This window comes from Callospermophilus lateralis, chromosome 8 (assembly GCF_048772815.1).
Source record: "Callospermophilus lateralis isolate mCalLat2 chromosome 8, mCalLat2.hap1, whole genome shotgun sequence".
Taxonomy (NCBI): domain Eukaryota; kingdom Metazoa; phylum Chordata; class Mammalia; order Rodentia; family Sciuridae; genus Callospermophilus; species Callospermophilus lateralis.
The window spans coordinates 27,837,597-27,981,775 of NC_135312.1; the positions used below are offsets into that span (position 1 = coordinate 27,837,597).

General features: G+C 36.4%; 1 protein-coding gene across 1 annotated transcript; it reads left to right on the forward strand.

The window, feature by feature from the left end:
* Nucleotides 1–354: 354 nt before the first annotated feature.
* Dthd1 (death domain containing 1) lies at nucleotides 355–61,028 on the forward strand. Its single transcript, XM_076865146.2, has 10 exons — nucleotides 355–625; nucleotides 2,561–3,173; nucleotides 7,064–7,391; nucleotides 9,835–10,014; nucleotides 11,088–11,332; nucleotides 26,212–26,376; nucleotides 29,424–29,713; nucleotides 36,392–36,636; nucleotides 56,446–56,503; nucleotides 60,706–61,028. The coding sequence occupies exons 1-10, from the start codon at nucleotides 355–357 to the stop codon at nucleotides 61,026–61,028; spliced, it is 2,718 nt and encodes a 905-aa protein (XP_076721261.2).
* Nucleotides 61,029–144,179: the final 83,151 nt, after the last annotated feature.

Sequence of the window (144,179 nt, forward strand, 5' to 3'; positions counted from 1 at the left end):
TTCTGGAATCATATTTTGTTGTGTCAAAGCTGAAAAGGATTTGGGCTTCATTAGTGTGTTGAATTTGCAAAAGCGAGCTGAAGAGTTGGGTTGTGTGAACTAGCTGTATCCCCGTGATTAATCTAATCTGTACACAACAGCAAGGGGTTTGGGAACGCCCCTCCTTTGGTCACCTAGTAACTTTTCACTAATCAACAACAAGCTGAATAAGCTATTAGGTTGCAGGAAAGGGCCTGGCTAGCTGACTTGGATCTTCTCCTAGATTTTAGAAGAAATAACCATCACCAGGTTTGAATTAGCTAAACCTTTAGGCTTTGCTGGCAGGAAAGAGGCATATTATTTTTGGAGCATAAAATGGATACAGAAGACTTGGGCTCAGGTAAACTAGGCCAAATATTGAAGCAGATTTGGAGACAAAACCAAATGCTAAAACAGGCACTCCTGGGTGATGACCTTTGTGAGGGGCCTGGGGCGGCCACCTGGATGGCCACAGTGGTCTTTCTGGGTCAGGAACTCAGTGGGGCTCTTCACCAACTGTTGGAGCACACTGTAGGGACCCTGTGTTCCACCTGCCAGCAGCTGTATGTGCTGCTTGACAAGGAGAACACATGTATCTGGAGGCAAGGTAAGTATCTTTTTGATTTATTCCTTTCTCTAAGAAATATTGATAGGACACTATTTAAGAGATGCTACAAGCAGACTAACAAGCCTATGGTAGGGTCTCTGTTTATAAGGGACTGGCAATAGAATAGGGACAGTATGGTAAGACAAATGCACAATAATGCAAGGAAGTGGCAAGTTGGTCCCACTGGAGATAGAAGACTGAAGTCTTATCTCTTTGGAATCAGACCAGATCCTATTTTTAGGTGATGAATTTAGAATTTTTCGAGAAAAAAAAAAAAAACCCAAAAACCAAAACGTGATATTTGAAATGAAACTTCAGTAATGAAACTTCAGTAATGAATTGGATTTATGTAGTTAGAACCTTGAGAATCTTGAGGTATTATTAACAGGATACAAGGCTTAGAGGCCTAGTTTGGGGCAGAGAAAAGTAGTTTTTCTATATTGGAATATAACATTCTATTTCTAGAGACATTTGAGCCAGGATCACTAATTACAAAAGCATTTGGAGGACTGGGGTGATGTGGGATAGGAAACTGGATCCCCCCACACCTATGGGGCAAGTTCTTGGGAACGGGCCCAGTTATAGATGCTGAAACATTCAGTGAGGCATGAAAAATGTGGTATCTGATGAATACAATCTTAGACAATAGCAGTTACTCTACCCAAGAGTATAGGTGGCATCCTGAAGTCCAGCTATAAATAATAGTGTCAAGCTACAGGGGCAGTCTCAATCCATCAGGAAAGCAGGGTGAATATTACTAAGAAATTCAGTCTAAAGGATAAATAGTGAGCATCAAAGAAATCTGCCAAAGGCAGCAGGGTCCAGGAGCTGTCAGCTGGAGCTCATGATGAGGTTTCCACTGTCTCTAGAGAATATCAAACATGATCTTAGGTAATGTCAAGACAAATCTTCAGCTACCAGAAAACAGGGAGTCCAAAATAAAGTCAGGGTCTCAGGTAAAATACAAAGAATAGGTTGTCAGAATTGGAGCCCAAAGATAAGCCCAGACTAGTGAAGGGATAATTTGGTGATGATTCTGAAAGCATGGAGCTATGGGCTCTTAAATCACAAATTCCTTAGTTCAGAATCAAATCCTAAAAACCAGTGAGATGCTAAGCCCACTAGAAGTCATCAGGTGACCTTTGTCATTTGCAAGAAGAGGGATGTGCAGATCAGAGACTATTATGAAATGGGAATGGAGTGACGGATGGCATCAAATCAGGTCCTAACGAGGGTTTACACTGACGTAAAGAGGCTGAACTTCATTGAGCAGCCCTTGAGCAGACACCATAGGTTCCTGTAGGCATAATAAGAGCGGCTCTTTGAACGACCAATTTGAAAATTTCTAATGGTCACAAATCCAGTAGGAGAAATGGTATAAAACTAATCCTCTTCTCATGGGAGAAAATAGCTCTTCCCCCAATATATCACCAAAAAAAAAAAAAAAAAAAAAAAAAACACAGTTACAGCATTTCTGCTCTCCAGGCCTCATTTGGAGTGTTTAGTTAATTTTAGGCTCATCATTTTGAATGGGTAATTGTTTAACTGTAGTAACTTCAGAGGCAAAGGAACAAATCTCAAAATCACACCAAAAGAGGAATGATTGAGGGAGTAGCCAACTTCAGTTCTTACCCCAGAGAAGGCGGTCACAGTATTTGTTTTCAAAATTCAAAGCATTTTCTTGATCAAGAGAGATCAAATGTACTTTTTCTATCATGTTTAAAAGTAGCTTGTTTCTAGTTCCTAGAAGTGTTTAAAGTGTCAGTTGTGCAAATCAGCCTTTCTTCAGGAGGTTGGCTTAAGTACCCAGTAAGGGTCTTGGTAGGTTTCTAAGATTTTCTTGCCTTATCTCATTGGAGAAGCATGATTTGGTTTAGTTTCATACTTATTCTTTTGTGTGTGTGTGTGTGTGTGTGTGTGTGTGTGTGTGTGTAGAAATTATTGCTTTCATAGAATGCCTCATGAAAATGAAGGAGCATTTGGGGAATACTGCTCTGCTTCTAAAGAAAGAAGAAAAGGAGATGTGTAATTTATGCAGGATGCATGATGAACATACTCCACAGCGGACAATGACCACCATTCATGACACCAAAGCAACAGACATTGCTGCAAGAGAGGAACTAAATGTCATAGAAACAGCTACTGTTTCTCCCACAAATGAGGAGGAAAGCCATTACACAAATCAGGTTCAGTTAAAAGAAAATAAAACACACATAAATTCTGAATTAGTGGAAAGAGAAAACAATGTGTCATTGAATGGAAATGTTACAGGGCAAGACACGTCACAGAACACCATGTTCCCAGATAATGTAGAAAATGAAGATGATAAACAAATAGGACACGTGACTGCTGAGAACATAAATGGCAACAAGGAGGAGATTCATGACATAATCCAGATAACAAAAAGAGAAATTCAAGGGACCTCAGAAAGCCAAAGAGAAGAGATTACCACATCCTCAACAACACGGGATATCTCCAGTAAACTTGTGAATAATCTTCCCAGTGACTCAGACAGTTTAAAGCAAAAGAGTAGCATAATGGAAAAGGAGTAAGTAAACACAATGAGAGATGTGCCTTTCAATATCTACCTGTTTATGTGTTTTTGTAGTTAGGAAATGTCTTCGCCCATTTGGGTTGCTATAACAAAATACCACCAAGTGGGACCTTTTAAACAACATAGTTCTGGAAGCAGAGAAGAGAGAGAAGGTGTTGGCATGTCAGTGTGTAGAGAAGACTTTCTTGTTCATAGATGGCACCTTCTTGCTGTGTGTGCACATGGAGGAAGGGGTGAAAGTGTTTTTGGGGGGTCTGTTTTATGAGGGCGCTGATCCCATTCATCAGGATTCTACTTTCAGGACCTAAGCACCTTCCAGATGGCCCCACCTCTTAATGCCATTACCTTGGTTGTTAGGATTTCAACATATGAATTTTGAGAGAGCACAATCATCAGGACCATACCCACCTATATGTTATTTATACATGAATACAATTTTACATTTCCATGTCATATCTCTGACACATATTATACATCAGTAATTCAGGTTAAATTCCCCCCTCAGAAATTGGTGTGGCTGCCATTACTTATATTATTTGTTTCTTACAGTTTTAGAAAACATATGTATTAAATGTTTCTTTAAAATAAGAATTAACTAGATGAGAAAGTAATAAAAACAATTGTTCAAATCATTACTTTTTGAATTGTAAGAAAAAAGTAGAAGATTGCAGAATGTTAAAAAAATTAAAAGAACATTTTCTAGCCTCTTATTATTATTTTTTTTTTTTGTGATTTCAAGAAAATCACCATAATTTTTTAACCTGTGTCTTTTGAACTCTGGAAACTCATGGATAAGCCTTGGGTGGTTTTTAAATTTGATTCTGTATGTTCATGCCAATTTTATCTCCTTGGAAAAATTTCACAGTTCTCATGAGACTCTCTAAATGTCCATGATTTAAATAAAGGGGAAAAGATTTATGAATCTGATGTATTTTTATGAATTATATTCCCTTCACAAAATTGCAAGTATCCTTTGTCTAGGTAGAACAAAATATCCACAAACCATAATTTCCCAGATAAACAATACCCCTAGAAGCAATAGGGACTGGGGGGGGGACCACTTGTTTTGGGAATTAGATAGACTTGATTTTTATTTTCTGTTTTATTACACACTATTTCTGTGACCCTGAGCAATTTGCTCCATTCTTGACCTCATTTTTCTTGTTTGTAGAAATAATATATATTTCCTGGGTATATTTGATAAGGTCAGAGGAGAAAATCATGGAAAGGGCCTACCACCATGCCACTCTGTAGGTGTTGATGCCCAGCTAAATGTTAGTGTGCTATTTCATTTCACCCTCAGCTACCCTCGCTTTCCCTGCCTCCTCCTCACTACCTCTCTTCACCTATCCCCTCCACATCACTGTTATCGATTCTCTTTCAGATAAATTTACAGTACCATTTCCAGGATGACATCACTAACAGAGTCGGGGATCTTTGGCAAGTCAATATGCTCACGTTGACCCTAGTTATCTATGAAATGAAGAGGTTCAGTTAGTTTTGCTGTGATGTCCCCACAGTCAGACTCTAATGAAGAGTATAGATGACTCGTTCAATATATGTAAGACTGCTGTGGTTTGTAAGAATTACTGTCCCTGCAAACCAACTGCTACAGTTTTTAGCATGTGGTTACCCATCTCAGTTGAGAAAAACATCAACACTTTATATCCTCACATTCAGAAATGACTCAAAACATCAGCTAGTGAGTCACAGGCCTGAACCACTCCCTCTAACACCTCCTTTAGGTGTTCCCCAGTTAGTGATTTCCTCTTTATGGCATTCAAATCAATTGTGCTTGGCTTGCATGTTTAAGAAGATGACTATTCATTCCAGTCTCCCAGGCTAGGAAGCCATCACACCACATAAAATTACATGTCATAAACAAAACCTTTCTCAGAATCTGCTGTAGTTCCTGTATGGTTACCTTTCCAGAAGAACCCTATCTTCTTCAGAGTAGCTGTCCTGGTGTGTACACAAAGGAGAAACAAGACTGGAATAAACCAACGTGATTATTTTAGTGACTAGAGACTAGATAATATTTTATTAGGGTTAAGGAGAATGGGAAGCCTTTGTAGTTCTCCTCATCCTACTTCATCTGTTGATTGGGAACCATAGCTCTGGAAGAAGAGTGCATTGAAAGAGTATCCAGACACAGAGGTGGATTATTCCTGAAGTCACTGTACCCTCAATTGAACGATGTTCATTTTATGAATTAACTTCATCACTACCACTAGAGAATACTCTAGCAGACCAATGCTCTGTGTAATCTTTTGTTCCTTCTCACTTTATGATTTCAGAATTATAAATATAAATAAATGACCCTCTCTGTAATATGAGCATCTTTTTTAGATTTCTGCATTAAAGTGCCCTTTAAAATTCTATATACCAATAATATCAGTACATATATTGGTATTGATATATACCAATATGTAATATATACTAATAATATTCTATATACCAAACCCAGATAAGATTATTTTGTAACTGTAAAATATTGCTGTGCTATATATAGATCCTTTTATTTCTCTCTACCTTTGCTATGTTTCAATCATTTCCCTAGTACAAAATGACAAATAGAAGAAGAGGAGAAACTCAAGTTGGTAATTTTAATAGAGATCTAATAGTTACTGAGTACCCAGCTTATGCTAATTCATTACTATAAGAAGTGTAGATGTTTTGTCTCATTCAGTCTTCACAAAACATGATTGTGGATGAAGCAAACAGTACTTTGGAATCATTTGAGGAAGTATAAGAGTTGAGTTTGAGTTATTGTGTTAAAGATGGATGGAGCCAATTATTGGTTCTAAAATTTACAACCTGTGAGATTTGTAGCAAGCTAAATTTTCTTTCTTTTCTTCCTTCCTTCTCCCTCTCCCCTTCTTTTCTTCCTTCTTTCCTTTCTTTCTTTCTTTTTGGCCTCCATCTCTATTTTTGTGGTGGTAAGGATGGAACCCAGAGCCTCACATACACGAGGCAAGCACTCTACTGCTGAGCTACATCCCCAGCCCTGTGGTTAGATTTTCTAACCCTGATTCCTTGTCTGTAAAATGGTGATGATAGTAGTCCCCATCTGACACCATAGTTGTGAAGATTAATGAAATTATGTAGACTTAAAACCTGGTCCACAGAAAACATTAAACATTACAACATTAAGTTTTAGCTATTTTAATAATAATTATTGATACAAATAGAAAGTGACTGATCTCAAATTTGAGTTTAAATCTATAAGGCTCTAAAAGTCTTTGGTAATTATAATAGTTAAAATGAGAAAAATATTGTCAAATTAAACTTTTGGAATGATTATTTGAGGATTGTAAACAATCTGTTCCTAATTACTACTGAATTCAATCTCTGAACCATTCTCAATCTTTCTAAAAAAATAGAGTTCACATCACTCTTTGATCTAGTGTGTTTATACAATTATAATACCTTGTACACAAGTACTCCCTTACCTTGTAATGTAGGAAACCATTTAGTAATTAGTTCTTGGTCTATCAAGAAGCATCAGCAATCTTCAAGTTCTTATTATGAAGTAAACAATACTAAGAAATAAATCAATCACATAAATAACAACAGTAGTCATATTAGTAAACAATAATTATGGCTAACATATAGTATAATGCCTTCTTTCAAATTACTTAATATATAATAGGTCACTTAACCCACAGCTTTCCTATAAGGTAGATATCATTTAATACTACTTTATAGTTAAGTAAACTGGCATAGACAGGTAGAGTACCTCTCCCAAGGTCACAGGTTTTATAAGGAGAACTGAGGTTCATACCAAGGCAATATGCTCTAGAGTTTGTGCCCTCTGCAGAAAGCTACAAAGTACATTTAAAAATAATAATAATTGGAAAAATGACATTCTGTTGTTTCTGTAGGTATCTTATGCTGAGCCAGGAGTCTGACCCCCAAGTGTCTTGCTACATTACAGCACCATCACGTGTCCTACAGCAGCTGGAGTGCCGAATAGTTAACAGCATGAGTTGCTTAATAGTGAGTGATAATGAAGAGCTGGTTAGCAATGTCATCTCCATTGAATGCTCAGATAAGGAAGAGAGAATTCCATTTCCAATATGCATTGCAATTCCATTTACTGCACGTTACAGGGGAAATTACAGAGACATCATGGTGAAAGTGTCTGACATAAACCTTCAATCAAGTTACCTAACCCCAAATTCACTAGAAGGAATGAGAGGAAGTTACAAGGTCAGTAAATCCTTGGCTACATTTGCATTTGCTGTAGGGCAGACTAATAGATTGTATTGTAGATATAATGGCTCCATTGATAACAAAGGGTGGATAGGTTTGTGCCAATACATTTATGCTTTTTTGCCATCTATAAAGATCAGAGAGCAGAAATTACTTGCCAATGTCAGGAATTGAGAACTTGGATCTAGGACTCAGCAAGTGTTATTTTTTCACCTGAGAAACAAAAGTGACATCATAGTTTAATTAGCTTCATGCTTTAGCCTAGCTTTAGAATAGCATAGCTAATGTGTTGGACCCTGTCTAAATTTAAGAGTGTTACAATCCCCATGTGTTAATGACTTTATTTTTATCATTCATGAGTTTTAAACTATGCAAAAAAGGAAAAATTGTGTGTGCAGGCTTGTGTGTGCCTCCCTTGACCTAGTAATTAAGTCTATAAATGGAATTCAGCCTGCACATAGAAGATAGTGTGCATGGTGGTCAGTATTGGGGAAATGGGGGAAGATTGGTGGGGTCTGAAATCAGGTTTCTATACTTTCTGGCAGCATGAACTTGTGTAAATTAAAAACTCTTTCTATGACTTAGTTTCTTCATCTGAAAAATGAACACGATAATAGTGTCCACCTGATAAGATTGTAAGTATTAAGTAGACAACACATTTATGAGCCTAAGAGGAAACCTATAAATACATGCTAGTTGTTAATAAATTGTCACTTTTAATTATTGACTCTACTGTAATAAATCTGAAACTCTCTATGATCACAAATTCATACGTTGCAAGGAAAGAATATACACAATTATTAAATTTAGTAATGTAGAATTGATGGGGACTAATATTTGAGGTTCTTTTTAACCTATTAAAATATTTGTCTTTTCCACCTTTACGTAAGTTTTTCTTATGTGATGAGAGCGTGGGGAATACATGTCAAAAATCTTTATAACACATCTCTACATTTTCTGATTTTGAAAATGTAGTTTGGAAAAATACAAACAAGATTATGCAATTGAATAAACAAACAAAGCCTATTCTAATCACCCTTTCCAACTCATTCAACTAATTCATTTTATATTTAGTCTAGCAAGTCATTAAGTATGAAAGTCTGATCCACACTGCCCTTTATTAGACTTTTTAGTCTGGCCAGTTTGCGTGACTGCCACAGTAAAGTAAAATCTGCTCCCAGCATGTGGGCTTTCCACAAAGTGAGTTTGAAATTTGCTCAGTAAATGGATGATCAAAGCAAAAGAAAAAGAGAATCATTGTCTACCATGAAAAATAAAACTGTATACTTTTCCTTTTACAGTATCCTGATGGTAGTTATCCCTAGTTTTAGCTCAAGAAAACTTAAATCCTGGATTCTTTCTAGATTTTTCTGTGGGTCCTATGACATTTAAAAATTCTAATTCCTAAAAACCCTTTTTGTTGTCCAATGTCTGCCAAATGTGTTCTGATTTCCAGGAGACTTTTCTTGCCTGTTTCTCACTATTTTCCCTCTGGCCAGTTGAGAACATTCATGCCTTGAATTTACCCAACAATGAATTCATGCGGTGATATTGTGAAATCTCCTCCTTAGTCAGCTTTCAAATGATAGATTATTTTCCATTGTGATTGTCCTTGAAATGTTTGTGTGTGTGTGCATGATTATCCACTCATGCTAGGGCGGAGTCCGGCTGGTGTTTGGGGAAGCATGAATACACCGAATTACATCTAAGTCTGCCTCCTCGTTTTAAGCTTTGGTGATTACATGAGGAGGTCATTTCGATTTCATTTATGTACTCAGTTCTCTTTTGTGTGATATAAAAAGCTTGAATATGTGCCTGCATATATGATTACACATTTGAATGTCACTACATAAAAAAGAAACGCAAATGTATCCTTCTGCAGTCATCTGCTCCCACTATATGAAGAGAAATAGAGAAAATGACTTAATTTTGGCATCCTAAAAGATTCTGAGCTGTCAGAAGGACGAATTTGCTAACACTACAGGTGTTCCAGCATTTGAATAAACTACCCAAATAATGAAATTCTACTCCTCAGAATTCCCAAAGACAGGGCTAAATGTTCTGAAAAAAAAAAAAAAAAAAAAAGACTAGTATTTAAAATTCATTCTAGCTAAAGGAGTATGGAATTCCAGAAGCAATTAATATTTGTGAGAACACTGAATATGATTGCCTATCATGCATGTATATTTGGGAGGGTCTAATTTTAAAAATACATGAACTTTTCTTTGTTGTGTGTCATGCAATCTGAATTTGGGGAGCTTTTAGTTAGCTGTTCCTACTTTATCTCACAGAAGAACCCATTTTCAGTTAATTGGATCATTCCAGATCCTGGTGATCATATTGACAACATATGGGTTTTCCTGAGAGTTCACAGAGTGTGGACAGCATGTACTTCCCCAGACAGTGCTGTAGCTTGTTTTAATATCTGTAATCCACACAGGGAACCTGCGCGGCCGTGAGAGCTTACAAGTTGGGTATATTTTCAGTTGTGTCTTGTTTAAAGAGAGAGTCCTTTACAGTAACAAAAAAAGGCCTCACTGTGAAGTCAAGCGTGGATTCCCGAATATCCCTGAGTTACCCCCCAGGAGTTTTCAGCTCATCGGTGCTGGTACAATTAAAGGTAAATATGAGAAATCAATTAGCTCCTTCTCCTGGCTCTGCTGGCCCTAAAGATGAACAAGATGCAAATAATATTTCGTGTAACAGTAAATGGGTTTTTCTTTTGTGCTTGTTATGGATTAGCATGCAGTGATATCAGCGAATAGGATGATTTTGAGCATGTTGAGTTTCACTCCCAAACAAATCCATGCTTTGTTTGAAAGGCCTTCCCAGCTGGTATTTTGCACTGTCTTGTTTATTATATTTATCATCAAACACAATGTTGAGTATATATGAAACAATTGATGGCAGATTTGTGGGCATTTATATAACTCAAGATTTGCATCTGAGAGTATGACAAAAATAGCTAATCAATTAAAATATTTATTATTATGACTGTTTGATTTTACTTAATTATGAAACATTAGCCTTTTTTGAATCAGGATTTAACATATGCAAACACCATTTTCAAAGAGTATAATGATATATCAATGTCACTTTTTGAATATTTATTTCTTCAAATAATATTCCCTATTTTTCCAGGCTCAACTCATGTCCATATTTCTCCCAATTATTATCCTAAGTGCTAAGTGAAGCAGAAAGATTGGAGAAAAACATAATATGAATATTTTATTCATATTCTCCATAAATTTTGAAATTTTGGCATTATGTTATCTATTTTTATTATTAACCATTTTTATGTGAGAAGGAAACACTTAAGTAAATATAGTCTTGTTTTTCTAGTTTCTAAAGATCACTTGATTTAACAATAGTTATAATTAGAAATTATATAAAATGTCTCTTTTGTTTTCTAGGTCATTTTGTCGCCTACAATTTAGAGTGCTCCTTAGTTATTTATAACACAGGACAGGGAAGCCAGATTTCAGAAAGACTTTGTAAACAGGGATCCAGAGGCTGTTCTATAATATAAACAGTGTTGTTTCCAGTCCACAGTGGGCACAGTAATGCATGAAGATATGTCCTGTCAAATTTTAAGAAAATGGCTTAGGAATTATATTCTGCAATATTTGCTAATGTTTTATATATTTTGCTTTTAAAATATAGAAATATATACAGTGTTTTTCCTTTGTTTAGATCCAACCAGTGGACCCATCTCTGATTGCATATTTAAAAGCACAGCAAGAAGCTTCCTACTCAGTACTGTCCACAAGTCCTCTGATTCATGTTCAGCACCCATCAACACATCCTTTCCAGAAGCCCGTTACTGTATTACTACCTTGTTTTCCACACCAAGATAAGAAGAATCTTGTGTCGGAAAAAGATCATAAAAGAGCAATTACTGCCACAACAAACAGGATCACACCTCTTTATGTCTACCGGTGAGTAAGACCCCACTGTTGCTCACTGATAAAATGGTAAGCAAAGAAACTTAAATGATTAAAAACTGTAACAAAATGTCTTCTGTTTAGAGATCAGTATTGAAATAACTTTAATTTAGAGATAAAATATTATTGATCTACTAAAGGAAATAAAAAATTTAGTTCTAATGAACCCAAAGTAGGTTATTCAATGATTGATATTTTAAAAAAAAAAGATCAAATGAATGCTTCCTTTCAAAAACTTATGATGAATTACAAAGATGTGGCATACTGTTGTAATTATTGTATTTAAAAAAATCTTCTGTTAGTGTAAGGAAAAAAATAACCTGACTTTTAAAGAGAAAAGTTAAATTTGAATTAATATTTACCCTATAGATAAATCTATCTGTAGGGATATTCTTTCTCCCAGTTTAATTGCTTAAACAAAATCTCCACCAATAAGTCAAATACATGTGTTAAGCTATCACCAAGAAAGAAAATACTAACAACAAATATAATATACTAATTAATAGCAATCTTGATCTTATTTCCTATCTTTTCGTAGAATATTTATGCTTTTGTTTCTAACAGAAAAGGCAGAGAGAGACTTTTCTCTTCTTTAGTTGTGAAGGAAATTTTTTTTTTCTTTTAAAAACTAAAAAATGGCTGCAGAAACTTACTTGAAACAAAAACTACTTTTAATTGGGGGGCTACTATGTGCCAAATTGATTATGTACATTATGTCGTACAATCTTATTTTATTGATGAGAAGACTTAAACTCAATGACATTAAGAACTCATAGAAGTGCCCTAACAAGTGGGTAATCTTGACCTGGACTCACATATCTCCATTTCCAATCATGCCTTTTATGTACCTATCATCCCTTTGGTTTGGGGCTAGCAAGGTTAGAAAGAAAGGGGTAGATTGTTTGTTCTTTGCTAAAATGTGTGCAGTTAGGAAGCAGGCAGCAGTAAAACGTTGGAATGTGGCTGGGGGAAGCAATCAAGAGGACTCTGGTGTGAAGTATCTAGTGATATGTCTTTTGCTACCAAAATTATATAGATTGTGTGTAACCCAAGTGGTGATTTAGTTAGTCCATGTTCCTGCATATCGTGTTAAAGTGAGACTTTTAATCAGAAGAATTTTGGAGATACCAGTTTAAAATATAGCGGTCTTAAAGTTTGAAATTTATTCTCCCCCAACATTAGTGTCTATCCCTATGTTTTTTAAAAAGATAAGAGTTTAAACAACCTTAAAAATGGATTGTAGTTGATTGGTAACCTCTTGCCAGAATCTAGTAAGTGTTTTTACTATTCATAGAGTGTATAGTAAGAATTAATACAAATAACTTGTGATTACCATGTACTTTACATTATAAAACAAAGCAACTCCATTGGCCTGAAAGATAACAGGAAAAACCATATGTGTTTACATTTTCTGATTTATATATATCAAAGTGAACACAAATTTACCTCTATAATCCATAGATACCATCCTTTATTCATTAATTATTCTTTTTAAAGCATTATAGTTATAAGTAGTGCTTGTATTCATTTTGATAAAATCATACATGCTTGGAATTTTATCTTATTCCCCTTTTCCCCCGCCTTTCCATGCCCTCCTCTCTCCTCCTTTCTCCTTCCTCTACCCTACTGGTCTTCTTTTTGCATGTTTATTTATTTTTCATTGATACTTTCTACCTATAGATAAAGGTGAAATTCCCTGTGATATATTTATATTTGTATAGAACATAATTTTATTAAATTCATTCCACTTTTCCTCCCGTTTCTTGTCCCCCTTCCTTCTATTTTCTCAATCTCCTTCTGTTCAACTGATCTTCCCTATATTTTGGTGGTATTCCATCCCTGCCCCACACTTTCTTTACTTGGTTCTCTTTGTTCTGCTCTACCTTCTACATATGAGAGGAAACATTTGGCACTTGATTTTCTGAGTCTGGTTTGTTTCACTTAGCCTGATGTTCTCCAGTTCCATGCATTTACTGGCAAACCTCATAATTACTTTCTTTATTATGGCTAAGTAAAATTCATGTATACTCTGGATATATATATATATATATATATATATATATATATATATATAATAAAACTATTATATATAATATATATGGCTATTATATATTGATATGGCATTATTGTTATTGCAGATTGATTTTGGTACTTTTGGATAAATACAAGGAGTGAGATAAATATGGTGGCTCCATTTTTAGTTTTTTGAGGAATCTCCATACTACTTGCCAGAGTAGTAGTTGTGCTAATTTGCAGTCCCACCAATAATGAATGAGTGTACACTTTCCCCCCAACATCCTCCTCAACATTTAATATATTTGTGTTTTTGATAATTGTCATTCTGACTGGAGCAAAATGAAATCTTAGTGTTGTTTTTATTTTTGTTTCCCGAGTGCTAGATATGTTGAACATTATTTTATACATTTGTTGGCCATTTGTGTTTCTTCTTTTGACAAATGTTAGTTCTTTTGCCCGATTATTCATGTTAACTTTCCTTGAGTTCTTTGTAGATTAATATCCCTTGTCAAAGACTTTTTCCTACTCTGTACACTCTCTCTTGACTCCCTTTGTCATTTTTCTTTCCTGTGATGAAGCTTTTTTAATTTGATGGCATCCCAGCTACTGATTCTTGCTTTTATTTCTTGAGTTTTAGGAGTCTTGTTGAATAAGTCAGTGCCTGCACCTAAATGATGGAATGTTGATTTTGTGTTTCTTTCTAATTGTTCCAAGATTTCTGTCCTAATTCCTAAGTCTTTGATCCATATTGATTTGACTTCTGTGCAGAGAAATAGAAAGCTAGTTTCATTCTTCTACATATTAATATCCAGTTTTTCCAGAATCATTTGTTAAAAAGGCTATCTTTTCTCCAACATGTATTTTTGGCAACTTTGTCATGTATCAGATGGCTGTAAGTATATGGGTTTGTCTTTGTGTTTTCCATTCTGTTCCATGTGTCTTCATGTCTACTTTGATGCCAATACCATGTTATTTTTCTTACTGTAACTCTGTACTGTAATTTGAGATTGGGTATTACGATACTTCCTGTATCAGTATCAGTTTTCTTGCTCAGAATTGTTTTGACTATTCTTCATCTTTTATTCTTCCAAATGAATTTAAGGACTATTTTTTTTTTTAGTTCTATGATGAATGTCATTAGTATTTTGGTATTTTTATGGCGATTGCATTGAATCTATAGATTGCTTTTAGTAATACATCTATTCTGACAATATTAATTCTACTTATCTAAGAACATGAGCGGTCTTTCTGTGATCTTCAGTTTCTTTCTGCAGTAATTTCTAATTTGCATTGTGGAGATTTTTCACCTCCTTGATTAGATAAATTCCCAATTTTTTGTTGTTGTTATAGATGTTACTGTAAAATGGAATTTTTTTCTGATTTCTTCCTCAGCAAAATCACTGTTGGAGTATAGGAAAGCTATTGATTTTGTGTGCTATTTACTTTGCTGAATTCATTGATTAGCTCAAGAAGCTTTCTAGTGAAATATTTTTGGTTCTTCTAGATATAGAATTATGTTATCAGCAAACAGAGATAGTTTGACTTCTTTTCCTATTTATATCCCTTTAATTTTCCTCTGTTGCCTGATTGCTCTGGCTAGAGCTTCAAGAACTATATTGAATAGAAAAGGTGAGAGTGGACATCCTTATCTTGTTCCTGATTTTAAAGAAATTGCTTTCTATTTTTCTTCATTCAAGATGATGTTGACATAGATTCTGTAATATAAAGCTTTTGTAATGTTGAGGTAAATTTCTTCTATCCCTATTTTCTCCAGAATTTTTTAAATTCGAACCTTACAAGCTACACATAATGGTTGGGTTTATTCCAGCATTTTTCACATGCATGGGTGCTGGATTTTATCAAAGGCTTTTTCTGCATCTGTTAAGATATAGTCATATGATTCTTATTCTTAATTCATTTTTAAGTGGTAAATTACATTTATCTACAGATCCATTTTTTGAGTTATGAGTTCATTTGCCCCTCCTTTTCTATAGTTCCACATCTGTCACAAATAGCAGGTCAGAATATAGAGAGAAGTTGGAGGCAATGTATTGAATTGTCAGGAATGAAACTCCCACAAATGCACAGATAGAGGCAAATGCAATAAGAGCCTGGTAGAAACATGTCCTGGAGGTGACATTTTTTCACGCACTCATCCTATTGAAAACCTCAGAAACCTAGGCAGCACATGTAGGAGAAGGTCTCTATTGAATCCAGAGGAATCATACTGAGGAAAAATACTGAGGAAATCTTCAGCCAAACACTGAAGATTTCCCTCCAAATCCGAGAAAAAGATTCAAGTGGCTACCACTGAAAATGGTTGGTTAGTAAACATTTAACCAAGGATAAGAAAAAAAAAAAATTCCACATGGTGTTTTAACAAAATAAAAAACCAGATTTCAAAAGAAGAGCAAAGACAACATTGAAAACTCATAGAAATATTGAGAGACTGCCATTTTGATATTTTGTAGTCATTGGAACAATAAAAATTACAGATTATTGGAGATTATTATAGAACTCTATTTTGTGAGTTTAATGATGCTCAGTAAGCATACTTAAAAAGAAAGAAAGAAAAAAAAAAGGAAGGAAGGAAGGAAGGAAAACAAAACCCAGGAACAGAAAGTCATCAGGATAGACCAGGAAAAGACAAAAGGACATTAGGATAAGGTAGTATAAGATAACAAGCTCAGATGAAAAAGGATCAAAGTATGATAAAGAATCATTACAATGTGGCATAAACTAATTATTTGTTTGAAGGAGACCAAACAATCCTAAAAAAGCAAAAATCAAAGGCATAATTGAATTTAATTTTCTGACGTTGATTAAAGACCTGAGTTAGAAAGTGCTGACTGACGACTAGAAAATAATCATGTAAAGCCATCTACATCTAGCCTCAATGTGGTGTTATGGTTTGAGTCCAAAATATCTCCCCAAAGCTGAAGTGTTGAAAGCATGGTCCCCTATGCAACAAGACTTGGAGAAGGGACTTTGAGGCAATGAGTGGACCATGAGGGCTCTGACCTCATCAGTGGATTAACCCACTGGTATGTGGACTGCGGGGGGGCGGGACTTGTTGGAGGAGGTAGGTACTGGGGGTGCATCTGGAAAGGATCCTCAGCCCCTTTCTCTCTCTTTCTGTGCTTCCCAGCTGCCATAATGTGAGTAGCTTTCCTTTGCCACACCCTTCTGCCTCACCTCAGGCCCTGGGCTTGGCTGACTATGGACTCAGACCTCTGAAACCATGAGCCAAAATAAACCTTTCTTCCTCTAAGTTGTTCTTGTCAGGTATTTGATTCTCAGCAATACAAAGCTGACTAACATGCGTGGCAGACTCAAACATAGGATTAAATAAAACATAAATCCATAAGCCTCCATCAGCAAAAAAATAGATTAAGTAAAAAGGAATACAATCAATATGAACTCAGTCTTATTCTTGGCAGCACTAATATCAGTGGGGAGGGTGGGAGGCGGAACAGATTCAAAGTCCTAAAAGGAAACGTGGAAATAGAATTTTCACCAAGATAAAGTAAAATATTTTGCTGTTTTTTTTTTTTTTAAATATAGGGCTCAAAAATACACTACGTATATATTCTTAAATAGATAAGCAGATAAAAGTTAAAGGTGATTTAAATAAAATAAATTCAAGATAGCAAGAATGATAAACTCTTAAACTTTATTTTAAAAAAACCCAGCATTGAACATAAATAATATGAAAAGTCATATCAAAATGTTTGGTTGTTATTTTCCACGTTCATGGTCAGTGCAACCCTTCTGAGTTTCCAGTTTTATGACTGAATTTGTTCCAGCTCCCTCTGTGAGGCTGTTGATTTAAACTCTAGCATCCAGCTCCTGGTGCATGGTTGGGGTCAGGGAGAAGAGGCTGACAACCAAAGGCATGTCCATGGGCTCAGTTGCTCAAGTTCCCTTGAGGAAAGAAAATTCTTGATTTTTGTCATCTTCTATTTCAAATCTAAGGGATTTTTCTCTTCAGCTCTGATATTTGTGTGTGTGTGTGTGTGTTGTGTGTAATGGGAAGATGTCTCTTTGTTATCGTTTCACTTGCAAATTTGCCAGCAGTCTTCACTTCTTTGCCTTTGCACATGATCTCTCTACTAAGGAAATCTTTTTTTCTACCACACCTAATTGAAGAACCCTTGATCACTGTGTGAGCTCTTTCCTTCTCAGTGAAGACATCCTGAGATCTCTAGGAGAGATTAAATGCTCTTCTCTTTGGGCCAGCTCATTCTCTGTTTCAACCTGTATTTTACTGTAATAATAAGTATTCTTTTTTTCCATTTATTATTACTTAGGACAATTGCAAAATGGTGCTTTAAAAACATTAGGTAAATTAAATAAATACGAGCAAATGTGTGTAAGTTTAAATTGCATGACTGATTTGATTATACTTTCTGACAATGTCAAATTGATATATTATACTATTCTTTGTTATTATTAGTGCCATAGTAAATACATTTTCTCCATCTAGTGGAACACAAAGCAAGCAAATGAGAATCCATTTCAACTTGTCACTTACATTCTTTTCCCCTAAAGTGAAATCCAATTGAACATTTTTTTATGGAAACAGAAGCATCATGAAGTAGTAATTCATACTTCAAAAAATAAAAAGGATCAAAATTATTTGAGGCCAAAGCATAGTCTAACTATTAAGAATAAAAGATCTGTATTTGATCACATTTTTTCATATCTTAATAATTTCTGGAAAAAAGATAAGAGATTTCATTATGAGCCAGAGGAGTAGGGATGTAGCTCAGTGGTTGAGTACTGTCTAGTAATGTACAAGACCCTGGATTTGATCCCCAGAATCACCAAAAAGTGAAAAATAAAATTATGAGCTAGGAAATATTTCACGATGACAATGAAAAGGAAAAAAGCATTGCTTAAAAAAAAATTCCAGAGGGGAGGAGGATAGTAAAGGATAGGAAAGGCAGCAGAATACAACAGACCCTAGTATGGCAATATATAAATCAATGGAAGTGTAACTGATGTGATTCTGCAATTTGTATACGGGGTAAAAATGGGAGTTCATAACCCACTTGAATCAAAGTGTGAAATATGATATATCAAGAACTATGTAATGTTTTGAACAACCAACAATAAAAAAAAAAAGGAAAAAAAAATAAAAAAATAAAAAATAAAAAAAAATTCCATGTTATGAAAGATGTATTTTAGAGAGGTAGTAAGGAAAATACCTTTTCGCCCATGAAACATGACATATTCTATATATTGCTATTGTTTTTAATATCTTGCTTGAATGCAATGTGTGAGTCATACCAAGAATATTTGTAAAATATACATAAATCATATCACATAATAAAAGAGACAACGGATTATGCTCCTACATAACTTTAGAAACTAAACATCACTAATGAAATTTCTCCTCCTTACTTGTCCCTCCCTTGTCCTATCCCCTTTTCCCCCACTCCAGTTGCTTCTCATCCCCACCAAAGTTAAATGCTATTCTGAAATTTTGCATCAGTGCTTGCTTTCATTCTTTTTTGTTTGACCAAACATACTTGCTTGCATCCCTATGCAAGGTCTCATTCCTTTTCTGCAGTGCTCTGCAGGCCACAAGTGAGTTGCAGAGACAGCTCTAGTCCTGTGGGAAGGTACCAGATGGACAAGGACAAGGATTCTGAGAAAACCAGTCACCAGGGATCCATTTCAGTGACCACCTCCCATGTATGGCATAAGGTTCTAGGATGACAGTGCTTTTTAAAATCCCTGGGGCTGTAACTGCACTCTTTATGGATCCTATTATGGATGTTAGAAAGATCACAGTGGAGACAATGATGCAGTGGGTACACTTTCCCATTTTAATCCACTCTGCCCAAGTTTCAATATATGTATTTGAAGCAGCCTTTATTGAAATTCCATATTTCCTTTCTTTTCTTATATTTTCTATCTGTCTCTGTGTTATAAGCTCTGTGTTCTTTTTTTTTTTCACATTTCAGTTCAAAAAGACAATACCAAAAATATTTTACACTTAAAAATCTACTTTTATATGTCATTTGAATTGTTGTTTTGGACAAATATTACTTTTTTATTTTTTAAAGTTCTATTTGGCTCTTATTGAAATTTCCCCAATCATTTCTGATAGTCTCTTGCTGCCTGTTTTTTTCTTCTTGAGAGTGTCCTTTATTTTACTCGACTTTCCACATGTTCTCATCCCCCATCTTCAGTCTTTGAAGTACTTTGATTTGTTGCCTCCTTCGGTTGACTATCCATGGTATTCACCTCCTCATTTGTTTGGGAACTTTAATTTGTGAGCGTGTACTGGTGGACTTTTGCCTGCATACATTGGAGCTACCTTCCTCCAGATGGTATCTGCTCCTGCCTCTGCTGAGAATCAGCTGTTACTTCCCTGGAACTACTTCAGCCTCCTTATGAAGGTGCACCTTTCCATTCGGCTGTGATGCCAAAGATTGGCGGCTTTATGTTCTGCTCATTTGATTATTGCTTCTAGTTGTTTGCTCCTAATGCTGGAAAGGCATTTGTCCTCCTAGTAATCCCATTGTTCCTTTCTGGTTGCTAGTAAGTGCAATCTTGGCTTTACACATTTTTTGGAAAGAAGTTTGGGGAATTCTTTTAAGATTCCCCTTCTTGCAAAGCCAAAAAAATTGTATAAATAAAAAAAAATCAAGTATGTCAGCATCTAGGTGTTCTGTATTATGGAGCGACAGGCCTCAGATCATTTATTTCTAATTTGTCTTTTATACTTCTGTTTTATATGTGATATCAGTAATGTTTTAGAGAAGCAACTAAAGAAATAAACAATAATCTTATAGATAACAAAAGCAAATGTTCTGTATTTTCCCTTGTGCTTACGTACTATATGGTTAACACAGGAAAATCTCATTTACTAGAATAAAATAGTTTCAGTAAACCATTGAAACAAATGTTTTCTGAAAAAATAAGATGTTTATTATTTATCAAACTTGAAAATAGAGTATTTGAAATATTTTTACTTACTTTCGTATATACCATTGTACTTAAGAATATAAAGTTGTGAATTGAAATGTCAAAGGAAATTTTAATTTTTCTTTAAATCAGAGAAACAACCTTTGAAAAGTTCTTAGTAATATCTATTTCTACTTGTTAAGATAAAGTATTGAGATGACTTGGAGCAAAAAAATTTTTTATCATGGGAAAAACTTTTGAATGTTCTTTGTATGGTATTAGCACATTTGTGGAAAGATAGGTAAGGTAAAACAGGGCACTCTTGGACTTATAACTTATTTTTGGGAATTGTACTACAATTTCTAGAAAATGCCCTTTCTGTCCATGTGGGTACAATGGTGACTTCCATGTTTATCCATGTCACTACTTACAGTTAAACCCTTGGCCCCAAATAGGCTGTTCACAATTCCCTAATGTTTGAAAGTTTGATGTGGGGAGGGTCTTGGACCCAGAAATAGCAAGGTCAGTTTCCTGGGTAGTCAAATTCTCGAATGTAAAACTCTGAATTTTCTACTGTATAAAAAAATTCTCACTAGTAACTGAGAGGAAAAAAAAATGGAAAGATGCAGAGGTGAAAAATAAGTAGATAGGGATGATGTTTGACAGATAAATAGATAAAAGTGCGCAATATGTATAGATAAATAGATATAGACATATCTATATCTATATAGATATGCCTATCTCTATCTCTGTCTATATATCTAGAGACCAAATTTTGAGTGAAATAAGTCAGACTCAGAAAAGTATTGTTTTCTCTCATACATGGAACCTAAAAAAGTAAACAAAATAAACAAAAAAAAGGGAGACCAGTACGGTAGAAGGGGACTTAGGGAGACGGACAAAAGAGGATGAGGGTGTATGGTGAGTGAAATTAAATTATGTTTTTAATGTATGCATAAATATACCACAATAAAACCCACTATTGTGTATAATTAATATGCTCCAATAAAATAATTTAAAATACTCATTTAAAAATAAAACAAATCCATTTCAGCAAAAAGAAAAAAAGATGATTTTGAAATCAAATACAGCTTTTCTCTGAAATCTTCAATATTTGTCTATATTTGCTCCATTAACAAACAGGTATTATTTTAATTGATTCATTTTTATAATTGGGTACAATTGTTTTGGGTTTCTATTACTTTCCTAAAAGAATCTTAACAATGGCACCGACTTTATCTACATACTTCTTCGTGCATGGGGCTTTTTATCCCTGGGAATGATGGGTAAATGTGCAGAGTGCAAACAGCTTCTTGAAAAAGAAGGGATGGGAGTCATTGCTACCTTTTTCTTTTTTTTTTTTTTTAATTGGTTGTTCAAAACATTACAAAGCTCTTGACATATCATATTTCATACATTAGATTCGAGTGGGTTATGAACTCCCATTTTTACCCCAATTACAGGTTGCAGAATCACATCAGTTGCACATCCACATTTACATGATGCCATATTTACATGACTGTTGTATTCTGCTATCTTTCCTATCCTCTATTATCCCCCCTCCCCTCCCCTCCCATCTTCTCTCTCTACCCCATCTACTACAATTCATTTCTCTCCTTGTTTTTTCCCCATTCCCCTCACAACCTCTTATATGTAATTTTGTGTAACAATGAGGGTCTCCTTCCATTTCCATGCAATTTCCCTTTTCTCTCCCTTTCCCTCCCACCTCATGTCTCTGTTTAATGTTAGTCTTTTCCTCCTGCTCTTCCTCCCTGCTCTGTTCTTAGTTGCTCTCATTATATCAAAGAAGACATTTGGCATTTGTTTTTTAGGGTTTGGCTAACTTCACTTAGCACAATCTGCTCTAATGCCATCCATTTCTCTGCAAATTCCATGATTTTGTCATTTTTTAGTGCTGCGTAATACTCCATTGTGTATAAATCATTGCTACCTTTTTCTGTGAGGGGTAGCATTACTGAAACATTTCTGTTGGATTGAGGTGGATATTCAGAAGTCAGCTAGCAAGAAAAAAAATGGCTTAAAGGAGAAGGGAATTTGAATGCCTGACCTATGTATTTCAATAGGTAGGCCATGAACAAAACATGGGGACTTTCTAGCACCATGGACACTCCTTTGGAATAAGGACTGTGTGTGCAGGTTGGGGACCAGAGTCATTGGGCTCACTAAGATACAGTGGGAGCTTAAGGTCAGGGTGGGATAACTGAATTAAATATAAGCATAATAATGAGAAAAGAGTTGTCTTATAGTTTCTTTTTAATTCTTGAAAAACTACTGTTAGAGTAGTGGCCTGGGCTGGTAAAACAGTGGAGCAGTGTGGCATCACATCACACGAATCCTCTGCCCTCACCAGCAGTGAGACAGCAACACAGCCAAGCATAAGAGAAGGAAGACCATGCAGAAGACAGCTGACTGCTCCATTATGCCGCCTGTGTTCTCTGCAAGATGACTGTAACTGAGACTAGTGGTGCCTTGGACTAAAACCCTGAAGGTTCATGAGCCTTAGTCAGAAGTGATAGCTGAATCAAGAAAGAACTTTTCTCTCAGTGGCACGATGGGGACTGGTCATTTGAATTGGTATCCAAAGGTTATATGTTAGTTACAAATGCTGAAATTAGGGTGCATGATTTGACACAGAATATAGTTACTATTTTATAAACCAAATAAAAAACCAGGTAGAGAAAGACTACTAGACATCCATTAAAATATTGCAGCATTTGGCTCTAGGCAATGTAACTAGGTCTACTTCTCTTTTTCCATTTACTTTTCTATTTTAAAATAGTTGTATAATCAACATGCATAACCTAGAATGGGAAAAACATTAATTTTTTGAGTGTAGCATGCCATTTAAAATCAGTACTTTAATAGCTAAATTATAGTTTTCTGAATAAAAGTTAATGACATTCACATTTAAGTGACTATGCATTATGCATACCACAAAGGAAATATTCTGAAAGTAAAATATGATATGTGAATTTTGATGATATGATTGCTTGCCAAATTATGCATCATATTATTTTTTTTTCACAAATAAAGAAGCATATGCATTTTAATCAGTATTCTCGATGAGCATGGTTGTGTCAGTGTACCTTTCGGCCAGGATAAAGTTTGGTCATTATTGAATTAACAAATTGTTTTAATAAGGGTTTGCTATAGTTTATGCAACTATGATGACATCATAGTTAGCTTTTGTGGATACTAAAAAGTACCATTCTTTGCCAGACAATGATAGCTGTCAAACTTTAAAAAAATATATTGTTAGCTGTAGATGAACACAATACTACTACTACTACTATTATTGTTGTTATTGTTATTGTTATTATTATTATTATTTTGTGGTGCTAAAGATTGAACTCAGTGCTTCACACATGCTAGGCCAGTGCTCTATCACTGAGCTACAATCCCAGTCCCCTAAATTTATTCCTGAAAACAATTTTTAGTAGAAAAAAAAATTTTTCTTTTGTAGGAAAGCAAATTGAAAGTGTTTAAGTGAAAAGGAAATTTTTTGGTCTATGTAAATAAAACGTCTATGGCTACATTTATCTTTATAATTTTTTTAATCAAGAAGATCCTCTTTTCTTCTTTTTTCTTCTTTTCTCCTCCTTCTCTTTCTCTCCTTCTTTTCTTTCTCCTCCTCCTCTTTCTTCTGTCTTGACTGTGCCAACTACAGTCTCTGATTTGCCTGCCCCTTGTGCTGGCAATGTGGCTCTACTACATATTTAGAGCTACTGTTCATGGAAAAGAGCATAGTTCTTTTCTCCATGTATATGCATAAAAGCCCATGGCTTAATTCTCATTCCGAATCTGATATAAATTCATCTCTGAAACTTTCACTGAAACAAGAAGGAAGATAGAGTGCAGATTAGCCTAGGTTATGTTGGGATGACAAAACTACCAAACCCCAAGGATTTGTAACAATAGTCTTTATGTCTCACATATACTGTGTGGCCATCAGAGGTAGGCTGCCTCTCAAAACATTCTCACTCTAGGATGTAGGCAGATGGAGCAAGTACTGGTTGATTGCTGTTATAGTGGTAGAAGAAAGACCTTTGGATGGATCCATTAGCAACAAAATGCATGGACTCAAAGTGACACATCTCTCTTTCCTGTACAATTAATTATCCAGAACTAGATATATGGTTCCACTGAACCACAGGGGCCAGGACATGCTAGGAATGTTTCTTTTGAGTTGTAGCACATTTTCCACATCATGTACTACGAACAAGGAGAAATTGGATATTTGGTGAAAAGCACTGATGAATGCCAATTATACTCACTCCAGGATCTGGGGATGGGGTCATCTCATCACACTTGGGAACCTATAGTCTCCCACAGAAAAATTTAAACTATTGGCAGAAAAAAAAAGTGAATAGTTGCTTCCAGAAAAAAAAATAAGTCAACATTATACTTAATTAACTCAATTTATGGTAAATGACCAAGGTTCTTATTGAGTCAACCTTCCTGTGTGAATAAATTAACTACCAGGGGTTAAAATTTTACCATCTCTGTGGTTATAATCCAACAGCCAAAAGATAAATATTTTTGCCCTACTCTTGATTTTAATTTGGTTTATCTCCTGAAATAACCAATAAAGTTTTTTTCAAGGCAGATATTTTAAATCTTGTGCAATTAGTAGTCGCTAGGTAATAAGACAGCTAAATCTGTTAAACTATGGTGGATTTAAGTCTATAACCCCAAAATAGATGTGCTCCTAAAAGAGATGTGGGATTCACACTTGTATCTTCATTCTTGTACTTAGCTAGAATGTTTCTATTCCCTTTTGAGTTGTAGCACATTTTCCACCTAAGACACTCAGCAACAAGGACTTTCCTTCTTTTGGCTTTGAGGAACAGATAACCTCTCAAATGAATTCCAGAAAAAAATTATTAAATGCCACAATAGTTAAGCTCTAATTTTCCCATCTTGAGGATTTTTGCATCTCATTAATCTTCTACTTTCTTCTGTAGCATCTATTTTCCTCTCTTAAATCTATTAATTTCCATCTCCAGGGCACTACAGCTGAAGGAAGGTGACAAGTTACATTCTCTGAGCTTCTTACTTAACTTAATTCCAAAGAAAGAGAATCAAACTGGCTGACTGTTAGAAACTGATCTACTGTTAAACCACTTCTGGTTGGTGAGAAGTATCATGAGGCATATACAACTGCTCCTTTCAGGACCTTTGTTTGGCAGGTTATGTGAGAAGGAAAATTATGCAAGAAAGCTAATTGACTATGCTTGATTAGATTGAGGGTATTAACACCACTTCTTATACTCAATACAGTTATAAGTGATTTATAATTATACAAGTATCACTTAAACCTAAGATGTAGGTAATACAATTATTCTCATGTTATAGATACGGAAACTGGCATATAGGCACACCAAATAAATTCCCATGGCCATTTGTGAATAAAAGACAAAGCCACTGAGGAGTTGAAACTGGGCAGTTTTGTAACAGAATCTGTGGTGCTACGTGTTACACTGCATGACTACTCTTGGCTATTCTAAAACATTTGGTTTATATTAGGAAGTTCATTAATGATTTCAAGAGTTCCCTTTTACCTCTTTTGCCAGTGGTAAAATGTTTCTCATTCTCAAAATCTCATTTTTAAAATCAGCATTTTCACTTTGCAAGCTTCCCTGAGCATTTCACATCTGCTTTCTAAACCACTATATACCTTCCTTTAATTACCACACAGATCACCTTGTAATCAGATAATCTTTTGATGCCATGTGCTTAGGTAGGCAAGGGCTGTATCTACTTATCTTTGTCTTCCTGGTGTCTGATGTAATTACTGGCACATAACATATACTTAATGGATTATTATTGAATTATTCACTTGATGAAAGAATGAATACATTATATATGGTGTACATTAAGTAAAATTTACCAATTTCTCTTCTGCTGCCTTTATATAGGACAAAAAGTGCTTCCACAAGAAAACTTGGGAACAATACCTGTGAATCTTTGAAATTACTGGGATACAGAAGCCAAGACACTGGTTGGTTTGGGCTTGATGATGTTGTGGTGAGAACCATCCAGAGTGGCTTGATATCATTTGAATTGCATGAACATTTAGAGAGGTAATATAGTACTAAACGATTGGAGTTGATTTTCTCTCCTGATGGTCTATCTTTGATGTTTGTGGAAATCCAATCATAGGATTGGATTTTAATTCCTCAAATAAGAATATAAAATCCCTTTTAAGATCTGTTTAAAATATAAACTAGAATTGACATGAATATGCTGTTTGTAATTTCTTTCATGATAATTTAAAACAAGTGCTTTTGGAAACCACACATAACTAAGATTTCATTTTATAGGTTTCTTTCAACTCCAGAATACTTTTAAAATGGTATCTTCGTTTCTGAAATTCACGGGGATAATAATTAACTGTTCATGTCTATGCTCATCTCATAACTATGTATAGATGAACTGAATTGGTTATTTCAGTGCCCTCATTTTGCTTTCTCATTTCCATGTCTTCTAGACGGTCCATTACGAGGAGCATTTGAATCAGTTTGAAGGTTCATGAGGAGTAGACACTCATGAAGAGAGGGCAATCACCATCTCTAAAGATAGCCTTTATTTTATAATGAAAACTTTACATCTACAATTATCTTGGATCAAAATTCTGTAGAAAAAAAAATTCTAAAAGTACAATTTATTTACTGAGGAGCCTCTTAGGCCAGTCTTGTAAGGAAATGAAAGGAGGTAGAGCCAGGGAGGAAGATAGGAAAACTCTGGTTCCAACTGAAGTCTTTCCCCTCCTGATACCTCAGGAGGGCTCTGGCTTACCAGGGAGCTTGGCTGTGTGCCCTCACATCAGTCAGTCCTTGTCTGTGGGAGAAGGCTTCTCTGAATTAGGGGCAACTGGAGGGCAACTTCTGGAAATGAACTAAAAAATGACTGGTCTAACCCAGGGTTATGGGTCTGTATGAGTTTTCTAGTGCTGCTGTAACAAAATACCACATTCTGGATGACTTGAAACCTGGAAATTTATTGTTTCACAGTTCTAGTGACTGGGATTCCAAAAACAAAATGTTAGTAGGGTTTTTTTTCCTTCTGAGCACTGTGAGGAAAGGATCAGTACCAAGGTTTTTATTGTCTTATAGATAGCAATATTCTTGTTCACATGGTGTTCTCTCTGCACGCCTTCCTGTGTTGAAAGATCCCCCTTTTGTGACACCATTTATATTGGGCTAGGGTCCACCCTAATGATCTTGCCTTAACTTGATTACCTCTGTAAAGACCCTTTCTCCAATTAAATTCACATTTTAAGCTAACTCTGGGTTAGTATTGCAATTTACGGATTTGAGGGTGGGGCACAATTCAACCCATAACAGAATTCATCATAAAAATTCTTACCATACAGGGGCTGGGGCTGTTGCTCAGTGGTAGAGCGCCTACCTTGCACATGTGAGGCACTGGGTTCCATCCTCAGCACCTCATAAAAAAATTAATAAGTAAATAAAGATATTACATCCATCTACAACTAAAAACGTATTAAAAAATACCACACAGAGATAGAGATGAATATTTCAGTTCCCACTTTATTATGGTATATATTTTCCATCCTATAAGGAGTAAATAGTTTATCTTAAAAGTATCTCTCTTCTATATTTTGAAGTAATACTTTGGTAATTCTAGTTAAAATATACTCATGCTCTGCTTAAAGACAGGCTATGTTCTGAGAATTGCATAAGTAGGTAGTTGTGGTATGATGTGAACGTCAGCATATACTTAAATAACCTGTGTGGTATTGAGTACATCAGACCTAAGGCTGTGTGCTGTAGCCTACAAACTTGTAAAGCAAGCTATTGTGCTAAATACTACGGGCAATCTTGACACAAGAGTGTTTGTGTATCTAAATATATCTAAACAGAAAGGTACAGTGCAAAAACAGTATAAAGATCAAAATGGTAGACTTATATAGGGCGCTTACCATGCATGGAGCTTGCAGGACTGGAAGTTGCTCTGTGTGAGTCAGTGAGGGTGTGGTGAGTGAATGAGAGAGCTAGGATCATATACTTTACACTTAGGCTGCACTAAATTGACAAAATAAATAAATAAATAAATTAATTAATTAATTAATTAAATTAAAAACTTCACTAATGCATTAATTTGCTTACTATGAATATTTTTGCTTTATAAACTTTTAAAGTTTTTAGACTTTTGACTCCTTTGTAGTAACACTTAAAGCACAAACACATTGTACAACTTAAAAAATATTTTCTTTTATTATATCTTTAATCTCTAAGCTTTTTTCCCTATTTTTAAAACTTGAATTAAAATTTAAAAAAAAACTTTTGTTAAAAAGTAAGATGCAAACACACATATTAGCCTTAATCTACACAGGGTCAGGGTCATCAGTATCTGACTTCCAACTTGGCATCATGTCGCCCTGGAAGGTCTACAGGAGCAATGAAATATTTGGAGCTGTCATCTCCTATAAGACAATGCCTTCTTGAATACCCCAAAAGAACCTGCCTGAATCTGGTTTATTGTTAACGCCTTTTATATAAATAAAATAAAATCACTCTTAAGTGCCAATAGAAAGTGCATTATAGAAATATATAAACCAGTGACATACTCATGTATCCTCATTATCAACTATTATGTAAATTCACATATTGTACAGTGCCATACTTTCATATGACTGTAAATGTGGTAGGTTTGTCTACACCAGTATCACCAAAAACATGTAAGTAATGTATTACATTATAATGTTAAGATGTTTGTGATATCACTGGGTGATAGAAATTTTTAGGCCCATTTTTATCTTATGGGACCACAATCGTATATGTGGTTACCATCAACCGAAACATTATGTGACTCATTAGTGTATGACTTAAGGTATGATGTCATTTTTAGAGCTGAGCCTGTATGACTTCTCTATTTAAGGTCATGTTTTAGAATTTAGTTAGATCTGAGCTCATGTCTTGACTGCCAAGGATTTCACTAAAGTCACTCATGACTGTAACTGGATTGTCATCAGCACATCTGCTTTTAAGGAAAGTTTGGATGATAAGGGCTTTTTTTTTTAAAGATATTGATCTATTACTAGGTATTGGTGATGTTTGTGAGGCTGCATGTCCCCCTGTGGTCTTGTCCCTCTTCTTCTGTGCAGGTTCATTGTACTTCACCTCTCTTCCACTGTGGACAAGAGCCATTTGGTTTCTTTTGTGAAGTCTTTGGAGGATGCCTTGCTCAGCACCACTGCTTGCGTAGTTTTGTCCCACCAGAAGGACAATCCACACAGAGTGGTTGTTTTAGTGGTGCCTTCTAAAGATTTAAACCAGACACTTAAGGACTTGCTCTTGGAAGGATTTGGAGGACTTCCAGAGTCATCTCGTCATTTCCAAGTAAGAGAAGGAGAACAACTGCTTTTAAGGTTTACTGGAAACATATTTGGTTCAAGTAAGTATAGAGAATTCTCTTTATGTCTTCTATCGTCTTCAAGCCACAAATTTCAGAAGGAGTTCCTTAAACTAGAATCACCAAGGAAACCTTCAGAGAATTGAGGGAAGCTTGCAGGAAGAAGGAAGAGAAAAAGACATACTTCTTCCTTTCCAGTCTCCTCTCTCCTCAGAGGACGCCTCTTCTTTTTTTTTTTTTAGAGCTAGATTCTAAGTGACATTCTTTTTTTAAAAAAATAATTTTTTAGTTGTCAGTGAACTTTATTTTTATTTATTCATATGTGGCGCTAAGAATCGACCCCGGTGCCTCACCATGCTAGGCAAACACTCTATGATTAGGCACAAACCCAGCCCACTAAGTGACATTCTTTTAGAAAGGGTCTTCTCCATGATGAATCTCCCAGTCCCAAGCCAGGGTCTTCTTCTTCCTGAGTAGCCCCCTCCATGCTCCTTTCTTAACTCTTGCCACATGCCATCTCTTTCCATACAGTAACTATGATTTGTTAAAAAAAACATGAATCATAGTGGTCCCTGACTTATGATGGTTTGAATTGAAATTTTAGTCTTCATCATGGTAAAAATGTTATATGCATTCAGTAGAAACTGAACTTGGAATTTTGAGTGTTGATCTTTTCCTGGGATAGTGATATGCCCTGTGATACTTCCTCTACTTGTGGTGCTGGGCAGTGAGCTGCAGCTCCCTGTTGGCCACTGGATTGTCATACTCTCTAGTGCACTGTCACTAAGCTATGGTGTTTGGTAAATTAAGTATATTTAATGCATTTTTTATTTAAGATACTTTAAACTTATGATGGGTTTATAGGGAAGTAGACCCATCATAAGTCCAGTACCATCTGTATATTACTTCTCTGATGAAAACATTTATTATTTTTAGTAGTAGTAGTAGCAGTAGTAGTAGTAGTAGGTATTGAACCCAGTGGCACTTAAACACTGAGCCACATCCCTAGCCCTTTTATATTTTATTTTGAGGTAGAGTCTCACTAAGTTGCTTACGGCCTTGCTAATTGCTGAGGCTGGTTTTGAACTTACAATCTTCCTGACTCAGCTTCCTGAACCAATGGGATAATAGGCATGCCCCACCATGCCCAGCTAAATCCTTATTATTACTCTCTGCTGTAACTACAATAATATGCAAGCTTTTTAACATGCCTTAGAAGGAATTAAGTTTGGAGTCAGTGAATTATCAAGAAATGTGCAGATAGAACTATATTCCAATGTAATGACATTATTGATTATTCCATATATTTTATTTTATATATTTAAAGGATGACTCTCAGAAGAATCTAAGCAGGTTTCACTAAACTTCAAAAGGATCTGTGGCACAAGAAAGTTTAAAAACCTCAGATTCAGATGATACAAGCTGCTAACCTCCCATCCCCATATATATGTAGTGTTATTTTTTGTTCACATTATCAATTTTATCATAATTTTAAATTTCTTATCTATAGGTTTACTTTCAGTTTATATAACCATACTGTGTTCTTTGCTGGAACAGAATATCATGAGGCAATGAGCATGTCTGTCTTGCTTTATATCTTCTGAACCTGGTACATAGTGCCTGGTATGTGAACAGCTTTCAATAATTGTATAGAGAAAGAATTTTTTTCTCTAATTCAGGAAATGACTTCAGACCCCAATGGGTCTTTGCTGCTTTAAAAAATAACTGGGCTAGGGATGTAGCTCAATGGTAGGGCATTTGCCCACATGCCCAGGCTTTATCTCTGAGCTCCTGATAAGACTTATTGCATGAATGATAAGGAGTCAGAAAAGGGGAAAGGAAAGAAGAAGAGGTAGAGGAATGAAGGGTAGGAAAAAACCCCTTTGTACTCAGCTTTCAGAGCAGAAACCACCATGTCCACGTAGGGAAATCTCTCTAATGAAAGATAGTCAAAAACCAGAAGTGCCCCACCCAAATAATGATGCAAATGATTTTCCTGTAATACTTGGAACAGCAGCTGTGTTTACATGCTACTCTAAACAGGAGTTGGTTACTGTTGTTCTCTTAGGCAGGGGAACTGAGTGTCCTATTGTCTGCAATGGAGTCTGGGATGCATGCTAAATTAAGAGTGTGTGAAGTCAGCAGGTCCATGTACAATTCTTTCACATAGGTGAAGTCAAGGAGCTTATCTTCACTCAAAGAAAGGGAGTCAGGCAGGATGCCAGGATCTTTTCTACTTTGCTTTTCTTAGAAATCATGCTCAGACCTGAAACCTTACTGGACTTTTCTCCGCCTAAGAGGAACAAGAACTTCAGTAAAGAATACATATCTATCCTTCCATCAGAGCCTGGGGTAGTCTGAGAATCTCAAAGTGATGAAGCCAGAGGATCTTTGCCTGGAGGGTTCTCCTTCTCTTCCATCCCAATCCCTTTCACCCTCTTTTCTTTCCGACTTTATCTCTGTATCTCACCTCAATGGTCATGTTTAAAAATGTCTCCCCATCCTCCCTGATTATATCAGTCCTTACTGTTTTCAGAGTCTTATTTTACTTCTGAAGACCTTCACTTCTTTTTTTATGTCCCTTGTCACAATTTTCTATCTACTCATTTGATGACCAAGGCCGCTTTCTCTGATGGCAGTCCTATGAGCAAAGGGGCTATTCTGCTGGTGCACACCATTCAGTCCCCAGCACCTAGGATAGTGCCTAACATCCAGAAAAGACCTCAGTGAGTATATGTTGGAAGAAACAGAGACAAAAGCTTGTAGAAAGATTTGACTTTATAGTGCTAAGAATGGTTCAAAGTATTTAAAACATTAGTTAACAAATTTAGATGACTATCCTTTGAGAAATGCCCACATTTCTCTTTTCACTTATGAATAATACAGATGAATCATTTGAGTTAGATTTATGTCTATGCCTTCAAGGATAAAAGCTAGATAGATGCTTTCTGTGGTTTGGTATTGGTCTTTGTCATTCTGGACAGAGCTACAGGCTGCTTTCTTTTCCTGGGTTGGAGAGGCAGTTCAGCACTTAGACTTTATGTTGCATTGCACTCAAGCTCCGAGTGCACAGAAAACCCAGAAAGTGCTGAGAAGTGCTTTTGCAAGGTTTTATGTAATGACACCCTTAGCAACACCCCTAACAACCAGGGAATGCTCTGTGGAGGTCTGTGTCTCCTAAAGTTGCCCTAAATACCTTTTGACCCAGGAAAGTCATTTTCCTAGACATGTGTAAGATGCTTAAATAACCATCCTTTTACATATTTACCAAGTATTCTCTGCCCTCATATGAATTATAGCCTATTGAAGAGATATAGAGAAGAAGTAAATAAATGAATAAAACGTACTGCTTAACATGGCTGAAAAGTGTGTTCTGGAAGAATAGAGTAGGGAAAGGATAAAGGGAGTCCTGGAAGAGTGGCAGTGTTGCAATTTTACATAGTCATCAGGGGAGTCCTGTTGAGAAAACAGCATTTACACAAAGACCCTAAGCAGGTGAGAGGGTAAGCTGTCGTCCTGTCTCAGGAGAGTTGGTCCCCAGCACAAGGAATGTAACTGCAGGTGAGCGGAGGCAGAAATGGGCCTTGTGTATCTGAAGCCCATTAGGGCCTGGCATGGCTGGGTCAGAGGGAGTGAGGAGAGATTGCAGGAAATAAGGTGAGGATTGATAGTGCCCTGAAGGCCCTTGACAGGACTTTGCCTTTTATACTAAGTAAAGTGGGGATCTACAAAGGATTTTCAGCAAAGGAGTGGCATGATTTGAGGGAGATTATGACTAAGGTAAGGGGTAGACACAAAGAGGTCAGTTAAGGAGCCACTGCAGTTAACTGAGCAAGTAAACTGAAGCTTAGAGGAAGAGGTCATAGAGGATGGCTTAGATTATAGAAATAGCTGAGCTAAGGCTCCTTATTAGGATTTTTTTTGGGTTCCCCTTATTGCTGGCCCTTCTGTTTCCTCATCTGTCTTTTCTAAGTAAAAGCATATATTTCTATGTTTGCAACTTTCTATAACATCAATGAAAAGCATTCAATTTCCATTATTAAGAAGAAAGTATATTGCCATAAGGAAATATATTGCCATGAGAAACATCTAATCAGTTGCAAAATAGAAGTGAATTTTGCTTCATGTGACAAGTATTTATTGACCAGCTGGTACTTCAGGGTCCTACAAGGTTCTATGTACTTTGTATGTTGAAAAAGAGAAAATGATTCTCAAAAAGTCAACTAGTGGTAGATTTCAGGCTTTGGATATGCAACAAATAATTCTCATTTTTTTCTTCTACTCTTAATGTGTCAGAAAAGGAAGAAAAATATGGAATAGTGAAATTTCTTCATACTATTTGTCCTTTTTTGCAGTGTTATACAACAATGAAACTTTAGATTTAAAAAATTTCCATGATGCTTTCTAATATTAGATCACTCTATTTATTGCTAGTAAACACTAATAATTTCATCCTGGTTTTATATGTAAATGTGATTTTTAGAGATTACTGATCTTTACTTTTAAAAAACTGGTGATTAGAAGTATATACTTTAAGATCTGAATTGAAGCAATATAGCTATGACTCATTTTAAATTCTTATATCCTGTATATAAATAATTCCTTATGAATAATTGTGCACCTGGCAAGGAATATAATGTCTCTTAAAGGAAGGAAGGAGAAATCTACTAAGCAAGATTTTATTCAGATCAAAGTAATAATATTTTTCTTGATAGTACTTGAGTGGCAGGAAATAGAAGTCAACCAGCTATTACTTGAGTGATTTATGACTTAGTGTATTTACACTATATATTAATGGGAAAAATAATTGAAAATTTCATTTAATTACTCCCTATAAAGAATAAAATTCTTCATTCTTTAAAGAAAACTATTTTTCCAGTTTTTACTTTTTATGACAATCATTATGTATATTAATCACCCAGATAATTTATCTTATTTAAAAAACCAAAGTAAAACTCTTTTAAGAAACAACCCTGGCTGGTCATTCCTTTTTTAGAAATCTGTTTTGTTCACATCTCCAGTTTGCCCCTCAAATACAGACTTGTGCAAATCTATCTATCTTTGCTTTCCTTAACCTACATATATTCTGGTTCTAGATTTAACTGTGCTTTAGAATTTCACCAAAATGGCATCTAGCAGTCACAACAGGAGAAAGACAGAGGTGTCTTCTCCTCTATCACTGAATTCTTCTTTTATTGGGCAAAATGAAAGAAAGGTCTTCTGTGAGAGCTCTGGGTAATCAACTATATTATGGCCAACAAAAGAAGTTCCAACCCAGATATTAAAGCTTCATCTTGACATTCTTAACAAAACAATGTAAGGGTTGATTTTTAAGCATTCATATGAAAATAATAGAAGCCTGATTCTTATTGTTTGCTAATTTTGCTACTGTTTATTCAGCACTTAGTCTGTGCTAGGCCCTTTGACAATCATTATATATATTTTCTCATTTCACCCCAGAATTATCCTACGAGATAAGTTTATTTTTCCTGTTTTAAGAAAAGACAGTTAAGACACAAGAAACTCAGAGGCATAAAAGAACTTTGACCAACAGTGTAGTGTAGACTAATGGTGGCTGGACTTGACTCCAGATCTCTATGTCTAAAACATGTTATTTTATCTGCCATATTATAGCTTCCTATATATTTTGCAAAAGGTAATAAAGTTACCTTGGGGAATAGCGATGTCCCTTTTGCTGTTGCAATATCAGTGTAAAATATCCACATCGACATGGTAAAACTCCCATAAGTGAAAGGTTGTGTTCAGAAACATGTCAGTGTTTTCACTGAGGAGTTGAGAATTCTTACATAGATTATTGTTTTAGGAGCATCCACTACTTTTTTGTTTGTTTGTTTTTACAAATTTCTTACAAATTTTTCAACACAAATCCCAAACTATCCCACTTGGAAGTTCTAAAATAGCATGGTCCATTCTGAAAACAAGAAAAGGTTTTATATCTGTGCTATTCAGTGAAGTAGCCACTTAGACATGTGTTACTACTGAGCATTTTAAATGTAGTGAGGAGTGGAATTTGAAACTTTCTTTAATTTTAATTAATTTTCCTTTCAACCTGAATAGCCACAGTTATAGGAGAATACAGTACTAGAAATCTATTGTGAGGCTGTGATAATGTACAACACAGTATGAACAAGATAAAGGACAAAGGTAATTCTTGAGACTGAAGATAATTTTCTAAATACTGAAAGAGGGCTGGGGATGTGGCTCAAGTGGTAGTGCGCTCGCCTGGCATGCGTGCAGCCTGGGTTCGATCCTCAGCACCATGTACAAACAAAGATGTTGTGTCCGCCAAGTACTAAAAATAAATAAATGTTAAAAAAATTCTCTCTCTCTCCCTCTCTTTCTAAAAAAAAAAAACCAAAAAAAAACCCAAAAACAAACAAACAAACAAAAAAAAAATACTGAAAGAGCTGAATATTTCTAATAGCTCCTTGCTATAGCAAAAGGGGAAAAAATAAAAAAGAAAAGATTTTTAAATCTAGAAATAGCCAGAGAGTACCTCACCCACCAACAAATGAAACATTCTTCTAGTGATAATATGTTCTTAACCGATTGCTGCTTTTCCAAGTTATGTTTGACAAGATGCAATAATACAACAAGAAACTTTAATTATATGTAGAAATTGGATGAATATTTGGGTTTTAAAAATTAAGACAAAGTGATACATCTTAATGGTAACGAATGCATTTTACTTCCATTTAGGCAATGGGAAGGATTATGGAAAAGAATATCAACTTATTTTTCACTTGCAAAGAAAACCCAGGCTGGAACTCCAAATCAAAGAGGTGGATGAATTTGGAAACTACAGCTGTCCCCATTATAAGGGAACCATTGTAGTTTATAAAGTACCTAAGGAAAAGATAGTTCCCAACCTGGACCAATCTCTCATACTTAATGAAAATCATTATGAGGTGCCAATTTGCAAATTACCATTGAAATTGCCAAAGGTGAGTTATTGTACTTTCCTGAATGCTGTATTTTGTTAATTCTTTGTAATTCTCTATCACAGACAGTTCTGCAGGCAAATGAATATACAAGTTTTTTTTAAAAAAAATAATAATAAATCTCAAACAGAAGAAGTAGGTAGGCCCAATGTTAGAATGGTAAAATATATATTAGGATTGATTTTTTCATATCAGTTTTTCTAATAGAGCAATTCAAATTAATCTGTTCCTCACAGTATGTTGTTAATGACTATGGAAATAATGTTATTCATTTTCTGTAACTACATCTGACTAGCTGGGAAATCATTTATGAAAACATTGAATACATTTAGGAGTGTATCACTTTAAGGAAAAATTACATTGATTGGGAAATGGAATCAAAATATTTTCACTGAGCCTTAATAAATCCTGTATGTTTATTTTGTGAGTTAATTACTCCTATGTAATATTGTTACTGTTATCAGAAAGTGGGGTTGAATTATTTATTCAAACACATCAAACAAGTAAATACATTATATTTATTCAAACATTCAACATACAAATACATGCATTTTCTTTATTTGTATATAATTTATTTATGACTTAGTGTATTTACACTATATACTTAATGGGAAAAATAACTGAAAATTTCATTTGATTACTCCCTATAAAGAATAGAATATTTTATTATTTAAAGAAAACTATTTTTTCAGTTTTTACTTTTTATGTCATAAATAGCTGAAATATTCTCCACAGATAGATAGTCCTACTTGTAAGTGAACCAGTAAAATAAGTAACTAATTAATAAATATTTTAAAAATATTTTTGGATACAATATCTTTATTTATTTATTTATTTTTATGTAGTGCTGAGTATCAAACCCCATGCCTCACATGTGTGAGGCAAGCACTCTGCCACTGAGCTATAATCCCAGCCCCTAACTAATAAATATTTTTAATTGAGTTTCTGGAACAAGGAATATACTAGGCATTATGATAAATACAAAGCTATAGGAGATAATATATGACCTAAAGCTGGTTGTCTCAAATGGTAGCTACTAGCTACATGTGACTATCATCAACCACTTGAAATATGGCTATTCTGAAGTGAAATGTGCTGTAAGAGTAAGAAAAGCACCAAATTTTAGACTTCGTACAAAAAAAATTCATTTAAAAATTACTTCCTATTGATTACGTGGTAAAATTTATTATTTTGGTTATATCAAGTTATATGTGTTATTAAAATAGATTGCATTTATTTACTTTTTTAATATGACTCAAATTGCACTTATATGGGGCAGAATTATTTGATGTTAATTTGCAACCCAACTGAGCATGCAAAATATGTATACAAACTTACATAAAGGTTCCTTGTTATACTAATGTATAAGCAATGCATTAGCAGTTGTTCACAGGTGGGAAATGGCTTCTCTGGAGGCTAGAAGTTTTGTAGTGATTATGGCATTTTATCAGAACCTTGAAATTTGTTAGAAATTTAATATAAAAAAAGCAAGTCAGGGTGAAGGAAATTCATACTTCATGTGAATAACATCATGGTTTCAAATATGCCAAAGGTCTTTCAAATGCTTTATATGCGTTCTATCATTAAATCCTCAAGAAAATTCTATGAGGCATTTTCATTGTTCTCATTTTATAAGAAGTTGAAATAGAAAATTTTTAGGCAAATTGTCCAGGGTCCTGTAGCTAAGTCAGTGGCAGAGCTTACCATTCAAACCCAGGAACTCTTCTTCACCTGGATTTCACAATCATGCTGTTGCCTCCTTAGCAGATAAAGGTAGCAGATAAAGGTAGTATCTCAGTCAAGGTTACAGGACAGAGTTGAGGGCTTCTAGATTCATCTTTGAAGTTATATGACAATACAGTATACCATGCTTTAGTTTGGAGATGATGTTAGAAATATTTAACAAATGATATGATATGGACACCAACCAACCAAATTGAAACCAACCAGGGAAACAGGCTTCTAGAAACATTAACTTCTTACGTCCTGGTTTGAAAGAGATCTTGGGGTTCCTGCAAGGCATGTTAGGATGGCAGAGCCAATTGCAAAGCATATTATTCATAATTGTATAGCTATATAAGTGTATACCCATGATCAGTTTTCTTGCTATGAGTTTTCATTTGCATATAGGGCACTATTTACTCTGAGAGTCACAATGCTGGCTCTTTCTTTTTTTGGAAATTTTATAGTTGTTGTGCTTATTTATGTTTAGTTGACATAATAATTGTACATATTGGGTTGGGGATGTAATTTAGTTGTAGAGGATATTCTTAGCATGTATAAGACTTTGGCTACAATTTTCAGCACAAAAAAAAAGCATATGTATTTTGTGTGTTATAGCATGCTGTTTTGATATAGGTATACAATATGTAATGATCAAATTAGGCTAATTAGCATATCCATCATCTCAAATATTTATCTTTTCAAAATGGCTAGAAAAGATGATTTTGACTTTTGTAGGTGGTTCTTTTCATTCAGATTTCAGCTCACATTGTTGTTATCTTTATTCTTCACCTCCTTATCCAAAGTCACTCTTTAACTGTAATCCTCTTTAGATTTATTTCCTGAAGCTCATTCATAAGTGGAATGATTATATTTATAATTTGTTCACATGTTTTCTATCAGCCTTTGCTCCCTGAGAAAGCAAAGTCCATGAGTGAAGGACCTGGTCTGTCCTTCCCCATGGTCGATCTCTCCATCAGTGATGAGAACTGTACATGGGAAATTCAAAAAATAGTCATTGGAAGGACTATTCCAATTACTTCTGTCAATAATTTGGAACCTGTTTGTACAAACCCTCCACTAGAAGGCTCATGAGTTGACTGGATCAACATAAAGATTTGGAGTGGAGAAGTATATTAGAGCTGCTCTGGAGACAGCTCCACTGGGCATAGGTCTTCCAGAAAGCTCTATGTTCCATTTCCATGGGATGTTTAGAGGGAGACATGACTGGGGCTGGAATTCTCTGGCAGATAGTGTTCAAGACCTTACTGCGAGGATGGCAGACAATTTAAAGAAAGGCCCCAATGTTAAGAGAGAACTGTCTCAAGGTTCAAAACTGTGACACAAATTCAGCTCTCAGTTATCTGTGTTTTCTCTGTGGCTTATCTGACTTCATGAAGTAGCCAAGCTAGTCAATTTAGGGGTATATATAGATTTCCTTTGATGAAAGTCTTATGAGTGATGTGCCAGGGAATTTTCACTAGTCTTTTCTCTGTTTGATTCTGGCACACCACTCCCCACCCACTTGCCTGGGTAATTCCTATTGGCCCTCCCTTATACCTCTTCTTAAGTGTGACCTCTCCTGGGATTTCCCCTCAGTTTTTTTTTTTTTTTTTATGTGGTGCCAGGGATTGAACCCAGTGTCTCACTAATGCTAGGCAAGCGCCCTACCACTGAGCCATAACCCCGGTGGGATTTCCCCTCTGTACCAGGTTAGATGTTGCTGGTACATGCAGCCACAGCATTCTATAATTCCTCTGTCATTTTAGTTATTGTGTTTCATTGTAAATCATATGTTTATTTTCTTCCCAATGGACTAGAGTTTCTCAGGCTTTTTTTTAAAAAAAATTTTTATTGACTTCCTTGGGAGTCATCTTAGACTTTGTATTCTCTAATCACCTCTCTCCATGAAAATTTAATACCAAAGAAATACTGTGTATCTGATTATACACTTGATGTGCATCCATGCTTTAAACATTAAGAGTAAGTTTCTTCTTGTTCTCACCCAGAACAAAGTTCCTTTCTTTAAGGGTGTCACCTTCCCAGTTGAGCAGGTGTGCATGGACAGTGAAGATCCACACCGGGTCCTGCTCCACTTTGCATAGTGTGTACCTGATGAATACTTGTGAATGACGAGATGAATGCGCTAATTTCTGCCAGTCTTCAAAGTATCCAACCTTGAAGTTGATAATCTTGAAACTATATTGGCACATTTAAAAATAGTACATTTTCAACATCTGCTACTTCTCCTAGATGAATCCACTGCTGATACGCCATCTGTACTTTCCTTTTCTCCCAGATGGGTTTGCACAGGGCTTTCCAGATTCACTCCCTCAGCCCTTTCTTGTGCCCAAAGTGTTCACACACACACACACACACACACACACACACAAAAAAAAAGGTTTGTCAGGGTTGAGAAAGAATTTGTGGCTGTGGAAACTTTTTTTTTTTTTCCTGTTTTATAGTTAGCATACCTAAACAGGAATTGAAACCATGACCTTTATTTTTTGTGAGGACAGACTTCTACAAAGTTCAGGATTGAAAACTCCTAACTCAGCTAAGCAATATTAGAATGTACAATTTTTTAGGAAATGGAGCTAGCCTTATTATAGCACCTTGCTAAAGATGAACACAGCTTTATCTATACATGTAGCATAAATTATGTGAAGGTATTTATCAAAACTAAAAGTTCTTCATAACAGAAGAAAAATAGTTAATATTTTTTGCGGTATAAATGCTGTTGTTTACCTTTTCCATACATAAAAAAAGATATCAAAGTGTTAAACATTACTTAGAGCAAATTCAATTCAAACACATTTTTTTTTTCAAAACTATCCAACTTGAAAAGATGCTTGTATATAAACTTTCACCCCAAACAAGGCAATCTCTGTAACTCGGTAAAGATCTGGAGTACTGATGAGATTGTTTACAGAGTAAATACAGGTTCAAGTTATCTTTTGTCTGTAAGTTCAAAGTTTTAAGAAAAGAAGATGGGGATATAGCTCTGTTTGTAGAGTGCTTGTCTAACATGTACAAGGCCTTGGGTTCAATCCCCAGTACAACTAAACAAACACAGAAACAAACTCTAAGGAAAGTTGAGAAATAAGCATCTCAAAGATATTATTGTAGGTCATTAGGCAATAATATTTTTTTTTTGCCCAGAAAAAAACTTTTACTTATTATTACATTTTATTTATTATTCTATAAAAGTAGTAAATTTGTATATGTGTACACACACACACACACACACACACACACACACATTAGCACACATATAATTACAAGGTGTGATGTTAATGTGCTGTTTGATGCCCAGAAGACTTGAAGGCACTTTCTAGGCTTTTACTTTATGCTTGGGAGGATATGTGTCTTTACTCGTTCAGTTTCCATATTTAATTTATTCATATATTAATTCATTCATTAAACACTATATCCCATGGTCCTATCATTCAGTGTTGTTGCTGTGTGCACGACCTTATCCTTCCCTACCCCTGTTCTGTAGTCTTTCAAAGGGAGGAGTTACCCTTGAAGCCCACAGTCAAATCATTACCTGCTCTGCTTCAAACTCTAAAATGACACCCAGTTTCACTTGGAATACGATCCCATACATCCATGGGGATGTGCTCCAAGGTCCTCAGTCTTAGAATATATCCAGGGCGTTTGGCATATTTTAGATGCTCAATAACTTTTTTGAATGATCGAATGAGTTCATAAATAGAACTTGCATTTTAAATACCAAAAGTGTGGGGAGAAAAGTAAGAAGTACTGTGGAAGAAAATAAATTAGCATCAGAAGATGGACAGAATTTGAGGTGGCACAGCCAGGAAAGACCCACCAGTGATGACAAACAGTGGCCAGAAGCCCCTCTGCCTGTGTAGCTGGGAAAGCTTCTGGCAGAGTGAGGGACACTACAGGGACCTAGGCTCTGTGAAGGAAAGACTGCAGGGAAGGCCACCATCGCTAGTGTACACGTGTGGTGATGCCAGGAGATTTGGAAGATAGACAGGGTCTGGGTGAAACTTCGTATTCAAGATGCTTTTCTGGAAATGCTCATATCAGCCTTGGATGTGAAAATATATGGCTTCAGAGATCAATTTGCCTCCTTGTCTTTTCTAAATTGCTTCTCAGTCTCCTTTTAGAAGTGTTGAAGAAAATTCAGTTAATAGTGTGTATATTTGTAATTTGGTAGAAACAAAGCAAGTTAAAAAAAACACTTCAAAACTTTTTTAGGTGGAAGGAAGTGGGAAGAGTGTTTTTTGTTTTTTTTTTTTTTGTATGTATATGTGCTTCTGAATAGGTCAGACGGGTTACTGTGACATTTGTGTCACCTTGTGTTGTGGCCACCTTTTACTCTTCCCACCTGCTTCTGACAGTTTTGCCTTGAAGGAAGGAAGGGGTTCAGAGCCGATGGCTGTTGTCTCTCTGAGGCCGGGAGTTTCCCAGGAACAGCTAAACTACAGATTTACGTAAGCCATCTCTTGACCCAGGTTTTGCTTAGTTGAACTTCCCTTTTTTTTTTTTTTTTTTAAATAACTGAACTCATGACTTGTCATTTCTAGTAAATCCTGACACTGCTCCAACATTTACATTTTTCACTGCATTAAATAACATATTATGTCAAAGAGAGGAAAAGTGCAGATTCAGTTTGTTAGAGTCGCCACTTTCTCACAATTTTGGACTTTCTTTACCATCTCCCTGCCTGGCTAGGCATGGTTTCTTTCTTTAATTTTTCTAACAATGTGAAATACTAAAGTGATCTTGACTAAATGAGGTGAGGCTGAGGTATGAAAAATGTCTACAATTGCAGATTATTCAGCTTTACTTCAGCTTTTAAGCTGCAAAAGTTTACAAAGTTATATTAGAATTCAAGAATAAAATAGACTTACTGTCTTACTGGTTGGTATTAAGAAAATGATTAGAAAAAGCATATGCATTTTTTAAACCCCATAAAAGAAATCAGGGGTGTTTTGTTTTGTGGTTCCTTTTGTTTTTGTAGGAATGGTTAACTTATGGCAATTTTAAAAAGTTTTCTGTAACTTAGTTTCATGCTTTCTACATTACAGGGAATTCTATTTATGAGTAAGGGGCTTCATACCCCACTATCAATAGGAGAAAGTCACTAGAGTCTTAGTAAATAGAAGTATTATATTTATATTAATTTTTTTTCCTCTGAAAGTTTTCCAAACCTTCCCTCTCTTTCCAGTGTCTTAATTCTGACTTTTCTTGCCTCTCCCTTGACATGGCTTATACTTCTGGTCTTATGTGCCTGAAAGCCATCAGAATGAGCTTCAGAGAAAGATACAGCTGTACCCCCATCACTAAGAGATATGGGAGAAAGATGAATAAAGCTAGTTTATTCAGAAACAGGATCTGGAAAGTGTTTTGTTCACCAATTTAATCAGAGGAAATTCTTTCTTTTCTCCTTCCCCTATTCCTTCCTCTTCCCCTGTCTCTCCCTTCTTTCCTTCCTCCTCCTCTCTCCCCTATTCCTCTTTCTTTAACCTGCAACCCTTGTTCATCAAAGTGGAGAGTTTGTCTCATTTGAGGACAGAATAGCTAAATCCGAAATTGAATACTTGGTTGTCATGTAGCTTTTAATAATTCTTCTTCTTCTTCTTCTTTTTTTTTTTTTTTGTACAGGGATTAAACCCAGAGACACTTAACCATTGAGCCACATCCCCAGATCCTTTTCATATTTTATTTAGCAATAGAGTCTCACTGAATTGCTTAGGGCCTCACTAAGTTGCTGATGCTAGATTTGAACTTGCTATCCTCCAGCCTCAGCCTCCCAAGCCACTGGGATTACAGGCATGTGCCACTCTGCCCGGCTTCAATAATTCTTTTACAAAGGAAATTCTTGCCTAAGAAAATTCAATAAGTAAAAGAGTAATTGGCATTTTTGCATTTATGCTCTTAAAATTCAACTTTTAAAAAGTAAAAAGTAACATTTACTAATTCAAGCAATTTTCTAACTATATTTTTTTCCCTGCAGATACACCAGTCAACTTATTAATTAGCAAATACTAATAAGGGCCTAACATATATAAGATATTTTATAGGACTTGAAATATAATAGTAATAAGTGTCAAAGTTCTAGCTTTTAAGAAAATTGCAGTTCAGTTCAGGAAGTAAAACATAAATACTTTAAAAATTGTAAAACAATGCAAGAGATAAATAATAAGCAAATACAATATAACAGTATTGAAAGACAGGAACTGGTGATTATCAAAGAACAGCCAAGATAGCAAGTGAGAAGGGAGCAATTCTGGAGGACTGAGGTGACTTGGGGGTGCTTCACATAGCAAGATGGATTTAAGGATGCTTAGGTCCTGGAGAGGATGACAGTGAATTCTGTCAGGAGGGGCGATAGGAGCAGAAACTGAAGCAGAAAAGTAGGAGGTGTGTTCAAGAAGGGATAATGAATATACCTGTGGGGTCAGAGTGGAAGATTTGGCAAGGTCATACTGAAAATAAGTTTGGAAAAGATCATGGAGGGCTTTGAATGCCTCATTTAGGTTGACCAAATGATTGAAACTGTTATAAACAAGGCCTTCTGTCAAAGTTCATCCAGAGAATGTGATCAATTTTATGACCTGAAAAACACATGTCAGGCAGACATTCAAACCAGAGACCCTTATCATATGACTAAGCAGATGAATCACTCATCGATTGGTATTCTTGGAATGGCTATAATTGAGGATGAAGATGTGGGTATTTAGTTTATGATTAAATTCATCTCTCTCTCTTAGTAATGAGAAGTCATTGGAAAATTTTAGCAAGAAGAGTCATCAAGTTTGTTTTTAGTATCACTCTCTCGCCATTGGAAAAAGATGAGTTTAGTAATGGTAAATTAGAGAGCTACTAAAGAGTCCATGGAAGAGATGGTGAGGGATTGATGTAGATGGTGGCAGTAAGGGTGGCAGGAAGAGAACAGAGTTGGAGAAATTTGGAATTTGGGACCAACAGGCATTGGTGGCAGAGTGAATGTGTATGGGGCTGGGAGGCGGGAGGACCATGGGGGAGAGAGGGAGTTGTGGAGGGGGTCTCTCTGGGACCCTGGTCTGAGTTATTGTGTTGTGGTATAACATACTGTTTCTTTGAATTTGCTTTTTAGGTGTTGTTTGAACTTGCATTTCATCCCCATTGGAATTCCAATAATTCTGAACAAAAGCAGATAGATACCTTTGGCCCATAAAGGTAACTTATGTGGAAAGTGCTGCTACTTTTTAAAGCAATTCAACAAATCAAGAGAGATACACAACACTGTTAGAACTTATATTACCTTCAGCCTCTTCTCTTCTTCATTTCACTCCTAATAGACTCTAAGCATAATTCTTTCTAGACTATTCTAGCAGATTTTTTTTCCTGTTTCCTTTTTTTTTTCTTTTTTGGCCTATAGACAGAAATAGCCTTTTAGCCTTTCTGAAAAAAAAAAAAAAAAAAAGTTACTGGAAAGGCCTGGACAGCTACAAACATCTTCCTCTTAGGCCTTACCACAGTGTAAGAAATAACCACAAAAGCCTTTCCTTTCAAAATATGAAAGGGTTCTACTAGACATAACCCAACCCGAAAAAAAATTGGGAAAAGATTTTGTCAGCTGTGAAGACTTCACCATTAATTGCTTTATCAATGTCCCTAGCATGCATTCATTTACTCCTTAAATAGTTTAATGAAGCAATACTGAACTCATCCTAGGAGAAGAGATTACAGAATTGAATGAGGTATGCTTCCAGCCCTGAAGATCAGCCACAGAAGGAGACAGCACAGTGCCATGGCCAGGGGCACTACCACACAAATCTCAACATTGCCCTAGTGGTTGATTATAATTCTTTTTGCTTGTAGACCTATTGCCAGCTCTCTTTTCTGTTCTTGGCCACCTTTCTCACAATCATCAGTATGTTTATTTCCCCCCAAATCAGCATTATTTTATCAATATTCTGCTAAAGCTCCTCAATTGACACTGAATGTCCATTGTCAAAAAATAATCCAAGGGCTGGGGATGTGGCTCAAGCGGTAACACGCTCGCCTGGCATGCGCGGGGCACTGGGTTCGATCCTCAGCACCACATGCAAATAAAATAAAGATGTTATGTCCACCGAAAACTGAAAAATAAATATTAAAAAATTCTCTCTCTCTTAAAAAAATAATCCAATTACCTGGGCCCTTCACAAATGCCCACATCTTAGCCCCAAGATCTTTCCATACTATATTTGCCCAATTAATCTCTTGTCCTGGTTCTACTTAAGATCTTACTTCCCTTACCCATTACAATTGTGTCCACCTCAGAGGTTCTTTCCATAGTGGCCCTTGTGATATACATCAACTCCACACTTAGCTCTGCTATCACCTCTTGAGAAGAAGCCCTTAACTTTCCCAAGAAGAATTAGCAAAATTTGGTTATATATATCACGCTGTATGTATAACTAAAGCACTGTCACATGTACTAACACAAGGTCTATTACAAATTTTATTTATGTAATTAGGTAACAATAATAATAAAAGATATTTATTCTCATTTCCTGCCAGAAATTTGACAACTGATTTACTGACAAGGTGAGTGGTTGAAGAACTCGAGGCACAGAGACGTTTTCCCCAAAGAGAAATAGCTGGAGACTGGTGGCAGTAAGGGTGGCAGGAAGAGAACAGAGTTAGAGAGATTTGGAATTTGGGACCAACAGGCACACTTTGAAACCAAGTTGGTCTGATTTCTGTGGTAGGGCCCCTGACCATGGTACTCTGCTCTCTCCTTCTGGGGCCGATATTCAGTGCTGGAAGCATACCTCATTCAATTCTGTAATCCCTTCTCCTAGGATGAGTTCAGTATTGCTTCATTAAACTATTTAAGGAGTAAATGAATGCATGCTAGGGACATTGATAAAGCAATTAATCTATTCACAGCTGACAAAATCTTTTCCAAGTTTTTTTTTTTTTCTTCGGGTTGGGTTATGTCTAGTAGAACCCTTTCATGTTTTGAAAGGAAAGGCTTTTGTGGTTATTTCTTACACTGTGGTAAGGCCTGAGAGGAAGATGTTTGTAGCTGTCCAGGACTTTCCAGTAACTTTCATTTTTTTTTTTTTTTCAGAAAGGCTAAAAAGCTATTTCTGTCTATAAGCCAAAAGGAAAAATTTTTAAAAAAAGAGAAAAAAAAATAAGCAGAAAAAAATTCTGTTGGAATATTCTAGAAAGAATTATGCTTAGAGTCCACTAGGCAACTTGAAAGGTCTTCTGTATGGACAAAAACCTTAGGAAGCATAGTCTATGGGTGAAATGGAGAAGAGCCTGAAGGTAATATAAGTTCTGACAGTGTTGTGTATCTCTCTTGATTTGTTGAATTGCTTTAAAAACGAATAGCACCTTCCCCATAAGCTAACTTTATGGGCCAAAGGTATCTGCCTCTGTCAGAATTATTGGAATTCTAAGCAACAATTTTAATCATGACAGGCATTAACATTTATGGAACACTTGATGTTTGAAGGGCTTTGTTTAAGTTGTCATCTAGTCTTCATTGCCAGTCATGTGGGGTAGCTACTGCTTTACCCATTTGGCATATAAAAAATGTACCACCAGAGACACCAGTTTAGAAATAAGATTTCTTTCCTTGGCTGACTTCATATATGTTCAACATGTATCTTCTGAATTATCCAGATTCTTGCTCACTTTATGTCTGCATCCATCACTGGATGTACCTTCCTTCTGTCTGCCCCAGTTCCTGAGATTCTTTGGGTTTTCCCAAAGAATTTATCCATCTGGTGACCAGAGTCCTAAAGCTGTCTCCTTTTGTGACTGAGCTAGCTCATCAAGGATTGAGAGATGTATTTATGAACTCTTCCCCTTGGCAAAACCGTAGTCAGACTGAAGGCTTAAAAGGAGTGATTTCCTAAGAAACAAGCAAATGAAAAAAATAACAGAGAAGTAAAACATTAAATTGGCTGTACAGCAATATTGCATGGGTTTAAAACAAAAATCTAAGCTAAACAAAGATATGGATCTACATTTGCTTCCCAAACATAGTCACTAGTTTTATTTCCAAGGAGACCACCCCAGGTTGGAACTTCTTGCTCTGAACTTTGTTCTTATTTTGTTCCTCAGTAATCTTTTCTCTATGCAGAGGCACTTCCTTTTATTGTGAGGGCCAAGCATCTCTGACTTGCCTCCAGGAAGTTGTACACTGACTGTGCAATTGTAAGAAGGTCCACAATGACAACAACAACAGGATATTGGATGATGCTGGTGTCTTTTAATTTATTCATTGAAAAGTTGTGTGTGTGTGTGTGTGTGTGTGTGTGTGTGTGTGTGTGTGTTTAAAGACTTCAGTACACACAAAAATAGAGTAAATATGCAATGAACCCACATGGACCCATCTTTCATCATTTTCTGCTGTGCTTACTTCATCAGATGGCCTTGTTCCTTCTTGTGGCAGTCTTTTAAAGTGAATCACAGACATATCAGTTTATCTGTAAGTACTTCAGAATACATTTCTAAGGGGGTAAGAAGAAAACAAAATGACCACAGTTCCATTGCTCGACTCAAAAAAATATTTAGTGATTACTTCTTAATATCATCTACAAGGCAGCCTCTGTTCTGTATTAAACTACTGACTCAATTTCTTTTTTTTTTTTTCAGTTGATTTACTCCAAAGCAGTATTCCCCTAAAATCTGGACATTACATTTGATTTGTGTGTCTCTGCCACCCTTCATTGAATTCTCCATGTGGGCCATGTCCTTTGCAGACATTATTTTTGCCTACCTCTATGCACACTGCACAAGTAGGAACCATCTTTTCTGTTTTCCAGTTAGAGAATTCCAGAAGCGTCTAGATGGCTTGCCTCAGCTTGCAGACCTCACAGGAGCAGAGGCGGACTGCGAAGCCATTCCTTTCATGCCTACCTTCTCCTCCTATTCTTTGCGCAAGCCAGATCCTTGCTTACTTTAGGCCTGACATGTTTATCACTATGTTGTGTTGCCTCTCGCATCCTTTGCCCCTTGAGGGTGTTCGGAAAATTAAACTCTTTCAAAGAACCGGTTGGGAAGCGTGGTTGGACCTTTTATTGAAACAAAGGTTTGGAATGGAGCCTTGGATGGTGGTTTCTCTGTTTACTTGGAATTTTTCAGCTCTTGAGTCAGAAGCAGGCTCCTTAGTCAGCTTCGTTTGAAGGCTTAGCTACTTAGGAGCAGCCTGATATACTTTCCTGTCCTGTTCATTTGGGCACAGAAGCTCTTACTTCATTTTCAGAGCAGAGGTCACAGCCATTCCTGTAGCAGGGAAGGGCTTGCTTTCTCTGGCTTAGGTTACAAATTTATGTCCATCACTTTCTGTTGACGACTTATCACTCAAATGTCCTTAAAATGCTGTCCTTGCAGTTTTGAAAGGCAAAGATGTTTTCCATTTGTGTTTACACTGAAAAGTATCATTCTCAGAAAATAAAACAGATGCTCAGTTATAATGCTCTTCCCCAAATTTTGAAATTGCATGTACTTTACTTATTTTTCTAAGGAATATATATATATATATATATATATATATATATATATATATATATATATAATAAAAATAGATTCACATGATGAGACACTTGTTCTCTTAATCCTTTCTCTAATCTTTTGAGTAGATAGATCTCAGGTTGGTGTTAATGTATTTTTATATCTAACACTTGCAAAACTTCCTTTTTTTTTTTTTAACAGAGAATTGTTCTGAAGTTTGGAAATCTTGGCTGATAGCAAAACTTACTAACACTTTTTTTTAATGTACTTATGTTTAGCATTTTCTTATATTTATACAAATGGAAATTTTTCCATTTATGGTAAAAATATGAGATTTTCTTTTAAAACTATTAATATAGGCAAGAAATAGTATTTTTAAAGAAAACATGGAGCAATAACAGGTAATACCTTGAGCACTTATTTCATATGATGGTCTCATTGAAGTTATATGATATAACTCAATACCTCATCTGAATGTCTATTAAGCAGGTACTATTATCCTCATTTTTTTAAATGAGGAAACTGAGGAACAGATAGCACACTTTGCTCAAGGTCACAGTTCTGTGAGTTGTCTGAATAGGAGATGAGCCCTTCGCTTCCTTCTAATCCTTCCTTCAAGGCAAGAGAACAGAATCTGACATATGAAAATGGGGAGCATAATTTGGAGGTGCTTGCTGGGATGAGCAAATGGAGATTCCATATTATACCAACTTACATACTAGTTTTAACTTAAAGATAAGGGATCTGGATACTTAAAGATGGTTAAAATGTAATGTGCATCATTTTGTATGTATGTTTTTGGTCAAGTTATTTTCTCTCTCTAAACTTCTCTCATTTGTAAAATAGGCATAAGTACTATGGACATGCACACACCCAGAGGCACACAACAATTATTTATTAAGTTCAGGCCTTAGTCAGACCTGGATTTTGCTATAAATTAGCCATGTCACCTTGGAGAGGTTACATCAGCAAAACAGGGATGATACTACATCAAACCATTGTTATGGCTTTGGATGATATAATGTAATCACACGTGTGTTCTCACTCAACACCGAGGTAAACACTCATTTGATTAGTGGTTATGTTGAAACCAGAACTGTAGCACCATTTATGCTACCATTAATTTTTGTGCCAGATTATTCCTTTGATCAATATTCTATCTAGCTTGTTTACAATGCAGAGCCATTAAAAATTCTGCATGAGCCACATTATTATAAAACTGAGAATACAGCTTATGATTATGATGCAATAAATGCACTCAAGTTAAGCAAATGGTGACTATTACTTAGTTAAACAGGCCTCTATGCAAAATAAATACAGAGTAGAGTGAGCAGTGGAAGCCAGGACTTACTGATCAAATGCACCTCCTAAAAGTCCATGTTAAAGATACACAGAAAGATAATGATTTTATGTCCTTTCTCTTTCTACCATTGATCACATCATTTTCTCTTGTTTGTCTTCTAATATAAAATAAAAGACTTTTTACCAGAACAATCTATGATACATGTGTGGGGTGGGAGGGGTGTGGGTAGCATTGGATGAAGGAGTTGTTGCCACAAGATATTATAATAATAATCTGAGAAAAGATCTGGGTGCATGTGTCCTAAGGTAAATGATAAAAGTAACAACAGCAGCCTGACAGTTTTTGTTGTTGCTGGTTGTATAAAGCTGTTGTTTTGTTGTAATACCATGTGGCATCTGTGCTAAAAGGTGTTTAAATTATCAGAAAGTCCTTACCATATCACTGGACACAAAAACTGTTTCTGTGATAGAGACCTCAGGAACTGCGGTGATGTTAGCTTGGGTCATGCCAGCACCACCCTAAGCTCCTGAAAGCACATTACAGTGAGGGTGAGTCCTAGCCACAACTGAAACACTGAGATTTTTCCAGGCCAAAGCATTTTCAGGGACTAAATGGTCAGTAGTGGCTGAATCCAGGACTGTTCTGAGACCAAGGGATGGAGCTGTCTCTAGTGCTATGATGTCATGGGGACATTTTGGTTCTGCCTTGCTCTACATAAAGTTTTTAAAATTTTATTTATTCTAATTAGTTACATATGACAGCAGAATGCAATTCAATTCATATAACACAAATAGAGCACAATTTTTCATGTCTTTGGTTGAACACAATGTAGAGTCACACTATTCATGTTTTCATACATGTAATGATGTCTGTCTCATTCCACTGTCCTTTTACTCCCATACCCCCCTTCCCTTCCACCCCCTTTTCCCTGTCTAAAGTTCACCTATTCCTCCCATGCTCCCCTCCTCAATCCCCATTATGAATCAGCATCTTGATAGCAGAGAAGACATTTGGCATTTGTTTTTTTGAGATTGGCTTACTTCATTTAGCATTATATTCTCCACCTCCACTCATTTGCCTGCAGATATCATGATTTTATTCTTTCTTTAATGCTGACTAATATTCCATTGTATATATACACCACATTTTCTTTACCCATTCATTAATTGAAGGGTATACTTACAAGAATACCTTTAGTTACAGATGGATCTTTGGACCGTTATCTATGTACTGGAATTTTAGGGTTAGAAAAAGCCTCTCTGTCTGCAAAAATGACACTGTAGTTCTAGCAAAACCTGTGTGGTTAACAATTAGATGACTTTTATTAAGTACACATGTGCCAATAGCTGAACTAAGTTGTTTCCTTAAAAATGTATCACAATTTCTTTTGCTCCCCTTCCTATTAATATAGTACTTTTTAAGTTTTAATTGCTTCATAATATTTGTGTGTATTTATAGGGTACAGTGTGATGCCAAATTAATTAGATAGAAGGATTTAGTTCTAGTGTTCCATAAAATTATAGTCTGCAGCAATTTATTATGTTTCACAATAACTTGAAGAGAAGAGTAGAAGGTTCCCCAAAATGGAAATGATGAGTGTTAAAGGAGATACAATGCTAATTACACTGATTTGATCATTACACATTATATATATGTGTCAAGTCATACTGTACCCTATAAATACATACAATTACTATGAATCAATTAAAATTTAAAAAGTACTATATTATATAGTAAATACACAAGCCAGTAATGTAGTCACTTACATTAATGTAGTCACTTACATACCATTGCCAAGTATCATGTTCTGTACAGAACTGTACATCCTGCACTTTTATACAGTACTTTTTTTTTCACACCAGCATTACCACAGACACTGAGCAACATGTACACAACAATGGGGAAAAAAGATCATGAATTACATATTTTATTTCATTTAATGCTTACAACAAACCTAGAGACTATGTAATATGATGATAATGGTTTTAAAATTCAGGAAACTGAGGCATGGGTTGAATCAGAAGCCAGGAACTGACCAAGTGAGCCCTCACGTGGCCAAGCTGAGTAGCACTGAGGAAAGATTAGCTTTGCTGCTCATGCCTGCTTCTGCACTCCCTTAGAGTCTCACAGGAGAACTAGCACTTTTGAGCTGAAATATTCTCAGCCATCATAGAGGAAAACAGGAAGTGCACTCTTACACACTCTGTGTATATGGAAGGCAAATGAGATAACTAACAAGAAAGGAATTTTTTAATATCTCTGAAGCAGGATCAATTTTGAGAGTATCATACATGTCTGATAAGCATTTAGAGAAATGCCCAGTCTAGAAGGTTATTGTATGGATGCTGAGGTGCAAGGTGGATCATGAAATTAAGCCGAGTCTCAGAAATATCCAGGCGTATGATTTAGGACTTGACACACTCTTTTCAGCAAGGCCGCTGGGACCTTACCTAGAAAAATGCTGAATATGCCCAAGTCAGTTTGTGGGGTTGCCCGCACCATATAAAATTGTCACTCTAGTGAGTCCAACTATAAAATTATCTACGTAGTTTTAAGAATAGAAGGATTATATTTGGGCAGCATGTAAAGAATAGTGAGTAATTAAAGGAATCCTCACAGCAGCAGCGGGAAAGCTCCTGGCACCCATAACAGCCACTTCCAGTGTGAGTGGTTCTGTGGTCTCAGTGTTTTAATCACTTCCAAGTAGATGAGGCCTGTGTTGCTCTTAGCAGTGTAAATACAACACATCTATAAACATCTGGATTACTTATAGTTTTATTATTTATAGATTTCTTGAGAGCTTTATAGTGAGGGAAAAAGTGCCACGGAATCCCCAGTTTCCCCCTTTATAAGGACGATGTGTATCAAGGACACAGCTTACAGAGAGCTTGAGAGCCACATTTTGATTTGCCCAATGAGCCATCTCCTTGTGCACTAACATGTTGACAGTGGCATTGAAGAAATTGTATTCTGCAAGTTAAAATGTACAATATTAACATAAAAACATGTTACTTGAGAAGAATAGCAAAGTTGAGTAGAGGTAACAGAAGGGTGCCTTCTAATTAGAAGAAGGGGCCGGGGGGTGGAGAGCAACTAGGAAAACTTCAGACTTCCTGCGGAGGAAGGCTTCCAGAAAGCTATGTGAGGACAATGGGCCTGTGGGCGAGGGAAGACGGTGGAAGGACAAGCAGAAGCCTTCTGTTTGGCTTGGTGCTGACCCTGGACAAAAGTGAGTTTCAAGAAACAATGTGCAAAGCAGGATTAGTATACAGACAAAAATTGTGCACAGAGAAAATCATGCAAATAGAGGACTGGAAGGGGAGAGAGTAGATGGGTAGTAAAAAGAAGGGAAGGCAGCATTGAAAATCCCCTATGTCTGGGCATTTAAAAGAACCTGTGCTGCCACAATTTATTCCCTCTGTGATTGTATGTCAGATGAAGTGCTTACCTGAATTTTCATAGATAAGAAAAATAATCCATCTAGTAAATACTAGACCCAGTCTCAGTGCATTAAGATGCATCTGTGAACAAAGATGGACTGACGGGAGAAACAATTAACATAAAGAAAAGATAAAAACCTGGCATGTACCTGTTGCCCCAGGCTCAGTCTAGGCGATATGTCTTCCGACAGGAATGAAGAGTCTGCTGTCCTGTTTAAATTGATAGTCATCTCACAATTCTGAGGCACATCGTTGATGCCTCAAAAATGTAATTATGTTGCAATGCTGCAATGTAGTATACTTTAACTTCTACTGTTTCCTAATTCCAACCTATTAAATCTTCTTAAAGGAAGTTTTATATGCTTCCATGATTATGTAATGCCTACAAAAAATGAAATTCAGATTCAGCTCACTTGTACTGATTGCCCAGCAGGAAGCAATGTGACATATACTAACATACAGCACTTATGTCGTCCTTATCTCATACTTTGAAGTAGGCTTTTAAAAAATATTCTGGGGATGGCCATGTAGCTCAGTGGTAAAATCCATGCTCAGCATGCATGAGTCCCTGGGTCTGATCTCCAGCACTGAAAAAAACAGAAATAATTATAGGTTTACATGAATTTGCAAAAGAGTATTTTTTTTACCAGTTTTCCTCAGTAGTTACATCTTAACATAACAATAATATAGTATCAAAGCCAGGAGGTTGACATTGATACACTGTGATATGATGTGTGTATATAATTCTGTGCAATTTTACTAAATGTGTAGGTAGATTCATGTGCCCACCATCACATTCAAAACACAGGACTGGTCCATCACCACAATGATCTCTTTTTTGCCACCTCTTTCTAGTCATGTTCCCAGATCAGTAAGTACCAACAATCTCTAATGATCTGTTCTACATCTTTAAAATTACATAATTTCAAGAAGATAAGGTAAGTGAAATCAGTATATGCAAAGTTTTGAGACTTGAATTTTGTACTTGGCATAATGCCTAGTGGCCCTTGGAAACTGAAGTTTGAAGCTATTGCATGTAGCTGCGAATTGTCCTTTTATTAATTGAATAATATTCAGGATTTTGAATATATCATTAAATAACATTTTTTAGCAGTTTATAGATTTGGCTATTACAAATAGAGTTGCTATGAACATTTTGTGTGCAAGGTTTTTGTGATGTGGTTTATAACGAACATTTAAGAGAGATTTAGAGATAAGTGTTCCACAGTAACACTGCTCTCAATCACTAAACTGGTATCCAAACCCAGATGTTTTTAACTTATCTCTTGTGCTGTTTCCACCACCCCTCATTAAATGAGAATAAATTGTTCTGCAGATAGTGTAGAAAAGAAATGATTATATATGCAATTATTTCTTGATAAAATATTTGGTTGAGAATAATATATGCTCAGTGCCTTGGTTGTTTTTATCAACTTGTTCATTGAACATTCACCTGTTCATTCTCACAAACTATTGTTTAATTAACTATCAGGTACCTGTGCTGAGTGTTGAAGAACAATGACCAACCTACTAGAGATTTTACCAAAACTATGTTTGTGGCATAGAGATAGTTTGCTCTATATTAGTTGGCTTTAATAGTTTTGAGCTTTAGTTGGGAAATGTTTGTTCCAAGTTCATGTGAGTGCTCTAATAATATTCAAATGTGTATTCTTAAATTTAAATTGGGTTGCTTTACTTTGCCTTATCTTAGGAAAACAATTGCTGAACATGCATGCACAAATACAAGATCTAATTTTGCAAGATATGCAATTCAGTGCTTCTTCTAAGTAGGGGTGAGGTTCATATGGGGTTCTATTTATTTACCAATAAATAATTTCTCTGCTTATTCTCTGTCCCTCCCAATAGCATGAAAAATTAATCAACCGTCCACAGAGTACCAAGAGAATTTCTAAAGATCCTCTAGGTAAGGAACATTTGCTCCGTACTCATAGTACTTTTTCTTCTCTCATATTTTATGTATGCATGAATCCTTCTACAAAATAGAATGGAGAAAGTGACTTTTCATTTAATTATTAAGTTTTATCATGTTTAATAAATGGAATTTTCTTGCAAAGTCATGTATATATAAACCAAAATATCATTCTCAAATATGCATGTCATGAAATTTGTACTGAAATCTATAAGAAATATAAATCATTTTTTATAATTATACACAATAATGTGCATGTATTTTTTTATACCTTTATTTATTTATTTTTATGTGTTGCTGAAGATCAAACCCAGGGCCTCACACGTGCGAGGCAAGCACTTTCCCGCTTAGCCACAATCCCAGCCCCATAAATCATTTTTATTTAGAAATATAAATTAGATAAGTAACAAATAATTTCTTAATTTGGTAAATAGACAGCTAAAATTCATTCTGAAATTTTGACCATTAAATTGTACATGTTTAAGTGTGGTCAATTCAAACCTACATTTGTGGTAAATAGATTTGAAAAGAAGTATATATTAGTATGAATCTTCAAAGAACATATTTTATATTTGGCTGTGTTTATGCATAATATTCAGGGTTATGTGCAGGAAAGCATGTTGGTGTATTATGCTGATGCAAATTTCAGGGTAGAATTGACACCTTTATTCTATTTTAGCCTTTAAAGCAATTCTTCCTGTGATGTTAATAGCTATTAATGCAATCACTTACTTGTCTTCAAAAGACATCTGTGGATGGGTTTTCACTACTTTATCAGGCTCACCATGGATAGCACAGAATCCCAATTAAAGGTTACACTTAGGGGTACCAGAAAATGCATAGACTTTACTGAACTACATTGAAGTAGAACAGGAATTAACTTTAGTATTACAATATACTATCTCAGGAACAATACAGCTGCTTTTAAAAAAAGGAAAATGATATAGAAAAAAATAATAATAACAATATCAATAGATGAAAGCTTGGCAAGTTCATCATTGTTCACTTTTAAAGAAATTGATATTCAAATAAATGCATAATTACTGCTCCTGTCAATAATCACTGGGTAGCATAAGAATACAATGATTCTTCTTATGTGTGCTATGAAGTCCTGAGTTGCTACCAATGTCATCAAAGCTTCTATAGGAAGGTTGGTGGTAGATAAGGCTAGATATTTTCAGTACGATAAAACTATTAAAAGTTTAAATGCCAAGTTTAGAAGTTTAGACAATTGGATAATAAATCTTTCAAAGATTTATTAATAGGGGAACAACAAGATCAGATTGGATGCAGAATGGTTGTGCAGAAGTTGTGTGCAGAGGACAAAGTGAGTCAAAACTGATAGCAAGGATATAAATTAGAATGTTGTACTCCATCCAGCAAAGACAGATAGGGCATTGTGGTCATCAGTTCTCATCTCTGTGACAATATACCTGAGTTAATCAACTTAAAACAAGGAAAGGCTCATTTTGACTCACAATTACAGAGGTTGTAGTCCATGGTGACTTGGTCCATTGCTTTCGGTTTGTGGTGATATAGTACATCATGGCACATGGTGGAAGATGCCTGTTCACCTCATGATAGCCAGGAAGCAAGTAAGAAGGTACCAGGATCCCAATTTCCAATTCACTGGTAGAGATTTTCAGAAAATGAATATTGCAAAGACTATTCTAGGATTTAGGAAAACAAAGTTAAAGATGAAGAGATAACAGATCTGGGATATTTCACCTAGAAGCTATGGTCAAGTAAGTAAGAAATGATGAATTCATTGAGTAAAGAGGACAGAAATAGAAGAGGCCTGAGGTAGGGAGCAGTAATTTAGCAGCATCAGGAGGATGAGTCAGACAAGGGAGAGAGAAGGAACAGTAGATCTTGGGGAGAACATGAAATCCAAGGAAAGAAGTTAAATGTTTTGTAGAAGTCTAAGAAGATGCAGGCCAAGATTCACTTGCTGCAAGTAGGAATTAAGAATTCTCTAGGAAGGTTTGAATAAAGGCCAAAATAGCAGTTTTTATAAAGGTCATAGAATCCCTAAAGCAAGCATATAAGTGCTTAGTAGATAGTGAGGAACTTGAGGCCTCATGGCACATTAGACATTACAAGATTTTTATGGTTAAAAAAAGAAAAGGGAAGAGATGGCACAGTGGCTTGATATTATAGCATAAGGGAACTAGATGACCTGAGCATGTTTATAAGAACCATGGAAGGACCCACAGTGAGGAGGAGATCGAGGGACAGATGTAAAGGGAAAATATTGGATGAAAAATGCAGGGTGGGATGGAATCCAGCAAACACAGAGGGAGATTTTGTAAGAAAGTACTTTGGGAATGAAAACAAGGTTATAAGAACTCAAGCAGAATGGCTTTGTGTAAAGTGGGAAAAACAGATTTGGGCTGGGTGAAACAGGAGAGTGAGACAGGAGAAAAGATTTTGGTTTTTGTTATGGAAAATTTTAAATTGTGATTAGAAAAATTTTAAATGGATTTGTGAATGCTAAGGGCTCATTAGAATAAAATAGCATAGTGTTTAGTAGGCACAACAATATATTTTCATAATTGGGTAGCTGGAATAGTTCTGATCAACCTTCAAAACAGAGGCCATTGGGGGACACTCAATATCCCTCAACCTGCATGATTAGAGTTGACAAATTGACAATAATGACAATAAGGCTAAGGAGGATAACACGTTTAAGTTGGATGCATGACCATATTTGATGTATATAACTGATCTTTAGGAGCAGCACTGACACAGAGGTATGTAAGACCCTGCAGGGGCGATTGAATGACGGGAGGGATTGCTCTATTAGTGATGGGGACAGAGAACATTATGCAGAAGCAGAGGAATAGAAGCTGTGAGAGTTTAGCGGGTAGTAGTCAGCAATAATATGGAGAAGCTGAGGCCATGAAGGAGGCATAATTCTGGCTGATGATGAAATGTGAAGAATAGCTCTGAAAGTTGCATGAATGATTATCAATGACATGGCTGGTGATAATGAGGGTGGGGGAGGAAGGCCCACCTAGGTAGCATAGACATCTAAGTGAATGCATTGCATGATGGTAGAAGAACAATTATTTGAAAACAAACAAGGATATTTAGCTCCTTCCTTTAAGTAATATTCACAGATAAGCAGCTTTATAATGTAAAATCAGAGTGCCATTTATATGAGGAGGTAGGTGGAAGGGGTAATTAAGTAATAGGGGGAAGACATGGAATTCTTTGCTCATCCAAGGCCAGGGAAACTAGTGCATGGGGTGAGCCTGAGAGTAGAAGAAAGTATGCAGGCTAGGTCTGATATATGGAAGCGGGAAGATAGTTTATGGCTTGTATATGGAAGGGGAAACACAGAGGGGTACAGGGGGTTTACTTAGAGTGATGGCTTTGAATTATGCAATGAAAACCATAGCAATACCAGATGGAATCATGGATTAGGAAGCAGGCAGGAGTCTCAGGTTAAGGGGAAAGATACACAGAGAATATAGGATACATTCAGAGGAGATGTGTTCAAGTCAAAATAGTCCAGAGGTCCAGAGGAAATATTGATGTAATGAACTTTGCCCAGAATGCTCTTCAGGTAGTGAAATTGGTAAGCTGTGTATACACACACACACACACACACACACACACACACACTCACACACTCACACATATACGTGTGTATGTGTGTGTGTGTGTGTGTGTGTGTGTGTGTGTGTATTTGCATGAATATGTGAGGACCAGCTAGCTTCTGGCATAATTTATTCATCACTTTAATACTAATAAAGATGAATATCTTTTTGAACCTATGAAACATCCTTTGACGCAGTGCTACAAAGCTAGGAATGGCTAGGGACCTTGGCTTCAGCATCCTTAGAAGCCTGTTGAAGATGCCATGTTTTGCCCCACGCTAGTCCTATTCAATTAATTGTGGGCTGGAAACCAAAGAAACATTTTAACAAGTTCTTCTGGTTCTCAGGTACGTTAAAATTTGAGGAGCATTTCTAGTCCTTTACCATAGCTAGCAGGCTCAGATGATGACCTCAGCAATGGCAAGAATTCAAAAGCTCTCAAGTGTCCACCTGGGTAGTCCCACATTTCTCTGCTGCTCAGAGGCCAATCCAGAGGGCTGGTATATTCCTGTGAGAGCAGGTGTGGAGGGTTGGATTAGCACATCCCTCAAGCAAGCTTCCTAACACTGGGTGTTCTGTGTGTGCCTCCAGAAGCCCTTTGGGATAACTTGTTCCATTGGCTGGCAGAGGAACTCTCAGAAGAAAACGCTGAGGTCCTTACCTCGTCCCTCCCTCTGCGCCGCAGCACCATCCAGCTCATCAAACTCAAGCACCCTGATGACCTCACGGAGCAGATCCATGAACTTCTTTGCTTCTGGAAAAAATCTCTCCCAACTTCCACTGACAAAGTTCGCCTCCTGGCTCGTCACCTTCGCAAGATGGGCAGGAGTGATCTTGCAGGAGAGTTCAAGTTCAAGTGGGAAAATAAAGTGTTCACTGAACCCCAACAGTGGTTTGATATGGAACCTGAGTAAGAGCTGGTGACTCATCCTTTTGCCCTAGAAAAAGCCTCATGGTTTAAAGACTGTTTCTGTCAAGGTTTACTGAAAAATTTTCAAGTGACATTGTTTGAAGTGGGTTTGTTTGATAGACATGTAACTGAGAAATCAATTGAAACATTAATATGGAGAAATTATTAACATGGAGAAATATTAATAGACAATAAGACATTCCTGGTTCTGCCGGCTTCTTCACTGTGAGTGGCATGTTTTCTGCAACTCTGAAAGTCTTGGGTTTGGTCAAACTTCATAGCATTTGCAATAGAGTTGGTCCTATTTACATTTTAATAGCCAAGGCTGCTTGCTGTGTACGCACGAAAGATATGACTACAAAATCACTTTTTTAAAATTGTTATCTATGTAAAATTAAATGTGTTTCCCATGACTCCAAGCAACCAAATCAAGTTACAGAGATACCTTGGGACCCACAGGTAACAATACAAAATAAATGGGGCTGATGTTAGTAATAGCAAGTCACTTTTAGAAAACAGAAAAACTTGTAATAAATTAAAAATTAAAAAAATTCTTTAGCTTTTGACTGCCACAGCATCTCTTAAAAAAATGTAGCTTAGAATAGGGAAATATTCTTATTTTATTATTAGTGAAATGAGGCAGTGCAGAAAAAATGAATTGTAAATAAAAGAATTCAGGGCCTCTTTTACCTACTTAAAAAAAAAGTCTCAGTTAACAGAAACCTAATAGCACAGGCCAATATGGTGTTGGCTTGCAAACACCAGAGGCAATTAGTTTCAATTATTGACACCTAGAAATTAACAAAATCACATTAAAAAATTAAAAATGGATGGTTCTCAAGTTTAAAGATAAATTTTCTTATAATCAGGGAGTTGGGTATCTCCATGGTTATATGTTGAAAAAGGAGATTCCAATTTCCAAACATATTCCTAAGAAGGAACATTTTATTAATCCAGATTTGTTTTATTTTGTTTTTAATTTTTTTACATTACCAAAAAGGCACTGAAGGTATTTTCTCATGTGTTCTGGAATGAAGACCAAACAGCCTAAAGTATTCATTATTTTATAAATAAGGAAATAAATGAATTTGCCTCTTATTTTGCTATTAGAGATTACTATTATGAATATTTTCTTGTGATTTTTTTCTTTTTTCTTAGAAGGAGATGTTTGTATTTCTATGGCTATAGATGTATTCAAGCACATTTCCATACGAGCTCACGTAAATGTGTACACCCTAGTATGTACACATCTCCTGATACACATTATCTCATGGTCACATCCTTCTTACTCATATGCATCTTAGTTTACTCATGTGCACACTCTGACACACACACACACACACACACACACACACACACACCTCCACACATCTGCCTCAGACACACATGCTTATTATTTACTACACGGCCTCATGTCCACCTGTGCATCTCATGTACATGCAGACACTGTCACTAACACGTCTCCCATATACACTGTCATGTGTCACACAAATACACTTGCATACATAATCACACACACACACACACACACACACACACACACACTGAACACAGATATTGTCTCAGATCCACCTGTTTAACCTCATCTACACTTTCACATTCTCTCTCACATGAAGTTCTCTCCCACACCTCACACGGAATATACTCATCACCATGCCCCCCCCCAGGTAGATACCCACAAATACACTGCATCACATTCTACTTACACCCTCACCTGCACACATTCTCACAAACACACCCCATCTCACACACTCTCTCCCACCCATCTTTCTCTCTCTCACACATACTCACTCATATAACTCCCATATTTACTTTCATAGGCAGATACACACATGCACACATCTTCACATACACAGACACATTTATTTTCCAAATTAATAATTTGCACATATTATTATAATAGAAAGACAAAACAAAGGTATCAAAAAAAAAATGATCTTCTCTTCAGTGTCTCATATCTTTAGGTAATCCTGGATTCAGTCTGATGTGGTGACATGCGCTGTTTTCCTGTGTTGGGAAACTACCCCTGAACACCCCCACAGCCATACCCCGCCCCTCCCCATCCTGTGCACCTGATCTGTCCCGTGGGCTGATGTGTATGGATCACATCAGTGATGATGCTCCAGGCTTCTCATTGGGTTTGGCTAATGGGGAGCTGTAGCAGGAGAATGATGGACAGAGTGTGTCCCTCATCCCACAGTCCCTACTTCTCTGGAAGAGGCCCCTACAGGCCACTCTCTCCTGGGTCCTGGTAACTGGTTTTCCTCTTATCTCTTTAGCTGTAGGTGTAGCCCACCTGTCTTGCTCAGAATAACTGGGTGCTCCCTGTGGTTCCCTTGTGTCCTCTTTTTCCCTTTTAAAATAAACGTTCCTTTGATTTTCTAGTGTCAGTGTATTGTATGCTTCTCATTAAGAGCCTGACGGATAACACCTCTGCACTCCTTATACAGAGATAAGCAACTTATACATGCCTATTGTCTCAGAGTGGGATTCATTTATTATACATACAATTTTATACATTACTGTTTTATTCAATTATAAGCATTTTAATGTCTTTAGGTGTTTTAATAGCTGAATAATAGTCCATTTCATAGTCCTATAATTAATTTTTAGTATTACACATTTTTGAAAATGTTTAAAATGGAATGATGCAGTAGATTCTCTGTTATTCTGGACATTTTAATCAACTTTATGTTGTTAAAATTCATTCATGCTCCACGTGTGGCCATGATTTTCTCATTTTCATTATTGTATAATATTCCAGCATGTGCAAGTACTAAATATCACAAATTTATTACACTGAAGATAGACATTTGAATAGATTTGAATTGAAGGCTACCGTAATAGTGATGTTAGTAATGTTCTTTACATACCTTTTAACAAACTAAATATTCATTTCTTTCAGATACATTCCAAGAATGGAATGATAGTTTACCATAATAAATTTAACCTTTTGTCCATTCAGAACCACTTAGCAATTAATCCTGGGACATTATTATTGAAATTCCTGTTTTATACCAGAAGGGTAAGAATGATCTACCACTTACAGCCAATCTTTGCATCTTGAATCACCAATTTCACTGACAAAACCCCATCATTATGCTAATTATTAAGCACCCCAATTTTATAAATAATATAGTTCTAACATTTATTATCTAAATTAACAAAACCTAGTGTTCATGACAGTCATTGTGATTAAATACTATGTTTGGAGTATTAATTCTTGGCTAGAGCAATTGACTATTTTTAAAATGTAGCTTAAATGAAAACATATATAATGTCAGATTATATTTTCTGATGTATTTTAAAGATATAGAGACAGCTTAAAAATTGAGATAGGTATGCTTTGAGAACATAATAATCCAATTTTTAAAATAGCTAAATTTCATGGGAAAAATTCTATTTTTGTAACCCAGTATTTTTTTAGTGGGATTATTGGCATTTTTGAATGCAACTTTTTTTTTTTTTTTTTTTTTTAACTTGAACTGGTTCATGAATTGCTGGCCATTCAGCATCCCTAACATGTGCCAACCAAATGCTCAAAGTACTCCCTACTCCCTCACCTTAGAAAGTACCACAAGCAAAATTCCTTACATACTGTTCTGCTCACTGTTCTGCTCACCGGGAGGGTAGGGGTAGGGGTGGGGACAAAGGGAGAGTGTGGAGAACAACTATTTTAATCAACTTTTGGCTTGAAGTGGGGCATGGAAATGAATGGGAAGAGGAAGCTAAGGAAATCTAGAACATTAGAGTCCAGAAGGGGCCTAACCTAAACTCTGCAACTGCCATCTGTGTTTAGGAGGAATGTTAACTGCTGACTACCAACTTGCTTAGAAGGATTGTCAGTGAGGAGTCTGGAGCTCAGCTGTAGAATGAGCAGCTCAATTTACAAAGGCAGGCTTCCATAGAAGGGCACAAGTGCAGGGGAAGAGGAAAATACTGAGTGAGGTCAAAATCATGGCTGGGCTTGCTGGGGGATTCCCTTGTTGCTCTGTGATCTAATCTCATCAGAGGGCATCTTTTCTGTACAAACATTTTGGCAGATGTGACATCATTTAATCTTTAATTCACCATATCTCCCAGTCTGCTCACTGGCAACCACCCACTTATTATCTAATATATTAAAGATTTACTTACTTATTGTGGTTATTATTTATTTTCTGCAAATAAGTACCCACTTCAATGCACATATGCAGGATCAGGGTGCTTGTCTTTTTTGCTCGTTGATGTATTTCCTGTAACTCTGTCAGGCAGTCAATAAATGTCTTGTTATTTTTATCTTTTAAGTAAGAAACTGCAACTTGGAGTTACAGTGATAGTCAGTGGTACAACCAAGGTTATAACTCAGATTATTTTATTCTCAGAGGTTTTTGATTGTTTTTTTTTAAATTATTGTTATTTTTATTTTTTCCTTTTAGTTATACATGACAATAGAATGTATTTTGATATCAGATATACATGAAGTATAGCTTCCCATTCTCGTGGTTGTACATGAAGTTGAGTTACTGGTCGTGTATTCACATATGAAGACAGGAAAGTTATATGTGAATCCTTCTACTGTCTTTCCCATTCCCACCCCCCCACACTCTTTCCCCCATCCCCCCCAGTCTAATTCAGTGAACTTCCACTCCCCTCCCCACCCCACATCCCCCACCTATTGTGAGTCAGTATCCACATATCAGAGAGAACATTCAGTCTTTGTTTTGCATGGATTGGCTTGTTTCACTTAGCATTATAGCCTCCAGTTCCATCCTTTTACTGGTAAATGCCACAATTCCATTCTCTTTTATGGCTGAGTAATATTCCATTATATGTTGCCACATTTTCTTTTTCTTTTTATTTTTTTAAAAACATTTATTTTTTAGTTGTAGGTGGACACAATACCTTTATTTTAGTTTATTTTTATGTTGTGCTAAGGATAGAACCCAGTGCCTCACACATGCTAGGCAAGTGCTCTATCTCTGAGCCATGACCCCAGCCCAATACCACATTTTCTTTATCCATTCATCTGTTGAAGGGCACCTAGGTTGGTTCCATAGCTAAGCTCTTGTGAATTGAGCTGCTATGAATATTGATGTGGCAATGTCACTATGGTATGCTACTTTTAAGTCCTTTGGGGATATTCCAAGGAGTGGAATTATTCATAGAATAATTTGAGGAGTATTGGTATGTTCTTCTTTGAAGGTCTTGTAGAACTTGGCTGAGGATCCATGTGGTCCTAAACTTTTCTTTGTTGGTAAGCTTTTGATGGCATCTTGAATTTCATTGATTGTAACTGATCTGTTTAAATTTTCTGTTTTCCTGTTTCAGTTTGGGTAGGTCATGTGTCTCTAGATATTTGTTGATGTCATCATGATTCTCTATGCAGCATGCCTTTCAGTTTAGTCATGCAATGTCCTTGATCCCTAAATGTTCCATACCTACATACACCTCAGGCCTCCAAAAAGTATGGGTTCCTTCAATTCCCTATCCCTCCACTTAGCTCGCAGAGGGATGGCTCTGACTGGTACTTCTAGGCTGGCCTTGGCTGCAGCTCTGACACTGGGGATTTCTTCCTTATTTTATTATATCCAACCTCCTGAATCCCTGATCTGCTTTGAATGTCCAGTTTTAAATTCCAGTAAAGTCCTCCCCCTTTTTGTTATTCATCCACCTTGCTGAGAAGCTGCCTGTCTGCTTTCTTGATTTCATGCCACAGAGCAGCCAGGAAAGATACCTCCTCTGATCTGCCAACTTGAAAACCCTGAAAGCCTTTTACTTCTGTTGCCATCCTTCTATCCCTTGCCTACACCCAGTCCAAACCCCCTCACCAGTCTTTTATTTCTTTCTCTGTTCAAATATTTAAATTAAAAAATATATATTTTTAGTTGTAGTTGAACACAATACCTTTATTTTATTTATTTATTTTTATATGGTGATGAGGATCGTACCCAGGGCTTGGCACATGCTAGGTGAGCGCTCTACCACTGAGTCACACCCCTAGCCCTCTGGGATTTTTTTCAGGTTGCTGAATTCTTAGGATTGGATTTATTGTCCATGACATCTTATTTTTTTAGTCCAGTTATAACATTTCTCTAAACCGTTCTGTCAACTTACCTGTTTTTCTCCAACCAGTTTGTACGTTCCTTGAGGACAGTGCCTTGAGTTTTGTCCATCAGTGAATTTCCAACACCTTGCACAGGGCCCAGCACACAGTAGATAATAATTCTTTGTTGAATTAATGCACAAGTAACATCTACACACTCTTTCACTTTTCCTGTGTCATTGTTCTTCTGGAAGCAGGCCTGTGGGGGCAGATGTCATGCATGAAAGGGCAAAAAGTTAGCTCAGATTGTAAAAATCTGCCATGCCATTCATCAAGCCAGAATAACAGATCTAACACCAGCTGCAAAGTTAATAGAAGTCAATATTTCCTCCAAGAACACACTGCAGCTGTAAAGTGTGCCCTTCTTTGAGGAACTGCTTTTGTTCATACTGAAAAACTTTATCATCAAAATGACTTTCACCAATGTTGCTGTTTGGAAGAAATATCCCTTTCTTGCCTTCAGAGTATCGCAGTCACTTTGACACAGAAAAGAATTCTTGATTTAAAAACCAGGTGCAGAGCTTCAGATAAAGAATTTCTGGATACAACATTGCACATCTATCTCAACATTAATGTTTCCAAAGAAATGGGACTGTGGATCCCTTCCCACTGCCGACCTAACATTGACCCCTTTATACCAGCTTTGCTTTGCTCTGAGCCTGTGGAAACACTAAACTCCACCCTAGTTAGTACTGTATTCTAAAATAAGCCTTTGCCTTTGTTTAGTGACGCAACCACCATTCTCCTAGTATACAGTAGGGCTTACTGCAATGAGTCAAACACTCAATTTTTTTTTTTTTTTTAATTTTGGGTGTGTCCCTTTTGGTCCTTCCTTGAATGAGACGCTCATGTTATCCTCTGGTGGGTGGTTTGCCCAGTGGTTCTCAAATTCATGGCATATTAGAATCAGCAGGAGATGCCTGGACATAATCAGGGAAAATCAAATTGAATCAGTCTAGGTTGAGGCCCAGGAATCAGAATTACAAAGCTGCCTAAATGCAGCCAGGATTAGGAATGACTTTCTCTGGTCACATGGACAAAGAGCAATGTGGAATAGGTGCTAAAATTCAGTTTTTCAGGATCCAAACTCTGCCCTCCACATCAGAAGCTTTGGCTGCAGACCTGAGGAGTCTGCATGGTCAGTGACCATCTCAGGTCATGTGTACACCCGGGAAAGCTAAAAAAGGACATTGTTGACTGTATTTTACTTTCTGTCCAGAGCACGCTCTCATCTCTCTCTCTTTCTCTTTCTTTTTTATGGTTAGCCCTAGACCAAAACTAGCAGGAGAGAAGAAAGTGTTGCATAGAAAACTGTGTGTCATGTTGAATACAAAGGCTTTTCTTTGAGAGTCATCATTTGTGATGATTTATCTATTCTCAAGAATAAGCAGGGTGGAGTCAGGAGCTGAGGCAGGGAGTTGGAACAGCTGACAAGGAGAAACACTTTATCCAGGCCTCTAGAGGACAGAAGAACTCAGACTTAGTTTTAGTAAATAAGAAAAGTCTACCATATCACAAATATGAACCGACTCCTCAGGAAGCTACTTTCTGCACACTCATCAATGTTTTGTGAATTAATATTTTGATCACTTCTGTCATTGAAAAAATAAAATTATTCTCCAGTTTCTGTGTGCTAAAAACTTAAAATGCACCATGATATTCTATTCTTTTTGAGATTTATTTTAAAATATGCTGAGGACATTAAAAATTGGAAATGAGACGGGCCTTGTTCCACTGAAAGTTTCTGTGTGTGCCAGGCAACCTGAAACCTTTCTTTAAAAATAGTGCAAATGCCCAGATGCAACCACGAGGGGGCCTCCGTGTCACAGATAAAAATTAAGAATGCTATCAAGATATGAATTTCTTTATGAAGTGAAAAATCTGTTTGCATGATCCTTTAAGTAAATTATGAAGTCATTTTAGAGGGGATAATTTTACCTATGGTCAATAGAGTATCAATTTAATAATACATTATTTTGTGGCTAACTACTGCTCAAAGATCTGAAATCTCTCCCATTTGATATGAAGAAATAAAGTATATAGAAACTGCTGCAATTATAAGGTCTTTATATTGCACTGTAATTTGCTTTCTTAGTCAAGGCAATTTAAATGATAATGCAATGTATTATTTATTATTGGCATTCCATGTAACTTTTTTGAAATTGCCTGGAAATATGACTAAAAGTTCAAGCTATTAACTCTGCCTAATAGCTAGCAAACCTACAGCTCTACAAAATTAAATCTTGCAATGAGAATTTATTCCTAAACTTCCTAAGCAATGGATCTTCTTTTGTGTCTTTCTTGAAGTAGATTTCATTGTTCGTTAGTATTTACTGTCAGAGGCCCTTTTACCAGTTTTAAATTCCAAACTATTGACTCCGAAATCAATATATTTTTGACTCACTTCACTTTCATCAAATGCTATTGACTGACCTGATTTCTAAGACTTTTAATTTTTGAAATATTTTGAACAGGGATATTGCCTTAGTTTGTCATTAAATAAAAGTGGCTCACATACACTAAAAATGAACTTCTGATATAGGATTATGATTTTTTAAATGATCAGGTGATATTTATTCAGACTATTATTTTCAGTTGTGATTTTATAATAATATATTTAATGAGATAATTTAGAAACAAAGTCAACTATGTCCCTACACAACACATCTCAAAAGCACATAAACTAACCCAGTGAAAATAACAAAAGCAAGGGGCTTTTTGGAGGGCAACTTATTCATATAGAAAAGACTTGTCAGTTACCGATGGAGGTTAGCCCATTCCTTAGCATGCTGTGTTCAAGATTATCCAGCTTTACAAATTGCAACTTTTTAAAAAGGTGGGGTGGGGGTGGGGCAGCAGGAATGCCTTCTGGGCGGAGAATTTAGTATTATAATAAGATTATTATTTCAGGTTACCTAGAAAGATGGCTTAGGCTCTGGCTAGTTTAGGTCAGTTCCTGAGGTTTTCTCTGGAGGGCCTTGTCTTAAATAAACAACTGGAAAGATTAACTTTTTTTTGTTTTTTTTTTTTTTTTTTAGAGGGAGCTTGTTGCTGAAAGTATCTGCCTAGTAGCTAGCAAACCTATAACTCTACAAAATTAAACCTTGCAATGAGAATTTATTCCTAAACTTCCTAAGCAATTGATCTTCTCTTGTGTCTTTCTTGAAGTAGGTTTCGTTATTTACTGTCGGAGGCCCTTTTACCAGTTTCAAATTCCTTTTATTTAGCTTGATACATTGTCTCCATTCAAGAAAATAATCCTCCTTTCTCTTGGTTCTTTTAAAGTATTTTGGGATATAATTACTTTTGGATTCAATACATTGTTTCAATTAATATCTCAAGTAGTCTTTCTTGGAGAGACTTGTTCTTGTGGAGTCTATTTGGGTTTTGCAGTGTTTTGCATAGCATGTAAAAAAACCTTAAAATGCCACCAGTAGACATTTAATAAAATGTTATACTCAACATTAAAGGAGTTATTTATCTAATTTATACTATCTCAGAGAGGAGCAATCAGTCTGTAGAAGACTCTGGGGTCACAGCCTGTAAAATTTCATAGTTTAGGCTATGAAGTCACTGCCTTGTGACAAACATAAAAGCATCAGCATTAGATTCTAGTCAGAAGTCCCAAGTGCTTAATTCAGTCTTGCAGACTAAGTTGCCATTGACTTTGGACAAACTCCTTAATACCCATCATAAATTCTTTTCTCTTAAAGATGAAATAATTGGCTATATTTGAGAAAGAAAATATATTGCTTAAGTGTTGTTATTCTTTAACCATCTGCACATTCATCCATACAGACAGCTGGTCTTGACATGAATCACTCATTCATTTATTCAAATTCAACCCAGAACCTCATTCTTAAACTCAGGCATTTCTAATATACTTATGAACAACACTGAGCTATAATGTAATATAAAATAAAACACTAGTCTTGTTATAAATGAACTCCAGGTCATCTCTTTCTAGTATTTCATGATTCTTGCATGTGTCTCCTATGCAGGGATTTGGCATGAACTCCCACAGTGTTCCACTGTACTTCATTTCTCGACTGTGCCTCCTTGCCTGTGCTTCCTTACTGTGGGACATAGTTTGCTCCTGGGCAGAATGAACTTCTAGGATGTTGGTTTCCAAATATTAGTGTGCATCAGCATCTGTTGAAAATACAGATTACAGGAACCCAATTTGAGTACTGATTTACTGGATGGAAGAAGAGCTTTCAAATGTTTCATTCTAACAAGTTTCTAGGTGGTTGTGTTGCTGCTCTTTTGAGGATCATGCAGAACCCCAAAACATTCTTTCACTTAGAGTTCACAGGTCTACAAGGCATCTGCAGATAGATTTTTAGGGTGTGTATGAAAAAAAAAGAAGGTAAATAATTCCATCTTCATTAGTAGTGTCTGATTTGTCACAATAGAAATAAAAGACATTTTCATATTAGTTCACAATTGTTTCAGATATCTTGAAATGTGGTTTAACCACATCACTATTTTGACATGATATTGGTTTTTCATCTCTAGATTTGGTGAGTTTGTGTATTATTAAAAAGACCACTCATTATATCTTAATGAAAAATGTAATGATACTATATTTCAATGTAATGTTTCCTTTGTGATTTTATAAATTCTATTTTTCACATTGAAAATGTTATTCCAAATATAATTTGTAGGCCTTCTCCATTTTCCCTGAATAGTTTTTGGAAGGAGATGTGAAATCCCAACTTAAAGTATGGGAGCAATAAAGATACTAATGCAAGTCTTATTCCACCCATGGGAACTTCCTGGTCATGTACAAACTGCTAGAAGACCTGATGGCAGCAAAACTGGAGGTGCTGGATGAAATACCTCCCATGTCTCTGCACCTGAGCAGGTAAACAAGGTACATGAATGGAAAAATGAATCTGCACATTTAATTGTTACTTTCCCCGTGATGAAAATCTGTGTACCACTGTTGTGTTTCTAGATAACACAATAGTAAGATGAGACTGATAGTTCTTTAAAGAGTGATTACTGATCACTCCATTTGGAGTAGGGGCAGAGCAGAGCCGCCGCCCGAGCCTACAAGGTAGACAGACTTGCGACCGACCGGCGGAACAGGCCCAGCGGTCTACTGGTGTGGTAGACACGTCACACAAATTGGAGGAGGGGCAGAGCAGAGCTGCCTCCCGAGCCCGCAAGGTAGGCAGACCCGCGTCCGACCGGCGGATCAGGCCCAGCGGCCTGCTGGTGTGGTAGACACGTCACCCGTCATCCCAATTGGAGTAGGGGCAGAGCAGAGCCTTCTCCCGCGGTCGGAGCAGGCCCAGCGGCCCGACAGCGTCGTAGTCACGTCAACCCAATTGGAGCAGGGACAGAGCAGAGCCGCCACCCGCGCCCAGAACAGGTCCAGCGCCCTGCCGGCGTAGTAGTCAAGACACCCCAATTGGAGTAGGGGCAAAGCAGATCCTCCACCCGCGCCCGCATGATAGGCAGGCCTGTGACAGACTGGCGGAACAGGCCCAGCGGCCTACCAGCGTAGTAGACACGTCACACCACTTGGGGGAGGGGCAGAGCAGAGCCGCAGCCCGCGCCCAGAACAGGCCCAGCGACCTGCTGGCGTGGTAGTCACGACAACCCAATTGGAGAAGGGGCAGAGCAGAGCCGCCGCCCGCGCCTGCAAGGTAGTCAGATCCGCGACTAACTGGCAGAACAGGCCCAGGGGTTCACGGACGTGGTAGACACGTCACACCAATTGGAGGAAGGGCAGAGCAGAGCCGCTGCCCGCGCCTCCAAGGTAGGCAGACCTGCGACCGACCGGCAGAACAGTCCCAGCGGCCCGCCAGCGTGGTAGACAGATCACCCCAATTGGAGGAGGAGCAGAGCTGCCGCCCGCCCCTGCAAGGGAGACTTTTCAACTATACAAGAGCAATATAAATATATAGGGGGAAAATTTCAAAAACACAACAGTTTCACCAAGCAGAAAGAAACACGAGCAATATGAAAAGACAAGGAAAGAAAGGACCACAAGCAATGCAGGTCAACTCAACTTTAGAAGAGGTTATAGCTGCAGCAGATGGAATGTCAGATAAAGAATTCAGGATATACATGCTGCAGATGATCTGGAGTCTCAAGGAAGACATTAGACAGCAAAATCAGACAATGAAAGATCACTTCGACCACTTCGACAATGTATTACATAAACAAATCCAAGAAGCAAAAGATCAACTATACAGGGAGATAGAGGTAATAAAAACAAACAAACAGAAATCCTAGAAATGCAGGAAGCAATAAACCAACTTAAAAACTCAATTGAGAATACTACCAGCAGAGTAGAACACTTAGAAGATAGAACATCAGACAATGAAGACAAAGTATTTCAACTTGAAAAGAACATAGACAGCTCAGCAAAACTGTTAAGAAACCATGAGCAGAACATCCAAGAAATATGGGATAATATAAAGAGACCAAACTTAAGAGTCATTGGGATACAGGAAGGTATAGAGGTCCAAACCAAAGGAATGAGCCACCTATTCAATGAAATAATACGAGAAAACTTCCCAGACTTGAAGAATGAGACAGAATCCCAAATCCTAGAAGCATACAGGACGCCGAATGTGCAAAATCATAAGAGATCCACACCTAGACACATTATAATGAAGATGCTCAACATACAGAATAAGGAGAGAATTTTAAAAGCTACAAGAGAAAGGAAGCAGATTACATTTAGGGGTAAACCAATCAGGATAACAGCTGATCTTTCAACACAGACTCTGAAAGCTAGAAGTTCCTGGAATAACATATTTCAAAAACTGAAAGAAAATGGGTTCCAACCAAGAATCATGTATCCAGCGAAATTAAGCTTCAGGATGGAAGATGAAATTAAAACCTTCCACGATAAACAAAAGTTAAAAGAATTTGCAGCTAGAAAACCATGTCTTCAAAACATCCTCGGCAAAACATTACAGGAAGAGGAAATGGAAAATAACAATGAAAACCAACAGTGGGAGGTAGGACAGTAAAGGGGGGAAAAATAATCAAAAAGGAAAACAAACCATGTTTAGTAACATAAATAAACAAATATGGCTGGAAGAACAACCCATATCTCAATAATAACCCTAAATGTTAATGGCTTAAACTCACCAATCAAGAGACACAGGCTAGTAGAATGGATCACAAAACAAGACCCAACAATATGCTGCCTTCAGGAGACGCATTTGATAGGAAAAGACATACATAGACTGAAGGTGAAAGGTTGGGAAAAATCATATCACTCATATGGACTTCGGAAACAAGCAGGAGTGTCCATACTCATATCAAATAAAATAGATTTCAAGCCAAAGTTAATCAAAAGGGATAAAGAGGGACACTACATACTGCTCAAGGGAACCATACACCAACAAGACATAACTATCATAAATATATATGCCCCAAACAATGGTGCAGCTATGTTCATCAAACAAACTCTTCTCAAGTTTAAGAGCCTAATAGACTACCATACAATAATCATGGGAGACTTCAACACACCTCTCTCACCACTAGACAGATCTTCCAAACAAAAGTTGAATAAGGAAACTATAGAACTCAATAACACAATTAATAACCTAGACTTAATTGATATATATAGAATATACCACCCAACATCAAGCAGTTACACTTTTTTCTCAGCAGCACATGGATCCTTCTCAAAAATAGATCATATATTATGTCACAGGGCAACTCTTAGACAATATAAAGGAGTGGAGATAACACCATGCATCTTATCTGATCATAATGGAATGAAACTGAAAATCAACGATAAAAGAAGGAAGGAAAAAACATGCATCACTTGGAGAATGAACAATTGGTTACTAAATGATCAATGGGTTATAGAAGACATCAAGGAGGAAATTAAAAAATTCTTAGAGATAAATGAAAGCACAGACACAACATATCGGAATCTATGGGACACATTAAAAGCAGTTCTAAGAGGAAAATTCATTGCTTGGAGTTCATTCCTTAAAAAAAGAAAAAACCAACAAATAAATGATCTCATACTCCATCTCAAAATCCTAGAAAAAGAAGAGCAAAACAACAGCAAAAGAAGTAGAAGGCAAGAAATTATTAAAATCAGAGCTGAAATTAATGAAATCGAAACAAAAGAAACAATTGAAAAGATTGACAAAACTAAAAGTTGGTTCTTTGAAAAAATAAATAAAATCGACAGACCCTTAGCCATGCTAACGAAGAGAAGAAGAGAGAGAAATCAAATTACTAGCATACGGGATGAAAAAGGCAATATCACAACAGACACTTCAGAAATAAAGAAGATAATCAGAAACTATTTTGAATCCTTATACTCCAATAAAATAGAAGATAGTGAAGGCATCGATAAATTTCTTAAGTCATATGATCTGCCCAGATTAAGGCAGGAGGATATAGACAACCTAAACAGACGAATATCAATTGAGGGAATAGAAGAAACCATCAAAAGACTACCAACTAAGAAAAGCCCAGGACCGGATGGGTATACAGCAGAGTTTTACAAAACCTTTAAAGAGGAACTAACACCAATACTTTTCAAGCTATTTCAGGAAATAGAAAAAGAGGGAGAACTTCCAAATTCATTCTACGAGGCCAACATCACCCTGATTCCTAAACCAGACAAAGACACTTCAAAGAAAGAAAACTACAGACCAATATCTCTAATGAACCTAGATGCAAAAATCCTCAATAAAATTCTGGCAAATCGGATTCAAAAACATATCAAAAAAATTGTGCACCATGATCAAGTAGGATTCATCACTGGGATGCAAGGCTGGTTCAATATACGGAAATCAATTAATGTTATTCACCACATCAATAGACTTAAAAATAAGAACCATATGATCATCTCGATAGATGCAGAAAAAGCATTCGACAAAGTACAGCATCCCTTTATGTTCAAAACGCTAGAAAAACTAGGGATAACAGGAACTTACCTCAACATTGTAAAAGCAATCTATGCTAAGCCTCAGGCTAGCATCATTCTGAATGGAGAAAAATTGAAGGCATTCCCTCTAAAATCTGGAACAAGACAGGGATGCCCTCTCTCACCACTTCTGTTCAACATAGTTCTCGAATCACTGGCGAGAGCAATTAGACAGACGAAAGAAAGTAAAGGCATAAAAATAGGAAAAGAAGAACTTAAATCATCACTATTTGCAGATGACATGATTCTATACCTAGCAGACCCAAAAGGGTCTACAAAGAAACTATTAGAGCTAATAAATGAATTCAGCAAAGTGGCAGGATATAAAATCAACACGTATAAATCAAAGGCATTCCTGTATATCAGCGACAAATCCTCTGAAATGGAAATGAGGACAACCACTCCATTCACAATATCCCCCCAAAAAATAAAATACTTAGGAATCAACCTAACAAAAGAGGTGAAAGACTTATACAATGAAAACTACAGAACCCTAAAGAGAGAAATAGAAGAAGATCTTAGAAGATGGAAAAATATACCCTGTTCATGGATAGGCAGAACTAACATCATCAAAATGACGATATTACCAAAAGTTCTCTATAGGTTTAATGCAATACCAATCAAAATCCCAATGGCATTTCTTATAGAAATAGAGAAAGCAATCATGAAATTCATATGGAAAAATAAAAGACCCAGAATAGCAAAAACAATGCTAAGCAGGAAGGGTGAATCAGGCGGTATAGCGATACCAGACTTCAAACTATACTACAGAGCAATAGTAACAAAAACAGCATGGTACTGGTACCAAAACAGGCGGGTGGACCAATGGTACAGAATAGAGGACACAGAAACCAATCCACAAAACTACAACTATCTTATATTTGATAAAGGGGCTAAAAGCATGCAATGGAGGAAGGATAGCATCTTCAATAAATGGTGCTGGGAAAATTGGAAATCCATATGCAACAAAATGAAACTGAATCCCTTTCTCTCGCCATGCACAAAAGTTAATTCAAAATGGATCAAGGAGCTTGATATCAAATCAGAGACACGGCGTCTGATAGAAGAAAAAGTCGGCTACGATCTACACACTGTGGGGTCGGGCTCCAAATTCCTCAATAGGACACCCATAGCACAACAGTTAATAACTAGAATCAACAAATGGGACTTACTCAAACTAAAAAGTTTTTTCTCAGCAAAAGAAACAATAAGAGAGGTAAATAGGGAGCCTACATCCTGGGAACAAATCTTTACTCCTCACACTTCAGATAGAGCCCTAATATCCAGAGTATACTAAGAACTCAAAAAATTAGACAACAAGATAACAAATAACCCAATCAACAAATGGGCCACAGACATGAACAGACACTTCTCAGAGGAGGACATACAATCAATCAACAAGTACATGAAAAAATGCTCACCATCCCTAGCAGTCAGAGAAATGCAAATCAAAACCACCCTAAGATACCATCTCACTCCAGTAAGATTGGCAGCCATTATGAAGTCAAACAACAACAAGTGCTGGCGAGGATGTGGGGAAAAGGGTACACTTGTTCATTGTTGGTGGGACTGCAAATTGGTGTAGCCAATCTGGAAAGCAGTATGGAGATTTCTTGGAAAGCTGGGAATGGAACCACCATTTGACCCAGCTATTCCCCTTCTCGGTCTATTCCCTAAAGACCTAAATAGAGCATGCTACAGGGACACTGCTACATCGATGTTCATAGCAGCACAATTCACAATAGCAAGACTGTGGAACCAACCTAGATGCCCTTCAATAGACGAATGGATAAAAAAAAATGTGGCATTTATACACAATGGAGTATTACTCTGCATTAAGAAATGACAAAATCATAGAATTTGGAGGGAAATGGATGGCATTAGAGCAGATTATGCTAAGTGAAGCCAGCCAATCCCTTAAAAACAAATGCCAAATGTCTTCTTTGATATAAGGAGAGTAACTAAGAGCAGAGTAGGGACGAAGAGCATGAGAAGAAGATTAACATTAAACAGGGACGAGAGGTGGGAGGGAAAGAGAGGGAGAAGGGAAATTGCATAGAAATGGAAGGAGACCCTCAGGGTTATACAAAATTACATACAAGAGGTAGAGAGGGGAAAGGGAAAAATAATACAAGGGGGAGATATGAACTGCAGTAGAGTGGGTAGAGAGAGAAGAGGGGAGGGGAGGGGAGGGGAGGGGGATAGTAAAGGATAGGAAAGGCAGCAGAATACAACAGACCCTAGTAAGGCAATATATAAATCAATGGAAGTGTAACTGATGTGATTCTGCAATTTGCATATGGAGTAAAAATGGGAATTCATAACCCACTTGAATCAAAGTGTGAAATATGATATATCAAGAACTATGTAATGTTTTGAACAACCAACAATAAAAAAAAAAAAAAATCCAAAAAAAAAAAAAAATAAAGTGTGATTACTACTTAGGACAGCAGTTCTCATAAGGGATTTTTTTTTTTTTTTTTTTTTTTTTTTTTTTTTTTGTGAGGCAGGGTGGGTGTAGTGGAGGGAAAGGGGCAAGTTATAGAAGCCCTGTCAAGGAATTCTAGAAGAAAACATAAAAACCCTTATAATACTACTAAGATGTTATCTACCTTTTCCATTTATATTCTCATTTCTATGTAGGGAGTTAGAGTTTACATGATGTGTGACGGTTGAATGCAAGGCTAGGAGATTCCAGCTGTTTGTGTGCATGTGTGTGTATGTAACCAGATATTGCAATTTGGAAAAAAAAAATAAATAATGCTTTTTTTCATTATTACTTTGTTTCAGAAAATATAGAGTCTTTTTTTTAAATGAAATGATTTTTCATTTTTGCTAATGCATAGTTTGTATAATTGTTATTTAAAATGGACTAATTAATAAAAATGACAAAATCTTCTACCTAAATCTTAGCATGGTAAATATACCTAGGAATAACCACCACAAACAAAAGCAATTCAAGGTCATCAGTTTTTAAGAGTGTAAAGGAGTTTTGAACCACAGTGTTGTTTTTGTTTCATTTTTAGAGACTTAATAGCCTAAGCAACATAATTAGCAAGATATCAAGAAGTCCATGAATATACAGTTGTGTACTTTTGCCATGTCTTTAATCAAGTACATAAAATTCTTTCCTTTTGTAATTTATTGAAACTGATACTGCCAGTTACCGGTGACCAGTTTATAAAGCAGGGTTTATTTAAAAAGGGGGTAACATAGACTTCCCCTGGGGTGGGGGTGGGGAAGGGGGCCATAGCTGTTATCCTAGTATCAGCAGAAGCCAGGTGTTCTGCCATTTTTATATGTCTGCTTCCTTTGTTCTCCTGCCTTTCCTCCCTTATATTTCTCCTTCCTGTGTATGTGACTAGGCCCAGGACTAGTCCCAGGAATGCTTGGTGGGATGGCCCAAAGGTGCGACACAGGTGGGCTGAAGGGGAAAGGGCAGGATGCTGCAGCCCAGGAAACATTAACAACCTTATAGCTCCCTGTAGAGAGGGGTAATTCCTGGGACAGGTTACCTTGGCAACAGGTTGGAGCAAGGGCAGGTTCTTGATAAGGGTGGGGGAAGGGTTCTGAAGGAATTAACATTTCAGTCCCTCAGGAGACAGTCTCCAACTTGTGGGATTCACTCAATATAAACCTGACTCAATCTAACCTGACTTGATTTACCTATCTATACTGACTGCCTATCTAATTCTGGCTTCAAAACCATCTACATCGGGAACTAGTGTCAAAACAAAATAGAACAGAAAAGAGGAATGTGGGTGATTTAAAGAAGTTTTTCTTTTTTCTTTTTCTTTTTTTTCTTTTTTTTGTAGATCCAATAGCTTTGGGGATACAGGATAAATGGAAGTGGTACTACAACTGGAGTTAGAGGTAAGTATTTTCCTCCTTCTAAGTCTCCTTTACTGACTCAACAACTTTTATCCAAGAAGAAATAAGACAAAGTAGAAATATTTCAGAATGGAAATACATGGAGTAAAATTCTCACTAAGTTGTGACTGTTAGAATATCACCACCTTGGGGCAGGCAAAGAATGCAAAAGTGCAAATCCCTTGGGAATGTGGGATTAGGCACTGGCTTGGACTTCATTCAAATGCTGACCAAGCTAAAATTACACTGCGGGGCACAAACATAAGCCTCAAAGTAATGCCCCTAGTGACCCACTTCCTCCAGCTACAGTAAGATGCCTACAGTTACCTCCCAGTTAATCCATACCACTCACAGTTCTCAGAACCCAATCGCCTCTGAATATTCTCACCTTGTCTCACACATCAGCCTTTGGGGAACACCATATATCCAAACCATAACAACAATGATTAAGAAGCTTCATCTCATAGGATTTGAAGAACTGTAGGTATAGCTTCATGATCAGGAGATTTGCCAGGGGCTGACTGGCATAGGCCTGGCTTATTTGGCACACTTGGTGACAAGAAACAACATAGTCAACATGTCCTTCTGTGCTGATGCCGAGCCTTGTCTATTCTCCCTGTTACCATTAAGGCTCCAACCTTGGGTGAGAGGCTTCCTTTTATACCTAAGCACTAATTAAGGCTTTCCCTTTCATACATCTATATTACCAGGAAAAAATAGGTTAAAGAAAATGTTCTTTGTTTTTTAAATCCTAAAGTAGTGGCTACCAAAGGTGGCTGATCATTAGAATCATTGTTGAGTTTTCTAAAAATTCAAATCTACAACTGGGATTTCAGTAGACTCTTGACAATCAGTTGGGTTTCAGAATCGTTGCTTTAAAGCACTGCAACAAAGATATAGGATAATTCCTGAAATACAGAGTTTGCTGATGATTATCAGGTTTGACACACTGCCTTGTAATGCTGTATATTTACTTGCTTTTGTTTTTCCTGAAACTGCAAGCATATTAAAAGCAAAAATCACATTACTTACATTTATATGCCTCATTTCATCATATATGATATTTTGTGCATAATTTTCACTCATACATTTGATTGCAGTGAGTTCATCTTCAAAGAACTAGAAGATGATGTATGCACAGAAATCCTTGTGTTTGACACTAGTTTACAAAGGAGAGAGGCAGGCTTTAGGTATAGCACATCTGAAAGCTCACCTGGAGTGGAGACTATTCTCAGAAGGTGGGAGAATCTGTGCCTCGCTTAACACTAGAACCCCATGCACATCAGTCAGGAGCACTGCTTTTTCACAGTGATCAGGGAATGCTCAGTAGAAGAGGTCTCTTAGTTTCAAGCTTGCATTTTTATTTATTTATTTATTTATTTATTTATTTTTTAAGAGAGAGAGAGAGAGAGAGAGAGAGAGAGAGAGAGTTTTAATATTTGTTTTTTAGTTTTCAGCGGACACAACATCTTTGTTTGTATGTGGTGCTGAGGATCAAACCCGGGCGGCACACATGCCAGGCGAGCGCGCTACTGCTTGAGCCACATCCCCAGTCCCATGCTTGCATTTTATTAACAAAAATGAAATATGTCTAACATTGATAGTTGACATTTGCACAAATTCTATGTCAACATTTATCAAATAAAGTTAGAGAACAAGAAGAGACAGGTAAATTAAAAAAATCGATATTTCTTCTAGAGGCAGTGAGATGGCAAGCCAAAGACTAAATATCCTAGCATATATTTTTCACTATGAAAAATGTTATTATATTTTCTGCTGTAAAAATTCAGCAAGCAATTCTTATTGTGCTTTAAATCAAGAGTTAAGTTGAAGTCTTGAAAAGATAACCATTAACTCAACCAAATGCAGCATTTGGATGTTTCTTTTAGTGTAAAAATGCATAATAAAGTGAACACATAAATATATTTTATGAAATACAGAGATCCAGTATAATTTGATCTTTCATGTGAAATATAAATTCCACTTCCTCTTGGAAATATGGGGAACAATTCTGTGACTATTATTTATAGAAAAACTCAACTTTTCCACTTTGTAGAGTCACAGTGTCTGGATCTACAGTTTGCCAAGAATTTGATAAATTGTTGGAATTAATGCACTCCTCAGCCAGTAAAGTGCAGGTGCTCTTTGGGGGTGATTGTCCTCACTACTTAAAGTAACACTTAGCATTTAATAAGATTGATCAAGATCTGACTTGCTGCCAGAAGTAGTTTACTTATAATGAAAATTTGTCTCTTTGGGTTTTAATTTTAACTTTCCATTAAGTGGAGAGTGGACACACAATTAAAAGCCTGTAAAAATATAGGTTTTGCTTCTAAAAACTGAAAAGTAACAGATGAAAGAGCTGGAAAAAATCTTAGGAATCAACATGATGTGACATTATTTTGCACACAAGAAAAATAAAGTCCAGAATATTCAAGTAACTTTTCACAGGCCATATACCTAGTGCTAAAGCAGGGTACAATCCAGATTTGTTAATATCTTTTAGTATAGTCTAATATTCAGAATATTGGTAGTGAACTCAATGATTTCAGGTGCATAAAAATGAGCATTAAATAGTTATTAGATGTTCATTGAAAAATGTACTGGAGAATTTTGGTTTCTGCCAATAATTGGGGAAAAACTGGGGAACAAAAACTGGGAAAAGCATTGTCTACACTCTGCTTTTGTTGTTGTTGTTGTTGTTGCTACAAGAATGATGATCAATAAAATCATAAAATTTCTTGAATCCAACAGAGAATTGAGGCCACAGCTCTACAAACTGACCCGAAGTTGAAGAAAGTTTTGGTACTTATTTTGTAAGTTAATTTTTATTTATTCTTTTTAGTTATTCATGATATTAGAATGTATTTTGACATAATATACATATATGGAGTACAACTTCCCATCCTTCTGACTGTACATGATGTGGAATTACATTGGTAATGTATTCATATATGAACATAGGAAAATAATGCCTGATTCATTCTACTATCTTTCCTATTTCCATTCCCTCTACCTTCCCTTCATTCCCATATGTCTAATCCAATTAATTTCTATTCTTCGCTATCCCCCACCTGGCATTGTGAAGTAACATTTGCATATCAGAGAAAAGCCTGCAGGTTTTGAGGGATTGGCTTATTTCACTTAGCATGATAGTTCCCAGTTCCATCCATTTACTGGCAAATGCCATAATTTCATTTCTCTTTATGGATTAGTGATGATATTCCACTGTGTATATAAGCCACGTTTTATTTATCCATTCATTTGTTGAAGGGCATCTAGGTTGGTTCCATAGTTTACCTATTGTTAATTGAACTGCTATAAACATTAAGTACTGGGCATATAACTGAGGAGTAGGATAACTGGATGAAATGATGGTTCTATTCCAAGTTTTCTGAGGAATTTCCATACTGCTTTCCAGAGTAGTTACACCAACTTGCAGTCCCTCCAACAATGTACACGTATATCATTTCCCCCATATCTAACATTTATTGTTACCTGTATTCTTGATTGCCATTCTAGTGAGATGAAATCTCAGTGTAGTTTTAATTTGCATTTCTCTAAGTGCTGGAGATGTTGAACATTTTTTCTTATTTGTTGATCAATAGCATTTCTTCTTTGTTGAAGTATCTGTTCAGTTCTTTCCCTTATTTATTGACTGGGTTATTATTATTATTTTTTTTGGTGTTCAGTTTTTTGAGCTCTTTATATATCTTGGAGATTAATGCTTTATCTGAGGTGCAGGTGGCAAAATTTTTTTTCTCATTCTGTAGGCTCTCTTTTCACATTCTTGATTGTTTCCTTTGCTGTACCAGAAGCTTTTTAATTTGATACCACCCTATTTGTTGATTCTTGATTTTACTTCTTATGCTTTAGAAGTATTGTTAAGAAAGGTAGTTCCTAATCCGACATGATGCAGATTTGGGCCTACTTTTTCTTCTAGTTGGCATAGGGTCTCTGTTCTAATGCTTAGGTTGTTGATCTACTTTGAGTTGGTTTTTGTGCAGGGTGAGAGATAGGGGTTTAATTTGATTTTGCTGCATATGGATTTTCAGTTTTCCCAGCACCATTTATTTAATAGTTTATCTTTTAATCAGTGTAATTGTTTTTGGTGCCTTTGTCTAATGAGATAACTGTATTTATGTGGGTTTGTTCTGTGTCTTCTATTCTTTATCATTTGTCTACATGTCTGTTTTGGTGCCAATTCCATGCCGTTTTTGTTACTATGGCTCTGTAGTGTGATTTAAGTTCTGGTATTGTGATGCCTCCTGCTTCATTATTTATTTATTTATTTATTTTTTGTGCTAAGAATTGCTTTGGCTATTCTGGGCCCCTTATTTTTCCGAATGAATTTCATGACTGCTTTTTCTATTTCTATGAAGAATTTAATTGGGATTTTAATAGGAATTGAATTAAATATGGATAGTGCTTTTGCTAACAATATTAATTCTGCCTATCCAAGAACATAAGAGATCTTTCCATGTTCTGAGGTCTTCTTCAATTTCTTTAATAGTGTTCTATAGTTTTAATTGTAGAGGTCTTTCACCTCTTATGTTAGTTTGATTCACAAACATATATATTTTTTGTTTTTGAGGCTACTGTAAATGGGTTAGTTTTCCTAATTTTTCTTTCAGTTGCTTCATCTCTGATGTTTGGGAACACAATTGATTTATGGGTATTAATTTTATACCCTGCTACTTTGCTGAATTTATTTTTGAGCTATAGAAGTTTTCTGGTGGGGTTTTCTTGGGTCTTCTAAATATAGAATCATGCCATCAGCAAACTGGGATAGTGTGAGTTCTTCTTTATTTCTTTAATTTCTTTCTTCTAATTGCTCAAGGACAGGTACTTTTTAAAAATTTTATTTTATTTATCTCATTTTTTCCACACATTTTTTGGGCACATTTTAGTTGTACAGGCATACAATATAACAATCTTAGTTGTTTAATATAATTTCCCAACACTTTCTCTTTTCTTTTCTTTCTCCCACCCCCAGTTCCTTTCTTCTATTCTACTGGTCTCCTTTTGAATTTTTAAAATAATTTTTTAGTTTGTTCTAATTAGTTATACTTGACAATAGAATGCATTTTGACACATTGTACACAAATGGAGCACAACTTCTCATTCTTCTGGCTGTTCATGGTGCAGAGTCATACCGGTAGTGCAATCATACATGTATATAGGGTAATAATGTCTGTCCCATCCTACTGAAGGACAGGTACTTTTAAAGAAGCAGATAGAAGCCAGAAATAATGAATTATCCAAAAGGTCACATGGGATATGGGATGTTTTAGTCAATTTTTCATGGTTTTGACTAAAAGATCTGACAAGAATTACTTAGAGGAGGAAAAGTTTATTTTGACTTACAGTTTCAGAGATTTAGCCCATGGTTGGCTGACTCCATAGGTCTGGGTCTGAGATGAGGCAGCATATCATAGAAGAAAGTCATGGCAGAGGAAAGTATCTTAGGATATAACAATCAGGAAGTGGGGAGAGAGAGAGAGAGAGGGAGAGGGGGGGAGAGAGAGAGAGAGAGAGAGAGAGAGAGAGAGAGAGAGAGAGAGAGAGAAAGAAATCTGATTACCAGAGACAAAACATAAACCCCAAAAGCACACCCCTGTGGACCTATTTCTTCCAGCCACACCTACAGTTACCACTCAAGTGGATTAATTCACTGATTAGTCTATAGCTCTTATAATCTAGCCATTTTACCTCTGAACATTCTTGCATTGTCGCGCACAACTTTGGACTATTTGAATTATAGGATTCCTGTCATGCCCATCTCACAATGCAGAATGCATTTATCCCATTTCCAAGAATCCCCAGTCTTAGTGGTTCCAGTTTTCTCTGAAATCCAAATTCAAATCTCATCTGAGACTCAAGATTAACTCTTGGGTATATTCCTCTGTAAAGATAGAAAGGAAGTTACATATATCCAATATGGAATGGCATAAATATTTACATTCCACAATGAAAATGAAGAGGCATAAAAAGAAGGGATGGGACTAAAGCAAGACCAAAATTCCATTGAGCAAACAAGCTCTGTATCTCCATGTCCAAAATTTGTGGCAGAGGGCATTGTGCTATTCTCAGCAAAGGATTTGTGTAGCTCTGCCAATATCGTCTTTCTGGTTGCAGCCCTCATGGCCTCTCTTTTGGCTTGCCTCTGTTCAATTTATTGAGCTTTCCTCAGTAGGCACTCAATGCTACTGGCATCTCTTAATCTTGGGGGTCTCCAATGCAGCTTTGGCTTCCTACTCACATCTTCATACTTCACCCTCTCAGGGGCAGCCTGAAGGGATTTCAATCCTGCTAAATTTTGCTTGGACTCCAAGATCTTTCTTTGAAATCTTGGTGCAAGCTTCCATGACCCCCTTACTCTAGCATTCTGCATTCCCGCAGAATCAGCATATCATGATTGACACCAAGTTTTGTCACCATATCTAGCAGTAAATAGTCCTCCTGGGACCCACATTTGAAGCAGCCTCTGAGTGTGTGGGTGCCCAGACACAGAGAAACCACTTCCTAGGTAGAAAGGCAGAAAATGGCAGAAAACTCTGTCATATACTGGTCAAAGGTCGAGACTTAAGCAGGGTGTGCCCACAGTCTCATCTCAAAGGAGTTTTTATTTTTACGTTCTTCAGCCTGTTATGGATATGGTCTTGTCAATTCACGAGATGCCTTTAAGCTGTCTTTCCTGTTGTACCTATGTAAAGTATTTACCATCATTTTAGTAGCTATAATCTTTTCAATAACCGCAACTTCCTTGGTCCTAGTTCTACATGCACTTTTCTGGCTAAATCACAAACTTTTAAAAATATTTTTGCTCTGCAATCTTCTCCTGGTTATCATAGGAAACTTAGCTAAAAGCCATCAGAAATATACATGTCATTGCATGAGTGCTGTGATATTTTGAAATTTTCTCCACCAGATTAATTAGTGTATCACCTCTAAATTCAGTCTATAGAAAGTCTCAGGACATGGAAAAAATGTAAATGGTTTATTTGCTAGAACATAACATAAATGGCTTCTAGTTCAACTTCCAATAAGAATCCTCATGTTTTGAAACCTCATGAGCTCAATCTGTACTCTCCACAGTCTTATCAGCATTCTGGTTTTCTGAGGTCCACCAGAATCACCCGTTAAACTCTATTTACAACCCTCTAATTTTTTTTTCCAGATTGTCATCATTAAAGTTTTAAAAATCATTGTCCCACCCCAACCAGCTCCAAAGGTTGAACTATACACTCAGGTTAGTCACAGCAACAACCCCACTCCTGGTACCAATTTCTATTTTAGTGAAGGTTTCATGCTGTAACCAAAAATTTTGACAAGAACAATTTAAAGGAAAAAAAGTGGTTATTTTGCTTCATGGTTTCAGAGGTTCCATCTGTAGACAGTCAACTTCATAGCTCTGGACCTGAGGTGAGGCAGTACTTCATGGTGGAAGGGCATGGCAGTAGGAAGCAGTTCATGACATGACAGTAAGGAAGCAGAGAGCTCTGCTCACAAGAGACAAAATAGAAACCCAAAGGGCATATCCCCAGTGATCTACTTCCTCCAGCCACACTTTGCCTTCTCATTACCATCCAGTTAATACATCTCAGTGGATGAATTTATCAGCAAGGTTATTGGTCTAATAATCTAATAATTTCGCCTCTGAACATTCTTTCATTGTTTCACACATGATCTTTTTGGAGGACTACTCATATTCAAACTATAAAATGGGGCTTCCATGCAAGTTTATAGGGACAATTCACCTAAACTTCTGCCAACTGACAATTCAAGGGGGATTTTCACTCCCTTGTAGGCTGCTCTACACAGCACTCCATTAGATGCTCATAAGAAAGATTGGGGGCAGGTGAGAAAAGACAGAATGCTTCCCTCATGATTCAGTTTTGGAGAAGGAGAGAGGTCATTTCCTGGCAAAGCCAGAAAGTTCACCTGGCTGCTTCTCCCCAGGGAAATAGGTTCTGTCACAGGAATAATGGCAGAAAACTCTGTCATATACTGGTCAAAGATCGAGACTTATTGGAGTTAAGAATAGGAAAAACCATATATCTTGGTAGGCTCAGGAAATTTTTGAGCCAGATCACAAGAGGTCTGCTACCACTGCAAGAGAAGCATTCTTGAGAAAGCCATAAGTAGTGACATGAGGCTGCATCAGGGTAACAGAAAAATATAAGATTAGGCCATAAGCACAAAATATAATAAAAATCACAGCAGTTTGTTGATGGGGAAGGAGAAAAGCTTGCATCAAGAGCCTCTTTGAAGTGCAGGAACCCAGGGAAGACCTGAAGCTTTCTTGTAGAAGGTAGCTATCTGTCCTCCTGCAAATTAATCTTGCCCCAAGCTACAAGGTAACATTAGAGGAAGTTGAAGCCTGTAAATCACTATAATAGGAAAAATAGAACTCAAATCCAAATCAACTCTGACTGTAATGACAACTTTTTTGCCTTCAAGCTTTCAAGCTGAAAATGTAGCTGAAGAAGAAGGGCACCCATTTCTTAATCTCACTGTTGTGCAGACAATGTTAAAATTTCAACAAAATCCTGAGAAATGCAAAAGAATAAGTAAATAACAATATACTCTCAACGTGCCAAGCAATGCATAAAACTATACTCAGATACGACCCAGATGTTGGAACTATCAGAGCACTTCCACATGACCATGATTAATATGTTGAGACTTTCTATGAGGAGATAAAGAATTTCAAGAGAGAGGTGGAAGCCATAGAAGAAATTAAATGGAAATGTTAGAAACAAAGGGCAAAAACTGAGATGAAGAATGCTCGTGGATTCTTCAATGGAGTTGATGCAGCAGAGGAAGAATTCGTGAACTTAAAGACAGTTTGACAGAAAATTGTCCACCCTGAAACACAAGGGGAAAACAGAGTGAAAGTATATTTGAAAATGCAATCATACCATCAAAAGTGGGACCCGAACTCTGCTACTTATAGAAGGTTGAAGTGAAATGTAAACAGGTTATATCTTTAGAGGTAAACTACCTTGATAGTGTGTAATCCTGATATGATGTGATAAGAAAGGCCCTTTAACTCTGCAGTCTTCCTTGCAAACATCCAAAAACCCAGTCAGGGAAAAACATCAGACAAATTCCAACCAAGAGATTCTCTACAAAATTATCTGACCCATACTCTCCCAAAGTGACAAGGTCATCAGAAACGAAGAAAATCTGTGAAGTTGTCACAGCTAAGAGGATTCTAGGGAGACAATGATGACTAAATGTAATGTGTATTCCAGATGGAATTTTGATATATAAAAGGTACAATCAGTAAAAGTTGAGGAATTATCAAAAAACTATAGCCTTTAGGTAATAATAATCTATCAGTCTTGGTTTACTAGCTATGACAAATGCACCATATTAATGTAAAATGTTACAACTTTTCTGTAATTCAAAAAATACTAAATAAAAATGTTAATTAAAAACTAATTAATTTAAAACTCAGTTAAATAGTTATACAGGTAGTATGCAGAAATAGTAAAATATTGTGAAAAATACCTGAAGTTTGGGACACATTGCATTAAAACAGTTAAATGATTTAATACACCATGCCATTTGCTGATTTATTTTTTTTAAACCTGATTTCTCTATCTGGTTCTATACTTTTGCTCTATTCCTTAATAGTGCTTGATGCTGCCTTAGCTTAACATCAGAGCTCTTTCTCTGGTTGGAATCTTCCCAGGGCAGAGCACTTCTTCTTCAATTCTCATAGCATGATGTTGTTCAAAATTAATATGGAGTAATTATTCAGAGTCAATTGATAAGATGAGAAAGGTTTCCTTGTGCATTTCTTTAATTCTATGCCACTGATTCCTCTCAAGGGCTGAGAAGATTATTTTTTTCTTTTAGAGTCACTCTAACAGTTTGGTTACTGATAATCACAAGCTTGTCATAGGGAATTTTTTTTTTTTTTTTCTGTGATCACTTGCTTTGCCTTATATCGAGAGAAAAACCTGTGAATCTCTTCATCTCTACTGGCTCTCAATAAATCTGCTTAGGGCTGAGAAAATAAACAGGAATCATTTTGCAGGCCAATTCAAACCCCTTGTTAATGGCTGCCTGGAAATCTGTCCTCAGGATACCAAGGCCCTGAGTTTTGTGGTTGGTCTATGGGGAAAGGAAGAAGAATGATGACAATATTATAGTTTATGTGTCACATATCTGAAAAACTCAACTTGAAGACTATTTGACACAAATGTCATAAGTGGTCTCTGAAAGCTTAAAAATTGTAATATTAAAATATATTAACCTAGGGCTGTGGGCATATTTCAGTGATAGTGGGCACTTAGCATACATGAAGAGCTTAGTTTAATTCTCAGCCCAACAAAGAAAAAAAATGTGAAAATGTATAGACTTTTATGTACAAATCCAAATTGGTTGGCAGGTGGAAAAAGGAAGAACCTTGCCTCTTACCAAAAAGGAGGTATTAAATGTGACTATGTGAGGATTCTTTTGGTGACAGTTTTTTATAACTTTCATATTAAAATCCCTTATGAAACTCAATGAGAATCACTAGCGAGTTACTATTATCATTACTGATGGAACAAGACAATGCATTCATATGAACATAGAGAGGTAGAAAGTTTCATTTTATCTTAATTTTTATATCTATTAAATTTATGTTTTTTAACTGATACATAGACATATTCAAGGGCTGCTGTGTGCTGTTTCAATACACGTATACATTGTGTCTACAAATGGATCAGGACAGATGGAAGGGACCTGCCCTTCTATAATGCATCCAGTTGGATATATCTTTATCCTCAAACATTTATCATTGCTTTTTTGGGAGGGTGGGGCATTTACTGGGAATTAAACTCAGGGGCAATTGACCACTGAGCCACATTCCCATATCTATTTTGTATTTTATTTAGAGACAGGGTCTCCTGAGTTGCTTAGCAGCCCACCATTGTGGAGGCTGGCTTTGAACTTGTGATCCTCCTGCCTCAGCCTCCTGATGGGATTACAGGCACATGCAACTGTACCTGGCCATTTTATCATTTCCTTATGATGACTCTTCAAAAATCCTTTTTTCTAGCTTTTAAAATACATAGTACATTATTATTATCTATACTCACAAAAAGGCTTCATTTTATACTTCAGTTTTTTTTTTTTTTTTTTTTGAGAAGAATGGCCAAATGGCAATCCTTCATATTTAAACAGTGCTTCCCAGTTCATATGGCAATGATTCCAGTTCTGATTTCTGGAAAAGCTCTGAATCCTCTTTGACTTATCATATATGCCAATTTAAGTCACTCTGACTGAGTTCATCCCAACTGATACAAGTGGGAGAAAAGGCAATCAATTCCCTCCCCATCTTACCTCATCTGCCACCTGCGTATTGCTGGTTGAGACATTTGTTGCTGTTCTTACCAATCAGATCTAACTGCTCAAAAACTTTCTACCATTTTTATTAATAGAAATCATTTCTTGAAAACCGAGTAGACAAACTCTTCCTTGTATCACTTCTTAGCTCTATTGTAAACTCTGAAGATTCTTTATTTACCTTTGCATCTTTGCGGCCTGAGGCAAGTTAATGAGTTTGCCCTTTCACTGTTCAGAGCTGAGGTTCCTTGGCTCTAGTATTTGCAGATCCCTCCCATCTGTTCATCTCTGTCTCCATCCATACACCCATCACACTACTCAACGAACATTTTACTTAGTATATACTCTTATAAGACAGAAGGAGATGAATAAATCAGTTTTTGTCTCAAAATTATCATATTTGAGCATAAATCATTATAATACAGTGCTTTAAATGTTACAAGTTAGAATAGAGGAACAAAGTGTACCGTGGATGGAAATGGGAGGAGTGATACTTTTCATATAGAGTAGATCATGAACATGGAGAATGCACAATTCAAGCTCAATGAACCTACCAGGCACATAAGGTAGGATAGGCTTCCTCTCTAGACTGATCATCATCTTTAAGGGCATAAAGGCACAGGGCAACATGGCCTTATATGCTCATGTTTCAATACTCTAAATTTTCTAAAGGTGTCTAAGAAGAGCATAGCTTTTCTACTATAGCTTTCTGTAAATAGACTAGAAGTACAAATTATTATCTTCCCAGGGTTCAGAGAAAAAAAAATATTTGAAGTGTGTGCACACACACACACTAAACCCCTAAATATCAATGCTTTCTAAGAAATGAAAAAAGGAAGAAATGCTATTTCTTGGTAGGCTTTTACTTAAATTTGGAGTTGTAGGTCCAAGGGACTATGGGTGACTACACAGGACACTATAGTTCAATAATGATTTCTATCCACTGGAAACTCCTGAATTGATTCTGAGGCCATGGAAGTGAGAACAGGAGTGAGCTTCTCCCTGAGCTCTGGCAGAAATAGAAAACCAATGGATTATGATCCTTGCTTCAGAGAAGGACACCAATTCTATCACTTTTTAAAAAAATTTTTTTATTAATCTGACAAGTGAACACTAGAGACATACATGAAAACATATACATCTCTCCCTGGACTCTGGACTCTGACAGGATACTTTCCTTGGCAGCTTAAAAGCCAGGAACCCAACTACAGTAATATCTGCATCATGACCAACACAGACACATGCAGATGCAAACCTGCCATGCCCCCTTACAGGCATCAATGAGGAAGTGCAACACTCACTATTCGTTAGTTTGAAGGCTAGGGCTTCTGCTCACCAGGCAAACAAGGTGGCCTTTCTTTTAGAAATATTAGGATGATAGAGTCAGTGGATAGATTGAAATTTTTAATTTTTATTTGATAAGAGAAAGCATCAGAGATGAAATATATCAGTCCCTCTTTATAGGGGAACGTTTCCATGGATGCCTGAAAATCCTATGCTTTTTCCTATATATACATATTTGTGATCAAATTTTATTTATAAGTTAGGCAAAATAAGAGATTAACAATATTAACTAATAGTAAAATAGAACAATTATAACAATACATTATAATAAATGTTACATAAAATCATTGTTTTTCTGGACTTTTGTTTCATTTAATGGTTTCAGATCTCAGCTGAGCTTGGATTACTGAAACTATAGTAAGTGAAACTGTGGATAAGAAGGGACCATTGCAGATTCCATCCCTGTTGGACCATAGTGCATTTTTTTCCCCCAGTGGAGATGAGTTAATTCATTCAGTCAGTCATAATTCATAATTGTTTTTTCATTAAGCTAATTACCAAATCCCATCCAGTTTCATGTCAGATATGATACTAAGTGTTATGACTTTAATGACTTGAAGAAGTTTTTTTTTTAGGAAGCATCCATCCATCCATCCACCCATTTGTTCATTTAATGCATGTTTTGTGGTGTCTACTATGTGCTAAATACTGCATCCGGTTCTGAGGATATAGTAGTAAACAAATCAGACACTGCCAGGTCTCTGCCCTCATGTTCTTGGAGTTTTGTCTTAATAAATTCTATTGGGTTCTCTATTGCTCATTGTTGGGAGAGCAGGTTATATGCTTCCATAGGGTGCCCTATTATTTTCTAATTACAGAATCAGGAAGAGAAAGGGAGTAACAATTAACTCTGCTCTTGGAAATGAGGTTTACTAATTAAGCCAAATAATCTGATATAAATGTATCATATCAGTGTATTATGCCAAAATATATATTAGGGTCAAAACAATGAATTTTGGAAAGTACAATTATAAATATAAGACTGATAAAAAATGTAGAGAAACCATAATAAACATACCTCCTTGATTTTATTCAGTATCTTTTTTATCAGTACATTATTTTCAGGACCCTTTGTTTTTCACATTGAAATGACAAAAACAACAACAACAACAACAACAACAACAACAACAACAACAACAAAAACAGCACAAAGGCCTGAAAAGAAACAGAACAGTAGCACACCTGGAGTTTTTGATGTGGAAACCTCTCTCCATCAGGCTGTTTTGGCCTCTGACATTTGGCATCCCTGAAAAATTCAAATCTGGCCAGGAGGTTAAAATGTAGGTTTCCTTTATAGTACACCTGCTAGAAGAGGCTAAAGAGTTTTTGAAAAACGTCTTCAGGCCATGCTAAGAAAGAGACATGAGGAAAGTGAAAAAAAAAAAATTCACAAAACTGATAGTTTTTAAGGAATTTTTCTTTCTTTTCCTTATTAAAAAAACCTGGAAAATGTAATGCAAGATGGCTAAGTTAACAATCTAATATTTTGAGTTGAAAAGAGAGAATTCAAAATAAGAGTCAAGGTGAGCCCAATGACTTCCTCACTGTCCCCCAAACACATCAACCGATTCCCTCATTCATGGCTTTTCCAGTTTACAGTCATCTCCTCTGAATTCATTGTACTTCCTGTTCTTATCACCCTTTTCTGTTTAATGACATGCTTCTTTGTGGGATTCCAAAGCTTATTTGTTGATTACTTAGCTCCTTCATGTATTCATATCCCATTATCCCCCACCTCAGTCATAGGCACTTGGGATCTGGATGCCTCCTCTACAGATTTCTATTTTCCTTTACATAAGTTAGTCCAGAATGGACCTGAAACACTGTATGGTCTTAGTACTTCAGGAATAACTCCCTATATTCACAACAAGCAAACCTGTCCATCCCATCTGGGCCTCACATGTCCTTTCCCAATTTGTGAAGAATAATTTCTGGACCTTCACAATGGAGATTAGTTGAACAATTAAATAAAGGAACAGCCTGGCAGTCTTATTATGTTTCCAAAGATGTGGAATATTTTGGTCAGTTGAAATGAGAAGAATACTTGGGAACTTTTATTTGGTTAGAGGGCTTCAGAGGGACATAGGGTAATCATTCCAACTCCTTATGTCAAATACACAAAATATTGTAAGTGGGCTTTGTTCAAGTTGATGTTTTGTCAGTATCCTCCCCTGCTCTGCCAGCCCTCCCTCAGCTTTCACTCTTGTACTTACAGAGATAAGTACACCCCCAAGTGTTTCCAAAGCTACATTTTAAGACCACTTCACTCCAGCTTTACAGTTCACTTAAGAGGGACTTTTCCTTCCTAACTCTTGTTATTTTAGTTACATAGTGGCATCTAATAATTTGGCTAGTACAAAGTGGAAGTAATGCTAACAGCCAAATTGATTGCATCTTCCTTTGAAGTTTCCAAAGGCCTGTGAGCCTTTTGATACATTTAAAAGTAATCATTATGAACATAAGTTAATGTGCCTTGGGGAAACAAATAAGTGCTTTGAGCTTTCCAATTACTGGATCACTATTTATATGGGGATTTAGTAGTTAGCTTATTTATATAAGGAACATTTGTCCTCCTAATATCAAACATAAAAATGTTTAAAAAGATGATGCAAATATAAAAATAATAGTTAACACATAGTGAGTACTTATGTTTTCTAATTACCGTACTTATATTTTCTCTTGCTGACTCTGAAACCCAATGAAAAAGTAGTATCTTTTCAATCATCATTTCAGAGGGAAGGATTGTGCTATAGGGAAGTTAAGTAATGTCAAACAGTATATTGCAAAGTCAAGATCAGATCCTGGTATTCTAACTCTGGAACTCACACTCTGAATTGTGGTAGCAGGAGTCAGTTCCTTCTGATTCACAGGAACCAATAAATTTTTAGGAAATTTGTGAGCCACTTGATGTCACATAAGTGGCATGAAGTTGTCCATGGTGGGTATGGTAGCCAGAATAATGTCCTCAGGAAAAAAGTTATTTGTTTGATTCCTCATAATTTGTGACTATGTTTACCTGGAAAAGGGACTGTGTGGGTCTGATAAGAGATAAGGCTGTTAAGATGAGGAGAGATGCTGACACCATAGAAGTCAACAAATGGCATAAATTCATCTTTAATTCCTAGAGAGACAGTTGTTAAACTTTTATCAACACATTACCGCTCTTGACTATTGTATGATGCTGTATCCTGTTAAAAAAAAGACAAGGAAATGAAGAGGTGAAATAACTTAACCAAAAGACAGAATAAGGAGAGACTCAATTGTTTCTATAAAAATGTTTCTATGACAATTAATATATAAGCATGTTTTTGATCCTCACAATAATGAGGAAGTTTATTTCTTTATTGCTGTGCAATATATTTAAGTAGAAGCCTTCTCCATTATAGCACATCTCCAAAGAGTCGTCTATTGTTTTCTGAGTTCTAAGTACATATTACTATACCTCTGAGAAATAATCAAGGTTGGATACAAGAATATGTAGATGATTTAAAGAAAACAGAGAATCAGGCAATGACTATTTATTCACCCATCCAGCCAGCCACCCATTTGTTCAGTAATTTGTGAAGCCAAATAATGATCCTGTGATTTCTTTAGTTTATGAAATACTTTAATAAACAGCTATTTATGCTCAATTCTCAATATTTGGTTATTTGTGGACAATAGGCAAAAAATAACAAGAAAATGAAAACAAAACTAAAAGCACAAAACTCCCTTTCTTTCATAGAGCTTAAGTTCCAATGAAGCAACGCACAAAGCCACCTCCATGCACACAATATTATTTTGGGTGTAGAAACTTTCACGGACCTGAGTGTGTCATTTTGTGGAAGTCATGCTCATATATGACGTATAGGGTTTGTCCTGGTAGCCTCCTGGCCTGTCATAACTCTTTTTCCCTCTCATGCTACTCTCTTTCTTTTGATTTATGCAAACTGAGTCTCAGATAGAAAGATACACCATCAAAAGTCTTGACATGAAGAGAAAGTTTAAATAAAGAGTCATTACTAAAGTCACTAATTAAAAAGGCATAAGGAAACAAAGGAGAGTGGAGGTACTCAGGGAGTAACTAACAGGAAGTTCCTGGACCAGAAGGAGAGCCCCTAGACAGAGCTGTGCTTATGAAAGAAACAGCATTTGAGCAGAGACAAAGGGAGGAGAAACACCATGAGACCCAATTCTTCCTGCCAGCTGTTTTCCTGCTGGTCCTCCCATTGGCCATTCCACTCAGAAACCAGTCAATACGGGAAACTGGATGATTCAGGTCAGTACTTGTGACACAGAAAAGCAGAGAATGGATCTGGGTAGGAGAAACTATCAGTACAAAAATAACAAAAATAATTACAAGTATTTTCAAATGGATACACTGCATTATCTGCATATTAACAGTGGAAAGTGTCTGAACTAAAAATACAGTCTTCTAATAGTGATATTTTATGCAGTGATGCAGGAAGGCCCATCTTCTGTTTCTAGTCCACTTTTCCCATCATATTTCTATAGAGTTCCCTTGAAGAACATATTAGACTGCTATTACCAAAAGTTACTATGAATTTTTTTTTGTGTGTGTGGTTCTGGGGATTGAACCCAGAGGTGCTCTTTCTTTATACTTTATTAGAGACAGGATCTTGCTGAGTTGCTAAGTGCCTCCTTAAATTGCTGGGATCCTCCAGCCTCAGCCTCCGGAGATGCTGGTATTAGGTAAGGTTAAATATTTTTTGACTGATGAGGGCTTCTTCCTGACCCTCAGATCAGAAGCTGCCAACCCTTCCTTCTGTGTTACTAGAACTCTGTCCTGCTTTCCTTCATCTACAGATTTCCAAACCAGTTCCTTTTTCTGGTTTAACTAGTTGATGTATTTCAGAGGAAAACACGAGGACTCAAGGAAATAATCATACAAAGGTTGTGAGAAATTTCAAATGTCCCATGTAGGCTAGCTTTCATTCTCCAATTTATTAGTTTTTATTTGGGTAAAATAGAATCTCATGGATTAAATAATGGATCTATGGAACACTTTGAGTGACAGAAAGTACGCCTTCCAGCTCTGTAGGCATTATCTTCCCATGGGTAGCCTTGGGGATGTTATCCATTGATATATTTGGAGGAAAGAAAAATGAGCTTTTGCATCATACACACACTTAACCAGCAGATGTCATGCAAAGTCCTGTGCATGCACGTCTCTGCTCACTGTGTGGTCAGTGGAAGGAGAATGCCTGAAATTCAGGGAAAAACTTTCGTAAGATTCCAACACCAAGAAGTATTGTCATTCCTTTGTCTTTGAGAATAAATTACAAGTTTAATAAAAATTGGATTACATTTTAATACATTTTTGGGAGAGTAGTAATTAGACATTGTTGAGCTTTTATCTCAATCTTAAATATAAAATCCTCTATTATTTTTTCTCCATTAAGTTCCAGTATTGCAAATTGTTTTAAAAATTGTGTTACATCAAAATGCACAGAGGGCCGGGTAAATATGGAACTCTTTTCACTGACATTGATTTTGTTCCTTTGATAAATGGTCTAGGGCATTTTCTAAAACTACATCATAAAGATTTATGATTCAGAGCTCTACACTGAAGAAATGCTATTAGTCATCACCAAATCTGCTTCTAAAACACAGAGAGTTGCTTTCCCACTCACCCAGGAAAGGGTTGTTATGCCCCTTCTAATGTTGCTCAGATTTTACTGGAATAATTATTTTATTTTATCTTGTGTAGATATATTTTTTATTTTATTTTAGATCCCACTTTGTTCAATCTGTATAAATAAAATCCATTAGATTTATTTATTCCGTTTTCCCCTTTGCTGTGAGGTATTTCATTCAGTATTTCTATCTCCTAAGTATTTTATCAATTTACTATCATATTTCTCTTCAAGCTCCCTAACAATGTATTAGACCTTATTAGGCTAAATGCTGGGTTTGTGGTGCTTGCCTATTGGCCATCTCCTAAGCATTTGAACAAAATACTATGCAACATTTTAGTCTAATATACCTGATTATATTTTCATTTAAACTGATGCAAAACATTTAGTTTATCCTCAGTGGGTGAATAAAACAATTATGGTAAACAAATAGCCCATGCTAATCAGGCAGTGATTGCTAGTGACAAATGTTTAGGATGTTGATTATTATTTTTTTCTTCTATTTAGCCAGAACTGAGTCAAAGGCCATAAAACACTTTGATGCTCTTTGTTCAGTTTCCTTATTATGTAATGCAGAGTTTTTTTCAGGTCAAAGGTTTCCTAACCCAGCTGAACTTCAGAATCAGTTGATAAACAATCTGATAAACACAATTTTGAGAGGGCTTACCTTAAACACAATTTTGAGACTTGACTCATCTTTTCTGTGTATGGGTAGAAGCCAGGAATCAAGTGATTCTCATGTGGTTTTCTGGTTGGTGATGGTTGGGATTCCGCAAAACATATATTTTTTTCCACTTTCATTCAGTTTCTTATTAAGTTCTACCAATAGAATCTAGAGGGAGACTGGAATGCGGGAGAAGGAAAGAAGGGAGTTCTTCTATTTCCTTTCTGTTTCTGTCAGCATCACTTTAGAAACGACCCTTTCACTCTAGAAGAAAGACATTAGCTTAGTTTTCTGTTTTGTTTGGCACTTTCTGAACCAGTGGCTTTCTGGCTTCTTGGAAAGTCAGAATCCTCCCCATCTCTGAATTTTAGGCCTGCTTCCCTGGGCTCCTAATTTGATCCCCTGAGACATAGGCCCACAAGGATCATGGTCTGTATTAGATAGCTTTGACTGCCAAAGCCAAATACAGTAGACAGGTGGTTTAAACAACAGGAACTTGCTTTCTCACAGTCCTGGAGGATGCAAGCCCAAGATCAAGGCTTCTCCAGAGGCCTCTGTCCTTGGCTTGTAGACAGTTACCTTCTCAAAATGTTCTTACATGGATTTTCTCTGTGCATGCTATTCCTTTTGTCTCTTCTTATAAGGACACCAGTCATGTTGCTTCATGGACCTTAACATTTTACTTAACTGTAATTGCCCTTTTAAGGGCTCTATCTCTAAAGTCACTAACATTGGGGATTAAGGCTTTAATATATGAATTTGGAAGGGACACAATTCGGACTGCGGCATAGTTCTTCCTCTGTGGCTTGGGACCAAACCCCATGGGGTTTTTCCTGAGTTCCCAAGATTCCAACACCATCCTCAGATGTCTGAGTCAAAATTCCATGGCTACTCCTCTGAGCTGGGAGGTTCTATAACCCAAACACTTCCTGTTTTTTTCTCCCAATTGTAGAGTTGGTAGCTCTTTCCTGTATTTACTCTCTTACATTAACCTTGTGATGTCTTTGGTTATTCCTGTCTTGTAAAACCTGTTTAAACAATTCCACATCAAATAGCCTCCCTGGAAATATCTAGCATGTCATCTATTTCTGATGTGTAGGAATTGTGTGAACTAGGCATGTGAATGTCTAGATGAAGAGCTGTCCAAGTAGTAGGAAGAGCCAGTACAGAGCAGAAACTCTGTTTAAGAGACAGCAAGCAGGCCGCTGAGATTGAAGCACAGGGAAAGAGAAGTATTTGGAGATGTCATCAAAAGAATAACAGGGCCAAATAACTTAAAAAACTCTGACTTAAAATTTTTAAAACTTAAAAAAAAAAACCTTATTTAAACTGCTAAGAAAAGGAAAAGCTATTGAAAAGTTTAAGAAGTATGACATGATTTTTTTTAAAAAAGGATCACTATGGTTACTCTCTTTCTATTAGAATATATTTAGGAGAATAAAAGCAAAAGCAGAGATGCCAATTGCACTCATCTATGTCAGAAATTATGGGGGTTTTACTGGAGATGTTAGAAGTGGAGGCAATAAGTAGTCTGATTATGACTATATTTTGATGTTTGAATCAAATAGGTTTGCCAATAAATTGGATGAAGGATGAATGACAGGAAAGAGTTAAAATGACCTCAAGTTTCATGTGTATGATTGAATTAATGAAGCTGCCATTAACAAAAGTGGAGCTATTTCTTTTTGTTAGGGCAAAGGATGGGCATCAATTGCTATTTTTAACATGCTTTATATCACATGTCTATAAGATATCCAAGTTGTCACTAAATAGTTTTATTGTAGATTTGAAGTTCAGGGTAGAGGTCTCAGATGGAGATAAATATTTGAGAGATATCACAAGATAGATTTTATTTAAAGCCATGAAATTGGATAAATAATCTAGGGGGGTATAGACATAGTAAAGATAAAATTAGTATATGACAACATTTGGAGATAAAAGATATGGGTAGGACCCATCAAGGGACTGAAGAACACCCAGGTACGTCAGAGGAATACTAGGAGACAGTGGTATCTTGAAAACCAATGGTCAATGTTTCCTGGAGGAGATAGTGACAAACCGTGACAAAGGTTGCTGAACCATCAACTCTGAACGAAGGGGCTTTTGCCCCTTGAAGGTCATGGGTGACTTTGAGCAATTTCTGTGGCATAGTGTGGTCAAAAGTCTACTTAGAGGGGGATTAAAAGAAAATGGAAATAAATTGCAGCCAGAGAGTGAAGACAATTTATAAAAGTCATTTTGTCCTCCCTCCCTCCCTCCTTCCCTCCCTCCCTTCTTCCTCCCTCCCTCCCTCCCTCCCTCCCTTCTTCCTTCCCCCCTTCCTTCCTTCCTCCCTTCCTTCCTTCCTTCCTTCCTTCCTTCCTTCCTTCCTTCCTTCCTTCCTTCCTTCCTTCCTTCCTTCTTCTGGTAGTAACTAAAGTGGGAAAGAGGGGAAAAGTGTTGAATTTTTAAAGATTGTAGTAAAAGTACAGCATATCTCTGTGTTAGGAAATAGCTACTAAGAGAAGAACAGGGTGATTCAGAAAATAGGGGAGAATTGCTGGGGTGCAGTAGGCAGGGAGGGATGAAATTTAGGGCATAAGTGGAGAGATTGGCTTTAGCATAATGGACAGTCGGTCCATCTTTGCTGATAATGAGTGCTATATAAATAGTTTCCATTAGAAAATATTAGTTTCATTTTGCCTCTTAAAACTTGTGTATGACTTGTGTTTTAGAGAAAAATTTCACATTCCTTGCCCTTTCCCACAAGCCTTCAAGGTTGAGATGACTCGGATTCTGCCTTTCTCCCTACAGCATCTCCGCAACTCCCGCAGCCACACCAAACTCCACCTCAGTTTCCCTTTTTGTGCTTAGGACACAGCCAGCCTCTTTTTCTTAATTTTATCTTTTTACATTTTACTTCAAGGCCTTTGAACTTTGAATTCCCTCTGCCTGGTAAACTCCTTTTGGCTTCTTCTTTCTTATATTTTAGTTTTCAGTCTAAATACTTCAGAAAATCTCTTCTTGACCTCTTATATGTAACATATATGCTGAGGAGTTACTCTCTACTATGTTTAGAAGCAACCGCCACCATTGGTGGGTAGGTATTTCACTTGTGTGTACTTGTTTACTTGCTCGTTATCTTTCTTCCCCATGCAAATGTAAGTTTCAGCTCTATCTCTAACACCTGGTTGAATGTTTGACACATACACAGGTTTTCATATGTAGTTGCTAGAGTTACAATCTCAATGCCGCCAAGTTCCCTAGATCATTTCATATACAAACAACTAATCTGAGCTGCCCTATAGGATAATTGCAGAAAATTTAGTTTTCTTCCTCAAATTTCTGAGCTCTTTCTTTATATGTCCCAGAAATCCATCTGGTTTTCCTTATTTCCTCCTTTCTCCATCACCACTTCCCTGCCACAGTCTGTCTCATGACTGCTTTATTGTTCGTGAGCACTTTGTCCCAAAGCAAGGACACAGGTTCCTAAACATAGCTTCTGTAATGCTGCGTGTTTAAGATCTTACTAACCGTTGAGGATAATGCTGCAGGTGGTATCAATAACAATTCCCTATCCAGCACTTGCTGTGAACTAGGCACTGTTCTAAGAATGTTATTTCTACTGTATGTGTGTGCCATTTAATCATCCCACCAATGTTATGATGTAGGTGAGAATACACATTTTACAGATAAGACTCTGAAGCACTGAGAAAGGATACATATATACATTTACCAAGAATATTTAACAAATAAATAATTAATCCAGGATTTAAGTCCAGGCTACCTGACTGTGGAATCTAAATTGTAGAAGGAGAGAAATTGTAACTTAAAAAAAAGGAACAGTCAAAACTGGTGGTGAACTTTCTTTCTTAATATGTTGACTGTGGTCACTGATTGGTGTTCTCTTAGACACTGGATGTGTTCTTCAAGCTGCTGGTTTATTTACATATTTGGGGAGTTTGAATCCCGTTGTTTGGGGTGACTTTATTAACTCTGTATTCACTCTCTCTGTCTAACCTGAGCCAGAGGAAACCAATATATTTTAACGACATTATGATTTCTGCAAAGACAAACTCAACTCAAAGTAAAGAAAGCCTTTTATACGATAGCAAAATGGAATCCTCAGTAGCTTGGCCTGTAGCACGTGTATTTTCGATTCTTCACCGCCTTATGTCTACGTGACTAAAAGGGTCACCAAAGAAGGGCCTATAAAAACAAAGAGAGAATGTTGACATTCACCCTAGAATTTAGAAATGGCTTTAGCCTTTAAAACGACATACTTTTGTCCCCACTTTATATGCAAGACACTGAAAAGGTTACATGAAACAACAGTGGCATTTGCTACTCCTAGAAGTTAAGAAGAAAAAAAAAACAGCAATAGCATGACATACGACTTCAAGTGTTGGAAAAATAACAGCCTTTTGTTCAGCAAAGATATGCCACAGTGCCTGAGGTCAGAAGTAAAAATCAAAAATGATCACCACAAACTTTTAAGAAGGCATTCATGTGAGGAGTTTTGTGGCAAAACTGTGCTACTGAAGAGAGGATCTTAGAACAGACCGATTCTTATGCTTGAGCTCAGAATGTTGGGACCTCTAGTACATTGGGAAATCAACAAATTTATTCTCCTTAAACATTTTGAGGGTAGGGCATGCCTGAGTGGGTTGGAGATAAAAACAAAACAAAACAAAACAAATCGAACGACGTGATCTCTCTCCTGATAAATATTGTACATTTCACAATCTTATACTAAGAAGTACAAGAACAGCAAAAGGTTAGTAAGTAGGAGCTGTGGATCTAGCAAAAACCAAATAGATAAAAATGTCTGTCTTCATGGGACCACCGTTTATGGAGTACCTCCTGTCCGCCAGTCATTGTAAGCTGGATTTTAGGACATTTATTATTATTATCTCTCAAAGTTTGAAGTAGTTTCTCTTTTGGAAAGTATTATGCAATTACAGAGTGACAAGAATGAGCCTCAGAAGAACTGAATCACTGATCAAGGGGATCCAGTGACTATTAAGCAAGGGAACCGAGTCTCAGGCCTATGCCTGTCTGACTCAGAGCCTGAGGGGTTTGATGCTCACTTTTAAAAGCCATTTGTGCTGGCTGCAACTACTCTCATTTGTGTTCTGGCGGTACTTTGGCCCTCTACTGCTAACCCTAGCCTGCTAGTTGGCCTTGCCTCCTTTATCTTGTCCCTACGTATTTCTGCTTCTTAATAGATTTGGTCTCCAATATAATGTCTGCTGATTGCACTGAGACTTAGACATAAATATAGCACACTACAAGCGTCTCTTGTTTGTTTTCTTAGATATCTGATGAGAACCTTTGTCAAACAGCACCTGAAACTCCAACTTATGGGATCCATCTTGAAAAACATTTTTTGGGTTAACTCAGTCATCCAATGAAGAGAGCACTCTGGCCAAAGCAGTGTTCTAACAAAGTCCTGCACACACATGGGCTAAGATTTCAAGCACAGACTCATTTCATAGCTTTGTCTTATTTTTACAAGGGCAAGACATACACAGGGCACACACAATGCTACAATGATTATAGGTGAGAGCTACGTTTCCTTGTGTGGATCTAAATTAGAGTGGGTAGAAAGTACTTGTTAAAACGTGGAAGACAAAAAGAAAGCAATGCTCATTATTCTCTGAATGCCTTTTTCCAACCATATGTGACATACAATCATAGAGGTACCAGCACTGTGTTCAGTTATTCCCCTGACCTCTGGGCCTGCTGACCACAGCTGCTTGTGGCTTCTCTTAGGCCTCTTTGGAGACTCCCCTTTGGTGATTCCATATCTGCTACTGGAACATGGCTTCTCTGATTGAATGCTTTGGTGACTTGATCTCTGATTCAATCCCTTTTCTGGTCCTCTGTTTCCTATAGCTATGGAAAGTCTATTTCCTGTGATGAATGTATTTCCAAACTCTCAGACTGACAGGTCTTCACTGTTGAAACTTGGTTGATTCACCAAGGAGAGATGAATGTTAATCATTAGTGAAGGGTAAATCCAGTTGGCAATTATTTATTCCTGTATAGAATATATGGAACTGTTAGTAAATATACCACAGTTAATCTCACCATCACATACATCCACATCCACATCCACAAGAAATTAATATAGAAAAAAACTATGGGTAAATGGTAGAAAGATCAATAGAAAGAAGGGAACAGTGGTAGGAAAAGGGAAGGGTAAGGAGAAGTACTGGGGCCTGAATTAGAACAAAATATATTCCGTGCTTCTATAATTATCAAAATGGATCCAGTATGGACATTAAGCAGTATGGACATTCCTCAGAAAACTTGGAATGGAACCACCATTTGACCCAGCTATCCCACTCCTTGCTATATACATGAAGACTTAAAAAAAACAGCATACTATAGTGACATGGCCACATCAATGTTTATAGCATCTCAATTCACAATAGCTAAGCTATGGAATCAATCTAGGCAACCTACAATAAATGAATGGATAAAGAAAATATGGTATATATACACAATGAAATATTATTCAACCATAAATAAAAATGGAATTATGGTATATGCTGGTAAATGGATGGAACTGAAGACTATTAAGCCAAGTAGAATAATCCAGTTCCCCCAAATCAAAGGTCAAATGTTATCTCTGATATATGGATGCTGACTCACAATAAATGGGGGGAAAAAGGAGTAGAGGTTTACCTGATTGGACAGGGAGAATAGGGGGAAGAAAGGGGAAATGAGAATAAGAAACACTGTAGAACGAATCGAACAGAACATTCCTATGTTCATATATGAATGCATGACCAGTGTAACGTACAACCACAAAAATGGGAAGTTGTACTCTATGTATGTATAATATGTCTAAATACAAGAGAAAAATTTTTTAAAAAGGAAAAAAAAAAAAAACCACGAAACCCACAAATGGATCCTTCTATCATATATAAATAAAAAGAACCAATAAAATTAAACTTATTTTTTTAAGTGTTATTCCACTGAGAAAGGTAATATACCAAACAGGACTTGGCATTTTTGAGCCTCTGATATTTTTTTTAGGTGGTCTAACTTGGCTTCTGTTGATTTTTGAGATGTTCTGACAGATGATGAAAGACAGAACAACTCCATGCCAGATACAAATTTGATTTTTTTTTTTGAGAGAGAGCGAGCGAGAGAGAGAGAGACAGAGAGAGAGAGAGAGAAAGAGAAAGAGAGAGAGAGAGAGTGAGAGAGAGAGAGAGAGAATTTTTTAATATTTATTTTTCAGTTTTTGGTGGACACAACATCTTTATTTTATTTTTATGTGGTCCTGAGGATCAAACCCAGCGCTGTGCGCATGCCAGGCAAGTGTGCTACCGCTTGAGCCACATCCCCAGCCCCAAACAAGTTTGATTTTTGACTTAATAAAGGAGATGAAATCTGCTGATAAATCTTTTACTCTTTTATTTTCTTTTAGATAATTATTGTAGAACATAAAAAATTCAACCGAAATTAATGAACCGCAAGTTGTTTATGTAACAGTCTAAGGATAATATGTCAGAGATTATTATGATTTCTAGTAAAGTGACAGAAGAAAATAATTCATTAGCTGTTTTTTTAAAAGGATTAAAAAAAGTGTTGGAGACCATGTTTGAAATATACATTCTGCCACACGAATTGTGTGATTTGTATAAATAATTTATGATCATACTATTTTTTATTAAATGTGGATGTTAACTTTTATGAGCCCATGGGGATTATTGCAAGCCATAGTTCATATAAAATATACCTGTATTTCAAGTAGTTTATCTTATGCATTTTAAATACATTTCTTAATGTGTAGCTGATCCAATATTTTTCACTTCTTAAAAGTAATCTTACTATTCTAAAATTTTAGATTTACATAAATGTTGAGAAGATAATACAGAAACTTCCTTGGTACTCCATAACCAATTTCTCCATAATTAGCATTTTATATTAATGTGATACTTTTTCATATTAACCAATATTGAGGCATTATTGTTAACTAAGTTTCATACTTTATTCAAATGTCCTTGCTTTTAACCTAATGTCCTTTTATGTTCCTGGATCCCATCCAAAATACCACATTACATTCAGTTGTCACGTCTCCTTTGCTTCTCCTAGCTGTGACAGTCCCTCAGACTTTGCTTGATTTTGATGACCTTGACAGTTTGGGTAGTACTGTCCAGGCATTTTTTAAGAACTCTTCTCATTTGGGATTTGTCTCATACTTTTCTCCCAACTAGAGTGAGGTATGGTATTTTTTTTTTTTTTTTTAGGACAACCATGGATAAAGCACTTTTGTCACCACATCATGTCAAGGGTATGTATTATTGATTTGATTCATCACGGTTGTTATTGTTCTGCATGCGTGGCTGAGACTGTAGGTCAGGCTTTCCCACTGCATAATTAGTGGTTTTTCCTTCTTTCCATGTCTTTATTTTTGGAACCAAATAACTGTTAGTTTGCAAGGGCTGACAATAAGGAACATACTCTGGATGGCTCACACAACAGAAATGTATTGTCTCATAACCCTGAATTGTGTTAGCTTTGTATCACTCTGATGAAATACATGAGATAATTAATGTAAAAGGAGAAAAGTGAATTTTTCACAAAGTTTTAGAGGAGTCAGTCCATGGAGAGTTGGCCCATTGCTTCTGGGTCTGTGTGGAGGTAGTACATCATGGTGGAAGCCTGTGGTGGAGCAGAGGTGTTCACCTCATGGCAGCTGGGAAATGAAAGAGAGAGATGAAAAGGGCCTGGTACTTCGTTGTCCCCTTCTAGGGCACACCTGTAATGACCTACTTCCTTCGACTAGGCCCCATCTATTAAATATTCCACGCTCTCCCTTAGTGCCACTCTGAGGACCTAGCCTTCAACATATGGGCCAAGATCCAAATTATAGCATGGAGGCTTGAAGTAGTCAATAAAGGTGTCAGCTGTGTTGATCACTTCTGAGGGTGAGAAAAAAACAAAAAAACAAAAAAACAAAAAAACGATTCCAGGAAGTTTGCTGGCAATCTGTGGTTTGTACAGCCATCATCTCAGTTTTTGCCTTCTGGTTCATGTTGTATCCTTGGGTTTGTATCTGTGCTCAAACCTCTTTTTTTTTTTTTTTTTTTTAAATAAAGGCCCAATCATAGAGGATCAGAGGCCATCTTATTTCATTATGTCATTTTCTTAACTAATTACATGTGCAATAACCCTGTTTCCAAATAAGTTCACCTGGGGGCTAGGACTTCAATGTATGGCTTCATAGTGGACACATGCAATTCACTGTGCACAGTACACACTGGAATTTTTGACCATCCTTTCTTATTTATTTATTCAAATCATTTATTAATATCAGAATGGGCTCATTGGTGCACATATACCTTATACTTTACATTGTATTACTTCATTTTGTAGCTCAAATTTTTTCATCTTTGGCCATGTGGAGTGCTTCCAGTTGGCCTTGTGATTCTTCAACATATTCCCATCAATATAATTATGATTTTTTTTTTGCCCCAAACATTTTCTTACTTTCTGATACTAAGTATGCTCTAGGTTTATCTTGCATATTTCCTGCCTTGGTATTAGAATCTACCATTTCTACAAAGCTTCAGGAGCTCCAGATCCTTTTATTAGAGAACGATATTAATAAACAAGATCTGAATATTAAGCTATTGTTGCTTCCAGCCTCTCTCAGCTGGTGAAGCAAGAAGATACATGCATGTATAGACGATCCTGTGTGCAGATAACCATATACATCGCCCCCCATTTATATGTAACCATTTGAATCTAGAGTAAGCTAAACCTGAATTCCTGCTGATGTTGCCAAGTCTAATCTCCCCCCATGTGAAATATTCTAGCCTCCTCCCCTTGCCTATCTGTAACTTCTCACTCCAACAGTGTGAAATCTGGCTTCTACCACCTGCCATCCATTTACTTAATTGTTCAAATCTACTACACATTTGTAGCAGTTTTCATTCACTTTTCATCTACAGAACTATTAAAGCATACATATTTGTAAATCAATCAAAAATATTTAAATTTGTGCAAATTCCACAGAGTAATAGCTTACATTTCCTAGGAATAGCTGCAGAGTTAAATTGATGAAATGTAATTTCTTCTCTGGATCATTGTTAATGAGGACAGTGCAAATGACGTTTCTCTTTAATGCGAGAAGTTAAAATATGCGTGAGACCAATTAGAATAAGGGATGTGAACATCAACTTCATGTTTTCATCATAGTAGCAAATTATGAAGTTTATCTAATTTCTTTTTCTGTGACGTATTCATATGTATGTTATTTGTATACACAGGCTATGTGTCTATACACATATACTCTATATATACAGGTATACTAAAATTTCATTATGAATGTTTCAGAAATAGTGAAATTATTAAGACTGTCAAAAATACAAATTAGTTACAAGGGTAAAAGCTTAAAGGTATTTTCCATATATTAAATGCCTTTGATTATGTGAGAAAATGGAATCCTCTGATGACAGAAGATTGTACTGGTAGAATTACTACTATTTCAAAGATGTGAAAATGTAAATTTTTTCTTTGTTTATCATATGTGAGAACTAAGTTTGCTTTCCCTTTATATGCTGGGTACGATGTAGTGTTATTGATAGTCTTTCTTTTCATTTGTGGGGGGGCATGGTTGAAATTTCAGTCCTACATGTTCAAGACAAAGAAAACAAAGTAAATCAGTTTGGGGAAAGGTCCAAAGAAGTAGAAACAAATGTATGAAATGCACAATGTGAATTCTCTAGCCTGATGCTGTGTACAAATTTGTGTCTAATTTGTGTATTGGGTCCTGGGCACCGAACCCCTCTTATATATCACGTTAAAGTCTCTCAACCTTACTTGTCTTTTGGCTCAATGCCACTGTGGTGGCACAAGCTTGGTCTGACGCCACAAAGTGCAAAGTGACAGCCCTGGGCCTGAACAACATGATCTCGTTCCCAATCCTGTGACGGTTGTATTGATATTGCTTTGGGATCTACACTTACAGTCTCATCACTATCATTAACAAAAGAACCTAACTTTTCCCCTATGAAAATATCATTCCTAATGCCAGTTTCCTTCTGATGCACTTTTTTTTTTTTTTTTTTTTTTTGGCAAACCCTTATGCATCTTTATGCTTATCGAGTTACGGAAAAAATGCTGAGCATCAAGTGACAGCCTAGCATGTGTGAATCTCCGGTCATTCAAGAGAGAAAATGAGAATCATTACAGCATTAATAGAGTTCGTTAAATATTTTTATAGCCTTCTTTATTAATTGTGTCATCCATTTGGGCTGCTATTTTAAAAAAAAGATAATTTTGGGTATTTTATAAATGACATGAATTTATTCTGCATTATCTGGAGGTGAGACAGTCCAGATCAAGGCACCCAGAAGACTTGATGTCTGGGAAGGACTTGATGGCCCTCTCTGGTTCATAGATGGCCATCCTCTCACTGCAACCTCATGAGCTGGGAAAGGCAAAGGACAGCTTTCATGCTTCTTTTGTCAGAATCCCATTCACAAGAGCCCTCCCTCCCCCCATGATCTAATAACCTCCCAAATTCCCTATCTCCAAAGGCTGTCACCTGAGGGGTTAGGATTTAAACATATGAATTTCGGTTTGGGGACAATTATGAAGAGCTGCGGGCACACCAGGAGAAAAGGCTGGTGATTCCTGGGTTGATCAAGGGATAAGGGGTGTGACTTTTAGTTTGGGCTGACAGAGATCCCTTAAAGTGGAAAATCTGCAGATTGTGGTTCAATGCAACTTATGCCAGTGTCCCCTGGGCAGCTGCCTTCTTGGGAAACGTCTTCTCCAGGCATTGTCCCTGATTTCAGGACAAATGTCCTTCCATTTGGTTTCCTTTGTCACTGATTCCTTTTAAAATAAGGCTCAAGTCCTCCTTGTCCTTGTGGCAATACCTTGGCACAGAAAGGAAGAATCTGAACACAAACTAGAGGAGAAAATAAGGAAAAAAAGAAAAAAAAAATTTCAGAATGCCTCCCAAACCATTCAAAATGAAATTTGGGCCATGAAACGACAAAACTTTTATTCACAGGAAATTCAGTTTAAATGTGTATCTCTTCTGTTTCCTAAAAAATTTAATTTGCATCTTAACTTGCTACTGCTGTGCCCAGGATTTTAAAATCAAATACTAAAAATGAACTTGTCAACTCCAGCAGCTTTATGCTAGCAGCTAAACACTTCATAAATTCTCTTTCATTTTGTAGTCTGTTAAAATACCCTTCTAACGGAACTTGTAGTGTCCTCAATTGTTAATAGGTGTGTTTTATAATGAGTTTTAAATTAGACTTTCCTCTCTGCTCACTTGCTCTCTCCTACCTCATTTCCTTTACGTATTTTTATCTACTTGCCTGACTCCTGACCAAGTTCAGCACAAGCCATTGTGTCATTTGCAGAAGCCCCGTAGTCCAATTCATAAACTTGATTTTGTTTTTTATGTTTCTGAACTATTTTAGTTCTGCTTAACCAATAATGCAAAAAAAAAATTCAGAATTTTTAGCCCAAAATGCAGACATTATGACTACCTTTTAATAATTTCAACATTGAAATTCAAGGTTTTAAATGTGTATAATAAGAGTTAATTATAATATAATGATATCTTCAATTATAAATCAGAATTATTTTTACCTGGAAGTGGAGGGAGGATGCCTCACACACTGAATTTCTTGGGAGTTGTGTGTTATAGTAGCTCAGGCATGAACAGATGCTGGGGTTCCTTCAGGTTCTGTCTCCCTCGTTGCATCCTCTGTGTAAGTGGCTTACTGAAGTACTTTCAGAACCCCTATACTTGTGTCTTTCAGATTTAATAATCTCAATGAAAGTATTCTTTCCAAATGGTCCTTGAAAGAAGGACAAACTGCACAAAGAAGTGAATGAGTCTAGCTGGAATTGTCTGATTATCAATGGACTAATTGCTGTGGTCAGGTTAGACATAGCTATGTTTGGCTAGCCTAAGACCTCAAAAATATTCCTGTGGCTCCACAGTATGATGTACAATAATTTCTCCCCCCAAAATCAGAGTTTGTCTCCCAGAGAAAAGAGGAAGACAAAATTCTAATAGATGAAAGTAATGGTAGTCAATCTACCCTATCTCCTTTTCTCTGTTTCAATCTCTCCTTACACCTTGCCTTGGACTGTAGTTTCCTGGAATATAGAATTCACCATCTTGCGTTATTATTTTTATGTTTCTTGCCCTAAAGAACTCAGAACATCCGGGTGACAAGATGTTTAATAGTATTACTTTAAAAAATTTGTTGTAATTATTACCTTTTCAGGGTCTAATCTGGTACTTGGCACTTGGTGGCTCTAATGATGTAAGTGCATGTTCTCTCCCATCTTCCCATTCTTATTTTGGCAGCCTTCTCCCTTCTTCTCCAGCTTCCTTTAGTCATTGTTTCTTATAATTCCTTTAAATTTTTCTTTTCATTTCATCTAGTTCTTAGCTCACTTTCTTAGGAAGCCAAATGAGAAAAGGCAGGCCATTATCTTAATAATATATTTTATTTAGGACAGAGACTTCTCTATTTGGGGATGGGCAGAATCTCTTGGGTCTACTGAAAAAGAAAAAGTAAAAGTAGAGCAAACTTAACTGTTTGCTAACTAACTCAATATACTAAAAACTCCAACCCCTAACTCCCTCTTTTACATGATATCACTTGGTTTCTTGTTGGCGTTAACCCTAAACCACAGGACCTTTGAGGTTATAATTGTAATTTAAAATGGACATAATTCAATTTGACTAGTGTTTTTAGGCACCTTTTGTTGTAGATTTTTTTTGCATATTTTTATTTTCTATTTATGAGTCAAATGTATTATTATTTAACAGATCCAAGGCTGATCTTGTTCTGGTTAAACCCAGTGAGAGTGTCTATGTTTTGGTCAGCCACCAGTCTCTTCCCAACTCTTGTGGCTCTAGCATGGTGCTGGGGCTAATGTGAGGCTGGGGTTACATTGGGTCAGGCACCAGTTTAGTAGGAGAGACTAGGTCACCTGAACAAAGGGCAATGAGAACGACTCCTCTGTGGCTCCCCTTCCACACCAAAGTCCTTGTGAGCAGATCCTTTTTTTCCTCATGTTGAATTGTTTAATTGGGTTCTTTTCAACTACTCCACTCTAAAGTGTCTTCCTGGAATTCTTTCCCTGATTGTTTCTGTACGTTCTTCTACCTGGTATTGCTGGTGCTATGTTTATGTCTCCTCAGACAGTGCTTTCCCTAAACTCCTAAAGGTAACAGGGTCTCCCTATCCTGTACTGTGACATCCCTTGTAATCTAGTTACCTGTTTTATTGCTGGTTGCAACTGTACAGTTTAAAATCATTTTTTTTGTTTGTTTTTCTTACTAGGTTGTAAATTTCATGAAAGCAAAATACATCTTTTTGTGTTCACTATCGGATATGACACACAGTGGCAGCTTTCATAAATACATTTTGGCTTCATTAATGAAGAAGTCATCAGAGTGAACCTATTTCTCATATTGGAAATAACCTAGTCAAGTTTAGATTCTTAAGCCTAACAGAATTCAGGCTGTTTCAAATCATCATTTTTGAGTGAAATATTCAACAAGTTGAATGAGAGATACTATATTTCTCTAAATGATGGATCTCTCAGTACCTCCAGTACCTCAAAAACTGCTTGGCACAATGTTTGTGCTCAGTAAATTCCATTTTGAATAAGTCAAGGAAACTTAAATATATACGCATCAGGTGATTAAAACGCCAGGGCATCAGAGGAGCAGCTGCTGAGCGAGTGGTGCCCTCTACTGACCAAAAGTCATCATCACACACTTGTTCTTATTTCAAATAACTGGACTTTGAGTTTCTTATGTGTCTAGCACTACATATGATAATGTAATTGGGCTTGTTTCAAATAGCAGCCCTAAGGAAATCATAGGAAATCTAGCAGTGTAAGAATAATGTCATATATGTATATTTTACATAGATGGCTAGATAATTTATCCACATACTTCCGTACAGTTTTCTGGGCCCTGGAGTATAAAGATGAATGACATGTAGACCTTATTCCACAAAGATAAATGCAATGCAGAGAAATGTACTGACATAGAAATATGCAGAATAAAATGGGGAAAAAACAAAGAAAATCAAAACATTTCTACAGAACAGGTGAGTTGGGAAGGAAGATCAACAAATATTTCATAAAGGAGATAATGAGGCTTTTTGTGGGCTTTAGGGGATGAGAAGATGTTTGCCATCTGAACCAGAGGCTGCGAGGGCACTGAAAGAAGAGTTGAGCAAGAATTTTTGGTGTAAACCATTACTACTTTCAAGGAACACTGCACCACTTTGTAGGTAGCACAACTACATTATAGTATTGAATATTCCTAATTGCTCCCCCGTCCCTTCTATCATTACTCTCTTTCATATCACTTATAACTAAGCTATGATCATCAAATATGTTATTACTGTTATTATTTTGTACAACTATGACCTATTAGATCATTGGTCCTTCTTCTTTGATGTCCTTTCTTATTTATATAGTTTTGAGTTTCCCATCTCTATTCTTTCTGCAGAACTTTTAATACTCCTTTATTTCTTGAAAGTCTGGTCTCCTGGTAACAAATTCTCTCATTTTTGTTTTTATGAGACAGTACTTCTTCACTTTTGAATAAAAATTTGCAGAGTACAAAATTTTAAGTTTTTTTTTCCTTCTGTCAACCCCTAACCATTTCACTTCACTTTCTTCTTGCTCACATGGTTTTTGAGGACTCATCAGCTGTAATTTCTTGCTTTTCTAGAAACTTTTTTTCTTTCAAGATTTGTTAATCTATCTTTGATTAACTGCAGTTTGAATATGACTTACCTAGATGAAATTGTTTTGTTCTGTTATCACTAATATTATCATACTTTTTGTTCTGCTTGATGTTTTCTGAACTTTCTGGATCTTTGATGTGGTGTGGTATCTCTGATTTGGAGAAATTCTCAGTCACTGTTGCTTTAAATATGTCTCTGTTCCTGTCTCTCTCTCTCTCTCTCTCTTCTCCTGAAAGCATCCCCATTACATGCACATTACATCTTTTGTGATTGTTGCATAGTTCTTGGATATTTTGTTTCTTTTTTTTTTTTAAGTTTTTTTTTCCCCTCTTATTTTTTAGTTTTGGAAGTTTCCAGGACAATTCTCAGGCTCACAGCTTCTTTCCTCAGCCAAGTCATCTGTCAATGAAGCCAATGAGACATTCTTCCCTCATGTTAGAATATTCTTGATTTCTAGAAGTTCTTTCTGATGCTCTTTTAGAATATACCTGTCTCTGCTTTGCAATACTTTGTGTTCTTCTATGTTGCCTATGTTTTTCTATATGTGGTTGTTAAAGACCTTGTTTCACTTATCTTCATTGCTTTAAATTCCCAGTGTGTTAATTCCAATACCCCTGCCATATCTGCATGTGGTCCTCATGCCTTCTTTACTTATGTGGTTATTTTGCCTTTTCATAACCTTTTAACTTTTTGTTGAAATCAGACACCACTGGGAACAGCGGTGGGAACAGTGGTAAGTAGTGAAGCGCTGGTACAATAGGGGAGGGAGTATTCTATCCATCTATTAGGTGTCAATCCTGCAGTGAGCCCATGCCCCTCTTCTGTTGCCTTCACAAATGTTCCTTCCTCCCTTCAGGTGGGACAGGATGGCTACAGGGGCCTAGAGTCAGGTAACCATTCCCCTGCCTCCTGCCCCAGGTCTGCTCATCTCTAACAAAACCTGAGCACATCAGGCTGGTAAAAGGCTCTTGAGGTCAGGCCTTGTAAAGAAGAGGAGAAGAGTATGGTGCATTTCAAAATCATTACGTTCTCCCCTCCCCACTGGACACTCCCTGAGAATTTTCTCTGATCTTCACTGTCAGAACCTAGCTGATATCTGGGTGGTAAAACGAAACAAGTGTGGAGGTTGCTAGGACTGGGCCTTGCTGGAGTTGCTAGCTTTCAGCTCTCTGAGCTTCAGCCATCTGTCCACTTGCACTTCGGGGTTTCCTGCTCTGGGACCGGTCTCTGCTTTGATTTCCGTTCCAGTACCCTGTGATGGGTGGTGTTTGCCTGGCTCACCCATTCAGGGGCAGCAGTTCACCCTGAGCCCTCACTGTAACAGATCTGGGAAGGGCTGCTGATGTTCCAGGGTGCTCAGCTCTAACTTGCAGGGGTGTGGTGGTGACTTCTGCACTCCTGGCATGTTGTGCTGGAAACCGGAAGTTGGAATCCATTATCATTTAGTGAAATGTGTGACATCTTAGTTCGTTAGTGGCCAAGAGTTCATTATTCCTTCAGGAACCAGAATGACCCACCACAGCTAGTCATTTCTAATATTCATAATGCTAATTAACAAAGCCTCTGGTGTAGGTAAAGCTAAAAAGAGCTAAAGCTTATGGGTTGAGGTCTTTTCAGGAGTATGCATTTTTTATTTTGAGTTTCTAAGTGAATAGTGACCACACTTAACATAAGAGTTCTGGAACAGGAGGAGGATAAAATTTGTATCACAACATACTATGTGTCACAAATGACAGAGATGGAGGAGAACATAGAGACTGTGACTTACAGAATACTGTCATCATGGCAGCAGAAGGGATCTGGGTAGTGCCTACAAAAGCAAAGATGCTTCCCGACTCACCATTGGATGAAGGTTTTAATACTTTTTATATGAGGGAGAATCAATGTATTCTAGAATCATAACTATATTTATTTTAACTACTAAATATTTCAAGTATACGACATCTCAGAAAATTAAATGATAAATATCGTCTTCTCCATTCATCAGATGACAGCATTTATCAAGATTTCCAGCATTCTGCTACTAGTATGTCTTTCTTTTTTGATTTTAATTTTTGTTACTTATATCTATATCCACAAAAATGCAAATGCATGATGTCTTTCAAGTAGAACATTATTTCTTAAATTTGCATGAGTGCTATCGTTATGTAATTACTTGCAGGCTGTCTTCTTCTCTGATAGTTGTGCTTCTGAATCTTTGGCATGTTGCTATAGATAGCTCTACTTACTTCATACTAGGAATTGGTTAATTGATTGTGTATCTGTGTTTGATTAACTCATAGGTCATAAAATCAAGTCCCCATGTGCAGGCACTCAATACAGGAAGGGGAAGGACTGGGGAAACTAGGAATATGCCCATTCTCAATGGAACAGATAATGCTCCGGCATATATGCTGTAGCCAATTGGGGAAGTGGTCCCATTGGCAAGATCATATCTTCGAGTTGTGTTCAAAGGAAAATGAAAATACATATTTTATGTGCTACTCTGAAAAGTTTGCAACTGATCTTACTCAAAAAACATAATAAAACACTCTGTAGTTCCAACAAAACACTTCTGTGGTCTGAATACAGCCACTTAAGACCTCTGCTTACAGTTATTCTTTGGTCAAATACAGGCAATTAATTTTACATGGTGGGTTTAATCATTTTCCATTCTTTCTTCCTGTTGGTATAAAAACTTTTCAGCCCAAATTAAAGCATAATAATGGTACTGTGCAAGTGTTGTCAGTGTGGACCAAGCAGTTTCTTCTTATAGTCAAGATACTAAACCCAGAAAAAATTATCCAGGAAGCAAAAATATTTTTAGTGGTAGTCTCCATATTTGGGCTACATATTAAAATGAGATCCTTAAAGATACACATTAATGAATCTCACTACAGAATTCTTATTAGGTAGCTCTGGATTCCACCTTGATTTCTGGGTTTCCAGATGCCATTTTTTATACAGTAAAAATGGCCTGGCTTTATCAGTCCTGCCTTCTCTTATGCATTATCCCAATAATAATGAGTACAGTGATAGTTATTTAATGTCTGCAGGCTTTTCATAGTAAACAATTTTTTCCACATGAATTGGACTCTGATGACAGTTTGTATTCAAATGATTATAAACCAATGCTGTATGATTTTTAAAGATCCTTAAGAATCATCTTTAACATTTTAATAGACTTTTTTACATCTACAAATTTAGGCTGCAGAATTTTCTGAGGATGATTTTTGAGTGGGGAAAGTCAAAGCAAGTGAGACAAAGGTTCAGGGAGAGTGAGAATATGAAAGCAAATAACATATTGGGTTTTGGAAATCAGAGTATGTGTGTCCATCCTGGAATAATGTTTAACCTCTTTGCTATTTAGGCTATAATTTACTTTAAAATACTTCATTATAGAAAACTTATGTATGTGTAAATGATCTCTCAAGGGCTGTATTTAATTATTCTAATCAGCAACACATTCTCTGGAGGATTTTATCCATCATTTGAAAGATCCTGCTTACATCACAGAAATGGCAACTCTATGCCTTCAGCTTTATTCATCTCTAATCAACACCAGAAGATATTTAACTAGAACAACAGATATTGCATCAGAGGTTTCACTGATGAGAAAAAGGTGAGATCTAATTTGTAAATTGGCTAGAAATACATGAATGATGAGCCCTGAAGTTTATGTTTCTGGGCTTTCCCAGGCTTTTATTCCCAAGGAAACTAGTATTCAATCACTGACTTAAAAGAATCTGGTTATCTGTTGCTTACAAGTAGATACACAAGCTCCTGATGTCTTGCATATTGTTACATGTGCATCTATGGAAGATTTCATGCCAAGCATGATCAATACATTTAGAAAGACAGAGAACTGGAATTTAGTTGAGCTTGGGTAAGATGTTGAATGACTGCCTTAGCTACTGTTTGCTAATGAACATTTATATGTGTACAGAATTTGCTCTTATGATTGCTTTGTTTCTAGACAGAAGGTGTCTAGAGGAGAGCCCTTAGTATTCATAATTAGTAGTCCTAGTTTTACCATCGCTTTGTTGTTTATATTAATGTGTAAATTTATGTCTCTGAGCCTATCTGATTTTTCTGTAAAATGAATTTCTTTCAGACTATGAAAGTCTTTCCTATGGAACACTAGATTCTTACGTCTCTGGAAGGAAGCATTCCAAAAGATACATCCTCTGAGATGTAAGGTCATTCTAATAAGGAGATTTGTGGGATTCGGAGTCAGAAATGTAGCAAAATACTATGAGAAGTTGGAAAAAGCACTCAATTTTTAAAAGGTTAAAATTCTTCTCTTTAAAAACATAGGCAATAGTACTAATTTGTTGGATTAGTGTGAGAATTTAATGCTAAATAAAATAGCTTAGGAAAATAATTTATAAACTTTAAAGTATTATATCAAAATCCCGGTTCACCTCTCCCAACCTGGGAATCTTCTATTTCAGAGACAGAGGAGCATAACACCTCATGAAGGGCTCTTTCAGATATCAGCACTCTTTCCTGGGCAGGATGCTCCAGCCAGCTCTTTCAAACTTGGAGAACGAATACCCCAATTAAATATAAACAAGTGCTTCCAGGTCAAGTATAGGAAAGTCTTTCTTTTTAAACCCATAATTCTTGGGAACCAATTCTACACTGAATGGAATTTTCATTTAGTTTTTGATGGTGATGAAGGAAAAAGTAGAGAAAGATCCTAAAATGTGAGGCAAGGAGAAACGTGTTCCCATTTAATAATTACTGAATAACAAGTAAATGACTCCTCTGTGTTACTTTCTGTTACTTTCTAAGCAGTATTTTCCTCCTGTTTCTAAATTTCTCATTTTTTTTTTTTCAAATGTGATTTGGCTTTCATTGTGTTTCTGACAGGTTTCTATACAGTGAGATTGAATTAAGAGACTGACTTTTTTATTTTTTTTCATTTAAAAAATAATTGAGATTGATATGTTTTCAGAACACAGACAACTTTTCCTGGGGTCTTTATTGAAAGGAAGACACTTGTTTTATTGTCAAGGACACTAAAGATTGCTGGCTGACAATTGCTAGTCATTTCTTTTCTAATGAAAATAGAGAGCACAGAGAGTTCCTGGAAGACAAATCACTGGGAATGAGTTGAGTGCTTTAAAATCTTTCTGCTGAAGTATTGAAAACATGACAGAGACCAAACAAGATTAAAGTGCAAAATGAATTGGTATAAAATGTGTTAAAAGGCCCTCATATTGTGCCTTTAACACAATTGTATCTTCCATGGAAATAGCCCATGCCAACCAACCAACATGCAGCTGTACAGAATTTGGTCTTCCTGTGTAGGTACAGGACACTAGGGCAAAGTGTCTCTCCTCTATTTATTTATCTTTTAAATCAATATGTCTTTTGTTTCCATCAATCAGCTATCATCATTCACTTTCTATTTACCTAAACTTTGGAAATCTGACTATTATAAGGAATGATCAATGACTTTAATTAAGAAAAAAAGACGATGGAGTGTCTGGGACTTAAAAGCAAAATTTTCTCAGAGTGCAACCTATCATTTTAGGGAAAGAAAACTATCTTTGGAAGTTTATCTTTGGAAGCTGCATAGATCAAGAACTGCTGTGTGTGCCTATCACCCATCTTGGATAGACAAACTTGGGAGAATGGACCAAATATAAACAAAGTTCCAAAAGGGAAGGAAAACAGATCTAAATTATATTATTGCCTAACATATTGTTATATGATTGCAAAATACATCCACTTGCATTTAAAGGGGAAAGTTTTCAGTCATATATTTTCTTTTTTTTTAATTTCAGAAGTATTACACATGTTCTATATTAGAATAAATTAAAAGATGCATGTAATTGTCTTTTGGTTTCAGCTTGGCTAGGCTGTGAGTCCTCAGTTATTCATCAAATACTAATCCAGGTGTTGCCCTGAAGATATTTTGTAGATGTGACTGCAGTCACACTTAGTTGAATTTAAGTAAAAGAGATTATTCTAGATGATATGAGTAGGTCCAATTCAATTTACTTGAAGGTCTTAAAAATGCCTTTGAGTCGTCTCTGAAGAAAAAATTCCAACTGTGAAGAGGTACTTCAGCGTGAGCCCATGAGCTCCAGCCTGCCTGTTCTGATAGCCTGTCCATCAGATTTTGTTCTTTCCCAGTCCAACCTGTCAATTGCACAAATCAATTCTTTGCAACAGATATTTTACTCTATGACTTCTGCTAGATTTGCTTCTTTGAACTCTGACTGATAGAAACTTTGGTGAGATTAGAGAAACAGAACATAAACAGTGAGTTTTCTGATTTGATTCTAGCTTTTCTCTAATTGGTTAGACAAAACCCAATAATATTTAAAAGCACTTATGACTATTTCCCGTAGTAAAGAATGTACTGTTAGTCCATGGTATCATGTGACAATAGAGATATAAAAATTTTTGTCATTGAATATTCCTGATCAAATATCTATAGAACTCGAGGTTCTGGGTGGCTATGTATTTGCTACATTAGAACATTTTACACAAGCTAAATAATATAATGAGATTGGTTGGTTACTCTTAACTATATTAGAAAAAGGTAGGGAAATAAAGGGTGAGGTTAGGGCTTCAAATTCTCAACAAAAGTTCTGCATAAGCAGCTTGGAAGCTTCAGCATTTCCTCTGAAAGAAAGTTATTCCCCTGTAGTTGTAAGGCCAAGATTTGGGGGAATTTAGAGTCTCATCTTATGAGTTGCTTAATTACAATGCAAAGTGAATTCCCAACTTCTATTGATGTCAATGCATTGAATAAAAAGAATTGGATTCTAAAAAAATTTTAAAAAAGACATTTATGCAGATCCTAATAAAAGCTGGGAATACTGAACTCCTAAATTCTGTTTTCCTTGCCAGGAAAAAAATAATACTTTCATCTCTGGCTTAGTTAATCACCCTTTGTTTGTCTACAGAAACTGTAATGGTCTCCCTTCAAGTAGTTTTCTTACAAAATACCACTGATTTCTCCTCAGGACTTAATACCTGTCTTTACATCTAGACCTATAATTAGTCTCAATTCCCAACAAGCCCAAAAGATAACATAAAAATTGGGACTCTAGAATAGGTGCACTTCTCAAAATAAGAATTGTAAGATTCTTTCAATGTTTGTGGGGAACATGTGTGAAAATGGACCTTAAGGGTATGGGATCATAGTGAAAGAATATAAAGTTGGATCAGCATAAACTTATTGATATGATCTAATTATTAGAGATTCTGGATTCAAAGTTTTAGCTTGAAGGGTTATAAAAAGCTCTAACAGTTTGGTTGGTTGGATCAAATATGGACTAAAGAATGTATATGCTTGGGGCTGGGGTTGTGGCTCAGTGGTAGAGCACTCACCTCACACATGCGAGACCCTGGGTTCGAACCTCAGCACCACGTAAAAATAAATAAGTGAAATAAAGGTATGAAAAAAACAAACAAACAAACAAACAAAACAACAACAATGTACATGCAATACCCCAACTGCCTTGGAGTACTTTAGAAGAAGGTTTAGGGATATTGGAATGTCACAGCACATTTATGACCCACCTTGGGATGGTCCAGAGGATGCTCCTTACACACACCAGGACTGTGTGTAATCAACTTGTGAGGGAGCCCCAGGAAATGTGGAGAGCTTGTGATTATTCATTCTGTAGGTCAGAAAATGTAGTGTGAACGGCTGCCCCATTGAACTGTGATCTCAAGATACAACGTGGATAATGGAATCTCAGGGTGGCAGGGACCCAGTGGTGGCATTTGATCACCAGGGTAAAAGTGAATGTCTTTACCACATGGAAAACAGGCCCAGAGCAGTAGTAGGCATAGTCTGACCGGCAGAAACCATGCTGAGTACTGACTGGATGTTGTTCTTGAGCTCTGGAGCTAGTGCTCAACAGTATAAATCGTGCTATTATTTTAAGTCAATTAAATATAAAACAAAATTATTTTTCATAATCTAATTTTACACACAATATTAGTCTTATTATGTGAGTGTGAATATGCCTCTTTTAAACCTGAATTAGTGATTAATATCATCACTAATTATTTGTATATAATGAAGTATGAAGGCTGATCTTCTCTTTTAATTTATTAGGTAACTTAAAAAACACCTCTTTTTGGTAGCCAAAATAAAATGTCAAGCAGGTATCACTTCTTCCAATCCTTTTATGAACAAATCATAATGGTTTCCCAGCAGCCATCTGAGAAACATCCTGAATAATTTCTGTTTAAAATAAAATAATTTAATTTTAATGAAATTGTTATGGAGCTAGAAATAGAAAAGCATTATATAAAAAAAAGCCAGAATGTATTTTTCAAAAGCACAAGAAACTGATTTGTTGGCTCTTTAATTAGTCAGAATGATATACTATATTTAAAACAAATATGCAAAGGTTAACTTAATACACAGCAAAAATTTTAGTTTCATTTGGAGTGGAGAATTCTTATTGCTCTATTTAAAACAACCTAGAAGCCAGGCAAAAGGCAGAATGAGAGCACAGATTTAGACTCCTGAGAGTTGAATGTCTCCACTAAGAAGAACAAAATAACCTTTCATTATCTGGGTAAAATATGTGGATGCCAAACGATAACCTTCTCTTTTCTTTCTTTGGAGAACTAGCTAAATAATCTGAGGTCACAATTTTCACTCACTCACCATTATATTCTCTCTTTGTCTATTATAAAACCTTTTCTTTGGCATTTTGCTATGGCATAATAATATTTAAACACAAAATATAATGATATTGCATAATGTTCAAGGATAATATTGAAGTTCTAACTTTCAACCATATGGTATAATAAAAATTGTATATAACAATGTATATATGAAATTGATTTTTGACTTAGTTATTGTTAGACACAAATGTGTGTGTGCATATATATATATGTGTGTGTGTGTGTGTGTGTGTGTACTTATATACATGAATTTAATATGTATTTTATGCCTACAAATATTCAGAAATAAAAGAAAACTCTATGAAAACTCTTTATATTTCTTCTGTTTTAGGCCTGATTACCAAAGGAATTTTTTTTTTTTGTAAAAAATTATTCACTAATGACTTTCGAGTAATGTCAGTTGGACGTCTCAGAAGTCAATTAGAATTATTCTTTAAAGAAAAATGGAGCCACTGTTGACAGTAAAACTTTAAAAAATTATGAAAATGATTGGAGTAGTATAGTTATGTTGATTTATGTAATTTATAGCACTATCTGAAGTCATAAGAATATGTTTTATAAAGCCTTTTTATTATATATAATAATAAAAAGTAATTTTAATAGAAAATAATAGTTAAACACATGTTTTCATCTCCCTAATTGGAAATATTTAGGGCCTCTAAATATTTCTTTGAAGAGTAAAATCAGAAAACAAACTTTAGAAAGTTGTAGTTATTAAGCCTTTTTGTGAAAATGTGAACAGTCTTCCATGCACTAGAATATTTTCTAGTATTGCTTATGTTACATTATTTTTACCTTCCGATAACCGGAAAGCATATTATCACACTAGTATAAGTTCTAAAATTCACCTTGAATAGGTATTTATATGTCCTTATTTTTACAAACATATGGAAATTATTGACACTCATTAAAAGCAACACATACACTCACAATCCTTATCTTGAAATCTCCTTAAAAAATTAACTTACACCAAAGAACCTATTATTATCATTGCACGACTGCACAATTTTTTCCTCTTAACTAATGCATATATTTAAATAATTAAAGCTATTTTAAATTTCTTTAGCATTTCTTTAGATTTTATACATTGAGTTGCTATAAACTCCTTTTAATCCTCATAAAACCAAAAGCACAAGTGCTCCAGTAGATTTTAAAAGATCCCCAAACTGGTCTTACTTTCTCCTCTTTTATGTTGGATTCATTTGGGTGAGATACTTCCAGAGTGCTCACGACAAGATATATTTCACAGCCAATGGGAAAGGCTGACCCTTGTAAAACAGAACGCTGCTTTCCTTTTTGTTCTAGAACTTTCCAGAACTACAGAACTGTTAGAATCCAAATTTCCTCTGTGTGACCACTGAAATTTTAAATTATCTTTAGTGAAAGACTGGCACCTCGCCAGTCAGACCCAGGAACGGGGGTTTAACGTGAACAAAACAGAAAGTAAGAGTCCTCTTAAAGGTGGTTGAATTCTAGATGCGGATGAAAGTACCATGACCAGACAAGGCTTCCTACAGTGAAATGAGCAGAGCTGGGCCAATTTCCTCTGGACAGAGCATTCAGATGACAAAGGCCTGCAGCTTTACCAGCCTTCCTTTTTTGTGAAGCTTTAAAATTAATTTCTTTTCCTTTTTGCATGTAAACATGTTTGAAAACTTTGCTTGGTTCCTAAGCATCTGAGAACCAGTATTTATAGGAAAAAATAGTGGCTCTAGGAGTGAGACTCAATTCTTTGTGTCCCTGTTATATCCCAGATGTTGCCTTTTAAATTCTTTCTTGCCTTGATAGATCTCTAAAATGCATTACAACAAATTTTTAAACATTTCTCGTATAACTTTTCTCGTTGTTCTCAGTGGGAAGATCAGTCCTAACTGATTACTGTGGTATTAGCTGAAGCCAAACTCCCATTATGTTTATTTTTAAATGTAATTTGTGTGTTTGGTACAAAATAGTGAATCACCTATGTACAGTAATGTCTCAAATTTTTCATTAGAATAAATTTAGTGAGTAAAATGGGAGTCAATTTAAATAAGTCAATTTAAACATTATGCATTTAAATTGGGCAAATGTGGGAAAGAATATGGCAGTGACTGAAGCCTGGAAAGCACAGAAGTGAAATAATATGTTTTAAATGCTTATATGGTGCCACCAGGTTGTTCTCCTCTCCTGACATTCAGCTGTCATTGATTCAATCTCTGATCACATACTCAATTTTCCTAGGAACTGAGTTCTTGATTAGTTCCTGTGCCTAAGCTCCTGTGTGGCTCTCTGCTTCCCTAGTTTTGTTCTTTTGTTCTTTCATCAAATATTTATTTGGAATCCATCATGTGTCAAGATGTTTATTGAATGTTGGCAATGTGGTGCCTGGTCTCAAGTTGTTCAGTACCTTCGTAGGAGAGAATAATGAGCAAATTGCATTGGTTACAAGTGAGCGATAGAATCTTGGGCAAGAAACTCAAGCAGCATGGAGCTGTTGCAATTGACTTTCTCCTGGACTGGGAAGTCATGAAGAGTTTCTTGGGGGATCTAGGTCTTAATAAATTAATGATAATCTGTCAGGCAGAGTAGAAAGAAAGTGAACCATGAAGCAGGACTAACAAGAGCTAGGGAGGGAATTCCAGGGTGGGGGGAAGCTTGAGAGATACAGAGGCATGATGTATTTAAATATCGAGCTTCATGGTTTGGTTGGGTAACTGAAAAGAGTCATTATCACTGGTATAATAATTGAAAGGCAGGAGAAGCAGGATCATCTGTCTGGAGAGGAAAGAGAGAGTGAGATCTTGAAAGTAAAAAATGGGCTTTGTTCTCTGCAGTACCTCTGGTGCTGGGTAAGCAGAGCAGTGACATCATACTATTTGTACTTGCTGGGGACATGTTGGTGAAACAGGAAAGGATGATTAGGTCATCAGAGTGAGGACTGAAACCCACACAAAGGGACTATGAGAGTCTAAGACTTAGTTTCACTGAAGCCGTATTTGATTGAAGTTATAATAATCAAGAATTTTAAGACTCCAATATATATGGATTTTGTTTATAAGAATATTTTGTGGTATACATCACCAAGGCCAGTGATTAGATTTTACTTCAATTAGTATCTTATGGAATTGACATTTGAATTTTTCCTTAGAGCAAAAAGTTCTTGGTTATCAACTTTTTTTTTTCTTTTTAAATTAGGAAATGTTTTAATTTCTCAGGTTGAATTTTAAGTCATGATTGTTGAATCCAATGCTTTTTAATTTTTTTTAAATTCTAATCTCTTATATATGACAACAGAATGCATTACAATTCATGTTACACATATAGAGCACAATTTTTCATATCTCAGGTTGTACACAAAGTAGAGCCACACCATTCGTGTCTGCATACATGTATTTAGGGTAATGATGTCCATCTCATTCCACTGTCTTTCCTATCCACCTACCTTCTCCCTTCCCCTCCTTCCCCTTTGCTCTATCTAGAGTTCATCAAATCCCCCATGCTCCCCTCACCCCACCAACCCCATTATGAATCAGCCTCCTTATATCAGAGAAAACATTTGGCATTTGGTTTTTTGAGATTGACTAACTTCACTTAGCATTATATTCTCCAATTCCATCCATTTACCTGCAAATGCCATGGTTTTATTCTCTTTTAATGCTGAATAATATTTCATTTTGTATCTACACCACATTTTCATTATCCATTCATCAACTGAAGGGCATCTAGTTTGGTTCCACAGTTTAGCTATTGTGCTGCTATAAACATTGATGTGGCTGTGTCCCGGTAGTAGGCTGTCTTTAAGTCCTTTGGGTATAGACTGAGGAGTGGGATAGCTGGATCAAATGGTGTCAACATTCTTTTAATAAGAAAACACAACTCAATTTGCTAGATGATAACGTTTCCTATATTATGAAAGGTAAAAAGCACATTCAGACTCACCCAATTTTTGGAATTCTGTTGAAATGAGGAGAAAAACATCACCAGATAACATTTTGCTGCTATTGTATAGCATATGTGTCTACAATGGAACATTAGCATATTCATATAAGAACTCTTAAAACTCATTTCTGGTAAATGTTTCACATTAAATAGCAGCATAGACTATGGTCCTAGTTTTCTGGATATCATTTTATTTAAACATTTTTATAATAACTATAAATTAGCTGAGGAGTAGAAGAAAATAGAAATGAAATAAGTAAAATAAGAATTTATTTTATATGTTATTGAAATGGAAAAAAGTTTCTCTTTCCTCTTTACCCAACTCTCAATCCTGACTAAACATGTCTAAAACTATTCACAATTTTTTGTAAAATGAGAAGTATCAAAATAGTATCAAATCAGAAAATAAATTTTTAGTTTAATTTTTATTTTTTTATATTCAAATGAGGAAATATATTAAGCTTAGCAAGCTTTTTATAAATGGGAATGTAACTTGAAATTTTAATTCAAACAGTTGTTATTGTTTTAATTATTTCTAATAATATTGACCAAAACGAATACCTATAACATTAAGCACTGACAGTTACTAAAAATATGTCAGCTGGTTACCATTCATTGATTCTAGGGCCCTGAAATATTTGTTTTTATTCAAATTTTATGAAGTTTCACACCCAGTTTTTGGAGAGAGGATGTGTCAAACTTTCCATTCCACCAAACTACAAATCCTGCTTCTCAATTTATTTATTTATTTTTAAGTTCAGGAAGAAAGTTAGTAGTTTTCTGTCTTAGGATACCTTTGCTAGTGGGGAGTGGTAGGTGAGACTGACCAGGTAGGGGCCTTTACCAGTGATCAGATAACAGATCATCTGAACCTGATCATAAGCAGCAAGATGAATGGGCTCTAGACTCCAGTGAAAGATGGTTCCTGGATGTTGGGTCTGAAGAAGAATGCAGGGTACTTTTAGATTTCTGACTTACAAGACTAAAAAAAAATCATCATTTTGTTAGTTCAAAAATATTTCTCTATTTTAATAAATAATTAGCAAAGTTCCTACCGTAGTTCTTTCTGTCAGGAACGATGGTATGCATTAGGATACAGTGTTACACAAAATGGTTCATATCTATAGCTTGCATCTTTCAACAGTGCAATAAAATAAAACCAAGTGGTTAATAAATCACAATTTTTTGATTGTTGTTGGCATGATTAATTGGGCAGCTCTTATCAATAGTCTCTGCATGAATCTCAAGGCACTTTGTATGATATTAAGCAAACGAACTAAAATTGTAAGAGGGTAATGCTAGTTTATTTCCACGAGGGGGCACTTTTGAACTCAGAAACAGTTCTCTGCACTTGTGGAAACCTTGTCATTGGGAAAGAATGATTGTGGGTGTTTGAGTTAATTTTCTGTATTTTGAAAAGACTTTCTTTCGGAGAAAGGCAAATAATAAACACATTTTCCTCAAACTCATTTGTAAAAATACTATCTTTGAAAAATACATAGTCTCTTTCCCCTATTTTTCTTCTTATGACTCTAGAAGTGTTGGGCAAAAAGAAATTTGACTTGTGTGCAGTTCTTCGATTTTCCATTTATTCTTCAATTACTTAGAAAATCTAGAAGGGAAAGTAAGAGCTGATTTTATATGTGTGCTTGTATTTTCCCTGATCCAAAATATTCTAATTAGGAGAACTTTTGAGGAAAATGTGGAATCTGAGTGCTTTCTTGGCAAATGCAAGGGATTCTCTAACCCTGATTTCTCACTTGGATAAAAGGAACCTCAAACTATATGCTGTCTCCATAAAAAAAGTCATTAAATAGTCACTTTTATTAAATGTGCTTAAATATATACCTTTATTATTTCATAGTCTTTCTGATTTGGCAGATATCAATGACAAAAAATTCTTTTTTACTGGACGATTGTTGAATACTTAATCGCAGAAACACCTATTATAAGTTCTACAACTTAGCAATTTGTTCTGCTCTGATATATATCTTCCATGTTTTCTACAATTTAGTTCCACCCCATCCTTCTTTTCTTTTGGAAGGTTTCAGAACAGAGGAAATGAGATGATTATTGTCTTAATTGAGGCTCTTCCATGAGCCTGCTTCAGAGTTTTGAATGAATTATAGAAGTTATAAAAAGTGTTTTTTAATCATGTTTTTCTTGAACAAAGTGAAGAAATTAATCTACCAAATCTGGGATTCCATTATTTTTCTATAATATATTGTAAATGAGTGAAACAATATCTTAAGCAAGACATTGATTATTTCTATCCTAGTCTATTAAGATTTGTTTCTCATTTGAATAGTCTTCTATACATTTATTATACCAGTGCCAATGTTGCCCAAAGCATTCTTGGCATTTATTCAAAGAAGAGCAAATTCTTTTGGAACTCTTGACAGGGAGATGTCTTAAACTTAGTTTAATATTTGAAAGTCATCATATTCTTTCAGAGTTAAACATGACAAATAGGATTTATGGATTTTTCCATCTATTATGCATTGTATCATTTGTTAAAATCCCCATACTGTTTTTATTTTATGGTTGTTTTTTATTATTTATTGTACCATGCTTATATATGAAGCAATATATTATAGTTATTTTTATTTTTAATGTAATTCGCTACTTCCAAACACTTTGAAGTGAAGGACAAATATCCTGACTCATTAGATATTCCATAATACATATTACAAAAACATTTTTAAAACATCCAGATGCATCTGATGCCCTTTTCATTCTGTACAGTTTAGAAATCACTCTTGGAGACTATTTATTCGCTTTCATTAATCTGCAGTGGTAGCAAGAGGTACAAATGTCAACATGAGATCTCCCATCCGTCACCATCTTGAAAATTTCCTGTGCCTCTTTTCAAAATCATATCTTTACCTTGATCTTCTGTTTTGGGAAGGGTATTGAATGAAGCTTGGAACCAGACAACCAAGGTTTAAATACAACTCTGTCACTTTCTAGTCACCTTTCTATTTACCTGACCTCTGAGAACCTGTTTTTCCAATTATTAAGTAAAGATTAAATTCATAATTCATAAAATTGCAAGACTGAATGAATTTAAATTGTTCAGTATATTACCCAGTAGAAGTATTGACTCAATTGTTAACTTTTATGATTACAAATGAATGAATGAATGCTCATTATATAAAAAGGGAATAAAGTATAAAGGAGACAAATATTAGATGATCCAAAGATAACCATATGTTGATTCTCTGCACACACACATAGTTAACTTTTCTTTCAACTGCTTGGCCAGAGTCTTCAGAGGGGAAACTTCCAGGTGTGGGTGATGCAGAAATGTATCCATTTTATAGTCCTTGGAAACTTGATGGGCAAGGCGGCGAGTGTCAGTATACAGGATGCAATTATTTATCTCCACCTCTTCCCATCCAGAGTCCTGCTCATGCCTGTAACTGCTGTCTCTTTGTTCAGAGTACCATTATTACACATTTTTTAAAAAATGAAATGGAATCAAATGTTCTAGACACGGATTAGGAGCCACCCAGTTGCCAGCAGTGGAAGACTTCTTCCTGGGATACAATTGATTTTTAAGCAGACTTATTCAGAGTTTTCACAAGAGATCAGGGAAACATTGGGAAGGAACTCAAGAATAGATATGCAGTATTGTCCATTGTACCACTTCTTTCTTCATTAGCACATCTGTATCTGTTTTTCTTCCTAACCCTAATTGCATGCCACCATCAGATTACCCAAGTATCCAGTTTTTCTGTTACTCCAATTTTCTTATTCTGGAAAGATGCTCATGAAACTGTTTCTTATCCTAAGAACAAAACATATCAACACTATCAATAAGAAAAACAAAAGACCCCAATAAACTTACAGATTTCTTTTATTCCAGGATCCTATTCTTAGCTTGATAATCCATAATTATAAAAAATATTTTTATTAGTTTTTGATGGATCTTTATTTTACTTATTTATTTATATGTGGTACTGAGAATTGAACCCAGTGCCTCACACATGCCAGGCAAGTGTGCTACTGCTGACCCCCAGCCCCAGCCCTTAATCCATAAATTTTATTAACTACTTTATTTTATTCATTGTGTTTGCTTCTTCTCAGATATTGTTCATAACATCCTGAGACTCAGGTATAAGGATGCTGAACTTTAGTAACATTTGCCACCAGAGACTCAGCAGATGCAAGAATTGTGTGAATGGTGGTCACTGGTATCACATAAGCTGAATGAATAGGCTAGTAGTGTGACAGATGAGGCAAACTCAAGTGGAGCTCAGGTTAGTGTGTGATGTGGTGAGATGAGTGACCTTAGCAGTGTGGACACTGACCTCATTTAAAAGGCATGACCAGGGAAATCATACCTGTCAGGTGAGGATACACTAAGTCAGACGGCTATCATCACTGTAGATCCAGGGGCTCTATTTTATAATCAGGCAATGGAATGCAGCAACAGTGAAATTCACTCATGTTATTACCTTTTAGGCCATGTGTCAGGGCCTCTCCTGCAGGAATGCAGAGGAAAGCAAGGCTCTATCAAGAGTGGATGGGAACACGTGGGGAAAGCTCATAAACAGCACTTTGAAGACTCCATGTTATCCAGAGAGCATCCCTGACCCTATAGGGGAATTAACTAGAAATGCTCCAGAATGTTTCTCAGAGTGATAATCCATGGACATCCTATATCAGAGTCATCAGGAGATTGTGCTGGGGGAATGATTTCTTTGGTTCTTCTTGTTTTGGTTCCATACAGAGCTCATGCCTTGATTCTCTCACAGAAAGGAAGTATGTTAAACATACCTGTAGAAAAAATGAATTTGTACATTAAACAGACAGTGGAATGTCATTTATACAGTCTTTTGTTTGAAACAAATGAACTGACTTTTTAGTCAATTGCTAGTGACACTTGAAGTACATAACTATGTCAAATATACTTTAAAACTTAGAATGAATTTGACCTCATGCTAAGAATCCAACTTTTTTTTTATCATTGAAGTTTTATAATGTGTATCTGTTCTTCTGCACACTCTGACTGGATGCCACCACCAGATTACCCACACATGCGTTTTTTCTGTCACTCCAATTTTCTAATTCTGTGTTGCATAGTTTTATAAGAAGGAAAAAAATGGATTGCAAAAAAAAAAAAAGACAAAAGTAATTTAAAATTCAACCAAGTGGCTGTAATCTGCTGATTTCAACCAAATCTAAGCATATTCTTGCTTTTCTTCCCATAAGAAGTTATTTCAATAATGAGTTACTTTCTTGACTCTAAGCTAATGATGTAGAAATGACTTGCAAAAGCATTGATTGTGAGAACTTGTTTATTTTTCATTTTAAATGTAAAGCATTCGCTCTGTGTGAGCATACTACCAATTTGTTTCAGTAAGTGGTTTCTTCATTCTAGACTTCAATGTGATGAGTTAGACAGAATTCCTTTCAGCCTTAGATTATGCCCAGAAATGTTTTGCACTTAAAGGAGAAGATTTAAATAATATTTTCAAGTCAGTAAAGTAATTCAAAAAATAAATATAAAAGCTATAAGCCTATAAATAAAAATTGAATTCTCCTGGGTTTTCAGGCTGAAATTATACAAGTAATAAGATAATGTTAAAAATGCAACATCTTACTAGTTAAGGCACTTAGAAAACTAAATTTTCAGCTGTTTTATTCCCCTTGATGTATTTACTTGGAATTTATACAAATGATACTTTGGATCAGAAAAATAAATTTTCTAATTTGGGAAATAATTTCTATTTTGGGAAATAATCAAGGAATTCTTCATCCATAACTATGTAATGGAACACTATATATAAGAATTACATATTTAAATGTAATTAAGAATAACATGTTTAAATGTGTTTACATGAAAGATGAATATAACATTTTTGAATAAAAATGGAACAATATTATTTTTATAAAAGAATGCATATAGTTTTTTATTTCTCCACTTGTACTTTTTTCTTCAAGGACAGGCACTAAAATATTAATCACAGACAGATTGAGTGATAGGATTTGAAGGAATTTAAATTCTTTTATGCTTTTTCTGCATTGGGTTCATGCACTGTTTTCTAAATGTACTAATATGAGAAAGTTTATCCTAAAAATCAAGATCTAAATGAACACATTTCAAATCATAAGAAATAAAAGGGGTCACAGTCCTTCTGGAGAACTTCTCCTACAGAAGTAGTATCTCTTCTCAACCCCAAATCTTGGGCTCCAATGAGGAACTATATTCTAGCTGTTTTTACTCTTTCAACTTCAGCGTGAATGTGACCCCTGCAATATGAAACTGAGTCCCAATTTTGGGAGTGTGTCTGTGGACAATTAGTTAGGCAGCACCTGGAAATGTGGATTAATATAATTCTCTCAATCCTCCCCACTGCCAGACAAGGAGGCTCATAATGTAAATGAAAGCAGGATAATTAATATTTCAAAGCCACACATCTCACAGCAAAGCCAGCTTTGCATTAATAGGCAAGAGCTGGGAGCCTACACAGGTTCCACTTAATGACTTACTCCTTCAGAGTTAGTGATCCATTACCAGAGTGCCTTACCTTCCTGAGCAGCAGTAACTGGAAAGGTGCAAATGAAAGAAAGAAGTTCAAGTATTTTGTTTTTCTTTCATAAGATGAAACTCTTTTGTACAGGTCTGAAAATATTTTCAGGGCCTGGAGCAAAAGTCCAAGTGGGGAGTTGAGGACCAGACATCTAAATAATAAAACATTATAGATCAAGTTAGGAAACTGGTAAAATAAAATATGTTCTAGCACCCTTCCTTGACATATATCTCTGCATGACAAACTGAAAGTTCAAGTTTGAATTGAGAGGTTTTGGATTCTTGGGTGGGCAGTGTGCCAGTTTGGTTCTGTGATGGCTGGAAACATGATGTGACAATATTAGGCTGCACGAGTAAACTCTGTTCATGTCTTTGAAGAGACACACCATGACCACTCGCCTGGGCTAAGATCGCACACACTGGTAGTGCTGCCAGATCTAGAAAGAGGCCAGCACAATTCCTGTATGTAGGTTTGAGAGCAGGAACTTTCAGAGTCTTAGCTATCTACACTGTGGTCTACAAATGGGGTGGTGACAAAGGTTGTAGATGACTATCTCCAATTGAACCTGAAATTTTTCATACCATATAACAGGTCAAGATGGATATAGCAGTGGAGGGATTGAATGTGATGCTTTTGAGTGTGTATCATCCAGACAACCCAGTAAGGAAAGTCTTGAAGCCTTAGGTGCTAAGGGTTCTGTCAGTCCTTCCAGGAATGGCTTCAGCTACAGAGAACTACCTAGCTGAAGGTTTCATCATTCCTTGGGCAGCCTGAAATCAATGACCGTTGAGGTAGGCCTGTAAAGTCCTGATCATTTTGTTCCTCTGCTGCAGAGCAGTGATTAAGATCCAGGACAACCCTTGAGGTTGGCCAACGCTGTCAAGGAACCTGACTTGCTTTCTCTCCAATCTTGCCTTTCTTTCCTCCTTTCCATAGGGGTTGATCACAAAGGTTCTTTCTAATGAACTCCCTATGTCCCAGGTTCTATCTCTGGAAATATTTCACAGAAAGCCTAACTGCTCTAACCTAGTAGGGTAAGACCCCTTAAAGAACAGAACCAGGAGGGGGCTTTTGATTGCTTGGCTCTAGGTCCTATTTAAGCCATTTACCTCATCATAAATAGCAAGCATAATAACCACCTAAAAGTGCTTAATTATGTGGGTGCATGAACTCACCTCCTAGAGATCCTGATACAGAGATGTGGAATGTAACTGATAGAGCTAAATTTTGAACACATATGACTGGTGATTTTAATGCAGGTGGTTATAAGACTCCACATGAATGACTTTGCACTGTAATAAACATACTTCAAATGCAGAATACTTTCAAAGCCCAGTGCTACTTGGATAGGAAAGAACCTTTTTTCCTTCAAGTTAAGAAGGAAAATATCACTTATTGCTTAATACATATAGAAGATAATGTGGACGAAGCACTAGGAGAAAACACCTAGTGCAGGAATTAGCAATATTAAAAAGCTCTACAGTGTATTGTATTTTGTCAACCATTTCAATCTCTCCACCACTAGATGTTAAGCTCCATGAAGACAGGATTTCTGCTTACTTAATTTGCATTTTCCGTATTTGGCGCAGTGTCTGCCCTACAGTAAGTGCTCAACTCTTAGTGAATGAATGTTAATTATTTTTACAATAGATGATAGGAGAGAAGCAGCAGAGAGGCACTCCATCATGTACTTTTTCCTCCAACATACACGAATGCTTAGCCTACCCATCCCCACAGTGAAAAAGGCATTTCAGAGCTGGGCATTGCCAAGACTTACAATGACCTGAGTTGAGCGCCACCCCAGCCTTCACACTGATTATGCAAGAAGAAGAGGAACCGAAATAGGAAGAGGTGAATATGCATATTTCGTGAAATAATGTATTTTGACAACAGAGGAAATATAGTAGACTGACAAGGAGATCCATCCCAGAAACAATGGAAAGGAGAGACCAAACAACAGAAAGAAGCAAAAGTTGATAAAAGGAGAGAAAAAATCCAGAACATAAGCAATTGCTTATGTAGGAACAAGTATGTTTTTTTATCAACTTGTTAGCAAAGAAAGATTGCAAGTGGTTTCTAATTGCAATTTGCATATAATTTTGAAGACTGTTAAAAATTGACTTGTATTTAAATTACTAGTTATCTAAGTTGAATGTGGTTTATTCTCTAGAGTGATTTCAACAAATTTCAACGAACATTTTAATGTTAACAATAGTATTGAGGTTGGGGAGTGAGTTTAGTGGTACCCAGAGTGGGCAGAGTGACAAGTGGGACTAGTTTTGGAATAAATGCCTAAATGTGGCCTGCCACTGTTTTCAATGAGGCACCCATTTAAACAACAACAACAACAAACAAAAATAAAACAAGAGGGAAAAGGATAGTGGTGGCATTGCTACATTGTTCCTAATCTCAATTTTGTTGGTATGTAAATGCTTTGAATTTTGCTAAGTAACAAATAATTAAAGACAGCTAACTAAATGAAAGGTTGCCAAAATCACCAGGAAAATGTCTAACCTTTGTGTAAACTAACAATAGTAGGACCTGATTTTCTGCAAGCATTAAAATGGTATATTACACATATGTGCAATAGTATACATGAGTTCTTATTTAAATATTAGTATATAATGTACATTTTCTAAGTATCTGGTACCTAGACACTTTTAATCATTTTTCTCTTACTTCCTTTTTAAATTATACCACTTGATTTTGGAGAGAGTTGCATTTTTAGGGCTTATATAACCTTCACTTATTTCTTTCCTAAATAAATAGGAGTCATTGTATATCAAGAGACACAGTAATCTAGTCATGTTCTTAAAACATTACCTTTTACACTGGATTATAGAAATTTCATCTTCAAATGACATTGGAAGTTATATAAGTAAAGAGAATATTTTAAGGAAATGAATTAATTAAGAACTTTTCTTCCCATGAGCATTTTTCAGAAAAATGAAAAACATAAGTATTATTTCATCTGATTAATTTTTCTTCAGGTCAGTTGGATTACTTTGTTTTTTGAAGATGCCTGAAACTAGAATTGCAGGTCCTTTTGGGTAGATTTTCACTTGCAAATAATTTGAAATTTGTTTCCTAGGTGACAACTATTCTTCAACAAGGAATTCATGTTTGAAACCTTATTATAGAAACCATGGTAGAGACACAGATTTATTACTACAGGAGAAAAATAGGTTAGCTCATTTTCAAACTGTGATTTTCTTCTGAGATTTAGGGACATGCCTGACCTTTAACGTGTTGTTTCAACTGGAAAATCGTCCCTGTTTGGCACGTGCAGAGAGGTGACTTTTTGACATATTTAGTTAGAATCATGAAGCCTCTCTCCACAGCTATACACATTTTGTCAAAGATATTTAAATTCTCCATGCAAAGAACAGTGTGAAATAACAGAAAAACTGAAAGGGTGGATGATCACTTGGAAGCAACTCACAGTCTAATGAAGGACATCTATCTGAAGCAGTGCATAGGGCAACATGGGGTAAGAGCTTAAGACGTTTCCTTAATTATGGAAGGAAGAGATTCCTGTGGGGTTGGTGTGTCCAACAGGCTGCAAGAAATTTTCTCCTCATCAGTGTTAGAGTCCATTCTGTTCAGCAGACATTCGTGTGTAGTCATTGGCTCTTCTCAATACCATTAAATCGGGGACCAAGCCCCCAGTCCATGAACTTTAGGAGGACAAACCATATCCAAACGGTAGCATCTGGCAAAAGACCAAAGGTATTTTCTTCTGGAAAGTTAGATCTTGATCTGGAGACAGTTGGCCCAGTTGAAGATGTGGAATGTTGATGGAGTGGAACATATTACAGGATTATATGGACACTCAGATGTTTTCAGAAAGGAAGACAAAAATGATGAATGGATGGGGAAAAGTAGAAAAGAATAAGCTATTTGGATGGTGCACGTCTGTAAGGATGCATAGAGGAGGCCTGATGCCCAAATAATAGAAGTTCCAGAAGAAAATATATTTTTTATGATACTTGTGCTTGAACTCAGGCATATTTTATCATTGAGCTATAACCCCCAACGCTTTTTAGTTTTTATTTTGAAACAAGGTCTCACCAAGTTGCTTTGGGCCTTGCTATGTTACTGAGGCTACTCTCAAACTTGTGATCCTCTTGCGTCTGCCTCCAGAGGCGTGCAAAACCATGCCTGGCTTTAGCCTTAAACCTGTGATCCTCCTGCCTCAGTCTCCTGAGTCATTGGGATTACAGGTGGGCACCATCATGCTTGGCCCTAAGATTAATTCTTTAATAATTTTTTTTTTGTAGAATTGTATGAGTGTCTAGAGTGAATGGGTCCCCGCTACCCAGAGAGAAATTATTAGGATTCATGATAAAGGTTCAAGAACGACTTTGGGGTTTTCAACATAGAAGTTAGAAAACAATGGAGCAAAGGCTTGGAAACCATGAAAAAAAAACGTTCCAACCTAGAATTCTATAGCTAGCCAAACTGTCAATGCAATAGCGGAGCAGGCGTTTCCAGAATTAACGTCTGCAAAACTTTTCCGCACTCTACTCCTTTTCAAAAGGAAGTTGCCAGAGGACTTGCTTAAACAAAGTGAGAATGTAAAGGAGAAAGAGGACAGGACATGGGTACAGAAAGGAGATTCAACCCAGGGGGACACTGAAAACATGGGACAGGCAACGAGGACAACTCCTACATAAGGTCAGAAGCTCAGGGACAAATTTCTTCTTAAAAATAATGAAACTCATAAAGTCCTTGGTGTGAATAAGCTGTTTGAGTGGATATTTAGACAACTGAAAGAAAATCTGGGATGAAATGACTGATGACGGGCTGGGGATGTGGCTCAAGCGGTAGCGCGCTCGCCTGGCATGCGTGCGGCCGGGTTCGGTCCTCAGCACCACATACAAACAAAGATGTTGTGTCCACTGCAAACTAAAATAAATATTAAAAAAAAAAAAAAACTGGAAATTAAATGAAACTAAGATTTGTAGAGTTCTTTCCATATGGAAGGCACCGTTCTTTGTTCTTAAAATAAGCAGTTTTTCTTAAAACTTGGTAGTCTCTGTCTCCAGTTTGCAAGTTGGAAAATTAGGGGGTCGGAAAACTTGAAAAAGATATCCAAGGACAAGAACAAGTGAAGAGCTGGGGATAGAAATCAAATCCAGCTGTCTTTCTCCAAAGCCTTATTCTGTGGACATCACCACATCATCTCTGTTCTTAAAGATGCAGACAGAATGGCCACAGTAATTACAAAAGGTCATGCTGTGTGCACTATGAGGTCAATGCTGGATGTTTACTGAAGCAGCATCTTCATAATGAAGGTGACTAAGATGCGAAGAGAGAAATTGGTGGCAAACTTTGAGAAGTTTGGATTTTATTTTTTAGACAGCTAATTAGTAACCATGGATTATTAGTTACATGTTTGAATTTAAGCACTTTTCAAAGAGTGCTGTTTTGAAATAAAACTTTTTTAGTGCATTGAAAAATACATAAAGACAATTTCTGAACAAAACTTTAAGTACACGGCAGAGCATTGTAAATTATAAGCACAATATTGTATGGCATGTCTCTTTTCTTCATGTCTACTCATAAGTTTTAAAATCCCTAAACATTCAAAATGCTTTATAGAGTAAAGGTGTATTAAATATTAATTTAATCTACCTTTTTCAGGGGAATTTCATGTGAAGCTTTCAATTTTATTAAGGTCTACTAGTCAAAGTAGCTGCTTTAAATTTTTTCTCTGCCTTTAAACTATTTATATAATTCTTTTTCCATAGTGCAGAATCACTTGAGGATTACAACAGTGAATTTATTTCTATAAATAATGTTTTTACTGCAAACTAGATTTTCCTGCTTAGAGATTTGAAGTTTAAGTCCAAATTTGTTACTATATGTCAATGACTTCAGGGCTTATGCTTGGTGGTTTCCAAGTTTACACAGGTCACATCTTTAGTTTTTAGGGTATTGGGATTGAACCTGGGAGTACTCTACTACTGATCTACGTCCACAGAACTTTTTTTATTTTTATTTTTTAAATCTTGCTAAATTGCCCAAGGTGGACTCTAACTTGCAATCCTTCTGACTCAGCCTCCCCAATAGCTGGGATTACAGGCAGGAACCACTACACCTGTCAGATTCTTGTGTAATTGCTCTGACCCTGCAGGAACGGACTATCTTCTGCTTTAAATGTTCTGATTTCTTTTCTGAATGGTTGATACCCACGCAGGATTTATTGGTAAATATTTGGAATATTATCCCTCACTACTGATATCCTTCCATCTGTTGCATATACTGCCCATTTAATTCTGGCTTAACATGATCATGGCAATTTCAGACATCAGAATTGAATTCAAAGGAGGAAAAGGGGGAAGGAAAGCCCATTTCAAGAGAAGAACAACATCCTTCTTTGAAATCCCTCAGCAGACTTCCCTGTATATCTCAGTGGAAAGGACGGTGTCCCACGGCTTTCCTCAACTTGAAGGGAAGCTGGGAAATGCATGAGTAACTTCTCTTTTAGAGAGAGAAAGACATAGAGAGGGCTTCCATATTGAGTCAATCAATAACATCTATGACAAAATTGGAGACAAGCACTTGAAAATCATCAAATACACTTCTGTTCTCTCTCAAGTTCTTTGGGTTGGTGGACAGGAGAAAGCAAGAGCAGGGCACACCATGAGCAATATCTCGAAGTCTAAATGCAGATAACTGTCCCAACAACTTAATGGGGCTATTTTTGATCCCACTGCACAATTTAATTTTTAGTAAATTGTTTTTATTTACTCAAGATTTGAATTCCATAATTATAATTGAGAGTACTTAAGCAATTCTCCCAAAGCATCCTTTTAATTAATTCTCTTCTCTTATGAGGTGTTGTAAGAAAATTTAATTTTACTTCAATGAGATATACAGAACACTCAGAGTAATCTCATAAGAAAGGAAAAAAAAAAGGACTGAGGAGAAAAAGGAAACCAGTAATTTCTAGCTGCCTCGCATGTTATTTCATTTAATCCTCTCAAAATTATATTAAGGGGAGGTAATATTGTCCCAGTTCACGGGTAAGGAAATTGAGACTTGGAAACATAAGTTGCTCCAAATCACATCAAGAATAAGGAGGTGAAGAGGGACCTTTTTCCCTCTGCCGTCTCAAGATAGAAGGCGTCTTGATGGTGTATCCACATTCCTCCTCCCAGAGAGCACCCAAGTGCTGGTTCAGGATGTCAAGTTCTGAGTCGAAAGCCCAGTCTGTTCCTATAATGACCTGCTCTACTTCCCAGGAATAACTTCCACCAGGGGTAGTTCATACTTTACGTACTGAACTGTGGACATCTTGGACATTGGAGGTGTTCTGCCGACTCATAACTAGATTCCGTCTTTGACCATCATTGAACTATCAATTGACTTTGAACACATAACTTAAACATCTCTTCCCTCTACATCATTTTTCACTTTAAAAATGGCATCTAATACACATGTACAGTGCTTTTAGGATGCCAGGCTTCCCTCTAAACCTTTAGACAAACCACTGTGAGGTATGTGTAGTTATTAACCTTGCTTTGCAAATGTAGAAACCACTATGACCACAAGTAATGTTTCTAAAAATCATTCTCACATTTAGTGGTTTAAATCAACAGGTATATATATTTTCCTGGACGTATAGGTCAGCTCAATTGCCTGGTTGGATTGAAAAGATTTGCTGTTGGCTGGCTGTGGCCCAGTTGAGATGGATCTCACTAAGGCCACTTGGCTCTGCTCCGTGAATTTCCTTTCTTCCTTCAATACCTAAGGGTTAGCCTGATGCTTTGATCTGTTTTCAGCCTCTATAAGAGAACACCATAGACTGGATGATTTATGAACAACAGAAGTTTATTTGGCTCATGGCTGAGAAACCCCCAGATGAAGTACCCACTGCTGGAAAGGGCCTCCATGCTGGGTCATAACATGGGAGAAGGGCAAGTGAGCATCCATTAGGCCGAGAGAGCAATCAAGCCAAATTCATCCTCCTTATCAGGTGCCCACTTCAGCAATATCTAACCCACTCCTGAGATAACAGGCCAATCTACATGTGAGGGCAGAGCTGGCATGACATCATCCCCTCCCAAGGCCCTCCCAATGCTGTTACAATGGCAATTACATTTTAGTATAAGTTTTGGAGGGACCATTGGAACCAGAATGCCTGGATATATTTTCTCTTGTAAATGCGAGGGATGGAAGAGAAGAACAACTGACAAGTGTCTTCTCAGTTTTCATTGAAAAAACAAAATACATCGTCAGGTCCATAGTTAAGAGATTATGATGATGGTGCATGCCTGTAATCCCAGCAGCTCTGGAGGCTGAGGCGGGAGGATCATGAGTTCAAAACCAGCCTCAGCAACAGGGAGGCACTAAGCAACTCACTGAAACCCTGTCTCTAAACAAAATACAAAATAGGGCTGGGGATGTGGCTCAGTGGTCGAGTGCCCCTGAGTTCAATCCCCTGTGCCCTACACCCCAGAAAAGAAAAAAGAATAAAATACACTTCACTGTTTTAATTGGGAGGGGGGGCAGTTGATATTTCTGAACAATAATCTATCTCATTTAGAAGATTAGCTGTGTTCAGTGAGTAAGACTAAAGCTTGAATATAAATTCTATTTGTATCTTAACTTGTTCTTACCACCACACCATATTTGACTGCAATTGGAAATTTTTAAAAATTCCATCTATAAGATACTATTGATATCAACTGATGTGATGGATTGACATCAAGGGATATGAATGAAGAACATAGTGCCCAGCACATGATAAATGAAAAAGAAAGCCATCTGGATTTAGTTCTTTTTCACAGAGCTAGATATAAATAATATTTTTAAATATTTCTAATAATATAAATGAAAATGATACAAATTGTCATTGCCTAATAGTGTTCACACTGTGAGTTGCTCATGAATTTGGGGAGGATTGATGATGGTGGTCTTCATTTTGCTCATCATAGAGAAGACAACACAGTTTCTCATCAGGCAATAGGGATGCTGCAGAAGCCCCAGAAACAGTGGGTGAGAATTTGAGCTCTTAAAATTGTGATCCTTTTCCCTTGTCTTCATTTTAATATGGTTTATTGTGTATTTATTTCGCTTTGGTCACTGGACTTACTTCTGTGCATATGATGATGAACGAGACACAGTCTTTGACCTCAAGAGATTTATGGCTTAGGGTTTCACTCTCACTGAATCTTTGGATTTTTGAGGGTAAATACTTTGACATGTATATTAATATGGATGACTGGGATCAGCACAGGGCCAAGGAAAGTCAGGGTTTTGGGAAGTGCACTGGGTTTTGGGAAGTCTTTATGAATGTGCTAATAGTGAAAGTCAGCCATAAAGAATAAATTATATTCACTAAGACAAACTTAGTTTGGCAAAATATTCAACAGCTTCCCTCTCCTCCACATCTCCCAGCCTCACTTGTCATGCCCCATTGTGTGTCCATCAGCCCTGTCCAATAGGAACACAATGTGAGCACATGCAAGCCAGAAATTGCATGTGAAGTTAGAGAAACCTGAAACATCAGGGAAGAGGAGATAGCTTCAGGTGCCAGAGTATGAAGCTACATGGTTCCATGCTGTTGCTCCTGGTCACAGCAACTATATGCAGCACACTGGATTTTAAAGACTCAGAACCACAAAAAAGAGAAGGGAAGTATCTCATGAGTGACACTTCAAAAAATTATCACATGTGGGAAAAATAATATTTTGAATATATTGGGTTTTGTATAGTCTATTGTTATTAATATCATTTCTCTTTACTTTAAAATATGTGACTTTAAATTGTGGATGTGGCTTTGTTCTTGTGCTTATGCTGTATTTCTATTGAACAGCATTCATGGCGATGTAAGGTAGGAGAAGCCAAGGGATGTCGGGAGATACAGGAAAGAAGAGTAAAAGTGATTAGATGTGAAAAAACAAAACCCTGCATAATTATGTCAGAACAAACCTCAATATTATGTATGACTATAATGCACTAATATAAAAAAAAAATCCAGCCTTTGAAGACCACAGCTCCCTTAAGCTCCTCAACACAGAACCCACCATCCCAGACACTGGTCATTTTCCTCTTGCTCCTGCAAGTTACAAACCTGTCTTTAATGAACTGGAAGCCAGCCTATCAAATAGTGTCATCGTGAAAGGGCTGAGAGTTTCTTTTTTTCAGCCTCCTTTTATCCATGTGCTGCTTGACCACTCCTGCTAGCTGTCACAGCCTAACAGGAGGACACTGGAACCTTCACTCAGGTAACAAAAATGAACCTTGGTTCATTGGCATTTCTTCTCCCACCTTTCATTTATCTGACCCTAACTTCATTACAGGAGATTCTCTTTCCCCTTTTGCTGAATGTTTTACAATCAACTCATGCCTTGCTTCCAAGTTTCAATGGATGTTGATTGGCTCTTGATTTAGAGTTGTGTGTCCTAAAATT

Bases quoted from the DNA above. Each gene is read 5' to 3' on its own strand.
- Dthd1 (XM_076865146.2), top strand. From the start codon at position 355: ATGGATACAGAAGACTTGGGCTCAGGTAAACTAGGCCAAATATTGAAG. The intron at 7,392-9,834 runs GTCAGTAAATCC...TAATCCACACAG, and splicing joins GAATGAGAGGAAGTTACAAG to GGAACCTGCGCGGCCGTGAG. The intron at 11,333-26,211 runs GTGAGTAAGACC...GCCTTTATATAG, and splicing joins ACACCTCTTTATGTCTACCG to GACAAAAAGTGCTTCCACAA.